At 45.2% G+C, this 141,523-nt stretch overlaps 4 protein-coding genes and 1 long non-coding RNA gene across 9 annotated transcripts in view; 3 read left to right on the top strand and 2 right to left on the bottom strand.

Annotated features, from left to right (window-relative positions):
• The window catches only part of LOC309440662, a 16,847-nt gene extending 5,944 nt beyond the window's left edge, over positions 1 to 10,903 (bottom strand). Inside the window, exons 1-4 of one of the 2 annotated variants that reach the window (XR_014184242.1) lie at positions 10,638 to 10,903; positions 10,128 to 10,246; positions 8,108 to 8,191; positions 7,378 to 7,495 (exon numbers count right to left, since the gene is read on the bottom strand). This is a non-coding gene — a long non-coding RNA (uncharacterized lncRNA). The remainder of the gene's footprint in view (positions 1 to 7,377; positions 7,496 to 8,107; positions 8,192 to 10,127; positions 10,247 to 10,637) is intronic. The other variant, XR_014184243.1, reaches the window with a different exon arrangement.
• A 69-nt stretch (positions 10,904 to 10,972) lies between these two features.
• MINPP1 (multiple inositol-polyphosphate phosphatase 1) lies at positions 10,973 to 29,963 on the top strand. The gene is made up of 5 exons (XM_082054570.1): positions 10,973 to 11,542; positions 11,943 to 12,131; positions 13,041 to 13,138; positions 14,470 to 14,603; positions 26,542 to 29,963. Exons 1-5 carry the CDS (start codon positions 10,981 to 10,983, stop codon positions 26,939 to 26,941), a joined length of 1,383 nt encoding a protein of 460 aa, XP_081910696.1. The 5' UTR covers positions 10,973 to 10,980; the 3' UTR covers positions 26,942 to 29,963.
• Positions 29,964 to 46,345: 16,382 nt separating this feature from the next.
• Positions 46,346 to 73,324, top strand: PAPSS2 (3'-phosphoadenosine 5'-phosphosulfate synthase 2). Its single transcript, XM_082054569.1, has 12 exons — positions 46,346 to 46,401; positions 60,561 to 60,666; positions 63,010 to 63,245; positions 63,929 to 64,067; positions 64,327 to 64,445; positions 64,550 to 64,663; positions 65,073 to 65,184; positions 68,214 to 68,419; positions 69,391 to 69,526; positions 70,000 to 70,268; positions 70,906 to 71,135; positions 71,524 to 73,324. Exons 1-12 carry the CDS (start codon positions 46,381 to 46,383, stop codon positions 71,663 to 71,665), a joined length of 1,830 nt encoding a protein of 609 aa, XP_081910695.1. The 5' UTR covers positions 46,346 to 46,380; the 3' UTR covers positions 71,666 to 73,324.
• Positions 73,325 to 75,010: 1,686 nt separating this feature from the next.
• ATAD1 (ATPase family AAA domain containing 1) lies at positions 75,011 to 89,159 on the bottom strand. 4 transcript variants are annotated; one of them, XM_082052920.1, is made up of 11 exons: positions 89,023 to 89,159; positions 87,026 to 87,201; positions 86,251 to 86,349; positions 85,872 to 85,992; positions 84,553 to 84,753; positions 83,287 to 83,393; positions 80,635 to 80,724; positions 78,958 to 79,008; positions 76,613 to 76,651; positions 76,383 to 76,519; positions 75,011 to 75,945 (listed from the first exon to the last, which is right to left on the bottom strand). In XM_082052920.1, exons 2-11 carry the CDS (start codon positions 87,185 to 87,187, stop codon positions 75,825 to 75,827), a joined length of 1,128 nt encoding a protein of 375 aa, XP_081909046.1. In that variant the 5' UTR covers positions 87,188 to 87,201; positions 89,023 to 89,159; the 3' UTR covers positions 75,011 to 75,824. The 4 variants fall into 4 exon arrangements, with proteins under 4 accessions (XP_081909046.1, XP_081909045.1, XP_081909044.1 ...); XM_082052919.1 differs by lacking the exon at positions 89,023 to 89,159 and adding an exon at positions 88,562 to 88,579; XM_082052918.1 differs by lacking the exon at positions 89,023 to 89,159 and adding an exon at positions 87,983 to 88,232.
• Positions 89,160 to 93,192: 4,033 nt separating this feature from the next.
• PTEN (phosphatase and tensin homolog) lies at positions 93,193 to 140,681 on the top strand. The gene is made up of 9 exons (XM_082052922.1): positions 93,193 to 93,723; positions 109,967 to 110,051; positions 112,897 to 112,941; positions 117,175 to 117,218; positions 120,260 to 120,498; positions 126,110 to 126,251; positions 128,115 to 128,281; positions 135,996 to 136,220; positions 137,097 to 140,681. Exons 1-9 carry the CDS (start codon positions 93,645 to 93,647, stop codon positions 137,280 to 137,282), a joined length of 1,212 nt encoding a protein of 403 aa, XP_081909048.1. The 5' UTR covers positions 93,193 to 93,644; the 3' UTR covers positions 137,283 to 140,681.
• The last annotated feature ends 842 nt before the right edge of the window (positions 140,682 to 141,523 follow it).

The raw sequence follows: 141,523 nt of genomic DNA, 5'->3' as shown, positions 1-141,523 counted from the left end.
TTACGTTGGATGGGATTAATTTTCCTATCCTGTTAATGCAGCATATGATGATTAAATATCTTTTTTTGTGTGTAGACGTACATTTTCTGTGTCAGAAAGGAAAGCAACCTGCATTTTAAATTACTGAATGGTAATTGTAGGTGGCTGTTTTTCATAAAAATAAAGGAATTCCTTTCAGTAGGATAAGCAGTTATAAGAATCCCTTTTGTACAAAATGAGTTCACAAGTGAATTTGTTCGACAGTCACGGGTTATGGGTCTATTGAAGAACATTTCCTGCCCCTCAAAGGCAAAGGTGTCAATGCAGTGAACATGTATAACATGGTGTCATGGACTAAAGCTATTGACTCTTCCCAAATGATGGTTTTCAGTAATAACACCTTGTACAACTAATGCTACGGGTCAGATCCAGCCAGATTTCAATAAGACTCATTTCACATCCACATCTAAAGAAGTGTGGTCAGTGCCTGAGCAAACAGGGATCCAATGACAAGCACTGAAGCAAAGGAAAATCATCCTGGCATTTTAAGGAAAAGGCCTTACAAAATCAATACACAGCCCTGCACCGTTGACATATCAAATGCAAAAGTGAATTCCAGCAAGAGAAATGTGCCAAAAAGAAAAGATTTTATCCTGACATGAGTGAAGGAAACACAGACATTTAATCAGGGTAAATGTCAAGAAAGTGGAAAGAAATAAGAGCAACTGTTCTGCACAGCACTATTTCCCCAGTTATAAAAGCAGTGACTGAAAAATGAGACCCTACGGCTTAGGAAACTCTGACTTCAGGCTCTCTGGACAGACCAGCTCACTGTCATCAGCAAAACCACGACAGACCTCATAATCCCCCAAAGAAAGCAAGAAGAAAAATGCTGGAGTTTGACCGGGTTATCAAGCAGCACTCGCCCACGTACAGCTTGTTTCTGTCCGAGATTCCTTTCCTCAACCACGTCACTAACAGCAAAGAAAAGCTTGCCTGGACCCAAGCCTTTTCTAGATTATTTCTTTATTGTTCTTTTGAGTTTGAATGGATTCTTCATACACATATAAAGAAAATAAGATGATTTTCATAGCTCTTTGGTTTTCAGCACAAGACTCAAAAGGCATTCCTGAAACATCTCAGCATCATTTCTCTCTCCAGGCCCACGCCGCAGGCACCGTTATTGTACCGTGCAGCACTTTTCAAGCCTGTATAAAGAAGAGTAAATGAATTTACCTTAATGAATGGTAAATCCAACCTACAACTCCCTTTTCCTTTGTCTAAGCTAAAAGCATTACTGCCATGAGCTGGTTTGGAGGGGCAAGCAGACAAAAGTTTTTAATTTGTTACCACAGATGTCAATGGGGAAGTGAAGGATTTTCTAGGCGAAAGACTAAGACTCAGCTAACTCCAGCTGAATGCCTCTTTCTGTTCATTTGCCTTTTGTGCTGCAACTGCTAATGGTGCTAAAAGAATAGACCCCGATGACTGGCGTGCCATTCATTCCCGTTATTGAATCTGCGCTCTGAAACGCAGGCAAGATCAGCTGAGCTCCGGGCAAAGCTGCAAAGCAAATCAACACCTTTCCTCTGCAAAGCTCTGTTTGCCGTCAGGCTCAGCCCGGTTCTGGGTGGAGCAAAACCTTTCCAAAAGCACACACAGATTATATGCTTTGTTCGCAACCTGTTGCCTGGAAACCATGAAAAGAGCTAAATACACAAGAGCTAAAATGAAACAAATGAACAGCGGAAAACAGCTTTGCGGTTTATTTGAGCGTGAGATTTATCGACAACCGATATGGACTGGCCTTGCTACCATAACCGAGATGTACTTTTGACATGCCCACAGACTTTGAGGAGGCCAGAACAAGCATCCACCTTCGTTTTAGTGCTGAAAGGATCTAGGAGTCACTGCTTGCCATTTGCTTCTCCTCTTGCGTGAGGGTATCAGCAAGTACGATAATCTCTCTGGCTTCCTAATGCATCGCCATCTCTCAAATCTATATGAGAAGAAAGCTGGGCTTCACAAAATAGGGCAGAGAAGCAAAGCAAACCAGCAGTGAGTTGTTACCACCCATGGGGAAAAAAAGAGGTGACAAAGTTAACTAGTCCAGATAAGAAAGTCTGAAATGTTTGAACTTAAATTGCCTTCAAACTTCCTGAGAAATATCTGTAAATATCTATAACATAGATTGGCCAATAAAAGTTAACAGTGGCCTGAGTTTTTCTAAAGGTAGTGTGTGTGATCAACATGTTTTTAAAGAAAAGAAAATAGAAAATGTAGAAGGAATCTAAAAGCAGTATCATAAGGATATTTTACTGCCTTAGGATAGAGAGAAATGTTACCAGACAATATTTTGTTTACTGAATCTATTAAAAAGGTGGCTTGATCATGAAGAAAATCTGTCTTAGTTGACTGTTGCAATTTTAGAAAGCTGCTGACCAGCCATGACTGTACATCTGAATAAATTGGCAACCTGCCCCCATTTCCAGTTCTTCACCCTGAAATAATTTAACGAGACGTGGCTTTGAATGCAGCGTGGTACGGCTGGATCCGTTTCACACCAGCTCCTGATGCTGAACTTTTCTGAAGCTCTTTCAGAGCCTTTCGCATCCCTCTTGTCACGCGGGGAGGGATGGCAGCGGTCAGGGGAGGCCGTGCTGTCGGCATCGTCATTACAACAGCATTAATCTTTCCCTGTCTCTGCCGACCGCGTCTCTTCTGACCTGACTTAAACTCGCCTTTGCCGTTACGTGGCCACACCGCACAGATGGCTCACAGCTGCTCGGAGATCGGCCGGTCTGTTCAAGCCTTTCTCTTCATTACTTTGAGCTGATGAGTTTGCAGCAGAAATCCCTGTCGTTCGCTACAAGAGCACAGTTTTTCACTGTTAAATTTCAGCCCATCTCTGACTGGTTGTTCTCTGTATTTGGTCACTGTCAAGCTTTGTGCTGTCAGTAAACTCCATTATTATGCCTTTCTTTTGGCCATTTAAGCCCAAACCCAGCCTGTCAGAACCATAAAAAAAAGATTGCCGCTGGATTAATTATTATATTTACCAATTCTTTCATGATTCACTACTCTAACTAGTCCCTTGCCTTGAGCATGTTACAATCTTTGAGCTATTTTTCTGCCTTCTGTTTGTTGAAAATACAACCCAGAAATTTACCTTTTCCATATACAGAGCACACATCCACATTGTGTAGTTTCTCTCCCCCTCTTACTTATGGGGGAAAATAAACTGTTATTATTTATTTTTACTCTTGGAAAACCCATTTTGGCCGGACTTTGAGAGTTCCTGTATTTACCTCTGTGTTTTTAAAACTCCAAGCCATTCCACAGCCTGTGTGTGCTGTATGAGATCACGCTACTCAAGAACTGGAAGGGTTTGACATGCTCCAGAAAGACAAGTCACATAATTATGGGGTTGTCACACTGATGGAGCTGCCCACACATGGTGAAACCACCTGCAAGACCAGGTCAAACCACTTAGGATCCCCAAAGGTTTCTGTATTTTCTGAGAGAACAAGCCACGTGACACACGGCCTCATTACGACATAGCTGTGCTGATCACGCCGCTTCAATTATCACAGAATCCCAGACTGGTTTGGGTTGAAGGGACCTCTGGAGATCACCCAGTCCAACCCACCTGCTCACGCAGGGTCACAGAGCAGATCACACAGGGTCACGTCCAGGGGGTTTGAATGTCTCAGAGAAGGAGCCTCCACACCCGCTCTGGGCAGCCTAGGCCAGGCTCTGGCACCTCACAGCAAAGAAGTTCATGTTCAGATGGACCCTCCTGTGTTTCAGTCTGTGCCTGTTGCCCCTCACCCTGTCATTGGGCACTACTGAACAGAGTCTGGTCCAACCTCTTGACACCCACCTTGGATATATTTATCAGCATAAATAAGACCCCCTCTCAGCCTTCTAATAATAATATCATGCCAGAAGGGAGAGACCTGAGCCCTGTTCCCAAGCATATAAAGCACTCAGGGGTTCTAAAAGTGCTGTTTTCCCCATAAGTGACCAAACAGGACCGATATCCCAGGCGCTGGGAAGGTGATCTCCAGAGCAAGAGACTTCCCACTGACAACTGCTGACAAGCCGCAGTGCTGGAAGATCCAAACCAGAATGACACGCAAGTCAGACCCAAACCATGAGGACATGGTCCCTCTCTGGTAGGATAGAATGGATGAGATCTGAACTCAACCCTTTCTGTGGAAAGCAATAATTACCAGTGCACGTGCCGTTCCTTTTCCAGTTCACTGATTGCTAACCAAAATGTGGCATCAAATAAGGAAAACATCATCACTTTCCATATGAGTGACAAATGTGTTCCTGCTCCCTGCTCACATGCACAAAAGACAAAAGACTCCCCCAAAAAAGAGAAAATGCCTCTGAAGAGCCGGGGATTCAAAAGGAAAGAGCAAGGATGTGATAGTGCCCCTGGATTAAAGTGATTTTGTACCTAGGGCCCCAAAACATGCATCCATAGTGAACATCACTCTGCTGACACAGCTTTGCACTGGAGAGCAGAGATGTGATGCCAACTGACAGAGGATCATCAGCCTGGCTTTCTGGATGCCACCATCTCACTCAGCAGCAACTCAGCTGCAGGCGAGCCAGTGAAGTTCACAGGGAAGAGGGTCACTCCCGGGTTTCCTACTTCCCTGTTATGCTGCGACTGTGAAACTCAAAGGCTGAGAACAACTTCTGTGTATTTCTTCTCCTAAAACTGTGGCTGGCCATCAGATAATAAGGAACAGCTGCCAGCCAGCAGAAGAGATCCTTGCCTGGGGATCTGTTCTATGTAAGTAAAGAAAATGAAAGGATGGCTTGCATGAAAAAGAAAGCAGAACACAAAATTAGAGACAAACTCTTTTTTCTCCCTGGACTGTGTAATAAATATAATTAGTTTTCAAAGTGTTATACAGAGAGCCAAAACCTAGAATCGTTCCTCATTTCTACAGCTGCAGGCAGGGAATTCTGTGCTATTTGAATTACTTGAATGCTCAGACTGGCAATGGAAGCAGATTCTTCACTCCTGAAAAGATCAGCTAATAGCACACACTCAGCTGGGGACATCTTAAAATATGTTTTCTCTGCCCTTCGGCTGCTAAAGAAATATATCACCATTAATGGTAATTACAGGCCATCAAAGCACTGAGGAACAGGAAGGCTTTATAGAAAAAAAGGTGTTTTCAGAAGAGGTTAGTGCATTAACTTTCTCAGTTGCATTTTGCATACAGCTTGGTTTAGAAATTGATGCATAGAAGAAGCAGAAATAAGGAATGGAAATTTGACTTATGAATTAACCAGCATCACCCTACGTGAAGATGGAAAGAAACAAAAAAGATGAAGGAGAACAAAAGAGAACAATTTGATATGGTTGCTTTTGAAACAGGCGTATTTGTAATTTTTTGAGCTTCTAATTTCAACATAAAGACGACACAACAAGGATCAAAAAAGGACATCACAATATTTGTAGTGGGTGAAAACTGCAACTTGGCTGCTGTGTAAACACTTTGTCCAGGGTTTTGGGATAAGAACTGTAGCTGTTCTCCAGAGAGAAGATAACACTCTGTGTGAGGACAAGGTTTGAAGAAGGAAAAGATGTATTTTCAGCACATGGAGGCTGCACTTGACTAAGTGGCATCAGGCAGGCTGGTACCTACCAGATTTCTAACTCACCTGGCCTGTTTGTCTCTGACACGTTGTGGAACTGTCTGAGCAGTGATGTGCACATACCTCAACTGAGGCCACATAGGCGCTGTACAAGTCATTTGGTCTTTCCTTATTTCTGAAGGTGACAAACGCCCTGCACAGATGTTCTGAAAAGAGCCTGTGCAACCATTCAAATACAGCAATGTTTTCAGCAGAGAGCAGCACTCAAACATTTCCTCTGTGACCAGAGGCCACAACGGCCTCTATGGACTCAGACTCCATCACACACAAAACTCCTCACAGAATATGTTATTGATAAGGTTTCCCTTGCCTTAATAGATAGAAGAAATCCCGTGAAAGCCACCAAAAACACATAATGAACCATCTCATGTGACAAGACAGGATGTGGCAATTTAATGTGATGCAATAGGAGTATGTAAGAGCTCACAGTGGGGAGTAACGATCTTCACGTGACAATTCAGGACACAGAATTCCCATTCTGGAATGAAAAGTGCTATCACAAATCAGTTTTTATTTAACTACCTTTTAAATTCACATTTTGAAAATCTGAAGATTTACAATCTCTAACAAAAACCTCTTATGAGTTCTCTTTTTCTCTCTCACACTGCTGTAATATGCAAAGTCATTTTCCCACTACAACCAATTACAGATTCATTATGGTAAATAATTATGTAGAACATGGAAATTCTATTTTTCATTGTGTTTTAGAAAATACCCTCAATAGGTTTCAAAACAACTTCAGACAGTATTTCCTGAAAACGGCACCATAGGTAGTTTCATGCTGATTTTGTTATAAAAGATGATGCGCTAGAAATGACTTGTGGTTAGATACGCCTGATATAAACTAAAGAAGTTCATAGGAAACAATGATGGAGCATTTGCATTTTTTTCCCCTCTGGACCTCTTCTCAAACTGAAATCCAAATTACTCCTCTGCACTGATATTGAAATGCTTACTTACAAATTTAGTGCAGCCTTGTAAAACCGGAAAGCTCCCAGGAATCACTTTTGAGGACCCATTTACATCTAAAAGAACTTTACTAAACAAACGATCAGAACCCTTATGTTTGTCTCATTGATTTTGAATTGCCATGGTTTTATAGTGGACAGTGACCTTTTTTAAAAACAATAACTAGTTATTAGCCTCATCTTCTTGCACAAGCTTGTATTTTCTGTGTTTAACCTGAGCCCTTTCCAGCACAGCCCCATGACCAGTGAAATGCATATGCAATCATTAGGAGCTTGTTTATCTGTTTAATGTGCTAGCAATTAAAATGAGGCGCAGTGGGTGTTCCGCCTCTTTGCTGAGGAGATTGTCTTCTGAATCACTGTGGGGCTGTTCCCCATTCTTTCAGATCCTTTAGTGTAGCTTAAAGACAGCACTAGGGTCTCGGTGATATATGAAATAATAGAAACTGCTATGAAAAATACTAGTGTAAAGTCACCTTGTACATGAAAACACTCCTAGAAATATTTTAAATATGAAATAGAAGTCTAAGAACTGGCCATATCCTGTGCAGAGCTGGAAATATACTGTTAGTTTGTATGTGTTTGTTCAAAACAATCTTTTGTGTCTCTACAGAGAATGAGACTTTGCTCCTCTTTCCTGAAGTTACCATTTCAAATACTTCTGATCTCTAAACGGGAGATGATGGGAGTTTAACTCAGGTTTCTAGTGCCAAACCCAACCGCTCTGTGCTTGTTTGGTACTCACCTACGACTGCCTCGAGATCCCAGGGCAGGAAAAGCAGCACATTGTGCAAGGCTCAGACAAACAGGCCACAAACAGCGACAGAAACAGTGAAGTACTTTGCGCTGTGCCCAAGATGCAGCTGAAACAGAAGTCCCAATAAAACAACTGAGTGCATTACCTCTCAAGTGAGATTTATTTGTTGACAGCTGACATGCTGCTAGGTATTAAGAGATCACAAATCCAACCCCTTATAGGTTGCATCTCTGTGAAACATACAGAACAAAATCCTCACTGTCAACAATTTTTGCTATATACTCCAAAAGTCTCCACCTTCCACCCTCGGAGAGGGTTGAGCCAAAGCCTTCAACAAGATAATTCAGTTTGCATACTGTACTATTCACCTTCCCAGGAAACACAGCAAGTACCCCTGCACAATGAGACAGCTGGGTCACGCCACTCTGCTTTAACACAGAGTGCCTGGAAGCTTTAAAATACTTCTTTATTCCTATACTTTCCTTTCCCCTTTATCTCTTGGCTTTAAAGGCTTTGCCTACTCTAACTGTTTGAGCCTTTGCATATCATTGCATTGACACTTTGGTTTGGCTGTTAATGAGGTGGGAGACAGGTGAGATACATACTTTCCAACACAATTTCAATAGTTGTCTAAATATATCATGGCCATCTATTTATTCAGTGAAAATTCTCAACTGTATAAGCAATAGCCCGACTGTGTAGACAGGCAGTAAAGTACCTGATCTTTCTTTGTATAAAATACGGGTCTCCTCAGTGACGTCTTGATTCTTAATTTTCTTTTAAGAAGTGATCTGAATCCATCCTGTTGCTAAATGAGTGTAAAAGTAATGATTTATTGTTTAAGATTTGAGGATCTGCGTTGCGTAGAACTGCTTGCTATGCTTCCTTAGCTAAAATATAACTGCCCTGGAAAAGATAAAAATAAGATACATGAGGAACTGAAGGCTTTAGTGACCACTAAATCCTTCAAGAGGAACCAAAAAGACTTGTAGGAGAGGAACATCCGGCCCCAGAAAGAATTAACAAGCAGGATAATCGCCAAGAAGTACGAAGTCATCAGAAATCAACAGTAACTAGGGGAAAAGTAAAGGCAGTAGGGGGAGATCGCAACCTCCAACTCACAAAACATCCCCTACTCAGAAAAGCCCACTGCTCCTGAAGCACGTGTAGAAGAATAAAAGTGGACGGTACCTTTAAACCAAACTGAGCAAGTTTAGACCAAGGATCTTTGAGTAGGCATAAATACGTAGAATATGTTAGGAGTGGTTTAAAGTGGAAATGTATAAATATGTAACTCAGCTTGCCTCTGGTGTGCCAGCTTTGCGAAAGACCACCTGGCACCTTTGTAGGAAACAATTAGCTTGCAAATATAATAGGCCTAGGCAGGATCTCTCAGCAAGGCATATTTTAATAACCATTTTGCAAGATCAGGTGTTCTACCTAGAGGTAGGCACACATAATAGGGCAAACAGCCCCCGCTTATATCACCCTAATCCTGGCCACAATTTCCCTTCCCTGTTCCCTATTCGTTGGGTACTTCAGGGTTTACAGACCACCCAACACCTGCCTCAGTTTACATATTTCATTCCTCTAACCCGAACAATACCCTTCCCCTTATCCATCTATTTAAAATATGGGTTCAAGGCTCTTTGGCTACCCTTCCCCTTGATTAACTTGTAAATACAGGTATATCAGTTTGCATTCCAGGATTAGTTTGAAGAGACTTACATTAAGGATCCATAGTCTGATGTCTCTTGGTCCTTCCCCCCAGCTGGGGTCAGGTGCCAGCTCCTCAGTTTTGTAAAAACAACATTCCTTTAATATTCCTTACACCTTTTTTGGCGCAGAACTGTAAATAAAGCAAATACCTCAATCCTATGTGAAACAAATCAAAGTTCTGCAACAAATCCAAAACGATGACACCTCTGTTGGTTTTGCTGAGACCTGGAAATGGCTGAGCTTGTGGATACCAGATCTGAGTACGCGGTTAAAGAGACTAATATGTGTTACAATTGTGTATCTATTTACTGATTCAGTGTGTGTGGAAATATTGTTCAATCCCAAGAGGGCACACTTATGAGAATTTGAGACAAGCGTAAGGAAAAGCGTGAATCTTTTCATGACGTAGTCTCAAAGGGGGGAAAATGATGTCTTGAGTAAAGTGAGTGAAGTTGAGACCAATGAACTACTTGGAGTAGGGATAAATATGTATATTAGGAGAGGCTAAAAGTTGGGAAGTATTAATATGTTGTACAGCTTGCTTTTAGTGTGCTAGCTTTGCAAAAGATCACCCAGCACCCTTTTCTGCACAGAACTGTAAATAAAGCAAATACTTTGACCCTGTGTTTGAATTGCTATCTGCATGCCAGGTAATGATCCCACTCTTCTGGGACAACACCAGGACATGCTGTGGGCCAAAAGCTAAAAAGCCCTTTTCCTGAGTCTTGAGATGTTTTTGTTAACCTCAAGTCTTGTTTCTCTTACAAATAACTCTGTTTCCTTAGCTACAAGCTGATACCTATTGAGAATGGGTATCATCAGCGCTGGGGATGTTTTGCTTACGCTTTTGCCAAAGCTGTTTTATAACCCGGTACGTCACCGTCATGCTCAGGCTTTTCCACAGGATGCCTCTTTTTATTCTTTGCTTTTCTAAGCCTTTCTAAGCTTTTCTGGCTAGCCCGTTACAATGCCATTATGCCGTTCCACCAGCGATACCAATGGGATGTGGGGATTACAACCTGTGCTGGTGGCTTTTCAGACATCGCTCCTGTCTGGAAACGTTCTCAGCTGCGAACTTCATGCTCCCACTCGTTCCGACTTTTCCACAGCTGTGTATTTCCACCTGAACCCACTCCTGCTGGGAACAAATAATCACATTAAAAAACCCCAACAACCCACAGTGCCCTCAACCTGCAGTGCCATCCCCAGCAGCAGCGCCCCGCAATCCCGCTCATAGTAACGCTGCCTGTACTTTTGAGTGGAATGCAATAGCTTTTGGGCAAAAAGAGCCAGGAATACCCTCAAAATCCCCTTCCTAGCTTTAGTCGCCCAACACATTGGCCAGACTGGAGAATGATGGTGCCCATGTTGGAGGCCAAGCCCTGACAAAGCAGGCACAAGAGGGGATGAGGATTAAGGATCTTAAGCTTTGTGAGGGGCCAGCCGTGGGTCAAAGATGCATTTTTTTCCCCACATATGGGCAAAGTCGTGAGGGGAAACGGCCCAAAATGAGGGGAGACAGTACCTACCTTACCTCCCTGGGGCTGCCCTTCGCATGATGGGCGCCCACCCAAGGCAGGCATAAGGCAGGGGGGTAGAATCAGGAGCTTCAGTGTGGTGAGGAGCCATACTTGGGTCCAAAAGGCGGCATTTTACCACATGGGTGCCATCCTGAGGGGAGCCACCGCCCCGGGCGAGGCGGGGGAGGTAGGGGAGATGGTAACTCCCCTCAGCTTGGGCTGTTTCCCCTCAGGACTTTGCCCACGCGAGGAGAAAAAACCGCCAAGCCCGCCCCGGCCCCTGAGGCGAGGGGAGGGCGAGAGGAGGCGGCTCCGCCCCGCCCCTTCCTGCGGGAGCCCCGCAATTGCCGCCATGGCGCCGCACCGGGGAGCAGCGGCCCCGTTTTCCTCCGCCGCCCTCCTTCTCCTGTCGCTGCTGCTGGCGGTGGCGAGCGCGGGCTTGAGCAGCTACTTCGGCACTAAGTCCCGCTACGAGGAGGTGAACCCGTACCTGGTGCAGGACCCGCTGTCGCTGGGTCCCACGGCGGCCGGGTCGCGGCTGCCCCCCGCCTGCGCCCCGCTGCAGCTCCGCGCCGTGCTCCGCCACGGCACCCGCTACCCCACGGCCGGGCAGATCCGCCGCCTGGGCGACCTCCATGCCCGGCTCCTCCGCCGCCCCGCCGCCGCAGCCTGCCCCGCCGCCGCCGCCCTGGCCGCCTGGCAGATGTGGTACGAGGAGAGCCTCGACGGGCGGCTGGCGCCGCAGGGCCGGCGTGACATGGAGCACCTGGCCCGCCGCTTGGCCGCCCGCTTTCCCGCCCTCTTCGCCGCCCGCCGCCGCCTGGTGCTGGCCAGCAGCTCCAAGCACCGCTGCCTGCAGAGCAGTGCCGCCTTCCGCCGCGGGCTCGGGCCTTCCCTCAGCCTCGGCGGCGACGGTAAGCCCGGCGCTCCCCCCGCCGCTTCGCTGAGGGGGCGCTCCCCGCGCCCTCCCTGAGGCGACTCCCCCGCCGCCCTCCCTCAGGGGCTGCCCCGACATTTCCCTGAGGGGGCTCTCCCGCCGCCCTCCCTGAGGGGGCTGCGAGGATTCCGCGCCCTCCCGAGGAGATCCTACACCCTCTATGAAGGGTTGGGGGGCCCGCACACCCTCCCCGCTGCCCCGAGGCTGAAGGGAAGCCATGAGCCCACTCCCATGTCCCCCATCCCCAGGCTGAGGGGCACCCTGCAGGGACCCCCTTAGGGACACCGCTGTGGTGGGGAAGCTGTCCCCGGCAGAGAGATCCTGGGGACAGCGGCGCTTCCCCTGGCTGCGTCTCTGAGGCCCACATTTGCTTTCAGAGGTGGAGGTCCAAGTTAACGACGCCTTGATGCGGTTTTTCGATTACTGCGCCAAGTTTGTAGCCTTGGTGGAAGAGAACGACGCGGCGATGTGCCAGGTGACAGCCTTCAAAGAGGGGCCGGAGATGAGGAAAGTCTTGGAGAAGGTGGCGAGTGCCTTGTGTTTGCCGGTGGAGGAGCTGAACGCAGGTAATGAATGCCTAATACAGGTGGCTTCAGCTCCAAGTCTGCTTGAGAACAACTGCTGAGACACCCTGTAGTTATGCAGAGTAGGTAATTTAAATACGATGTAAATCGGAGATGGAGTCTCTAATTTAATGCGTGAGGCTGGAAATATGTGTTGGTGTTGCAGTAACGAATGCTTGTTAGTCAGTGGTCAGAAGAAAAACATGTCTGAAAATATCTTTCCTGCGGATGAAATCAACTTTACCTTTGTTTGGAGGGATACAAGCGTGTTATTCTTTTAATTCTGCGTTAGTGAGCAGATGTAGCTTTTGTAAAAACTGTTACAATTCAAATGCACAAATAACGTCAGGAAAAGGTGGACCTGTATGTCCGTGTTGTAACTTCACTTGTCCTGAAGAGAAGTGCCAGGTTTCCCTGTGTGGTCAAGTGGTGGGAGAGCCTCTAAAATAGGAGCTGCTGTCATTTCCAGCATGTCCCTGAAGCTGCAATCCCAAAGTTGCAGCGTGATGCTGTTCAAACTGCTACCAGCGTGGAGGATTAGCGATGGCTGTCACGGACTGCTCTGTGTGGAACAGACACATCTTCCTTGTGCTGGCTGCTTTGTAGTGATAAGAACACACTATCAATCAACACCTATAGCATGTGCATCAGCAAACATACAGCATTTGATGTGAAATTCTCGTTTCCCACTTGTCATGTGTAAAGCTTGCAATCTGAAATTTGGTTTCTGTGCAATAATTCTGTTGAAAACTGCTTGTTTGGTGATTGGCCTTTGAGCTGGTGATTATTTTCTGGATTACATTGTTTGCGTTGCTAAGTTGTAATTACATTTAATTTTAGAGGAAGTTGAGAGAAAGTTCCCACTTGTGTAGCAATGGTTTATCTTTTGCTTGTTTGGTGGATTTATTGCAGATCTTGTTCAAGTGGCTTTTCTCACCTGCTCATATGAGTTGGCTATAAAAAATGTGACCTCCCCCTGGTGTTCACTCTTCAGTGAAGAAGATGCCAAGGTAGGTTCTAAATGGCGGAGATATTTGAGAAGCCTTCAGAAGACGCTTTAGTGTTCAAATGTAACTCTTTGCACACTCAGAAGTTGTAAGTTGTGTGGCCCTTATTCTTCAGTCTAATGAAGCACTTTGGTCTTCCAAAGAGCTCTGCATTAACCAAGCAGTGAGACTGAAATACCCTTTTTCATTCAGACTTAAACACTGCTGCAGTCTTGGTTTGTCCTCATTAAAACGGTTGTGCTTAATGTTTATGTGCTTTTATTTCTGTAACATCAGAAATATTCTGCACAGCTTTGCTTTGTATATGATAGTCAAATGATAAAATGCCTTGATGCCAAAGGACATAAAATGAGGTCTTCTAGGTCCTCTAAAACTCTTTTGATACAGTTTTGGGGACTGTCAGATCTCTAAACTTACTGCCTGTTAATAAGGCTAGTAGATTCCAGATAAATGAGACTTGTGGTGTTTCCTCTTGCAAAAAGTGCCTGACGTACCCTTTGTACTTCATATAGGAGGTGGCTGTCTCTCAGATCCAGTGTGCCACTCAGAAAGGAAATTTTGATAGTATAGATGCATGAAAATGCTGACTCAGCTACAGTGAAATTAATGAAAAAAAGCACTTTTAATGCTAGCAATTGTAAGAAATTGAGAGGATAACACGTTACGTAAATCCAAGGCACAGTTCTGTCTTTTTGAGATGTGTGCACATCTCTAGAGTGTATAAATAAACTCAATTGAAGGAATGCGGTTGCTTCTGCCTGAAGAATGATTAACTAAGCTAAAGGTCTTTGACTTTCATAAGGCAAAACCAGAAATGCTAAAAAAAGCTGTGGATAGTGATTTTCTTGTTGTGTGCATTACCTAACGGGTACGAGGTGCAGGTAGCAGCATGTAGGTTCACAGCAGACTGGTTGTTTTAACACTGCATAGCCAAGCTGCAGGGTGTTATTAAAGCTAAAACTTGGTGTGCTCGAAGAGGAGGTTGGGATATTGTGGGAGAGAGTCCCCTGGAGTTGTATTAAATTTGTAGTAAACCACTTTAGGGCTCAAAGCCCTGTGCTGAAAGTTACTGGAGTCTGGGAAAGAATGGCTTCTCTTTTCCTTAGGCGTGATCAGAGACAAGATGCTGAATTTGGTGGCTCTTTAGTCTGATCTGTTGTGTCCGGTTTTACACTGGAACATTTTCAGCTGGAGCCTTGATGTTTGACCCAGAAGAAAAAAGCAACCTGCAAACAATTGTTGATTTTTTTCTGTAGTGTGTGGTAGCTCCAAGTTGTGAGGTTTTTATTTTCCCTTAGTGCAATAATAAAAACTTGAGAACTCTTTAACTTCAGGTGCTGGAATACCTGAACGACCTGAAGCAATACTGGAAGAGAGGATATGGCTATGACATCAACAGTCGCTCCAGCTGCATTTTATTCCAAGATATCTTTGAGCATTTGGATGAAGCAGTGGAAGAGAGCAAAAGGTAAATAAAAAGGCTTTTGTGCTTTGGCTGCAAACTTTCCGTGGTCAATCCTGAGTTGGATTTAATGTGAGTAGAAGTTGAGCACATTCATTCCAAACATAACAATGTTAGAGAGTTTTCATCTAGAAGAATTTTAATGGAGAGGATTCAAGTTTTAATAAAGCAATATTACTGTAAAGAGTATAACTTTTCTTTTTCTTCCACTGATACTCTTGTGCCAGGCTGATGTATTTCTGTCTTTTAACTTGCTGATGCACACAGGCCTTCAAGGGACAGCCAGCTGCTCTGTCTGATAATGGTGTTTTCTTCCCGCACAGTTTGAGAAGAGGCCATTGAGCTGAAACAATGAGATTTTGTCTAAAATGTCTTCGTTAAAAATAATTTATGGCGAAAATGGAAGACTGTGGGTTGAAAGCATCCCCCTGATACTTTCTGTGATCTGGTTACTTAAGCACTTCAGTGCGGCAATCTTTCTTTCTGCATGTGCTTGGTCTGAGTCTCTTGTGTTGTTAAAGCTTTCTGTTGGGAAATGAAATGTAATTACGGAAAAGTAATTATTATAGATCAACCCAAACGGTGATCCTAGACCAGATCTTGCAGGATCCAAGAGGCTGGAGCTGTAACAGCATAGGAGCAAACCAGCCTTGTAGAAAGCCTGATTTGTTTTAAGTAGGGAAGGGCAGGCTTTACATGATATATTTGGTGCCCTGTAACAACAGGAGAAAGGCGCTTCTGTTCTGAAGTTGTCGTAAAAGCCTTGATTTGTTGTGTGAATCTGAGGTCAGTGGTTCAGCCAGCCGGTCCGAGAACTCTGCCTAGGATATCTAGTTTCACATCCTTATTCTTTTACAGCAAAGCTGTGGTTTGAGAGCAGCACGGCAGCTGTAGGAAGCTATTAGGCCTTACAGTTAACTGTTAGTAGACTTGAAGATATAATAACCGGGTGTCTTCAAAGGATGATGGTCTCATAAAGTGGTTTGTCTTCTAAACCTAAAGTGGTTTGTCTTCATCTGTCGCCGTGGTTTGACATCAGTGATTTTGTGTCAGTGGCAGAACAGCAGCAGTGGTAACGCATCTGTGGAGCTGCACAGTCCTCAAAACTGTCTCGTAGTGTCAGGGATGTCGCTATCCTTATGCTGCCTGAAAAATTAGAGATGAGATGCCTGTGCTATTTTTGTGTATTGTTTACTCCTCAGAGCTGGTATCAGTCAGCAGTCAGGATTCAGTATCTGGTGTTGATCTTGTCTCGTGTGAATTGGTGTGGTGGGGAGAAGCAAAATAGGAGTGAAACTGGGATCTGTTGTGGCACGGAGAAAGCAAAGGCTTCAGTTACAGGTCAGGATGTTTGTGTCACACAGTTAACTGCATTTGCTTTCATGTACTGGTAATCTATTATTTTTTTGAGAGCTCCTTTAGGCTTAAGTACAGAGCGTTCATATGAGAATTAGTTTACAACTTGTGTGCATGTTTTTCAGCGAAACTGAAGAATTATAAATTCATAATTTAGTGATCAGTCACATTAATGAATTATCTTAGCAGATAAGTGCGGAAATGTTTATAAAAGTACACAAAATCAAGGATATGATTGTAGGGTTATATAAATATTGTGCCATTAACTACTTGATAGAAACCACTTTATAAGTAACTTATAACTAACCAATTCAGCTTTAGTGTTGATACATAAATGTTGGTTACATGTGGTGGGTGTTCTTGTGTTCCTAGCATCCTTGGGACTTTATTTCTATATTCAGTATATTAAAACAGATCTAGGTAACACCCAGCAGAATGGTATTAATTGCTTTTATATTTCAGAAACAAAAGCATAACTCATGGATATTTGAGGCTGTATGTATGTGTGGGGTTTTTCTTTTTTACTTCATAACTTGTTGGAAAACTTTTTTTCTTTCTAGTTGGCAGAGAGCAATTAGAAGGAGCATTCAGGTTTTGGGTTGGAGGAACAATCCACAAAGTTGATTATAGCAGAGAAGACAGGAAAGAAGTTTTGCTCCTTTAAAAGTTTGCTGACTCTTGGCTATTAACAGTAGTAGAAGAACTGTAGTAATTCAGTTGAAGCATGGTTCTCAAATGCTCATCTGGCTTTTTTGCTGGGGCCTTTCTGAATCTTACCTATGCCACGTACCAGCCAGCACAAAGGAGGCAACTCTGTTCACTTTGGGTTAAAACTTGGCAGTTTGAAAACATGGAATAAGTTTGGCTTTGGGCAGGAGTTGCTGTGAATGAAGGATGGGTGGATGGTGATAGTGACCCCTCTCCAGCCACGCGACTTAGGAAATTGTGCTGTCAAATGATCACTGTGGCGTCTGGAAATCCAAGGCTTGTGTGGGAGTGGGTGATACCTCTTGTTTTGGTCGTGGTGGAGTCAAAGCAGTGGTTCATGCCCTTTAAATAAACTTCTTTACTGCATCTTTTCTTCAGCCTGCTAGAGAGCTAAATGACAAATCCATCAGGGCATGGGCCATTAACACCCAAGTGTGACCAGGTTGACAAGCAAGCTGCTGTGATTGTTGCATGCTGTGTCTGTCTCTGTGAACAGAAAAAGAAAGAATTGGGAATGAGAAGACCAGGGAGAAATGCAGGTTAAGAAAAACAGACAAGCAAGACCCTTAACACCCCGCTGTCCTTCTGAAATCTGAAAAATACCTTCTAAATGCAGCTTGTCTTGTGTAAGGAGAGTGATCAGATTTGTTTCCTTTTAGTGTAATCTACTCTTTTAACAGTTGCAGCCTTTCAGTCTTTAAATTATACACAATAATTGCAGCTGTATGTCTTGACTGTGTATAAAATACCCCTCTAAGTTTAATAATAATTAAAAAAAAAGCTACAGTTGACAAAATCAATATCTATACTTTTGCTTTATTGAGAACTAGATCAAGAATCACTTAATTACAAGGTGGAGCAGGCTCCGTGGGGAAGAGCACTAAAGGAGCGAGGTAACTTCATCCTGTTTTTCAGCTTTGGCTGCAGAAGTTTGGTTGCAGTCTCTGGGGCTCTCATGTTGTGCGGCCACCACGGAGGGAAGCAGGTGGGGAGTTCATGCTTGTGTTTAAGGATCTTGCAAAATTCAAACCTGAGGGGGTGTTCTGTTTAGTCCGCATCATCCTAAAGGGGAGCTGAAAGCTTCTGAAATGCGTTGCCTTGCATAGAATGAGCGTGTCACTCCATCCCATGACATGAGGTGGCAGTCTTAAAACACCCAAGACTTGAGTATAATCTGCATCGGGTAAACTGGTGCATTAAGAATACGTGGAAATCTGCTGCCACCGATGTATTGGAACAGCTTGTGTAGCTTGTGTTCTGGAGAGCAGAGGCGCAAGTAGTGCTTTTTCATCTAGGGAAGGAGACTTATCCTGAATCCCGTGGCAATTTGAGAGTACAGATGCAAACAAGAAACCGGACAAATAGAAAATATCTGCCTGTGTTAATAATGTTAGAAAATGCTTGTGCGTATGTGTGTGCATGAGTGTCTTTTTTTAAGGATTTTGTGCAACTGCAAGGCAACAGGTTGAATACTTTTGCAGCAGTTCATTTCTCAGAAAAGGAACCTTTGTGATGCAGAAAATTCTTTTAGTGCATCATTGTTTCAATTTAGTTATGTTTAACATTGATTTGTAACTGGCTGTTTGCTTTAAAAAATTAAGAAAAAAAAAAAATAATTCCAGAGCGTTATCTTTGCTCCAAGTTCTCTCTTCTTCCTGGAAAGCCTGGATTGGGCTATCCAAAAGCAGAAAGGGAAATGTTTCTGTTCCAGCAAGAGGCTGTGAATCTGGATTATCTGTTCTGCTCCAGGCTTGGCAGTGGAGAACAGTGTTGGCAATGCTGCATTTTTGTAGATACTTGAAGTATTTATACTCAGTAGCTTTTCCTGTTCTCGTTGCCAGTTACAGCTGAATTCAAAAGAGAAACCTTGCTTTTTTTGTAACCCTGTTTCTTCCACGAAGGGATTCTTGACTTTGCAATTTGATTCCTCAAGGAACTCGGTTGCCTTATTAGTTGCCTTGTTAAAGTTCATGTTTCTTTTTTTCTGGAGAAAATATCTTATGCAGATTAGTCTATCCCTAAAAAAATTATAAAGGTAGCAAAGGATACCTATTGCTAATTAGTCCCACCTTTAATTTGCTGTGCAGAAGTTTCAGCCATTTTTAGGATCTTTCATCATATGAATTCCAATAGAATTCTTGGTTTAAACGAGTCTCTGCTCTGAAAGAGTTTTTCACTATTTGGTTTCTTTTGTCAGCTGTCACCATCCAGGCAGCTGGTGGAAAGGTGTTGGAATTCAGGGACTTGGATCTGATGTTGCATTTATCGGTAGTTGTAGTAGTGACTGCCTACTGTTAGCAAACATATGTGTGGACCCAATTCTTCTGCACTCTCAGTGGCAATGAAGCATAAATGTCTAATAAAGGTTAATTTTTCAGTAGAAAGCGTCTGCTCCTTGAGACCTTAACCACAGTTGGAGTGGGTCTGTCAGGCCCACGTTCCTCCATACCTGTACGGAAATGGCATGGTCACCCTTCTAGGGAGAGGTTTGGGGATCAGGACTCTTTTCCATACAGATTTTCTTAATTACCAAATCCAAAATAATTACATCACAAGGTTTGAATATAAAATGAAGTCAGATGATTTGTTGTACTGAAGTGGCACACTTGGGCAGTTATCTTAGTCCATAAAGCACTTTATTTTTGTGAAGACATAAGAATTGCATTTTTCCCAAGTCTTCCTGCTACGGACAGGAATTAACAGAGTCAGGCTGTGCAACTATGGGGCAAAGCAGCTAATGCTTTTCAGGTTTGTGTGAAACGCCCACATGAGCCTTACATCTGTGGTCTTGATGTGCTGTTCTGCCAACAGGAGCTGTGTGTGTTGATGAGAAATCCGTGCATTACGGTAGTTAGTGCAAAACAAAGCTGTTTTATCTTATAAAAGTAACAGCTACACACTTGGGCAGAGGTTGATTTGCAGATTGGCTGTGGCACACTTTAAGGATATCAACCATTCATTAAAATTGTTTTATAATTTTTGTTCTAGCTTCAGATATTTAACAAGTCTGCCTTTTTTGCTTGTGAAAGAGAATACGAAATACCCGTTATTACATGTATTGTCCAAATGGTTTGCCATAAGGCTCTGAGAGGTATGCTTTGTGTAGCCATCTCGATACTTAAAGGATGTGGCTAGTGGTTGAAAATACTAATCTAGGTGCACATACACATTGCAAAATATTTGGTGGTTTCCTCTGGGAGTAAGCAGGTTCAAGGTATTGAAAAAAACAGAAGACTTAATTGAATGTGGGCATAGTTCAAGATCAAGGTAATCTTTGTATTTACACCAGGCTAAGCCAGAAGGTAAACACTCCATTTGCCAATTTATTGGTAACTTTTATTGTCTCATTTAATTTGCTTGCGTCTTTTCAGGTCCGTTCACAACAGAATTGATAACCTTTCTGTAGTTTTTTACTGCTGTGCCCTAATCACTCCTTTCAAAACTGACTCAGTACAAATTAATTAAATATATGATCCAAAACCAATTAGCTGTTCAAAACTATCACTTTATAGTATGTACAAAGGGAACAGAGCAAAAAGCTTCCACGTATGCAGTAGAAATGATATAATCGAATTTTAAAAAATCCCCTTTTGCTTGGATCTGAATTGTTTGGTCATTTCAGGGGTGTCCCCACTGCGTCCTCTGGCTCTTTGGGGTACTGGGAGAGCCGGCGATGAAAGCCGCAGGGGTAGGTGCTTGTCACTTCATCTGCTAATTACATAGTGATATATAATTTACACTAAAGTCAAGCAATTTTTATCTTTTATCTTATATCTTCAGAGAGGAGAACAGGTGTGTGCATGTGTTATGCAAACTGATTCCTGGAATAGATGCTCATGTAGTAACAGAACAACGTGCCAGCTGTTTACATCACACCGTTTACATCAATACACCTGACAAATGTGCAGGTCTTGACTTAGTTTCCAGAAAATAAGAGGTTTGCTAATGAATTGTAAATGTCTCAGCAGCTTTTTGTTATACTGTATGGTTGGTATTGATAGCTCAGTTTTTCGAAGGTGGGGCTTCTGACATGATTAAATAGTGCTTTTGGGGAAACCAGGTAGAGGTGGGAAGTTCTCCATGGGTCTTTGTTGCACATTCAGCAGCATCTGTGTTTCTGAAGCGTGTGTGTTTGCTGACAGCTCTCAGATACCTCAGTCCAGGGACCTCCCCAGGGAATGTGTCTTTTTATCTCTCTCCCTAGAACTACGTGTTTGCAGTGTTACTTGTGCCTTTCAAACCTCCTAGAATGTACTTAATCTCATGTTAATTGCCTAATACTTGCTTGCGCAGGATTGCTCTGAAATGGTATCTCAGCAACTTTATTATAGAGTCATATCCTTTTATCTGAGGAACTAAAAACCCAGGCAGAACAATACCTAGGCAGCCAGCACGCAAATGGACTGATTGAACCAGTATCCACCTTCGCCAAGAAGGGTTTCACAAGTGGCCTGACCCTCTTGATTTGGTCGTGGCTTGTTGTGATGGTCCAACATTGAGCATCTGCAGGATACTGCTGTGGTGATGCATTTTGCATTTAGTCCTTGAGGTCCGTAGGAACCTGAGAGGTGGGACCATTCAGAAAAGAGCCTTTGAAAGTGCAGAATCTCTGAAGTGAAATGCAGTGAAGCCCCGTTAGCTTTGGATGATTAACTCTTGCGGGACTAGATAGGAGTTTTTGCCCATTAATCAAGGACTTAAATGAGTTTTGCTTAGTCTTGTCAGCTTTTCAAGTTTGTCTTTGCTGTGAGTGAGCTCACGTATGTCCTTGTTGGAAAAGAAGGAAATTTTTATCTTGCCTCTATTTGTGGTGCCATTTTCTTGCGTGGATATTGGCTCTGGAAATGAATGAGTTCAGCTGTCTTCTGTTTTACTATTTCAGGTGGAAGTTTGGACATACGATTTTTTCCAGAAATAAATCATGGGGGCAGGTGAGAGAGATGGAGAATTCATCTCATAGCTGAAAATAGAGAGTTTTATCTTGGCTTTTTTATTGGGGAGAAAAAAGGGCCAAATGTAGCCTAAGCCTGCTTGTTTAACAGTTGTTAAAACTTGCTGTCTTTAACATTGTTGGAGGGAGTTTTACATTAGGTTTGAAGATTGACTAGTTAAGCATTGCTTTAGAAAATGTTCTTTCTTACCCTGCTGTTTCTAGCTGAAAATCACACTAGTGCTTAGAAAATAAACTTTGGTTAAAAGAAAGTTCATTTCTTCCATATCTAGGGTGAGGTATGAGTAGTCCTAGAGGAGTAGGAATGGTCTATAGTTGAGAATGGGTGAGTTTTATGTTAAACCTGAGTCTGCCAAGATGTAGGAGAGCTAGAATTTGCCTGAATGATAAATCTAACATCCGTGCTTCTCCATGGTGCCTTTTTTTTTTCCATGGTGAGACTTAGCTTTCAGGGTTGTGCTGATGAATTGTTGAGTAACTTCTTCATTTTCAGCTGTGGTCAGATGTCCTTTGTGGGTTATGGTGCGGGTGATTCAGCAGCTGAAGTTGACACATCTCTTTGATGAACCCTGCTCGTCTTTTGCCCGATGACAGCCACTTCTGCTCATTTGGAAGTGCCTCATCAAATGAGTATTAAACCAATCACCAGCAATTGCTTTCAGACAAGCTCTTAATATATTATGGCAAAGTTTTATGCATGGTTTCTGCATCTCCCTTTAAAATTGGCAATGAATTTTTTAATTTCTTTCCTACTGATCAGTGTGATTTCCCCAAGTCATTTACTACTAAGTAAAAGGGAGGAAAAAAGTTGATTGAAATATCATTAGTACTTGCCAGAGTACGATGTTGAGAACTTTGTCTGATGCTTCCACGTGATACTGAGTCATTAATTGATTGTAGAGACGACCAAGTGTGGAAACCTCAGGCCTCCTATTTAATATTTTATTAGCCTGTGCTGCTGTTTTGGACTTATCAGTGTTTAGGTGATTGTGCTGTGCACTCCTGTCTTTATCAGAAACGTAGGGGCAGTAGTAACCTTTGCCTGTGCACATGCTCTAAACAGGCAATATTTCATGATCTTCCCATAAGTAAACACATTACTATTGCTGTTTTAACCTTGATGGTTATTTTTATTGTTAGTAGCTGATATGAAACCACAGCTGAGCTGGAGTCATGACACCAGAGACTGAACAGGGAGTGCTTGAGTCTTAGAAATTAGGTATCCCGCTCTGGTGAGAAACCAAGTGTACTGTGTTACAAAGGCTAATGAAAATTTAGGATTGTATGGTATGAGGAAACAGTTTTAATCCCCGTTAAAATAATCCTGTGGGATAGCTGAGCATGGGAGAGGATTGTTTTGTCACCCAAGGTTGTTCGACCTGTCAGCATGAGGATTTCATGAGACTAATGCAGGGGAAGTAAAAACCCAAGTTACAGTGAGAATGAACAGCTTGTTTATTCCTTCTTTTGTCTTCATGAGATTTTCCTTCCTTGTTCTTTAAAACTTCTGTGTGTGTATATGCTATAATTTGTTTCCTGTTCTAGAAACGTGTCTCTTTTTTTTTAATGTAGGAAGTTAACCACATTTTTTGGTGCTTTATGTGCATTTCAAAATTCCTGCTAGCATCAGCTGGAAAGTAGAGCCAAGCCTTGCTTAAAGCCAGCACTGATAGCCAGAATGCTACTTTTTTTTTGTTCTTAGCAGATCTGAAACTTTTTTTGGGGGGGAGTGGGATAGATGCATGAAATCTACTCCCTGTGGAGTGCATAATGCCTATATAACACTTGTTTTGGAGACTTTAGCAGCATATTTTTATTTGTAGCTTCCTTGTTCAGTAAACTATAAAATACAGACCACCAGGTTAGGTAGCAGGTGTGTGGATAAGCAGGTGCAGCTGGGACAAGGGGTTGCTAGAGCTGGGTGATCCAGTTCTGAAAGAACTGTAGTGAAATAGCTGAAATAACAGCTGGTGTGTGTTGGTTTCAGCCAAGCAGCTTGTGGGGACTGGCAGGTGTGATGATTTAAAAACACATAATGAAATAAAAGAAAAATGGGAAAAGCAGCTCTAAGAGAATCAGAATTATAGGCCAGTGTAGTGGATATAACGATTGACACTAGCATTGATACACACCTTGATGAATATGATGTGCCAGGATCGTGTCAGAATGGCTCTTTGAAAGAAAAATAAATGTCTTGGAGCTCGTGGGAAGGATCAGCAAGCGTACAAATAGGGTCATCTGGGAGACACAGTCATGATTTCCAAACACCTTTCAACAGGTTTCCTTATCAAAAGAAATCAAGCAGCCAAGGTTAAGGGAGAAGGTTCTTACATGGATAAAAAGTGAATAAAAATACAAGAAATGGAGAGTAGGAATAGCTGCTAGTTTCTCCTAGCAGAGGCAGGTCACTAGAGGAGATGGATCTGCAAAGATCTGAGCTATTTGCGTGTTGTAAATGACCGGGGAAAAAGAGGCGAGAATTAGTACTGCAAATGCAGCACTTTATTCAATGTAAGTAAGATAAATTGTTTCTACTAGGGGGATTGTAAAAGGACCTTGTGAGACTAACTGCGCTTGAAAATTGCAGATCTGTGAAGCAATCCACATGGTAAAAATGATCTTATCACCTGTCCGGTAGAGTTTGGGATAATTTACTGCTTAGGAGTTGAGATTTGAAGTGATTGTAGTTGTATGGAAGTGTCTTGAACTTCTTTCAGCTAACTTGAAAAGGTGTTAGATGTGAATTAAGAAAACAGCATCATAGGTGCAGCATAGATTTACCACGTACCCTACTGTCTTGAGTATTTTGCATTTCTCATACTCTGATCTAAAAGGGTATAGCTCATCTGGAAAAACTGTGGCATGACTCAGGTTAAGATTCCTCAACTTGGAAAGAATATTATTGTAAAGTTGCAAGTAGAAAGGACTATATGGTGCATAGCATCTACAAATAGAAAAAAAATTAAGAGCAGTGCGTGAAGTGGTGTAACTCCTTGCCGCAGAATGTTGCGCATCCTAGAAATGTACGTGGGTTTAAGGAGAGATTTGACAGATTGGTGGAGGAAAGATTTGTTGAGAGGTCCTACATTACACAGAAACCATTCTGCAAGAGGGCCTGTAGTAAATGTACACCCCGTGGTGCAACAAAGGCACTGGTGGAAAAGATGTATGTCCTCCATACAGAACCTTTCTGTGGTTTTAATGCTTCTCTTGGACAGGAAACAGAGGCAAGTTTCTGATCTGTTGTTTGTTGTTTTTTGGTTTTTTTTTTTAATAAAAAGTGATGTTTTGCTTATGGGGAGAGGATGGGCATATATGTCTAAAAAGAGCTGCCGGCTCCGGGGAGCAGCTGGTGTGAGGTGTCTGTACCGAGCTGGTCGGCCAGAGCCCATCCTGTCCCTGCTAAACTCCTGCTTATCTGATCAAAGTTTGGATCTCCAGACAAGTCCCCCAGTTAACCATTTTTCAGTTGCTTCAGCTTTAGGTTGCAGTGGAGGCAACGCCTCCTTTTTAGGCCAATCCAGATGTGTTTGATCTGTGGGTGGACTTGACCAGCAGCTGGAGCGTTGCCAAGCGTTGCCTCCTGTCTCATGAACACTAAACATGTATTTACACGTGCTAGGACAAGCGACCCAAGCCAAGTGCCACTTGGAGATTGTCCCAAAAAGCCATCATGATTCTCTGGAACAGATTTTCATCTTGGCTGGTGCTCCCTCATGCAACCAACCAGCTCTCACCTTTCCTTGGGCCGAACAATGTGTAACCTTTTTTCGTACAAACTGTCTTTGGTTTAGGTTTTGTTCGTGGTACGAATCAGTGGCTTAATTTGCTGGCCTGTATGCTGAGGGAGTGTAATCTTCTTTTTGAATAGCTTCTATCCTCAAGAATTGGTAATGACGATAGTCCTGCTTATAATTTGGAATAATAAATTGCAGAGGGACAACTGTTTTTCTCCCAAGACTGGATCGCTGTCTTCAGACAAAACTTTGATAAATGCTGATGTACCTTTCAAACAGCTGAACCGTGTTGTTGGAAAAAAATAAATGGGCAGTATTTTGCTATCAAATGACAATTCTTTTTCTGGAACAATATGCAGTTTAAAAGCATTGGTGGATGTAGAGGTAGGCAGGAAACACTCCCTAAAATCCTGCCCTGGTGGTAGCGTGCCAGGGATGGAATCGCTAATTTGTTCGCTTGTGCAGGCAATTGTGTGCTTGTAATCAGGTCAGAAGGTAACAGGGGTTTACTGTAGTTTCTTTTTGTGCCAATAAGTTTGTACTTAGTTTTAGTCCTGAAAATGACTTGTTGCTTATCGTATATTAAGGCAGTTGGAAAAATTATTTGATCCTCAAATCTGGGAAATTGATGCTGAAAACTTTAAAACTCTCCAGGTTTAAAATTGTGATAATGTAGGGGCTTGTCTTTGCCATACCTTGGATTAATTTAGGCAGAAGCTTATTAAAAAGACTTAAAAATTCTGTGTCATTTGAAGTATTTAGAATAGCTATAGAAAAAGGGTATGTTTGAATAATAAATCATTTGTCTTTGTGAAGCGGATCGTGTTCTGGATTGTCTCACTTAATAGCTCATTGTGCTTTGTCGTTTAGGTATGTTCTGCATCTGCCAGGGAACAACAGAAATAAATTATTGACTTTATATCCTCTTAAACACAGCTCAGCATCCTGGAGAACTACGTTCATGTGGGGAGCCAATACCTTAAATTGGGGTGAAACTGAAGCAGCTTGGATGCTTTGAAAAAAGTCTGTAATATACTCAATTTCCCAGACAGGTTTTTATCGGGCATTGGAGTAAAACAAGTTCAAAGTCTACCTCTTTAAGCCTTTCCTGCTGACAGCTGCGCAATGTGTTGGTATGTTGGTTTTAAAGCACAGGCTCTTGCTGATCCTTTGCACTTTTTTCTTCTTTTAGTTCAAAACCTATTTCTTCACCTTTGATTGTACAAGTTGGACATGCAGAGACACTTCAGCCACTGCTCGCCCTTATGGGTTTCTTCAAAGATGATGAGCCTCTGAAGGCAAACAATTACATCAAGCAAACGCATCGGAAATTTCGCAGTGGCCGGATTGTGCCTTATGCAGCCAACCTGGTTTTTGTGCTTTACCACTGTGATCACGCGAAAACCTCTGACGAAGAGTATCAAGTGCAGATGCTGTTGAATGAACAACCGCTGGTGTTTCTTCACTCGAATGAAACCATCTCTACTTATGCGGACCTCAGGGACTATTACAAGGACATCCTGGAAAACTGCCATTTCAAAGAAGAGTGTGAATTACCAAAAATTAATGTTACTGCTGTTGATGAACTTTGAGGGAATGAGAAGCAGTGGGTCTCCTGCAGATCGACCACAGTTCTGTTCAGTGGACATTGTGGACAAGCACTTTTGATGATTTGCTGCTGCTGTGTTCATTTTTCTAAACTTGCAGGTTCGATGGGTTGTCTTGGTTAGCTCAGTACGCTCTTTATTTATTACATAAGCAGAATTACAGAAACAAATGCTGTAACAGGGATGTTGCCGAGCATTTGTAACAAATACGCCATGCAAGATAAAGCATACCTATACGTTTATATGTATGAATAAGTAATTGAATTGGTCATTCCTCTTATGAATGTGCTGTAGATGGATTTACGAGCTGGGGCAGCTTCTGTTTTATCAAAGCTGCTGGTGGCTGGACTGATTCAGTGTTGCTGTGTGCTGCTTGTTTTGCTAGCTACTGTTTTCCTGTGGCAGGCATGAAATAATTTGAACTTTGAGCTTTTTTACCCGCTTCTCCTGAGCCTCTAGGAGGGAGAAGATACATAGTCCTTCTCCACAGCTTCTGCCGGGACAGCACCACACAAACATGTCTTTCCTGGGCATTTAGAGCCTGAAAAGTCATCGTTGACCAATCCTGCAAGACAAGTTAACCTCCAGGATAGGTAAATTATCTTTAACCCTAAATCCAGGCAAGTTTTGCATTGTAAAAAGGATCTGACCAAGACTTGGCTCTCTTTAAGGCACCAAATGGGTGTCCCTTTCATAGACCTTATACATTTGATGTGCCACCTTGTTCTTAAAATGAAGCTGATTTTAAAGAAATTGATTGCATACACGTGCTGGTGATATTTTATTAAAGCAACTGCACTTAAAGTAGGTTCACTTGCTATTAAAGTCAGAAAGTTAGAGCTCTGCAGTGAGATAGAAAAAAGAAGAATGAAGATAATAGTCCAGAAATATCTGAAATGCAGTAAGTCAGGAAAAATTCCTTCACTGCCCAGAAGAGAACGGCTGCGCTAACAAGTCACGCCGAAGCAAATGATTTATGGTGCTGGTAGCTGTTGAGGAGTGTACTCACACCCTCTAACACGTGTTCAGAGCTCACCCTGTAAAGTGAGGCGTAGTTTGCTGGGGAGGGGATGAAAGGTTGGTATAAGTGATTACCACAGAGTATCAGCTGCGCTATAAACCTTTATATCCACATTTGCTTCAGGTTAACTTATTTTTGCCTCACTGTCAGAACCGGGCATTTAACTGATGCGAAAACAAACCAAAAAAAAAAGGAAAGAGAAAGCCAAATTGGCTCAAAGTTGAGAAGTTAAACAGATTGTAAAATTTATTGTGGTTTTCATTTTTCTTGAGGATTTAGGCTTCTGTCACTTTTTAGTACAGCTGGTACAAAAGTGCTTAAGGTTACATATCTATAAGTCCTGGAACAATTTGAACTGTTGAACTCCAAGTGAAGGGCTCTTTCCTAGGCTGGGGATGAGGTCCAGTTTCATTAGTGCCCCGTTTCTGTGGAGACCATGGTTCTGATCGCTGAAGATACTGATGAAAACTGGTGGATTTTTCAGCATTAACATCCCAGTGCAATATCTGCCTGCGTTAGCTCTGTAGATCTTTTTCTGAAACTGGTAGAATGGTTAGGGAGGAGTATCGAGGCTGGAACAAATGTAGGAATGTAGGTCAGGAGAGTTGTCAGCACCAGCATATGACTTTTACTGCTACCTGCGCTTTGCATGTCTCCTTTTTTCACATGATCCTACCTTGAGACTGAGTCAACTGGTCATAAATTACGAACTTTGTTGCAACATTTGAGAAATGAACCTTTGTTTGAAAGCAGTTAAGTTTGGTAAACAGCAGACGCAATGGTAGAAAATCCATCTTTGAACAAATATTTATTTTCCTGTGAGTCAGCCGTCCTGCGGTGATTCAGGACTCGAACAGCAGGGATGAAAGCCCGCTTGATGGAGGGGAATGGAGGACTTCTGTTCGCCAGCTTGCCGAGACTGCTTCTAAGGCATCCCGTTTAAAAGATAAGCCATTCTTCCTTATGGAGGAGGAGTATGTTGCACTTGACTGCTTTTTTTGTTCATGCGTGAAGTGGAGAAACCACAAAACTTCCTTCTACAGTGAAGCATCATTTTCTTCTGCGTTACCAAGTTGATTTGAGGCTTGAATTCTGTGCAAAAGGCTTCAGAAGCTGTTTCCTATTTTGCCTCGGGGTACAGGTCCATCCCATCTCCAGCATAACATACATCTGTGGCAGCAATTAACAGGAAAGGAAAATGTGCTCATTGGTTTCAGATCTATATGTAGAGGATGCGCTGACTCACTCCTTTGGCAGAATTAGAGGCTGAATGTGGAAACTTTGTACAACTGTAGTGTTTGGACATGTAAATGTTCTAGGCACTTGTTCATGGGACTGATTCTTACCATCAGGGAGGTGATTTCAGGATGACCCTTCTATTTAATAAATGTATACATTTGGTAATATACCAAAAATGAAATGGATCAAAATATTTCCATCAAGTTGGGCGCTAGCTTAGTGACCAACAATGAACAGGCTGCTGCATCTCATGGCACTGTGGATTACCACTTCTGGAAAAGTCCTGACGGAAAAATAAGGTTTTCTCTTCTTCCTTCATGTGGCTCTGGACAAAACGCCTCATCTCAGTCATCTGTTGAGGACTTTGTTTCTAAACTGGAAGCTTTCATAGATGAAAAATACCCACAGTGTTCTTGGATGCTGGCCTTAAATGTGTTTGAAATGCATTTTATTTTGTTAAATGTCTAAAGCTTCACTAATCCATCGGACAAATTCAGTTTTTCCTCCTAGTAAGTACTGCTGCTGTGATTCCGGTTAGCATTGATCTGTCAAATCACTGGATGCAATTCACATTTGTAATAATACGGTACTAACTGGATGAATTTTGAGAACTTGTTCTGGCTTTTTAGTGCTGTGAAATAAAACTGCACACTTTCTTCATCTCTGTTTTATGAGCAGTAATAATGACATCATCTTCAGTATCATGGCTGTGTTCTGCTTCAAAATACATTTGATAGGTTGCTATTACCTGCATTGGTGTCTCTGGTTATTTTAAGTCGGCCAGTTGCTTGGTGATTAATAGAAAATGCCTTAATTAGGTTTTTTACTCTCACGTTTTGAGGTGAGTGGAAATTGCCTCTTGTTTCTAGGAGCCCTGGTTTTAAAAACAGCAACATGACAAAGAAAATGCAAAACGTCTGGAAATGCCCTGCATTTTAAGGTTTGCGCACATATTTTTGTGCATTCCAGAATCTGCTGCAATATTATTTTGCTAAATGTTATCACTCTCAATAAGAGACTGACACTGATTTGTTAAAGAATTAGAAACATGCAGTACTTTCTAACCTGTCATTTCTTGTTGGTATTTAGCATTAGGTCCTTGTTATTGAGCGCCCATTAGCTATGTGATTTAATTCTCTTAAATTTGATGACAAAATTAAGCTTTGCCTGCAGAGTGCTCGTGCGCTGCGGATGCAGCATTTTGAGAGTGTGCTGTGACTGGAATGGCATCATCCTTGGTCAAGGGCTGGTTCTTCATTTTTGGAAGTATTGGTCTGTAAGGCAGTTTGAAATAGAAAACAATTAATGCTGTTTAGTTTAAAACAAACAAACCAGCCCCCAAAATGTATAGTCACAGGAAAATGAGTGCAATGTCTAAAATGAAGATACCAAACGTTCTGGGGGAAGAATACCACCACCATCCCCGCCCAGCTTTTTTGGGATGTATAATACATTAAATGGTCATTTTTTTTGGTGGTCTGACTTTTCAAAAGGTATTATCAGATGTTAGTTTGCAGTTGCTGCTGTGGCAGAGATAAGGATTTGTCTGAGAATTGGTAAATTCTTGTTTTCTTAGGCTTGAAGTTACAGATGCTTTCTCCCGATTGTTAGTCATTTCCAAGCTGGCCCATCCTAAGGACTGACCTTACTGGACCCAAGTGAAGGTATCTCCTCCACAGTCTTCAAAGGATGGTCAGTTATGGAGAATTCTATAGAAATTCAAGCAATATACATTGAGAAGCCCCCCCAAACATGGTGCCAGGAGCAGGTGAGCCAGTGAGAGCTCATAACTTTAAGCCCCCTTCCTCCTCCTATGAATTTGTTGTCTTAAGGCCACCCATGTTGTCGCTGTGTTGTTGCGTGATGACGAGGCCACACTTGGTTTTGTGCGTGGGGAAGTGGGTTTCTTTGTTTTAAAAGTCCTGGTTTCGTGTTGCTTTGGCCCCTGTGTGTGTTTTGTCTTTGATATGCTGCCACTTTCAAATTCATCTTCATCACGAAGACTCAGCAACTGTATCCGGTTCAGCTTTTGAGTGCTGCTTTTCTGCCTGCTTTCTCAGGATTTGTGGTCCAGTAAGTAGAAAACTATTTCTAAATTGCTTTGTTTCTGATGTTGGTGAAGATTTTGAAGAGGGTTTTCATTGACTGAAACACATACCAGGTTAGAACTAGGTTCTGCTTCCAGATCTGATACAGGCAGATATTTGTAAAGGCTGTAACACTTTTTTTCCCCTCCCTTGTTTGCTTCCAGAAGTGAAAAATGAAGATTATATATAGATTAACCTGCATTTACAGCTTTTTTTCTACCTTAGTTCAATACTTTAAAAAGATATTTTTACTTAATATCAAGACAGAGGAGGCAGGGAGGTACAGACTGACAGCACACGGGCTTTATGATAGCGGATATTCTAAAAAAACTGATCTTTTTCAAAAGGATTTAAAGCCAGCATTGTTTTCCTGCCATTCTTTTGAAAGGCTTGAGCACACCTCTTACTGTATTTAATTAACAAAACCAAATAAATGGTGTTCAGGGAAGGGATTATTGTTGAAGGACTAGGATGGAAGGAGCTGGCTGAGTTCTTTATTCATTTATTTATTATCATTGTTATTATTTAGGTGTCAGAAAAGCTCCTTAGACTTTTCAACAGGAGTGATCTGTACCTCTCGAATGCTTTGCTGGATATGACAACAAATCCTGAACCTCTTACAGAAACAGAAGGTACCCAACTGATCCTGGGGAGCAAAGTACGTACCCCAGAAAGAGAAACCACACAGGATGAGGCTGAAGAAGGTCCTTCAGCTTGTTGACCTCTGGCTTTTGGTAGGACATGGTGCCTACGCAGACACGTAGGGATAGAACAAGTATGTTCTCGATTACCAGCCATTTGTGGCTATGGGGTGTTCTTGAGTTAAGGAAGGTTGGTTTGCGTTTAGCTTTTTATATAGCTCTTAATTCTCTTCTACATGGCTCTCCTGTTGCTTTCTGAATGCAAAGCCTTAGATTTTTTTTTTTTTTTTCCTTGAAATGGGCTGTGGCGTATGCTAGAGCTCAGCTTTGTGCAGGTCTAGCTCCTTTTGTTTCATTTGAGCCTGCCGCCTGCTAGACTGGAAATTCAGTCACGTTTCTAGGAGCTGTGATTTTACAAGCAGTAATACTCTCTGACATACTCGATTAACACTTAGTTACCATATGCAAACGCTAAGGCTTGGCACAGATTCTGGAGCAGATCAGTCATTTCGTGCGATACGGATCTTGTTTCAGTGTTGTTTTGCTGAACACAAGCAGTTCATCCTATTCCTTGGAGCATTTTTATTGGGAGAGGAATTAAATTTGATCTCTTTTCATTCTTCCTGTGCTACTTGTGGCTTATATTTTCTTTTCCCCAGATGGGAGAGGCCCATCTTGTTAAAATAATTCTGTTACGCTAACTGTTAGCATTGCAACTTCTACTTTTGGCTTGGTTTTACCCCGTGCCTAGAAATGTATTTACTGCACCAGACGTGCACACAGCATCAAGGTGAGGGTACCCTATTGACTTGAAAAGGGGTGAAATGATGATTCTTGTGAAGTTTCCTGGATTTTTATGTCACACACATTCCCCACACCAAATAGGTTCCCATTTCTTTCTTTGAGCATCAGGCCAGTGTGTGTGAAGCTCTTCCCTGGTACCTCTGTCTCACTCCTGACTATTTAAAAGTATCAGCAACCAATGTCCTGTGGTTGTTTCTCAAGAAAGACACTGTCCTCTGTATATAATATATTCCTTTTTCTTGCTGTTTACTGTTCTCTGAGTATTTTGGTTATGTAAAAATACCTGTAAAAATTGGAACAATTTTGTATTAGAATGTTTATGAATTTACAGCATCCTGTATTTTTAATTATGGTAACTTTTCATGAATAATTGGTTCATTAGAATAAAATTAGGAGAGGTGGATGGTAGAGAGAATATTTTTAAGCGATCAGTTGCACAGCTTCAAAGCATAGCATTATAGGAAAATAAGATAGGAGTTTCTTGAGAGGTCCTCTACTCCATCCCCCGGCCCTCTACGGCATCCTCTGTCGTGCTGATGGTTTGTCAAGTGCGTTTGTTATTCTCATCTATCATTCAGCGCATATGTGATGTGGTGCCAGCTGCAAATTCAGAAAGCACCTCTTTTTTAGTTCTTTTTGTTTGTTTGTTTGTTTTCCCTCGTTCCCCATGTGTTGTTGAAGTGGTGTATCTGTAATCCCTGCCTCCCCTCACAGCGGAGATAGTTTAGGTAGATAGTTCTGACCAAAGCACAGGGAAATGGCTCCTAATCCTCCCTGACCACTCTGTGGTGCTTATTTATTGTAATGCTTTTAATTAGGTGTATTTAACACACGTGAAGCACTGTTGCTCAGCTTATAGACACGAATGGTGACTCTGTCAGGTGGGCAACATGCTGTTCTAAGGGGCTCGCCGCAATTGTCCTGACGTTGCAGGAGAGGAGATATCATCGGCTGTCACGCGTCCTCTGCAGCCACCGTATTACAGAACGTCTTTCGCAACCGTATCCACCTATTGATTTAAAAACACAAAACCCAACAAAACCAAAGCCCTAAGCTGCTAGTTCCTGGTGTGTCTGCCAAAAGAGAGATCTGAAAACCTTTGTCTTGATTTCCAACCTGTAACTTTACACTTGGCCTTTGTGTCCTGATTCTGGCTTCCAACTTACGCTTGTCGAGCTGTGCGGTACCTTTGGAGATGCCACTTGCATCTCATTTCAGTCTTTGCTTTGCCAGATCTGATAAGTCGATCCCTCTTAATTGTTCCTCCTGACTCTCTCCTTGCCTGAGTTACTTCTCCTGTGTACTGGCTCCTGTTTCACTTCAATTCTTCTGAGCATAAATGGCCACGATTGTCCTCAGTTTTCCAGGTGAGGCTTTACAAGTGGCTCACTTGCTGGCAGTGAGATTTCTCCTGCCTTCCCTCTTGGGAAGGTTAATCATTATGCAAGTGAGGTTTTTATATTTATTTGGTTGGTTGAGGGCTGTTTTCTGGGGCACTGTGGAGGTTTGGGGCTCTGGCTCCCACCTTCTGCTGCAGAAAACTTTCACCAGGTGTCACAGATCATTTCTTGTAAGTGGATTTGCACATAAGAAATTTGTTTATCATATAATGAGTGTTACGAATTATATTCTGCATTTTTCTATTTGTCTGCACATCCGCTGCTCTTACAATCCAGTAGTGCTGTGCAAACCCCAGTGCTTGGGGCCTCTCAAGCGTGAAGCATATGCAAAGTCCTGCCATGCCTTGGTTTGCAGGAAAGCCTTGGGGGTTCAGATTTCATTTCACACAACCCAGAATTACAGAGCTGTTCCTCAGCCCTCCCAGGCCTTTGTGTGGCAAATAATAGCATGTCTTTCCTCTGCAGGAGTGCAGGCCCTGCCCTGAATCCACCAGCCTGGGTGGGCGGGTTTACAGCTGAGCTCCCTGGGGACTGATTATCCAGCACCTCAGCAGCCAATATCGGAAGCTTCCCCCTTTGCTTTTCTTCTTCTGGGGCTGTGGGCAGGTGAGGCAGTTAGAATTATAGAATCATTTTGGTTGGAAAAGACCCTCAAGGTCATCGAGTCCAACCATAACCCATGCCTGGCACTACCCCATGTCCTGAGAACCTCATCTCTGTCTGTCCAACCCTCCAGGGATGGTGACTCCAGCACTGCCCTGGGCAGCCTGTGCCAATGCCCCACAGCCCTTTGGGGAAGAAATTGTTCCCCACATCCAACCTCAACCTCCCCTGGCGCAACTTGAGGCCGTTTCCTCTGCTCCTGGCGCTTGTTCCTGGGGAGCAGAGCCCAACCCCCCCTGGCTCCAAGCTCCTTTCAGGCAGTTCAGAGATCAGAAGGTCTCCCCTCAGCTCCTGTTCTCCAGCTGAACCCCCCAGGTCCCTCAGCCGCTCCCCTCACACTTGTGCTCCAGCCCCTCACCAGCTCCGTTCCCTTCTCTCAACTCGCTCCAGCACCTCAAGGCCTTTCTTGGTGTGAGGGGCCCAAAACTGACCGCAGGATTCGAGGTTTGGCTGCCCCAGTGCCCAGTATAGGGCCCAGTACACCCAGACAAACTAACTGACAAATACCAAACACACACCAGATACTCCTGCAGTAGATCTCCCCTTTCTCTATCTCAGTGCTTTCTGCTTGTAAAACCTCGCCATGCAAAATTGGTAGCGGATGTCACTCCCAATGTGGCATGGTCTGGTTGTCCTGCGTCCGTGTGCCCTACGTCGCTGGTCAGACAGGAGAGAGGTGGTAAATCAAACGGGTTCATGGTAAGTTAAAGTCCTTCTTTAGCCTTTTTCCAAAAGGTGCTGCATCTGCTGTTTTAAACCAGCTTTCAGCGTGGGGCTAAAGATGGGTCTAAAAGCCAAATCTGGAGGTGGTGCTTTGAGCCGCAGGCTTCCAGCTGGATGAGGCAAGACAAAGTTAATGGCAGGGGCTCGTGTGACCTACTTCTTAAGCTCTGACATGTAGCCTTCGGATCAGAAAACTAAACAGGAGGAGACAGCTTGCGTGGTAAATGAGAAATTGTTTCCATCCCCTATGACGATGGAGAGCTTTTGGGTTGTTTTTAACTGTATCATGGTTATTGGGTCGCTTATTTTGCCATAGCGTGGTTGTCAGCTGACATTTCACCCTGCTGAAAGGGCTCTTAACCCGTTTTGAGTAAGAGGCGCTTTTTTGTACATCCTGAGGTTCTTCCCAAGCAGTTCAGTCTGACCGAGCAGGTTACCTGTTTGCTGCCAGGTGCCCCAAACTCAGTTTTGTCTGATGATGGCATAAACCAAGGCCAGGCTCAAGGCCAGCACGAGGCCACCTCAGCTGGTTTGCTCTGGAAGTCCAGCGGCTGGGCGTGATGTTGGACTTGGGGTGAGAGAAGGTGACTGGAGGGAGATGGGAAAGTAGGTTTTCCTTCAGGTCAAGGAAGCGCAATGGGAGGGTGGCTAAATGGATGGAGATGCTTCATAAAGGCTGAGCAGAGGGTGACCTTTGTGCAGGGGGAGAATGAAGTGTCTGCTGTGGTCTGCAATACTTCCAGCGCCTCGGATGGCAGCGGGCTGAGGTCTGAGCCAGTGTCTCCACAGATGCCTGTGAAAACCCAGGTGGGAAGAGGAGGGGAACAGCACAGGTCACCATATCGCAACGAAGCAAGGTGAGCAAATAAACAACATTATCTTCTTGTTCTGTCTCCCTTTTTTATCCTGATGGCAGGGGTGAGTGGCTGGCTCAGCAGTGTGACTCCGGGTGAGGTGCTCTGCTGAAGCCTGAAGAGACCTGAACTCTCCAAGCAGGAGAGCTGCTGTTCAGTCAAGCCTCTCGCTTTCTTTTCAGCCAGCAGAACATGCCTTACAGTTGTTGCTTTGGTTCAGTGCACTGTATTCTTTTAACTTTTAATGCCTTTTTAGAGGGGGACTCTGAGGGAGGGAGAGCAGATTACTCAAGCACACGCTGAGGAGGTACGTGCTCAGTCTAAGGCCATTGTAAACTTAAAAACACAGGGCCCTCCACCCCCCAAAGTGTGCTCTGTTTAGGGAATTAAGCTGATGTGAACCACCAAACCGCTGGACATGGGGTGAGCTAAGAGGCAATCGTGTGTTGAGACAGACCCTTTAAGAAATGTCCTGGTAGAACGTCAGTTCTGCTGGGCCCACTGCAAAACAAGACATTCAGTATGTCTCCCTCCTGACAGCTACCAGGAGCAACACGTTTCTTTGGTCAGCTCCAAAGGGCTACAAGTGCTGAACATGTGCTTGTTCTCATTGCTCTTTGCGTGTTTCCGTCTCTTTTTTAGTGATCCAGTTGATGTCTGAGGTTCATGGGAGGAGATGTTACTTTGCCAAGGGACTCCTGACTCACAGTTGGCAGCGTGGGCTTTGGCATTTTCTTGGTGACTTGAACTAAACAGCTAAGAGGAAAAGAAACATATTTTCTGGTATTTCCTTGCATGCAATATGCATTTTCAAAGACACTACTTATGCAGAAAATCACTGTGTTTGGATAAAGCAGCCAACACATTTCAAAACTAGTAAATAATATGCTGATTTTTTTAAAAGCTTATCGCCTATAAATAAGGATGGTGCTTCTAGGAGAAAGAATAACATAGAGAAGTCTCTTCACCAAAAAATTACAAACTTGAGATAGTTAACCAAACCTGAAGTCTTGCAGAAGTTTTCCTTAACATGGTTTCCTACAGGAATGGCCATTTATCCTAGTTGCTGGTGGCGTGTGTCTGTCTCGGTTACACAACCTGCCTGGTCAACCGTGTAATTATGCTAGAAAACGGCACGGAGCAAAAGTGCTGAAATCCAGTATTGCAGATCCTAAATCATTTGTCCTTGCACAGGTGTAGAGATGGATGAAAACTGGTGAACGCCAAGGCCGGTGAGTACGGCGGTGTTGTTCGCTGTGCTGGCTGAAAAAGGGCTTGGTGAGCTCGTGTTCCTGACTGCCCAGGGACAGAGGGATGGGGAGAAGCTGCTCTCGTGTGGTGCTGCTTTCTTGCAAGAGGATTAGGATGAAATTAGACTTGAAAAATGTTGTGATAGGAGCTGACTTTGCTACCTGCTTGTACTTGTCCAGCTGTAACCCAAGCTTTCTAGGGCCAGAGAGTGTTTCCTTGGCCCTTCCTTAACCTCTACTGATTTAGGTTGATTGTGACTGCTTTGGTGACAGTTCTGCCTACAAAGACATCAGGCTGGCTTTCTTATGCCTTTCTCTGTGCTAACCTGCTTTTGGAAGAGGACATTTGAGGCTTTTACCTCCTTGCCTGAGTTCCCAGCTTGCAGCAGTCTGTAGGGAAAATGAAACTTTGGGGTAATTTCAGGAACTGAGATCTTTATTCCAGTATTGTAAAGGGGACAAAGTAGGAATATGGGCCAAAGTCTGTGATAGGGACAAGAAATCACATAGGGCAAAGGCAATGGATCTATAGCAGAAGATTACATATTATAAATAAATATCTTTACTGCAATATGACACACCACAAAAAGATATGAACCCTTGTCTTGCTTCCAAAGAAATTTGTCAAGTCGATTGTTACTAATCCATCATTCGAGGTGAGCGTGTAGAAAACAGAATGCTTTTATGAGCGAGCAAACTGTAGCGTCGAAGCTTGGCCTAGGCTGAGCCCCTCTGCGTTTGGATCTCCAGGCTGCCCCGACCAGCTGTGGAAAGTCAGTCAGACAGGAATTTCTGGCTATTTCTGCTGCTCTTTTCCTGCCAGATACTCCCTTCCTGGTAGGGATACAGTTTATACTTGTCTTGCTGAGATCCAATGTAAAGATGAGGCAGTGCCAGCAGTCTTCAGGCAAATAAAAGCCCTTTCAGTTGTCATTCTGTGTTTGCCCAATGGCTTTTTGCTCCGTCACCTGCACTGCGTCTTCAAAACCTCAACCTGCGTGTCTGTGTCCTGAGATTAACACCAGCTCCTCTGCTGTGAAAGCAGCTGTTGACTGAACATCTCCGTGCCAGCTCACTCGCTGAAGCTGCTTGTACAGCCCCGCGGCCGCGCTGGGACAACTGAGCCATTTTGGATTGCGGTTTGGAGCCTCACGTCTGGGTGATGGTTTGGGTTTGTCATGCACTTTGAATTGTCTGTCCCGTGGAGTGAAATCCTTTCCTGTCCTGTTTGCATCAGTCGTTGCTGCTTTTGTAGCTGCATCGTGCAAATGCAAGGAGAGTGTGCAGTCTGTCTGCAAAACGGAGCTGAGCGAGCTCTGGCCTCTGCAGGGCTGGCAAAGAAATCTCTAAGGAAAAAGAGGGAAATGTGAGTAAAGAGGTGAGTGAGAAAAATCAAGGACCCCAGTCAGAACTTAGTTGAGGACAGGGCAAATGTTTGTACCCGCTCTGAAAAGGAGAATGGAAGAAGTGGCTGTGTGAGAGTACATTTTTCACCATTACCATTTCCCTCATGATTACAGGGATTTGCTGCATCTGGACTTGCTCAGGGGGGATGTCATCCCAGTGGCTGGACCATTAGATCCCAGATCTGGGTTATTTAAAGTGAGCTCTGAAGCAATATGAGAAGTGGGGAGGTGGATAAGGGGCAGCACCTGTGCTCATTGGTGGAAATTGTGTGGAGCACAAAGGTGGCTGTTAATTGTCATTAGAGGCACGGATAGCAGCTTGGTAAAACCTCTCTCTTCACCCTCGTTCTGCTATCTGGTGCTGAACTACAGAAGGATGCAAAGATGTTTGAGAGCTGAAGTTCAATATATCTCCTGCCTCAGTGATCAGAAGACACTGATTACTATGATCTCATCTCTTCCTCCCTTCTTTATTCTAAATTGAGAACAGCGTTTTGTTTTCCTGACTTCTGGATGGTGCTTTAAAGATGCAAAGACCCAGGTTGGTGCAAAGCTCGTTCCCGGCTTGGGCTCATTTTTCCCCATTGTGAAATCCTGGCAAACTGGTTTTGAGCTTAAGAGTCGCAGTCCCCAAGAGCAGTGGGTGGTGTCAACGCTGAAGGCTTCTGTACTTCATTTGCTGTCACTTGTTTATCTCTAGTAGCTTTCCAAAGGTTGGGGATGATCCCGGGTGTTCGAATTATAGAACAAGGGGAAAAAAAAAAGGTTTCCTGCTCTCATTAAAAGGCCAAATTGCTTGTATCAGCAGCTAGTGCCCTACAAGCCTGTATCTCTGATGCTTCCAACATGCTTTGCTGTTGTAGTTTATAAAACTCATGAGTGAGGCTCTTTAGGGCTGCAGATCCAGACTTGAACTATACACGGGATTCAGAACTATTTGTGAAAGGCCATGGGTGAAAGGTGAGGTAGATAAGCTGGAACTGCTTGTTGGGGCAGTTCAGTATCAGAGCTGGTATCTTTGTGGGCTGATGCCAAAGGTATTACGTATGTTAATTTGTGGAATATTTGATTTTCAAAGATACTGATCTTAACGTATTCGGTATTTGATGAGCAGTATTTGTTAGATTATTGGTGAGTGAAGGACACTCCATGAACCAGGGTGACAGCTTCTCCCGGGACTTTGCGTACGCCCAAAAGCTGCTAAGCCTGGGTCTGTGGGCTCCCTCCTGGGAGCTGTCTTTAGGCTGTTTGTCCTCTGCAGGTTGTCTTCCTCGCTGCTTGCTGGTGGTGAGTGAACTCACAGACAGCACAGAAGTGCAGGATTGTGTAGGAAAACGTCACCCCAACAAAGCCAGAGGAGCTGGGAAGGAGCGGTGCTGAAGGTGACAACTTTGTCTCCAGCTAAGAAAAACCAAGCAAGGCGCTGGAGCCTTCATTTGCAGGTTCCCCAGTGTCAGGAAAGCAAATATTAATAAAACTGAGCCTCGTAGCGTGGTGGTTTGAGTGCTTATCCGGCCAAACAGTGCAGCCAATCTTTAGGCTCCTTCTGTGATGTGAATTTGGGCGATGCTTTTCCAACTACATGTCAGGAAGGTAAGGGAACTCATGCGAAGATTTAAGAGGACGTGGCTGTACAACTCGCCCCTCTGCATCCTCACAAACAGTATCAAACAGGTCACTTTGATTCTGATAGGTAGCTGAACAAAGGCCTCTAAGGAACAATGCTTGTGACATCTGGATGGACAGTGAAAGGATAGATGTGATGTTGGATATTAGGAAAAAATTCTTCGTGGAAAGGGCTGTGGGGCATCGGAACAGGCTGCCCAGGGCAGTGGTGGAGTCACCATCCCCAGTGGGGTTTAAAAGGTGTTTAGACGAGGTTCTTAGGGACATGGTTTAGTGCCAGAGTTGCATTATGGTTGGACTCGATGATCCTGAGAGTCTCTTCCAACTGAAATGACTCTATGAAAATTAGGGATGGTGACCTCCCCATTTATATCTTCCATGTGGGAGAACACAGCAAGGGACATCCCTTCCCTTCCATGACAGGTGCCCAAAGGTTGCAGAACTTCTGGGGTAGATATCATCCTGTGAGCAAAAAGGATGTGATCTGTTTTATTAATAATTTCCACCTCCACCACATTGCCGGTGGGCAGAGGGCTGCAAGGGATGTTTCCTTGTTGGTGAACTCATTACACAAGGTGTGTTGAGGTTGGGACTGAGGAAACCAGCTGTTGCACGTGGCTTGCGAGCATTCGCTTGACTCTTCATGCTTCGGGTAGTTTATTTTTGATGAGGAAGGTGCCGCTGTGGATTTAGACCTGGGCAGATGGCTGTAGCAAACACCTCACCAAGCCCGGTTGGTGGAGTTATATATATATTTTGTTCTCTGGGGATCCTGTTCGTGGAACAGTATGTTGCACAATGGGGTCTTAAGAAAGTGTTTTGTCTAGAGATTTATTGCCTCTTTGAGATTGGGGTGTCAGGACAATACAGACTTTCCAAGGGAGTGCTGAAAAATCCCCGTTGTGCATGCACAAGGGCAGATATCCAGGGTTTTTCTTCTGTCCTCCCCAGCAAGGACAGGAAGAAAAATCTCTGATCCTGTAAGCAGAGTGAGGATACCTACAAACAAAAATATCCCCTGTAATGCTTTAGCCTACATAATAGGGCCTGAAAGTTGCCAAATCATTCCCAAAGCTGCATTTTACTAGGGAGGGAGGCTGTTCAACTCCTTGTTTCTTTTCCATCTGGAGAGATTTTTGACCCCCTGCCTGCTGCTTTCCCCAGCTGGAGTAGGCTTAAACTCTTACAGCTCCTTAAATAGCCCAAGAAGTTCTTTAATGAAAATTGAGTGTCGCTAATTTGCATGTCTCTTTTTGCTTGCTTGCTTCATTTCTGCTTCTGTTTCATCAATGTTTCCTTGCAAAGCGCACAGAAATTAAACCTTGAGGCAATAGCCCTATATTAGAAGTTAATGTTGCAGAATTTCATGCCATTTTGTGTGTTGTACTTGAGAAAATAGAGGAGAAAAACCCCTTGGTCTTGCATGCACAAAATATTTTGTATTAGCTGAAATTCTTGGGCAGGTTATGAGCAGTCAATTTAATTCCTAGAAGGGAGATAGCTTTGACAGACTAAGAAATGAAGAATGATGCAACAAATGGAGTTAATGTTGACTCCTTTTCTGTCTCACTGGTAGATATCTAGGGGAAACACTATTTTTTTTTTTCTCTTACAAGTAATATAGGTTTTCTGTCTTTTTGCTGTTCATTTTTAATGAGAGAGAAATTTTTCCCTTCAGAAATGTTGTTCCTGGAACTAGTTGCATATCAGGCCAGGATGGTTTTATAGTGGTCTATGGTTACACAATCTCGTCTTTCTGCCTTTTCTTTTACATAGACCCCTTCTTGCTGCTGCTCTTTCTTCAGTAAATGTATTTCCCCACTGGCTTGGGTCTGTCAGGCACATTTTCAACTCTTTTTCTTTACTGAAGATACTCAAAGGAAAAGTAACATGGTAAGGGTGTAAAGATGTCAATTTAAATTTCATCCCCTGGAAGGAGAATATTAATTATTTTTATCCAACTAAAAAACACCTAAAATAATACTTACAGAAATAAAGACACATAATTAACTCATCAGAGATAATAACAGGCTCTTCTATGATCCTGTAGAGCAAAGCCACAAATACAATGACAGTGACAACTATGGTTAATCTGTAATCACCGGTATATTCCCCAAGAGGACATATTTTTCCTGCTAGGTCAGCATTGATTTGATCAGTTCCGAAGCTCTCACGTTAACAAATTTACTCAAATGCATGTGCAAATAAAAGTGGAGGTGCTGACTGTGGATGCCGTGATTTGGGCTCGGCATCAAGTCGCTTCTGAGCAGCAGCTACACAGACTAAGCGGCCTCAAATAACGCCCGGATGCAATCATGCTTTTTTGTTGTTGTTTTTTTCCTGTGCACTCTCAGATTTGCAGTCATTTAGTGTGTCCTTCTCCTGATGTCCTCCAGTGGATGAGGTGTAGCCTGTGTCCTGGCTGGGCAAGGGTTGCGGGAGGGTTCCTCGTACCAGGATGTGCTTTTCCAATCGATAATGTGTGATAATCGGGCTTGTTTACCTGTTCTTCCAACCATGCCGTATCGTTTTTATGGCAGGAACTTAAGTCTGCAGCTGGACAATCAAAAAACTAATTGACGGAAAGGCACAAAATGAGAGATGCTAAAAAGTGACCCTGGTATTATTTAGCCGCGTTAATCCCAAATGTAATACCATGGGTTTAATAGGAATTACAGTGGGGATTAGTCCAGCTGATACCTGATTGCACTGTAAGAGCTGCCCAGCTGCAGGAGTTGGTTGAACAGGTGCTTCTTGTCTCCATCCAGCCCCATTCCTTCACCTCCGTGTTGTCCCTGCTCCTTCCCTATGCTGGGCCCTGTTCTTCCTCTGGCAAGACCCCATTTGAGGACTCGCGTTTATTCCACCATCTTTCCTTTCATCTCTCCCTTGGGGTTCCCCGTTTTCTGTTTTGAGAGTTCTTCTCCCAGTTATCCCTTAGTGCTTTGCAAAATCGCACCATCTTTCTCCTTTTCCTTCAAAGGGCTTCGTTCAGGGCACCGGCATTTTGAACTCTGCCGGAATGAAGGGCAGAGACGAAACAGGAGTATTTTAACGTTGTCGGCCTTGACTTCAGCAAGGCTTTTGACTCTGTCTCTCACAGCCTCCTCATAGGCAAGCTCAGGAAGTGCCAGCTGGATCAATGCATGGTGAGATGGGTCTGAACTGGTTGTATGGCAGAGCTCAGAGGGTTGTGATCAACGGTGCAGAGTCTGGTTGGAGGCCTGTAGTTTGTGGGGCTCCCCAGGGGTCAGTATTAGGTCCAGTCCCATTCAACCTGTTCATCAATGACCTGGGTGAAGAGACTGAGTGCACCCTCAGGCAGTTTGCTGATGATACCAAACTCGGTGGAGGGGCTGACACACCAGAGGCTGTGCTGCCATCCAGAGACCTGGACAGGCTGGAGGACTGGACAGAAGAACCTCATGATCAGCCAAGGCAAGTGCAGGGTCCTGCACCTGGGGAGCAACAACCCCAGGCACCAGGACAGGCTGGGGCTGACCTGCTGGAAAGCAGCTCTGCAGAGAGGGACCTGGGAGTCCTGGTTGACAACAGGCTGACTGTCAGTCAACAATGTGCCCTGTGGCCAAGAAGCCAAAGGTACCTGGGGTGCATGAGGAAGAGTGTGACCAGCAGGTCCAGGGAGGTTGTTCCTCCCGCTCTGCTCTGCCCTGGTGAGGCCCCATCTGGAGTTCTGGGTCCAGTTCTGGGCTCCCCAGTTGAAGAAGGACAAGGAGCCACTGGACAGAGTCCAGTGAAGGAACACAAAGGTGCTGAGGGGTCTGGAGCATCTTCATGATGAGGAGACACTGAGAGATCTGGGGCTGTTCAGCCTGGAGAAGAGAAGCTGAGGGGGATCAGGTCAATGTGATAAATATCTCCAGGGTGGCTGTCAAGAGGATGGACCAGACTCTGTTCAGTGGTGCCCAATGACAAGATGAGGGGCAACAGGCACAGACTGAAACACAGGAGGTTCCGTCTGAACATGAGGAGAAACTTCTTTGCTGTGAGGTGCTAGGGTGGGTGTGGAGTCTCCTCTGGAGACTTTCAAACCCGCCTGGATGTGACGCTGTGTGTCGCTGCTCTGGTGACCCTGCGTTAGTAGGGGGGTTGGACTGGACGATCTCCAGAGGTCCCTTCAACCCAAACCAGTCTGCGATTCTGCGGTTCAGTAATGGAGAAGGACATGTGGCGATCGTGTGATGAACAGGTACCAGGAGATGCCCACAACTCCTCCATTCAAATCAGGTTTTGCATGTTGGATCTGGAGAGAGCTCTTGCTCTTGCGGGCATGATTAGAAAGTTCTTTCTTCCTCGCGGAGAGGCAGCACTGTTTGCACGGCTGTCCCCACAGCCCGGGGCTGCATCCACGGCTGGGTGGCTGGAGGAAGCGGTCGGAGGAGAAGTGCTGTGCTAGATGGTACCTGCATCCCCAGGTGCACACAGATAATACCATGTGCAGAATTAGACATCCACGGGGGATGTTTCCTCCTTTGTCACTTGGAAGGGTGGAAAATGCAGGTTTTTTTGGACAAAACTGTCAGGCATGGGCTTCTGTTCCCCTCACTTGTTGAGCTTTATGTGTCTGTGGGCTCCTGTATGTTTCTTTCTAACCTTCATGGCATTTTGGCCAAAAGGTTGGGGTTGTTTGCTGCTTTTTTTTAGACATTATGATGATTTTTTGACATCTTTTGCATGGGATCCTGTTGCTCCTCTCTCTCCTGAATCACACAGCTGGTTCCTGGCCAGAAGCAGGACCCATCTTTACCTGGATGCTGCTACTTTTACCCCTGAAGGGTGCACTTGGGCCAAACACCCCCATTTTGGCCCCAAAAGGAGCTTTTCCCTGAGGTGGAGACCACATCTGGAATATTGTGTCCAGTTGTGGCCCCTCAGTTCCAACAGGACAGGGAACTGCTGGAGAAAGTCCAGCGCAGCCACCAAGATGCTGAAGGGAGTGGAGCATCTCCCGTGTGAGGAAAGGCTGAGGGAGCTGGGGCTCTGGAGCTGGACAAGAGGAGACTGAGGGGTGACCTCACTAATGGTGATCAATATATGAAAGGTGAGTGTCGGGAGGATGGAGCCAGGCTCTTCTCAGTGACAACCAATGATAGGGCACGGGGTAATGGGTACAAACTGGAACACAAGAGGTTCCACTTAAAGATGAGAAGAAACTTGTTCCCAGTGAGGGTGTCAGAGCCTGGCCCAGGCTGCCCAGGGGGGCTGTGGAGTCTCCTTCTCTGCAGACATTCCAACCCACCTGGACACCTTCCTGTGTAACCTCATCTGGATGTTCCTGCTCCATGGGGGGATTGCACTGGATGAGCTTTCCAGGGCCCTTCCAACCCCTCACATTCTGGGATTTTTTTGGGCTGCCATGGCTGAGCCCAACCCACGGGGGAACCCCCAGCAGTCAACTTAAATGCAGTTTTACATTTGTGTTGGTAACCCAGGGGATGTTATCGCTTGGTGTTACGCCCTCAGTCACAAGCGCTGTCTGGGCTCGCTGGACCCCGCACCGCCATGACTACCCTGATGTCCCTCCGCGCCGCCCGCTCCCGCCCGGGGCTGGCCGGGCTCCCCTCGCCGCGGGCCGGGCAGGAGGAGGTGGCGGGGGCGGGCGCAGGGCGGGAGGGGCCGGCCCGGGGCCGCTCTACGTGTCGCGGCAGCGCTTATAGCCCGGCCCGGCGCGGCCCCGCCGCCCGTCACCATGTCGAGCCGGCAGCACACGGTAGGGCCGCGCCGCGGGGCGGGGGGGTGTCCGGCTCCCTGAGGGAACCCTCTCCCTAAATCCCAGCGTTGCTGTGTGATTTGCGCGGGGCTGTGCCGTGGGGGCTCAGGGCATCGAGCCCCGCTGGTGGCGGCAGCGGCCGGTGGGCACCACCGCTCGTCTATTGGGACACACCCGTCACCTGGCAGGAGCACGCTGAACTCATCGCGGTGCTGGGCGCTGAGGACGGACCCTCTCGTGGTCCGCCTGGGTGCAAACGCGTGGGCGAGGCGTGTGTCCCGCCGTCCGGGCAGCCACACGTCCGTCCACTGCCACACGGGCAAGTGTGCCGTCCCGCACGGCCGTGCCAGAACCCGCCGGCAAACGCACCGGGCCCCACCGAGGGTCCCCTGCGCTGGTCCCCACCGAGCGAGGACAGAGGTTGAGTCTGCGAGAAGGCTGAGCAACCGCCTTGCTTTTTGGGGTTCCCCTGCCCAGGTCCCACCTGGGGGTAGGAGCTGATGGGACAGCCACCACCACGGGTTGGCTTCCAGCATTGCTGCAGAGCTAGTTTTTAAAAAGTAATAAAAACCAAACACATAGCGAAGGAAAAAAAAAATAACAGCCGGAGCATAATTCAGTTAGAAATTAAAATTGCAAATTGCAGCCATGGCCAGAGGGAGTTTTCCGCTTACCAGCCGCCCTCCCTTCTTGGATTTGGGATGTGAAGTCTGGGTCCCTCTGGCTGCACATTTTCCACATTTTAAATCAGAACCATGAGAAATCTTGACGTAAGTCTCCTGGGCTGCTTTTGCTGTTTGATTTATTTTTATATATATATTTTTTTTATCTTGTCGTAAATCTTTCAAATGGTTTTAATGCATTTCGAACACACTGGTAATCTGTCTGGGTAGGAACGCGACCAAAACCACGTGTAACAAAGCGTGCCTGTGCGGCAGGGTGTTCTCGGTAACGTCAAAACCTGTGATTTAGGGATTATTTTAGGGAGGGGAGGTGTAAGATGTGAGCCGTGTATGGGAGTTTTGTTTATTGCTGTGACAGGAGACGTTGCTGAACTTCCAGAATAATCCTTTGCCTCCACCGTGGGCTGGAAAAATGACCTTTATAAGCAAGATTGTAGCTGAACTTCGTACTGTGACAGGCAAAACACATGCTATCTGCTTGACAGCTGTAGGCATGTTCTCATCTGCTTATCTGCCAGGTATGCGATAGAATGAGAAAAGGCATGATTTCACTAATTACCAGAGGTTTTGGTAATTATGATGAAAGAACGATGACACCTTATTAGCAAACCTCCCGCTCCATTGCCAGGGAGCTGTGTCGCCCAGAGCGTAGATGATGTTCTCGTTCTGAATGCGGTTACAGCGGCTCCTCAGTTTCAACAGTCTCAAGCGGATATCAAGCATACAGGGTAAGGCATTTCAGTTCAACAGAGGTCTCTTAATCAGCGTAATTATTTGCGTATGCACGCAGTTGATTGGGTTCGGTCTCGGTGCAGTTACACGCTGCAGTTCAGGAGGGCTGAGCCATCGGCAGTGCATCAGGGATTTTTGCCTGATGAAGAAGCAGGTGGCAGCCCAAATGCTGTAACTGGAGAGGAGTTTCAGCGTGGTGCTGAGCTTGCCGTGACACCTTTGGTAGCTGCGACAGCCAAGATGGGTCCGTTGGAAAATGAAAATGGGATGCACAGAATAATTTTCCCTAATGAGATTCCTATTAATACGGCAGATCGTCCTGTTGCCCCTTACTTAATCCCAGTTTTTAATTCTCCCAGTAACATGAATCCTTACTACTTACAAAAATCCTTAGTACTAATAAAATCTCAGTTTTTAGCACTTCTTCATAGTGTGGATGATGTGTTAATCTTTCTCCTGCAAACAAGGTTTTGTGAGGCTGGACATTTCCAGCATTATTTGCTGTCTGAGAATGTGTCAAAAATGGGTTTTTCAGGTGATGTTGATGAGCTGTGAGCCTTTGAAAGGCGCAGTAGTGCTAGCTGTTGCGAGATGGCCTGGCTGTGTTATTTGACTGTGCTCCTCATTTTGGAAATTGAATAATTATAAGCCCACGATTTAAACCCCAAATTCAGCCTGAATACTCCCTGGAATTTTAGGCTGTTTTGGGGATGTTTTACTTGCACACTCATTTATTAATAGAAGCTTATGATAAGGTACAAAGAAACTATTTTTTTTTACTTCTGTATGTATCATCCTTAGAAATGAATGTGACATCTTAGTTCTGCTGAAGACCTGAGGCTCGGTATGCAGGAACTGCTGGTTGGTATGGAAATGTTCTCTTGGTTTCTGCTCCTGACGCTGCAAGGAGCGTGAAGTCCTCTACGTGCCGGGCAGCGTCCCGCTGCTCAAAGGCCTCATTGACAGAGAGCACTTCTTTCTGACCAGTTTCAGGGTTGACTTTTTGAGGAAAAGCACGGTTTTTAATGACGACCTTAAAAACCTTCCTTACACAGGCCTCCTGTGTGCCCCGTGGCGATACCCTGCTCCCAGGAGTAAGCACACGGTGCAGCAAGTAGCGGGGAGCTGTGGGACTGCCCTTGTTTATTGTGTGGGCTCTCGCACAGCGCGGCATTCAGGGCTGAGCGGTTCCTGTAGCCTCATCGAAACAGCGGCTCGTTCTCCCGACACCTGCGGCACCACTGGTATTTCCGCAGCTCGTTCCCTCTCCCCGCTGACCGGCGTTTTTACAGCGAGCAGGAGCTCACCATGCAGCCCAGGGGAACGGCCCTGCCCTGCAGGCGCTGGTCCCTCACTGGGGTGACTTGGCCACGTGGCTTCCATGTCCCCGTGTGCATGTGGCAAGTGCCACTTGACATGTCTCAGGAGATGGAGGTGTTGGGAGTTGGCTGCCCGAGTCCTGCCCCTGGCAGCGGGCGGACGTCGTCCTGGCTGGCTCCGTTCCCTCAGCTCGCTTTGGGTGTCCTCACAGCTGCTGAGGGGACAACAAGAGCCTGGTACCGAAACCAGGGAGCGTTACAGCTTTGTCACCTGTCTGCGCTTGTACCAATCTCTCCTGGAAGCTGAACAGCCTGGCATGTGGCATCCCTCGCTGTCACCAAAAGCCTGCTTCAGTAGCCCAGCGGATCACAAAGCTGTGACTTCTGATAGTTCAGTTTTTCACAGAATCACAGAATGTCAGGGATCGGAAGGGCCCTGGAAAGCTCATCCAGTGCAATCCCCCCATGGAGCAGGAACACCCAGATGAGGTTACACAGGAAGGTGTCCAGGCGGGTTGGAATGTCTGCAGAGAAGGAGACTCCACAACCCCCTGGGCAGCCTGGGCCAGGCTCTGCCACCCTCACCGGGAAGAAGTTTCTTCTCATCTTTAAGTGGAACCTCCTGTGTTCCAGTTTGTACCCATTGCCCCTTGTCCTATCACTGGTTGTCACTGAGAAGAGCCTGGCTCCATCCTCCTGACACATTCCCCCTTTCCATATTGATCCCCATGAATGAGGTCACCCCTCAGTCTCCTCCAAGCTTAAGAGCCCCAGCTCCCTCAGCCTTTCAGCTTGCATAAGGCTTAACATGCACAGTTGCAAATGACAGGGTCTGATTTGAAGGTAAATTAACATGTAAAATGTATGTAGATTTTTTTTAAAAAAAACTTATTCCAAGAGAAGGAAACCCACAAGATCAGATGACAACCCTGAGGAAATTCACAGAGGCTTCGTTTCTTTGCCTAAAGCCTGTTGTCATAATGAAATTCTGCAGCCACAGGGCAGAGTTCAGATGGACTGAGTGATATCACCGGCTGTGCAGTAACATATGTACAGCCACCTCCGTTGAATTGTAAAGCCGCCCAAGATAAAAAGTTTTCTATGTAAAAAAAGCAAGCCACATGTTCATGTCCCAGTTGACAGTGCAGCTGGCAGCAGAGCCCTGGTTTGGGGGAACAGTGTGGCTTCTTCTCGCTTGAATTACTCAAGATAGTTTCTGGTGTTTTATCCAGGGATTCAAAAGTCTTGGGTTTGTAGACAGGATCTATACTGTGAAACATGGTGCCTAACTCGTTGCACTGTGACAGTGAAAGGTTATTGTTTTCCAGTTGCTCATTGTGTGCTCAGTATTTCTTGGCTTATTTTCTATTGTTTTTTTTGCTTTCTACCTCTTTTCTTCACACGTCATAGAAAGGTCAGCAGTTTAAGTGTCTCAATATGTTATTTCGACTTCTTGTTTCCTATAGCTCTCCCCCCTTTTCTCCCTATTTCTTTTGAAGACCTTTGCTGTTAAAAAGTTACCTTTCCAGTCTGATGCCCTCACCTTGATGTTTCATTAACTTGTGCTCTTTGGTGGGGCTGCCAGCGTGCCAGATGCATGTTTATTAACCAAATTCTGCTCTGTAAGAGCAGGGATGTTTAATTTGGGGAATTCAGGGGGGAAAAACGCCAGAAAAAGTCCTTGGTGGACCTTCCCGGTGGTGCTGGTCTTGGGTGCTGGTTGAGCAGCTCCGAGTCAAAGCTTTTTGAGTCAGGATGTTGATTCCTGTCCTGCTGCTGGACTCCTGGATAAATACAGACCCCAGCCTTATCAGGTTGCACTGATTAAATCACAGCAAGTCACAAATCCATGCTAAAACCTGTAACTCAGGTGTAGGTTTCCATCCACACTCTCCTTGGGCAGCCCCTATGCATGATTTTAGGCCAGACAGCAGATGATTTTGAAGACCCCGTACTACCCATACATGTGTGCTGCAGCTGCAGCTTTGATTTAGGCCACAGGGATCTTGTTTTTCTGAAGGGTTTTCAAGAGAAGCACCGGGATACTTGCATTATTTTACTGGGCTGATGTTGATCCTGGAGGGTATCTTTAAATATCCTTTAAAAATGAAAAGATCTTGCGTATCTGAAACTAGCTGTTTTAGATAAACTTGCAGCTGTACGCACCCACAAAAGATAAGTAGCTTGCAGAGCCCATATTAATGCTCCTGATGATATACCCTGCCTTGAACTTGTGCTTTGGTCACAGCGCTCATACACTTGGGTATCTTAAAAGTCCATTAAGAGAAACGCCGTGTAATTCTTGCTACTGTTAATTTACTATTATCGTGAGCGAGGTGACTAATGATTATCTCTGATTTAGCTGTGAATCACAGCTGTAGGAAGTGAGAAATAGTTCCTTAATGGGCTCGCAGCTTAATAATTTCTAAGCGAAAATCGACTTGGAGTGTATCATTAACAAAAGGAGGGATGCAAAACAGCGCGGTCACGGCATTCGGCGTGGGTGTGTGTCACGAAATGGGACGCTGGGCAGTCGGGATTTTGCCCATAGGGCTGGTAGCTCGTCGCTGATGCTGCGTCCCGTCCCTTGCAGAGCATTTCTTTTTAATTTACTTACAGCTTGGCTCAGCTACAACTATGTGTGTCGAAAGTTTTATCTGCTGAGCGGGTGCCAAAATGTGTTGGCCCGTTTGGAGAGCAGAGCTTGAGAAAGGAGCTGGTTCATCTACAGTTTGTTATATTTTTTTAAACATGCTTTTGCTTTAGATACAGCACTTTGGTGGTTTGTTGAGGTTTTTTGTGCATCTTTGGAAAACCACCATTTGTACCTAAATTTCCAAGACTTTCTGACCTTGAGGTCCTCATGGCCTCTCTGGCAGAACAAAATGTTTTCTTGGCTATCAAACCATTTTTCAGCTTTCCATTGTGGTGCAAAAAAGCATGTCAGGGGGCAGATCATTTTTCAGGCCTGCCCAGCCCTTCTGATGGGAAGAACATTTGTTTCTGTTGCCAGTGGGTGTGGGAAGAGGGATAAACCCTTATTTTAGAGGAAGTGGGGGCTGTTGCAGGGGGTTGAGTTGCGTGGGACCCTGGGCATGATGTTGGACGAGTCACCTCAACCATGGCCGGGGCAGCTCATTGCATCTGCCCCTGTCTTTGCAAAACTGATTTGAGACCATGGGGATGGATGTGAGGAACGTTGAGCTCTTGGAGGTGCGGCCTGAAGTCCAAGGGAGCTGCTCTTCAATCATGTCGTTTTTATAGGGCTTAGATAGTGCAGGGGCTCAAGTCTTCATCTGCTGTTTGCCTCACTCGCTGCTACTCTTATGTGGCTGTAAAATTGGGGATGATACCATCCTCAGAGAGATACAACTCTATAGCTACCTGAAAGGAGGTTGTAGCAAGCGCCAGGAGCAGAGGAAACGGCCTCAAGTTGCGCCAGGGGAGGTTGAGGTTGGATGTGGGGAACAATTTCTTCCCCAAAGGGCTGTGGGGCATTGGAACAGGCTGCCCAGGGCAGTGCTGGAGTCACCATCCCTGGAGGGTTGGACAGACGGACATGAGGTTCTCAGGGACATGGGACAGTGCTGGGGTGGGTTATGGTTGGACTGGATGATCTTAAGGGTCTCTTCCAACCAAAATGATTCTGTGATTCCATTATTCTATACTGGGAGTTTGCACCAACTTTTGAGCGACCAAGTAACAATAACCCCCAAGGAAAATGCACAGCTGCCCTTCAGCCAGCCTTTGATGACTGAGACCTGTACCTGCACTCACTTTAGGGAGGGGTGAGGGAAACACTGAATATCCACTCGTTCAAGAAGAATACAGTGTTCTTGGTGCTGATTTAGGCAAGGGTCGAGGTAAACCCCGTCTGCGCTCACGTAATTCAAAGCCTGCATGGCAGCTGGTGAGAGTCAGGTGCACAGGTAGATGGGGCAGGAAACCTTCACCCTGGTGTCTCCAAGCTCTAGCCCTCAACTTGGACTTGGCTTGTGCAGCTTGTTGTGTTCAATGATATGGTGGAGAAAGCAGCCCTGCCTTCAGCCAACAGAAATCTTGAGGGGCCTGAGGAGGTGCTGAGCGAGGGAAGGCCCCATCTGTAGTTTCCAGCAGCAGCCAAGAGTTGGGACCAGGGAAGAGCTTACGTCTGGGACACGACACTGCACTGTCCCAGCTTCCATTGATTTACAACTGGAGGAACCAGAGGTCTTGCCTTTCTTCCTGATAGTCCTTGATGAGCTTTCCTTCCATGAATTCATCTGAAGGACTTTTTCCGGCCAAGTGAACTTTTTGCCTACCCAGTAGAGTTCCCCCGTTTATCTGTGTCCCATGTGGTGCTTCTGGCTGAGTTTCCCATAGTCCTTCCTGCTGCTGCTTTTACAAACCTTAAAAAAAATTGCTGAGGTGGACAAAGATCGACTATTGCAAAGTCAAGTGCATGGGGCTCAAGCCCCCACCAGCTTGGCCTTGCGTCCAGATGTATTCTTTCAGGAGGCTGCCAACATGTCCTGTAGAGAAGAAGTGACACAGGAGGATTATTTCTTTTACAGAAATGTGTATTTTAAAACCTGGTAAAGCTGCTTGAAGTTGCTGGAGCTTCTCAAAAGATACAGGATTTCTTTCTTGCGAGGGATATGATGGGCATGTTAAGAACAGGTGTCTTGTCCCTATATCATTTAGAGCCAAGATGGGTTCTGTTCAAACTGTGCTAGCTGGGAGGGTGGAAGGAGATTGTTTCCTTACTTAGCAGAAGATGGAGCTGGTGTCCCACCTGCTTGCTCGTAGCCGTGCTTGGATGTTGGCCTCCAAGTCTGAAAACCTATTGCAAAACTGAGTTAATAGGGAGACAGAGCTTCTGAATGTGGCTCGCTGTAATTGGTGTTGGAGCAGCGCCGGTTCGTCTTCTAAAGGTAAGTTAATGATGGTCCTGGTTTGTTCAAGCGATTTCTGGAGCTCTCAAAGGAAGGAATGGTTCTGATAACCAGCGCTATTGCTCTGGCACGTTGGCTCCTGGCATTGGCTGGAGGATCCTCTGGGTCAACCAGTCCCACGCGGCATCTCTGACCAGCAGAGCTTGGGTTTTTGGGTGTATCTTACAACTGAACAAAACTGAACTCAGCTCACAATCTGCTGACACTATACTGCAAGTTCTGCATTGCATGGTGTTTGGTGCAGGAATCCTGTCTGTCTGTCTTGCTTGTTTTAAGGGACAGGGTGCCTGCCTTGCCACGGTAAGAGACGGGACATGTACGGTGGCTTATTTGCCATATAGAGCCACCACCCATTAATTAAATTCTTAAATCTCACAATCAAGGGAAAAAAAAAAAAATTACATGTAAATACAATTCCTATCTGGACATTTTTTTGATACTGAAGTTAATGTGTAGTCAAAATGCGTGCCCTTATCCTCCTTTTCTTGTCCCTGAAGTCTGAGGGGCCGATACTCAGCTTACCATTTCCGTAACCCGATATTTTTCTCCAAAAGCGGGTAGAGGAGCGTGGCTGTGTGCATGGGGCCGTGTTTCCTGGCGGGGCAGCGGAGCCGTGCTGCTCTGCTTCAGTCTCGTGTCTCTCAGCCGATGGCGGTCACGGGCTACGCAATCTTTGTGTTGTTGAACTGATCACCTACCTTCTCATCGTGCATTTCTCCTCTTTTCTGTTTTCTCAAAGGTTAAACAGACGTGCTTATTCGCTTTCTAGAGGTGTTCAGTCCCCAGGCTTATCCACACTGCATTGAGAACATCATTCGTGTTCCCTTCTTTTTGCAGAGTGACTGGTTTGTGCGTTGAGGGTGATCCTGAGCAGCCTTTTAACACACCCAGGGCATCAAAGTGAAGCAGTTCTCCTTTTCCAATATCAAACCTATTGTTTGCATAAGGAGCATAAGCCCAACTGCTGAAGCAGGTTCATTTAGGGAGGTAATTTAGCAGAACTGCTCTGAGTATAAAAAATAGGGCAACCACGGAAGGATTTCTTGTTTAAATTGTTATTTTTGTCAGTGGCTGACAAGATGCTTTGTTTGTCAAAGATTTGTTGGCCACACAGCTGTCCCTTGTGATTTCTGGGATGGAGATGGGAAGATTGTTTTTATAACATCTGTCTCAGCCTTGCAAATTTGTCCCAAAAACGCAGGAGCACAGGATGACCCACTGGTTTTCTTGTGTTGAGGAAATTAGCGTCGGGACATCATCTAATTCAGAGATGAAGAAACACCTGATCTGGGTGCCTTCAGACAGGCAGAGTTTAACCCCCAACCTGTTGATTTGGAGTCAAAAAAAAACCCCATCACTGCATCACTCAGCTAAGGCTGAAAAGAAAAAACAACGTTATTTCTGCTTATGTACAGGTGGCGGTAGAGGAGATGAGTCCCAGCAAAGCAGGAGGACAATGTGTTGGGTGCTGGAGAAGTCCCGCTTCTCCATCGGGACCTGTGAGCTGGGCTCCGAGTCGTGATGCTGGAGTCCTGGGAGGTGAAATGGGCAAAATTCCCAGGGTAATTCCATCGTGGTGGGGTTTTCCCCCAGCGATGAGTGGAGCTGATTTTGAAGCATTTACCACTTTGGTCCATCCAATGAATCAAAGTCAAGTTTGGGAAAAGTCTTTTGGTTTAGGGTTACAAGAGCAAACTCAGGACCTCAGACACTCCAAGGTTTCTCCATTGTTTTTCAATATAATAATAATAAACCCTTTGCTTCCGCAAGCAAAACCTCCCTCTTCCCTCTCTTCCTCCTTTCCTTTTGAGTATAATTTTCTGCTTTTCTGCAGCAAATGACTCTTTTGCAGCAAGTTTTTCCCCTGTGTTGGTGATGGATGGACGCTTTATCTTCTTGATGGCATCAGCTCACCCATTTGGAAGAGCAGCCATGGGAATTGCCCTGGCAGAAGAAAATGATTTTGTAAGGAGAGGCCCCATAGACATAATTTTTATGCATCAAACTCAACTGATAGGATGAAGTAGGTGGCAGTACTTGAGAGGGGATTTGAACCAATAAGTTAGATTAGCTGTGCTTGAGTTGGTGTTTGACTTGAAAGCTTGCCTGATCGTTTTATCATTTTGAAAGCCTGTTTTACCATAGGCAAATGTGATCAGCTGAAAACATTCTAAAATTATCTCTTTCTTTTAATTGGGAGGAAATATACACCAAAATAGAGCGTGTATTAAATGCTTGACTGAAAAAACCCCAAATAATCGTATTCCTAATGATGTGAGATAGCCGTATAAGTAAAACTGCAGCCGGGGGTCCTGACGTACCCTGGCTGTTGGGCAGGAGGAGATGCCACCTCGTGTCCCAAGGACCAGAGTTTATACATACTTGAATTTCTACTGGAAGGCAGCAAATCATCCGTATAATCTCTTGGGACAGCCCTAGATTTTGTTTGCCCAGTGCATTTTCTATTAGTTGTCCAGTGGTTCAGCTCCAAGCAAATGCCAGCCCCCAGATACATTGTGCTCTCAGGTGAGAGGAGAAGATGCTCCCTGATAACACCTCTCCTGGGGGTGTTCAATTGATGTGGGTGAGCACAGCCACTCCCTTTCAGGCCCAAATACCTCAAGAAGGGCTGAGGTTACTTTTCCAGATGCCAGGAATCGAGCAGCAGTAGCTCAGAGCCGGCGACACTGATGGTTCCTGGTTTCCAACAAGTCTGTGGTGGACTCTGTTGTCTCAGAAGTCCCATGTCTTTTATTCAGGAGGAGCACTAAGGAGAACCCTCTGCCTGCAACCTGCTTTCACAAAGCAGAGGAGCAGCTTGGCCCACCAGGACTGTCGTGGTTGAGACGGACAAACAACATAGACCAAGTTCTTCCAGGATGAAAGTAGTAGATGCCATTTATTGCCACAAGTGCATTTTTATACAGTTTTACCAATTCGTGTGTCTCTTCACTCTTGGTTACAAGTTACAGCACTAACATCTCATTGGCTATTTTTGCTGTCATCAGTGTTACTCTTTTACTCCCTTCTCTCTCATGGGTACATCCTTAACATCTCCGGATACTCCTTTACTCCCATCTTTCTCACGGGTAGGCCTTCATATCTTCAAGGCTAATTTCTGTTCCCATGCCCTCCGTCAGGGAATCCACGGACACACCATAGTCCCACACAGGACGGTGTCCAAAAAACCTTGTTCCTTTTGGAAGCCAGGCCAGGAGACATTTGGCAGGCGGCTTACTGCAGCCTGATCTTAAAGCCACCTGAGATCTTGGTGTCTCCCAGTTTGTCACCCTCATGGACAGGAAGACCTAAACGAGAGCTGGGATTTGGCTTCTTGGGCCGCCGCAGCCTCGGCACACGGTTTGCAGCCACGTCTTCGTTTTCTTTCTCATTTCCTGGCTGAGTTAAGGCAGGGTGGGCTGAGGAATGAGGTCGTGCAGATGTGGCCTGTTGAGCAGATTTCCAAGGAAAGGAGAACGTCCTGCTCAACCATCTGGCTGGCAGAGGTTTCTTGGCTCTTCTTTGGAGACGCTGCTGGGTCATTTGTTGCCTTGTTTGGGGCTGAAGTAGAGAGGTTCCTCTCCCAAACCTCACTTATTTGGTCTAGGCTATTGCAAGAAATGCTTCCTAGTGTCCCTAAATCTTCCCAACATTCAGGAATGAGTGTGTTGGGTTATCTCTTTTAAATATGATTAGTTTACAATGACAAGTTTAAAACCATGTGAATAAAACCCTTAGGAAAGTCCCACAGATGATTAAACCCCATCCACAGCTGGTTAAACCCCATCCACTGCTTATCTCTGCCTCCCAACTTTCTTTTAGCGTATGCTCTTCCTAGATGAAGTCTCTCCAGGGTTTGCTCTCGAGCTGATTTTTGGTGGTGCCCTGGCTCCGTTTGATGGTGCGTCAGCCCTGCCTTCCCAAGCTGTGTCCCAGCTGCTGGATGATGGGAAGTTGGTGTTTCCTGCTGAACAGCCTGTTCCCGGCCCCGCAAGCTGCCAGCCCGGCCATCTGCCGCGTTTCTCTCTGCCTTTCTTTGCTTTTGGCGTAGCTGGTGACAAGAATTTGAGTCGAGGTGTGGCAGGTGGTTTTGAAGAGTTTATCAGCGAGATGAGTAAGAGAGGCGGAAAAATCAGAGGGATTTGGTACCGTCCAAAGCTCCTGGCAGGCAGGAGAGGTCTGGCAGCGTTGCTGAATTGCTAAAAGGCCCTCCGTGGTGCTTTCCCAAGCTCCAAAAGATGCCAGCATGCAAAATAAAAGCTCTGAGGCGCATGCACAGTGCAGACTTATGGCACAGCAACACGTCCTGTTATCATAACATAACAATCTCGTTACGTCAGCCACGTAGGAATGTGTTAGTTCCTGCATCTTCCCGAGGCACGGACGTTATCGTAGTTCGTCTCCTGCAGGACAGATCCAGCAGATCCACGTTTTGCAAGAGCGAGCGTGCGGCCGGAGCTCCTCCTGATGTGTGAAAAGAGAGATCTGAAGCGTGCAGCTTCACTTCTCCACGTGGAAATGCCAGCCTTGTCTGTTGTGGTTTGCCAACAGATTGCAAAACACCTGCTTTTATGTGTTTTTGGAGTGCTGCACTTGAGGGGGGTGTGATCATGGGCAGGTTTCGCTGCAGGGCTGAGGGGTGGCAAGCTCTTGGGAAGGTGAGTTTGGGCACTTGTGCTTTGCTGAGGGTCCTTGGCCCCACGACAGATCATTTGGGAGTGGTGCCAGAGCTCAGCTGGGAGTAAACACAGCAGGAACACACCCGTGCGCCTTGGGAGTAGGGATTATTTTTGGCTGGTGCATCTTCTGTGTGTGCTCATTTAGTCCTGCTGACAAAGCCTGAACCCCTGGCAACGACTGGAAGTTAAACCACAGTGATGCTGCCTCGCCTTTGCAAGCTCAAAATGTTCAGACCTCTGCCAACCCCTTGCAAAAAACCCCACGACAACCAACCAAACAAAAAACCCCAAACACAAACCAGAAGAAACCACAAAAAAACAAATCTTGAGTTGCTTACTTTTTATTTTCTGACCCACCAAGATGTGTTGGGCTCGCTCACTTTTTCAGGGTCACATCTAGAGATGTTTGGGGGATTTTGTTTTGCTGTGGTACCCGGGTTCTGCGCTTCAGGCAGCATCTCGTTCATCCCCTACACTCCGACCCCCAAATAATTGATTTTCTCTTTTGAGACAACTGCAGAAGCGATGGCAGGGACCCGCTCTGGTGGCTGCGGCAACGAAAATGGGAACTGAGAGTCCCAGAGCAACAAAATACATCGCTGGGGGTGGTTGAGACAACAGCCCTGGAAACCTGTTTAGCCCAGGGCTCTCTGTCAAGTCGTACGGTGGTGGCACAGGGTGGGAATGGGTCACCTCGGGCCAGTAAGGGAGGAATTGCTTCTCTCCCGCAATTGTGGCGCCAACGTTGAGGCTTAAACTTGGAGGTGAGATTTATTACCATTACTATGATTCTTTGGGACATGGGTATTCTTACCAGGATGTTAAAACGTTCTGGAGTGGGGTAGCTGTTTGGTGTGCCCGCGGACAATCCCAGATGGCGAATTTGCAGGTGTAAAGAGACTAATTACGGTGGCTTTCACTAAAATTGAATGGAAAACCGGCGTGAAATTCTGTGTATAGTTATAAATCGCTGTGATGAGATGCTGGTCTCTGCTGGGATACTGGTTTCTGCTGGGATACTGATCTCTGCTGGGATACTGGTCTCTCTGAAAGGTAATAATAAAATCAGGTGGGGAGAGGAGGGTGTTTTTTTTCTCTTCTGTGGCAGAATAATTTTCACCCAGATTTCTGGGCAGGCAGGGCCCTCTGTTGCATACAGAACATTAAGTCTTACGCCTTTGCTGAATCATGTTAAAGTGTTAATGGCCCAGCAAGCAGGGAAAAAAAAATATCAGGCTATTTTGCTAACACGTTGAAAAGTGAGCTTTTACTTTATTGTCTCTCCTATTCCTCTTTTCTTTTCCTTGCCGAATTTTTGTTCTTGGCCAAATGAAGGATGATCACTTCCCCGCTGTGACTTCAAACATAGACATATTTATATAGTGGGATGTAAATCGTGGGGAAGCCACTCTTGTGCTGATGATATGAAACGGATAAACCTATGTTTGTGATCCGACTGTGGGGGAAAATATTTATATCCTCTCTCCCTCTTGAGGCTTTTCCTTTGGCTGCCTCGGTTGGAAACGTAATCCTGCCAATTAGTATGGTCTTGTAGATATTTTATGTGCAACAAAGCTTTGTGGAAGTGCTGTTCCTGGAGCCGCAACTGCAATAATTAGCAGCCATGTTACATTAAACGCAGGGAGTAAATTACCAAAGGCATCTATTTTCTTCACTGTTTTTTGTACCAGTTTGCCGCCACACAGATTTTTAGTGGACTGATGTTTCTTTCCCTTGAATGTCCTGTCTGAGGTTTTCTTTTCGCATGGAGACCAATGAGGTAACAAAAGTGTTTTGCTTTGTTTTCATAAGGGATCAACCAATGTGGTTTACCAAGCCCATCACGTCAGCAGGAGCAAGAGAGGACAAGTCGTCGGTACCCGGGGAGGATTTCGCGGCTGCACGGTTTGGCTGACAGGTATTTTCGGGGGGCGTGGGCGCGCGGCTCCACGTGTGACACCCGCTCGCGTGTGTGAGCGTGGCCCGGAGGATTTGGGATCCGTGGGAGACGTCAGCGTTCCTTGTGAGCTGGGAATTGCAAAACGTTTCCACGTGAGAAACGCCGGCACGCGGTGCTGGCGCAGCAAGGTGTTCCTCCTGGTGGCTGCTGCCTGTAACTAATGCTTTTATGGATTTCGTGGCTGTTATCGGGCTCCTTTGAGCGCATCAGAAGCCCTGAGGATTATGTTTGTTGTTCCCAAGTGTGTGGCTCATACCCAACCAGTCCTTGGCAGTGAAACCTGCCCAGGGTTGTCCAAACAGCACATGAATGTTCTCACCTAGGTTTGCTGTGTTAAAAGCCACCTCATGGGCAGCACAGCATCATCTTGTCTGAAGAACAAATACTCCCAGGTCACCATAGAAGCAATTCCTTGCATGGCTATTGTGGGTTTCTTACCTTATTTCTCATCTCATACACGTTTCAATGTGTTGCCCTTCTGTTTCAAAAGATAAAGTCACTGGGGATTAGGGATTCCTAGAAATGACAATTGCATTTGTTTTGCTCTGCTAATATATACACAACTCTCTCTTTTGTCACTTGTTCAGTTGTTTCTTTGCTTTTTAAATATTGGTATTTTCTTTGATTTCCGGAAGGTGTTGAAACATACTGGGAAGGGTTTCTAAAGCCATTCTGGTTTGCCTTCATGTCAGCTTATGTGCTAGATGTTGGATTAAAACGCATTTCTGGTTTGTTCTGCTCTTTAATTTTGAAAAGAAGGCCAACACCTGATCACAGAGTCACAGCCTGGTTGGGGCTGAAGGGACCTCTAGAGATCACCCAGTCCAACCCCCTGCTCACGCAGGGTCACAGAGCAGATCACACAGGGTCACATCCAGGGGGTTTGAATGTCTCAGAGAAGGAGCCTCCACACCCGCTCTGGGCAGCCTGGGCCAGGCTCTGGCACCTCCCAGCAAAGAAGTTTCTCCTCATGTTCAGATGGACCCTCCTGTGTTTCAGTCTGTGCCTGTTGCCCCTTACCCTGTCATTGGGCACCACTGAACAGAGTCTGGTCCATCCTCTTGATACCCACCCTGGAGATATTTATCAGCATTGATAAGATCCCCCTCAGACTCTGCTTTAATATCATTTCTGAAGCAAAAAATCCTATCCAAGGCTATTTCCTGTTTCAAATATCCCTCAAAAATCTTGTATCTGAAAGGCCTGAGCTTCTCTGGCTGATGATGATTCTTTAAAATAGACAGACATCTCCTAACTTTCTATCAATTTAATTTTAAGAGGCTATATGGAAGGACATTTCATGGCATGGACTATATGAATTAAATGGAAGGGCATTTGAAATAACTGACATAGCCATCGGTTAGTCTGTTGTGCTACAAAACCCAAGGGAACCCCAACGGAAAGGAGAAGTTCGGTGCTCCAGGTGCACTTGCTGATTTCCAACACAGCCAGTACAAGCAGATGGAGCTGGGATGGGAAGCAACCACCTCAGTTTGGATTGTTGTCTTTCTGGCTGAAGATGTGCTACTTGTCTGCACAACCATCCTGCTCCTGCTCGCACCGATCTGCGTGTGCTGCTCCTGCGTGTCCATGGGTGCAGAGGGGCAATCGCTGCTGGAGCCCGTCCCACCCCACACAGTTGTGGCAGGAACTTCTCCTTGGGTTCATAGAATCATAGAACAGTTTGGGTTGGAAGGGACATTCGCTGCTCCTCTAGTCCCACCCCTGCCATGAGCAGGGACATCTTCAGCAGCTCAGGTTGCTCAGAGCCCCGTCCAGCCTGGCCTGGGATGTCTCCAGGGATGGTTCATCCACCACCTCTCTGGCCAAACTGGGCCAGGCTCTCACCACCCTCAGGGCCAACAATTTCTTCCTCATGGAGTTCAGTCTGGGATATCAGTTGGCTGTTGAGAGGGGGAATGGGAGGAGGAAGATGCTGAGAGACATACAGGCAACAGCGTTCTTTCAAGCATCCCCTACTCGCTCATACCCATTTGTTCCACCATGGCCCAGCAAGAGGTACTTTTGCAACACTGCTGGCTGGAACCCCTCCAGATATTGGGAGGCAGCAGCTTTTCTCATGTCATTAATGCCACCCCGTCTGTAAGAATTGCTGGCTATGGCTCTGTGGTGGTAACTGTTTGCTAAAAGGATGAATCCAACTTCCCTACCTCATTCTTTACCCAAAGCAACTTCAGACGGAAGGAGTTTTGTTGCCAGTGTCCCAAGAGGTGTGGCGTTACGCTGCCGTTTTCACTCTTTCAACCTCAAACCCCATCCTCACTTTTCTGTCTCCAACAGGCCTTTCTGGAGCTGGCAAGACCACCATTGGCTTTGCTCTGGAGGAGTTCCTGGTCTCTCATGGCATCCCTTGCTACTCCCTGGATGGTGACAACGTTCGGCACGGCTTGAATAAAAACCTGGGTTTCTCGGCTGGGGACCGCGAGGAGAACATCCGCCGCGTGGCGGAGGTGGCCAGGCTGTTCGCCGACGCCGGGCTCGTCTGCATCACCAGTTTCATTTCTCCTTTCGCAAAGGTAAACTCGCTGTGTCATATTCTGCTTTTTCTGGGCAGCCTTGATCTCGTGGTTGTTGGTACCGGAGGGAGTTTTATGCAAAGGACTTGCTATCTATGCCATCGGGCACTCTTTTAACTTCTTCTCTATGTTTTTGTAAAACATTGATAGTGCACAGAACTGCATGCAATGAGCACAGATTTCTGAACGGCAGTTTGACGTGACCTCTTTGAATATATTCAATATTATAAAATGATGAAAATCCGAGAGAAGTTTTAAAATCCCCTTACAGAGGCTTCTACTGTTGACTCATTTGGATGCAGAAAAGAGGCATAGAAACAACAGCTTGTCATGGTGCTGTCACTGGTCTGTTTGAAGGAGAATTGATTGTGGTTTTATGCTTCCTGAGAATACTGAATAGCTGCTGTTATCAAGCCAATGCAAGCAGTTCCTTGTTTTGACACAGGGCAGATAATTATTCACATTCTGAAGTTCTGCTGTCCTGCTTAACGAAGAAATCTTGATGTTTCAGACAGAAAAAGCTGAAGACAGTTCAAAGTTGTAGATTTTTTTAAAAGTATATTTAAAGAAAAGGGGGGGAGGGAGATGAAAACCCCTGTGTCAAGTTCCAGGTCACATCATGTAGTAGGAAGGTGTTTGCTGCAATTCGGACGCAGCTGATTTTCCCATCTTTCTTCCAACAGGATCGTCAAAATGCACGGAAAATCCACGAAGCAGCTGGACTTCCTTTCTTTGAAATCTTTGTAGATGCTCCTCTAAATATTTGTGAAAGCAGAGACGTGAAGGGCCTGTACAAAAAGGCAAGAGCTGGAGAGATCAAAGGTATGGAAGAGTGAGCTCCTGGTTTTATTTTTGCTTTCCGGAGCGTTGGAGCGTGTCGCTGGGGCTCTGCACGTGGAGCGGGTTACCAGAGCCTCCTTGTTGTGCACAAGGGTGTCTCGTTTCCTTATCTTGCTGTCACAAGTGTCACTTGTAGTACGCAATGTGATGAAATGCTCGCTGGTTATTTGTACAGTGTTCTTGGCTTTAGGACACCGAGTATTACAGTAAATTAATGTAATTTGGGTTTAATTGTCTGTAGGATTCACGGGGATTGACTCCGACTATGAGAAGCCCGAATCTCCTGAACTGGTGTTGAAAACGAACGTTGCGTCGGTGTCTGAATGTATTCAGCAGGTTGTGGAGCTCCTCCAATCACAAGTATGCCATTTTTATGCCACCAGCAGCTTGTAAACCTGCTTTGGATACTGACTTTTTGGTGTCAGCACGTTGCTTACGATTGCTGTCCTGACTCTCTCTTTCAGAACATTGTGCCTCACGGCTCGATTAAGGATGTTCTTGAGCTGTTTGTACCTGAAAATCAACTCAGTAGTGTCCGAGCCAAAGCGGAGATGCTGCCAGCCGTAGAGATCACTAAGGTATCGTCGTGCGCGGATGCTGTTGCTGTTTATCTGCTCAAAGGGTAGAAGATTTGATGGGGACGTTGCTGGCGGGGGCTCTGTTCGTCTGCCGCCTGTGTCCTTTTGTGGCTGTGCTTTCTGGCGAGCTGAAGCTGTTTTCTACTGTGTTCCCATGCTGTGCTGTAGCAAGCCAGGGCTGTGCATCTCCTCTGTTGCATTAGTACAGCCCACAAACAGTCGTGCTATGGAGGTACACAAGTTTGCCTTAAAAAACCTCCACCCCCCCGCTCCCAGGGCTTTCTCCCCCTTTATGAATGTCTTACATTTGAAGCAAAGCGACTGCGAGCACTGCTGCGGCACAAGGGAAGGCACAGCGACCTCCGAGCGTGCCCTGGTGACACGAGCGTCCTTTTGGTTTGCTTTGCAGCTGGATCTGCAGTGGGTGCAGGTGCTGAGCGAAGGCTGGGCCACTCCGCTCACCGGCTTCATGCGCGAGGCTGAGTACTTGCAAGTGATCCACTTCGGCACCCTGCTGAATGGTACGAACCCCGCTCGGCCCCGTTCTCCTCTTCCTTTCCTCTCACGTGTTAAATGCAAAGGGGGCCGGGAAGCCACACTCCAAAATGCACCAAAGGGCATGAAAGGTGACAAAGTGAACTGTGCTTTGGCCAGGGCACAGGCTCACGGCTTTGGCGTCTCGTGCGGCACTGATTAAACATTTCAGCAGCCGTTGTGTAGCTCTTTTCATGCTCGGTTGTACTGGGGTAAATAAAAGAGCAAAGCAAAAGCCAAGTAAGCAGGAGGCTGCCAGGCTGGATTTGAGGTGGGAGGAGAAGGTGCCTGTCCATGGGAACAGGAGCACAACCTGTTTTCACTTCTTTTTTTCTGGTTTTCCTGCCTGTCCATTACCATCACTTGAAATAAATCAGATTTCACTATTCATTAGCAAGTTGTTAGAGGTGCTTCACCCCTGGAAAAGGCAGAGCATTCTGGCAGTGATTGTCTACAGCTGTCTACAGGTGGGGATTTCTGGCCCATTTCTCAGCTGTGCTGTCGCTGGGACTGCGCGGGCACACGGGACACTCGCTTTGGGGTTTGTAGGCCCATGAGCGATCTCTGGCCTTGGGGATCTGGGATCTTGGTGAGTGAATCCCTTTGAGTCTTGTCCCTCCTTCTAGAGGATCCAATGGTGGCACAGGGTGGTGACTTGCTGCTGTCACTAGGATTTGGGCACCGTCCCACAGATGCAAAGCTCAGGACTGGTCACTTTGGAGTGGAGGAGTGTCTGCATGGTGGCTTCTGCTTTCAGACATGTCGTAGCCTTTTACCTCCTGCCCAGTGTGCAAACAGTGTTCAGAAGCACATGTCCTTATTATCAGACCCTCATCTGTGGTCTTTGAGCTGCCTGTTGAGGTCACAGAGGTGCCGTCATGACCATGTTGCTCTGGGGCTCTGCACTTTGCACCAGGGGCTCATCTCAGGTCTGTTTTTGGGGAGCTCCCCCAAACCTGTTGGTGTCACTGAGCACAACTCCTCTGGGGTCTGCGGGCATATGGTCAGGGTTTGTAGAGCTCCGCAGGGTCAGGGGCAAAGCCCAGGACATCTACTTTTGGTCAGGGATGAACTCTCCTGAGCAAGGTCTTTGTAGTAAAGGACATCAACGTCAGTCTCAAGTCCATCTCGTCTCCACAGAGGTCTCCAAACTCACCATCTGTGTGGTCAGGCCTGCAGGGTGACATCTGAGCAGGAAGGAGAACATCCCTGGTTTGCTTGGAAGAGCTTTAGGAAACGGTGGAGGGTTTCCATCTCAGGGGGCCGAGGCTGGGGTGCAGCATGGCCAAAGAGAGCTTTGAGGCTGCTCTTCCCACAGCCTTGGGGATGATGTTTTTTGGCAGCTCCAGCTGTGCGTGGAAAGGCTGTGATCAATCGTTTGGGTGGACTTGTGCAAGTTGGTGCTCCTCTCACTCGGACGGGCAGCACTAAGTCCCAGCTTTGTGTAGGGGCACCACGGCCACCGGGAAGAAAGGTGAATCTGGACACTGGTTGTAGCATGGAGGGTTTTGGTCTCTTCTCCCATGGAACAAGCGCCAGGAGCAGAGGAAACGGCCTCAAGTTGCGCCAGGGGAGGTTGAGGTTGGACCTGGGGGACAGTTTCTTCCCCAAAGGGCTGTGGGGCATTGGAACAGGCTGCCCAGGGCAGTGCTGGACTCACCATCCCTGGAGGGGTTTAGAAGGTATTTGGACAAGGTTCTTAGGGACGTGGTTTAGTGCTAGAGTTAGGCTATGGTTGGACTCGATGATCCTGAGGGTCTCTTCCAACCCAAATGATTCTATGATTCTATGTTAGATTGTCTGTGTTAATTGTCTTCATTGTGTTTGTGTTCTCCCAGGAAGGAATCGCTCTGTAGCCGGTATGTATATAACTGTTGTTAGGTTTTACAGAAATTACTTCAATTCAGATTTTTTTTCGCTATAAAGTAATTTTTTGAGATTTACAAAACAAAAAGAAAATTATTAAGACTAGACACAGCCTATTTATGATTCAGCTAACTACAAAGTGGCACGACACACCCTGCATCCTACCAAATGATCTTCACAAAAATCCCAGTTGTGAGTTTGTAATTTCCTTCACTGGAGTGATCTTTGGGGTTTTTTAACTGTGCCTCTTGCGTTTGGACACGGGGCATGGAGATCCTCAGCTTCAACATCATTTGTTGGTTCCATAATCCAGCTTTTCCACGCTGACTTTATTGACTGATCACTGGTTAATATCATTTAAAGGTATGAAGTTGATATTGATTGGATCCCATGTGACTATAATTATGATTATTCATGAAGGTGCTTGAAAATTTCTGGCAGACGAATGATACCTAGTCATGAATTAAAAATAAATGAGAACATTTTAATAAAGATTCTTTTTAAATCGACATCATAGTCAAAATCCTCCAATTAAGAATCTCGAGGGTCCAAAATTATTTCGGTCATATCAGAACAAATTGGATCAGTGATTTGTTTGTTCTTGTTTGGGAAGAGATGGATTCTGCTGTATTAATACTGGGATATCTGAGGGAAAACGGGAGGACTTAGATAAAACCAACACGACTTCAAGGTATTCAGAGACAGCACTGAAATTAGAAACTACACATGGAGATACAGACTTGCTGCATGCACACAGACAATAGATTAAAAATGGACTCTGCAGAGATGTAAAAGGACTAACAGTGTAGAGAAAAAGCAAAGAAATAAAGCGAAGTGTGATGGTGTTTTGACAGAAGAGGTGGGCAGGGAGTGAGATGCCCTGGGGAACACCAAGCCGGAGCAGTTTTAATAGAGGTGGTTCTCCTGGCAGAGCGAGAGGGGTTATGGCCAGAGGTGCATTTTCCAAGTACATTTAAATTTTTCAGAGACTTCCCAACAAGGTAACTGGGGAAGAATGAACCTTTGCAGGGAGACAGAGAGCGCAGGAGCTCATGAAACGCTTCGGGTGTCTTTGTGACATCCCTGGCCTGAAGGTGAGGAGCTTTCATATTCAGCTAACGTCTCTCAAATCCTCCCCGTCTCTCACCAGACGGCATCGTCAACCTGAGCATCCCCATCGTGCTGCCCGTCTCCACGGAGGACAAGGAGCGGCTGCAGGGCTGCGAGGCGCTGGCGCTCAGCTTCGCGGGCCGGCGGGTGGCCGTGCTGAGGAACCCTGAGTACTTCGAGCACAGGAAGGAGGAACGCTGTGCCCGCGTCTGGGGCACCACCTGCGCCAAGCACCCGCATGTCAAAGTAGGTTTGTCTCCTTCCCGCTCTGGGAAGCTGGAAAATGCGGGCAGGGGCTGGAGAGATGAACCTTCCCGAGGTTCCGAGGGCTGTGGGTGTCCCGGCTGCTCTCCAAGCCCAACCCCTCGCTGGTAAGCATCGTGTCCCAAGCAGGCAGGACTGAATTTTTAGGTTGGCGAGTTAATGCTGCGCTTGCTGCTTAGCAAGAGCATGGGATCACAAGTGCAAGGTGAGAGGGAAGAGGAGCATGCTGCTGAGGAGCTTCTCTGCTCATCTGTGCACCTTCATCACTGTGCCTCCATCCACACCTTTTTACCATCCCCTTCAACGTAGCCCCCAAAGTTTTCATCTCAGTGATGCTACTAAATGCTGATGCTGCAGATCACAAATTCACTCTCCTTTTAGCTACATTTTTCTCCTCAATTTGGCTGTTTCATACAAGCAGTCAGTCAGGGTGTTATAGGTGTTGTATACAGCTTATCTCTTCCCACTGACTCTCTGGCAATACAAAGAACATCATCGCTTAGAAAGGGAGAGCTCCAGGTTACGCCGAGGGACTTGAGCTGCCTGCTTAAAAAGGCTAACGCCACGTTCATTCTTTTCCCCTAGCTTCAACTAACCCTTTAAATCATTCAGCAGCAGTTGCTCACCCTGCAACAAGCTTATTCCTCCTGCATATTCCCAGGAGGAAAGAGCAAAGAGTGAGGTGGAGGAAGGTCTTGTGCCGTAACTTGCAGACCCAGCTGGGTGCAGCGGGAGGGTCCCAGCAGCTAAAGCCTGGCTTTACGGGCTTGTGCAGCTCGTGATGTTCAGTTCACGTGGTCACTGTAAGAATGTTTTCTTTCTGCGATGCGCAGAACGAGGAGGGCAGATCACCCTGTAAGCGGAGTCAAGCCTAACGCTTTCCAAAGGAAACCAAGGCAAAACGAGATACATTTTGCTGTCCCCTCCGTAACGCCCGTGTGCGTAATTCGCAGATGGTGATGGAGAGTGGAGACTGGCTGGTTGGTGGAGACCTGCTTGTGCTGGAGAAGATCAAATGGAACGACGGGCTGGACCAGTACCGCCTGACACCGCTCGAGCTCAAGCAGAAGTTCAGGGAGATGAATGCTGGTGAGTGTTCTTTCTGCATGCCGGGCATTTAATTTGCCACATTGATGTGCTCGGCTTTCACACACAGGGACAGCTCAGGTGTCTGTCCCAGTGGGGTGGGAGGTGTTGGACATCCACGCTCGCTTTGGGGAGAGCGTTGGCCTTCCTGAAGGTGCCATTGGGCTTGGAGAGGTGGCAGGTCACCGATGAAGCCAGGGAACTCAGCGGTGTATAAAAACATTGTAGGAGAGCTGCTAAGACTGAAATTGGCCCCAAAGGAACGATGTGCAATGAAAATAAACTTGGCAAAGCGATGAAGAGGTGCTGTACGTATATGAAACTCTCATCTAAGGTATTTAAGGCCTCGCTTATGTGAAGACAGGACACACATCTTATGACACACATTATCTTATGACACTGTCAAAACGCATGATGTGCAAACGACGTCTGCTGGTCAGAGCAAGCCCGTGACCCTCTGAACCTTTTCCTTTTAGATGCCGTCTTTGCATTTCAGCTGCGCAACCCCGTCCACAACGGGCACGCGCTGCTCATGCAGGACACGCGGCGCCAGCTTTTGGAGAGGGGTTACAAAAACCCTGTCCTTCTCCTGCACCCCCTGGGAGGATGGACCAAAGACGACGATGTCCCGCTGGAGTGGCGGATGAAGCAGCACGCGGCAGTGCTGGAGGAGCACGTGCTGGACCCCAAGCTGACCATCGTTGCCATCTTCCCCTCTCCCATGCTCTACGCCGGCCCCACAGAGGTAACGTGATGCCTGTCGCGGGGCTGCCGGCTCTGCGCAGCCCCAGAAGCCCGGGGAAGGGAGCCAGGAGCCGTCGCTTTGCTTTTGGCTCCCTCTGTGTTGCCCCTGCAGCCATTTCCCCACAGAGCTCAGCTCTGCAGGCCCCTGCGCTATTTGGAGAGCTGGGGAGAGTGGGGTTAGGAACAGACTTTAGCACCCTGACTTCTTTCTGCATTGGGCAGGGATGCTCATTTGTTTTCTGCTGGCGGCTTCCCATCTGTCTGTGAATGGGTGGGTTGAAAGTGGTAGATGCTGAACCTCCTGTAAAAGAGAAGGGAGAGGGATGCATGGGCAGCCTTCGCGGGGCTGCATTTGCGTGTTCGAAAAGCAAACTGCTACCCCCAAATTGGAATGAGACCAGTTCCCATCCCCGCCGTTTCCCTTGAAATCCACATCCTTAGAACCGTGATGTCGCATCAGGTCCGAGCGGTGCGAGACGAGTCTGGGCGGCCCGATTGCGATGAGAAACTGCAACAAGGCTGCTGACGTGGCTCCTTCCTTCCTTCCTTCCTTCCTGCCCGCGGAGCACCAGATCTCTTTTGCGGCCCAGCTCTTGCGGCTGGGCCCTCAGCCCGCGCTCCTCGTGTCTCCCTCGCAGGTGCAGTGGCACTGCCGAGCTCGCATGATCGCCGGCGCCAATTTCTACATCGTGGGGCGCGACCCGGCGGGCATGCCTCACCCCGAGACCAAGAAGGATCTCTACGAGCCCACGCAGGGAGGGAAGGTCCTCAGCATGGCGCCAGGCCTGACCTCGGTGGAAATCATCCCTTTCCGGGTGGCCGCCTACAATAAACTGAAAAAGGCCATGGATTTTTATGACCCCCAAAGGTAACGCGGGCAGCAGCCTCGCTGTTTCTTCAGCCTTTGTGATCGCGTCTGGTTCGCAGCTTGCCAGGGGAGGGGGAGAAGCGGCTGTTGTTCTTCGGAGGGAGAGGAGCAGGGGAAGCGCCTGCGAGAGCCGCCTGCCTTCCCCTCCCAGAGCGATGCCAGGTCAAGGATGGGTCGTGAATCTAAAGATACACCAGAAAGGCTGAGAACTGCAGCTTGGGGACAAAGTGGCCGTAGCAACACAGCCCCTGGCAGCTGGAGGAGCATGTTGCATACAAGTCCAGCTCCTGTGGGAAGAGCAGCCCTGTTGCTGCCGACGGAGCTGCAGTCGGTGCTGCCGGCTCGGGCCGCTTGTGCTGATTTCAGCCCTGTCTCTGTTTTGCCGCAGGCACGATGATTTCGACTTCATCTCGGGGACGCGCATGAGGAAGCTCGCTCGCGAAGGCGAAAACCCGCCGGACGGCTTCATGGCCCCCAAAGCTTGGAAAGTCCTGACCGAGTACTACCAGTCGCTGGAAAAGAAGAATTAACGCTACTCCTCCTCCCTAGAAATATTGTATTAAGAGTGAGCAATGATTGATTGATTCCCTATGACACAGATCAGTTACTTGGCATTTCCAACCTTCTGACTGAAGGTTTTCCTACCTGGGTCGGAGTGGTTTTTACTAATCAGAAAATACTTTAAGCCTGGTCCTGCTCCCAGCTGAGCGCGGCTGCGGGTTTTGGTGCCGCCAGGGCCACACACCAGCCCCGGTGCAGAGCTGGGGGGTGGAAATGTGTCTGTCCCCCGCGAGGAGCAGAAATGAAGAAGCACCTTTGGCTGCCCCGTGCAGGCCGGAGCAGCTGCTGCTGCTGGGGTGGGAGAGGGAAACGAGCACTCGGTGCTTGGATCCAGTCGCTGCCCTTAAAGTTGTGCCTTAGACAATTTTTGCGAAGAAACAACAGGATTATTTTAATACCTTTTTTTTAACAGGATTTTTTAAAATCAGCCTTGACCGCTGCCAGTTCCTTGTGGCCAAGTCAGTTGCTCACTGTTCTTCCTTGCTTCTTCCTGCCTGACCCCTCTGCTCAAAACAGAACCTGGGCCGAGCATCACTAAGCTCAGCTTTCCATGGGGCTCTGCCGTGGGGATCCCTGCGCTTGCTGGTGGCCCCAGCGCTTTTCCTGGGAGATCCCTGGGAGAGCTCAGGGCTGCCAGCAAAACCAGCAAAACCGAGGATGCTGCTTCCGTGGGCGTCCTCCCTCCCACCTGGCAGGGTCGGATCCCCGCGCTCCTCCCGCCTGAAAGACCAATTAGAGGCAAAACGGCAAAATCATGGATGCCAGAAGAGTCCTTGGGTCCATGCCCAAAAATCACCGCAGCCCTTATCTTCTTATTTCCCCCCCAATATGGACTTGGCCGTTGGGCATGAGGCTTCTCCGCTGAGGTCACCGCAGCGCAACCCAACACCAGAGCTTCACCTGCGGGGGTCAGATGTGTCGTAAATGAAACGGAAACCGCGTTCTCACACCTTTGCCTCCTCTTGTGCTTCAGTCTTAATTCCACGCGGATCTGCGCTCTGCAAAAACAATCATACTTCTGCTCCTAACTTAGGATCGTGACCTACATCTCAAGCTAAAACCTGTTTTGCTGTGGCCATGGTACAGGGGCTGAAACTACCTATGCGTTGGGAATATTTTTGCAAAAAGTTGTTTGTTGGGGTGTTGGGTGGGGTTTTTTTTGGTATTTTTTTAAAGTATTCTGAGCAAAGAGCCCAAAGCTGTGTTATCCCTCAAAATGCTGCAATGCCCACGCGAGCAGCTGACAGCACACAGGCAGCGGTGCCTTCAATATTCAGGCCCTCTGGCAGGGACCTGGAGGAGAAAAGCAATACTCCAGTTAGCTGATTGCAATCTATTTGTCATTTTTTGGAAGTAGTCAAATAGAGCTTGTCATAAACGCAGTAAACCCAAATGGTTACAGCAAAACATAAATGTTGTATTATCCTTTTAAAGTAGCGTAGTGTACTGATTACCTCTGATTGAAATAGAGTATGTGGACTAGTTGGGGTTTTTTTATAGTATATTTATTGAAGACATGAGACGGGAATTTGTACCTCAACTAATACATCTCACGATTTAATATATTCTGAACTTGATACTCTGCTACAACACACTCACTTTTAGTACAAATAAATATTTATACTCTCGCTTGGTTGTTTTTGGGTTGCTGGGGCTGTGCCAGGGCTGCTCTCCTTTGGAACCCAAGGCTCATGGACCAAGCAGCGACCAGGGGGAAGATGCCCAAGCTGGTCTCAAAAAACTAACTGTATTTACAGAATCCAAACATTTGCAGAGTGGTGAAGGTTACAGAAAACAGACCAACAGGAACACAGAACAAACAAACATTTATTTACCTGTTACTTGAGACTATCCAAAGGTTTGTGTTGGCAGTGTGGATAAGATCGGCTGCTTTAAAACGCCAGGGACAATGGCTGCCGGTGGCAGCCATACCTGTTTATTTGCTGGGAATGTCTTTGTCTCTTCCCTCCGGAGGATTCAACCTTTTAAGCTCCAAGAACGAGACATTTCACACCAAGCTGTGCAATCGACCCCCTGTGCCCCTTCAGGTCAGTCCCAGGGGGTACGAGCTGTGTCCGTGCACCAGCCTGGACTGTTTCAGGTATAACAGCTGCTGAGAGGGGCCTGGGGACCTTCAGCATCAGAGCAGGCTCAGAGCAAACTGAATCACCAGAGAACTTTGTCTTCCCATGAGAGCAGCACGATTTGGGTGTTTAATTGCAAGGCTGGTGTGTGAGCTGGGGCTCACCCTGCATCGCTCTGCCCTGGCACCAGCGGCGACTCGTGACATCAGCATCCCACAGCATAGTCATTATGGTTGGAAAAGACCCTCAAGATCATCGAGTCCAACCATATCCCACCCCGGCACTGCCCCATGTCCCTGAGAACCTCATGTCCGTCTGTCCAACCCTCCAGGGATGGTGACTCCAGCACTGCCCTGGGCAGCCTGTTCCAATGCCCCACAGCCCTTTGGGGAAGAAATTGTTCCCCACATCCAACCTCAACCTCCCCTGGTGCAACTTGAGGCCGTTTCCTCTGCTCCTGGCGCTTGTTCCTGGGGAGCAGAGCCCGACCCCCCCTGGCTCCAAGCTCCTTTCAGGCAGTTCAGAGATCAGAAGGTCTCCCCTCAGCTCCTGTTCTCCAGCTGAACCCCCCCAGGTCCCTCAGCCACTCCAATCACCTTGTGCTCCAGCCCCTCACCAGCTCCGTTCCCTTCTCTGGACTTTGCAGAATTCCACAGCCCAATATTTCTGCCACACCGCATTTCCTACGTCTTTGTGGTAAAGCAAGACACATTTACCACATACCTTCCCCCTCACACATAAAAAAGCCAAGTAATTATGAAATCATTAAAAAACCACCCCATGTTTGGTACCCAAGCACATTACATCGTGATCTCACTCCCAATCTCCTGCCCTTGAGAGCGAGCGGAGCTGTGACCCAGCACGCCAGCCCCTGCTTTGAGCAGTGCCCATTACAGATTTAGGTTGGATTAGTGCACGGTTCATATTAGAAGAAAAAAAATCACGCTATTGAAAACCCACCGACAACTTTACCAAAACGCTCTTGCTGCTTGCATTTTTAACCCCTCGCCTTTATCACTGCGTAACGTGACCTGAGTTACAAGACCCGTGACCAGCAGAACGTTGCTAAATCACGTTCAGAAACGTAAAGCTCGTTCCCTTCTCTTGGGTTTTGCAGATCCCAGCGTCACAAAACGTCCCCCCCACCTCGGAGCTTCGCCTGCGACAAGGAGACCGAGCAGCAGCAAACCCCTGTTGCAGCACAGAACAGATCAGAAAGCCACAGATTCAGAGAGTTTATCAGTGGGACTTTATGAAAAGAACAGTTCAAGATTCTACTCTAACGACTCACAGCAAGGGAAAAATAAAAATAAAAGCAGCATTCATTTTAAAAGCCTCAAGAAGCAGAATTCATACAAAATAAAAATTATTCCAACGTTTTTTTACAGTAGTTCACTATCTTTACTAAATGGCACTGGATTTCAAGTGGTCACGTGAAAGAAAAATCAGTAACATTTCCAATGTTGCCTGAAAGACATCCCAGAAGCAGGAGTTTCTGCCTTCAGATTTCCTGCTAAAAGGAAGAAGGAAATGTGAACCGAGTATCGGTGAATCTTCAATCTATACATCTCCCGATTTGGTTTGGTTCAGTAAGTAGAAAAGATTTTTCCATACTCGAGTTATCTACAGATTATGTCTCTATATAAAAAAAAAAAAAAGAAAGAAGTGTGGATATATACATTTAATACATAGACACAGGCTGGTACGTATATACACAGACTGGTGCCGGATCGTCTCCCTTCCACCCTGCACCACCTCAGATCCTGTTTTAAGGCGACACGTAGCAGCGATTGCGGGACACGACACAGGCGACTGCTCTTGGTCTGGGCGATAATTGTTCCACTTCACGACCTACCGTTCGTTACACTTCTCGTTGCACGAGACGAAATTTCAATAACTTAGGATTCGTCGTATAAAAACAATTCCAGAAACAGAATTCCCTTATTCAAGGAACGTCCCACCCCGTGATGTTGGGTTTTTTTTTTGCTAACTAACACAAGTCAAACTAAATCAGATCAGAAACTGCAAACACACTCTTGTTGCCTTAATCTAAGCTAACGTGCATCAAGACATTCTGCAGCGTGGCGTCCTTGGATTTCCGCATCTTCTCAATCGCCCTCTGGAGATCTTGCTGCTGCACGGGCCGAATTTCATCTTCGTCATGGCTAGAAAGGAATGAAAATAGCGAGATGATGATTCAGGTGCTGCGTAACAGCCACGCAAACAAGACATCCCCCAAAACGGCAGCTCTGACACTGGAAACAAGCCCCTGTGCAGGCAGGTGCCACCCGCCAGTAGGGGAGGTCACATCACAACAAGCGGAGTGACACGTGTGCAGGTAACACAGCGCAGTAACATCCCTTGCCAATTTGTCCCATCTTGGAATGAAGACTCTTATTTTCATCGCCAAAACGAGTAAAGGTGACTTACTCATTGTGTTTTTTGTATAGTGGCGATTTATCAAGGAAAAGAGAACCTTGTGCTTCCTGTAAATCACAGCAAGGTTTTCCAAACCTCTACAGCTTTGCAAAGCGAGTCGGGAAATATGAACAAAGAACCGCGTGGCGCGGGGAGCGTCGGCAGAGAGAACAAAGACACATACGCCTCTTCTTCGCAGGCGGAATTGACGTATTCCCTGACGCAGAGGAGCGCCGCGTCCCGGCACATTTCCTTCAGGTCGCTGCCGGAGAAGCCGTCGGTCTCTTTAGCGACTTGGAGGAGATCTACGTGTCTGTCCACCTGCCCCAGAACAAGAGGAAAGAGCCTGAAAACTCTGAAGATGTTTACTTTGTTCTACACAAACAAGAAAGAGTCACCTCTAAGTATTTTTACCTGTCTGAGATCTTTTCCAGTCTTCACCTTTTTTGAGAGCTAAAAGCAAATTATTTTATTAACTTACAATTTGAACCCTCCAAGTAGTTAAATTCATGACATGAAACTGATGCTTCATCTCATAAAACTCTGTAGCTGATAAAAAAAAGAACAAACAGGCAACTGAAAGCAAACTGTCATATTGGTCTATCCTGTTACTGACAAAGCTCCTGCGCGGTTTTGGAAGCAAAAACCGGACCGCAGAAATATTGACCCATTTTCCCAGATGCCCACACCGGTTTCCTGTACTGGCACGGCTCTTGTTGGTCCAGGGCTCCATCGGACCCTGTTCACCATCTCAGTCGCCTGCTGAGTTACCAAACAACTGCTCCTGCTTTGTTCAACCACAAAACCAGGAGCTTGGAGACAAAACAATGCGTCTAACTCAGACCGAACTCTTTCCAGCCAAGACCCCACATTTATTCAGCCCGTTTGCAGGATCTCTGGTAACAGCACATGTCCCAATGCATCACTATTTCCTTTTCAAGAAGTTAAAAGCCAAACTAGGCTAATAAAAGGCTGAAATTACGGGCTGACTTCTTCTAAGAGGGAAACTATTCCACGGTGATGAAGGCAAAGCCCCAGGCAGAACCTTTGCTGCTCCCAGATGGTGTAGCGCAGCTGGCTAAGAACACACAGAAAGATGACGTAACAGAATCACAAAATCCCAGAATGTGAGGGGTTGGAAGGGACCTGGAAAGCTCATCCAGTGCAATCCCCCCATGGAGCAGGAACACCCAGATGAGGTTACACAGGAAGGTGTCCAGGCGGGTTGGAATGTCTGCAGAGAAGGAGACTCCACAACCCCCTGGGCAGCCTGGGCCAGGCTCTGCCACCCTCACCAGAAGAAGTTTCTTCTCAAATTTAAGCGGAACCTCCTGTGTTCCAGTTTGAACCCATTACCCCTTGTCCTATCACTGGTTGTCACCGAGAAGAGCCTGGCTCCATCCTCCTGACACTCACCCTTTAGATATTTGTAAACGTGTTTTGTAACATGCGTGAACAAGGATTCCTCTTTGAGCGAGAAAGAAGAAACACGGGGAAGATGGAGGGCAGGGCTGCGCCTGTCAGTCAAGGATGGCCAGAAGTTTGTCACGCTGCCTGAAAATCCGCTCAGCTTGAGAGATCCAACTCCTCCTATGGGACAACCAGCACAGGCTGATTTCCCCCCCGCCCCAAAGAATGTTATTTGTGCGGCTGTGATTTACTGCCAGACGCCCGAGACACGCTGCGTTCTTTCAGGTCCATATTGAGGAGCGGATTTGGGCTCCTGCTGAAAGGCGCTGGCGAAGCCCCGGCCCGGCCGCAGAGTCCAGGTGCGTGCGAGGGCTGGGTGGTGGCGCATCCTCCGGGAACCGCTACAAACGTTTGGTATTTGGCAAAGCTCCCGACCAGCTCTTGGAATGGAATCTGACTCTGAAATCACCGCTTGCAAAAGACGATTTAGTTGCAAATAGATCAGCTCTTCCCCCACAATGCTCTGGTTGTTTCATATCAGTTCTGTTTTCACATTTATGTCTGGTATCTTGCGAGAAAGCTACTCCTATGTGAACAATCCAAAATGCAAAGGAACCTCCCCAATATTCTCAGCCATTCGCAAGGATGAGTTGTGAGTTTCAGGTCTCCTGAAAAATCTAAGTTGGTTTTACTAGAGAATGGTATTTTTTAGGATAGACCTCAACCAAGAGACACTGAAACATTATCCCCAGAACAATTAGAGCTGCAGAGTAAATTGGGCAGGAACCTCAGATAACACAGGTCCCGTATGCCAGATGTGCTCAGGTGGTGACACGAACACCACACAATATTAGTAATAATATCTGTAGTTGTTTTCCTCTAAATGAAACACAAACTATGGATCCAAGTGCAAAAAGCAGCACTGTCAAAAAACATCATTAGTATCCCTTCTCCCTGCTTCATGATGCCCTCACATTTCTTTCAGTGATCCAAATGATTTTCAAACACTATTCAACCTCAGTATTTTTAAAGAGATAAATATATGATCTTGTTATCAAGTAAGCAAATGGAGACAGAAGAATTAAGTAATTTTCCTCAGAGATGGTGATTCACCCCAAAACCCCAGCCGGCTGCTCTGACTGAGGCTCACGCTTGGACCAGTAGGGAACTGAGCTGCTTTCATCTAGTGCCGCACCTAAAACCACAGGAGATTCCCAAGGCATAATGAGAAATACCCCGTCAAATAATCTGCAAGATGGTCAATTATAAAACATGTTTTCTACACTCCAGAGTTTGTCCTCATGACAATAGTAACACAGAAAATGAACCATTAAAAGAAGTCTACTTACATTTTCATTCTTCAAAATTAGCTTCAAGATGGCTTCTCTTTGTTTCAGAGCCTTAAACAAAAGAGATTAAAGTTATTAGAGCACAAAAATAAACCCATGCAACATTTATCTCTACTGTGTATTGTGTGGGTTTTTGTAGTTCAGCGACACGAGCCGATCCCTCAAACAGGAGATACATACCAAGGAAACCTCTCTGACGGCAAATCACCCAGCAAAATGAGATTGAGGGCACTCTGAATCCAGGAGCACATGGGACTGAACACACATACTGTGGCAGCTGAACGGTTGACATGCTGTCTCAAAAAATACTTCTTCCATTTCTACTTTGGAGATAATTTTTTTACAAGTAATTTTGGCCATTTTCACCTCGAACTTAGTTATAAAATCCGCAAGGCTTCTGCCAGTCTATGGTGATGCTGAGCACACCCCCAGCACACAGCACGGGAATTATCTGCGGCCTCAATAGAGGAGTTGTAACCAGGCTGGGCGGTGTTGCACGGAACCACAGACAAGGAGAAGAGATGAGGAGTAAGTTCACCAGACAGCTGTGTAACGAAAATTACGTGCCTGTGCCCTAAATGATGCCTCGTGTTGTAATTCTGCTCCTAAGAGATGGAGCCAACCCCTGCGATATCCTGAGGCACCGCTACCCGCAGATAATTCATCCTTCTAACGACGGTTCTTGATGGAAAGACACGATAAAGTACCAAAACACACATCTTTGCCCCTCACTAATTCAAGGAACACCTCAAGATGAGTAAGGTGTAGGAAACTCTACAGAAAAGCAGCTATTAGGTTCTAAACGCTTTGTTTCGAAAAGTATCCACCCCCAAGGAGCGAACGCCAGCTCAAACACGATGGAGCTGGGAACACAACTGCCCTCTTGCACAATCAATGAGTTTTCCTCCCCCAGTTTTTTCTGTAAGTTTCTGCAAAAAATGAATAACCAAGGGTATTTCTGTAGCCAGAAGGAAGCACAGACAACCACAGCCGGACTCTTTATCGCATTGATACAAAAAGGTCTTGTGATGTTGTGTTCCAAGGCAACTAAAATACTTTGAAGAGGACAGCAATAGCAAAATGCATAACCTTGCGATGGCTGGCGTCACTGATGAAGAACGAACTTACTGCCTGCTTGGCAGAAATTGTAAGTGGAATAAGAACAGATTTCCAGATGCTGTGCCCGATGGTGGAAAGGCCTGAGCAGAACACACACCTTGCGACGCGGATTTAATTCCCTCTTCTCTCCTTGAAAACTAAATGCTGTGTATCCAGAAGGTATAAATGGGCGTCGAGATGTACCTGCTTCTTGCCACTGTCTGACCTGGGTGCCGCTCTCCCCCGTAAGCAAGTGTGCGCAGTCACTTTTGTGCTTTTTCTGGTTGTTTTCATGTTAAAAATAAGCCTAAGCCACTCCATTCTAATACAGAAAGAAAATTAGTAGGGAGCTCTCAGAACACGTGGTGTTGTTTCAAATAAAAGACCCCAAGAATCAAGATTTCTGTGAGAAACTTCACCTCGAAAAGCAAATTATATGCATGCTTCTAAAATACTAAGCCCAGATTACAGTCATACGGTGTTTCCTTGAAAAAAAACCCTAAAACCAAAGAGAGATGTGTGTTTCCTGGCTGATAAGGCCCCTGCCTGTAGCATTCAGGCAAACCTGGCACGACTTACAGGTTGGTTGATGTGAAAGCGGGTGGGCATTCTTCTCATGATGGCCGAGTCCAGATCCTGAGGTCGGTTGGTGGCTCCCATCACGATGACCTGCAGGCACCGAAACAAAAAGCTCGTCAGCCTGGAGTCGGCTTTTGAAAACACCGTCGTATTGAAGTTTCAAAACCAAACACGTGACTCTTCATCAACAACATCGACATTTGAAGAAGTTACATGAGGTTTCTTGGTGCTGATTTCAGCACCTGGATTTAAACAAGTGTCTTAAGAGGGCGTTGGGACCACAAAGTATCGTCTGGGTAGAGATTTTTACACCAGACTGAAGCCTTCTGAGCCCAACTTGAAAGTTCGATCTCTAAGCGGTTACCCAAAACTTCCACTTCTAAGTGCTGGTGACATCTCTTTAGTTTCTGGTGGCCTGGGAGGAACTCAAAAGGAGGCATTTTTATAAGGTATTATTAAAAAACTTGGCATTTTTGTGTTATGTTGAAAAAAAGAAACACAATCGGTTCACTGGGATGAGCAAATTGGCAGCTTTTGCATGCACTAAGATGGTTTTTTGTTTGGTTTTTTAGCATTAAAAGAACCTGTATGCACTGGCACAGTGTAACAGCAGCCCATCAGATGTGTACGAGCCAAGCTCAATGCCAGGTGAGTATTTGACCTCGTTCCACTTTTTAGTTTAAGAACAAATTTACTTCCCATTCACATCAGCCTTTTACTTCTCATTTGTTATTGTAAGTTATGTACATTGCCAAATACCCAGTCGCGCAAAGTGAAAAATGTCAGGGAAATTAATCTCCTATCAATAGGGTTTCCTGACGTGCTTCTGGTCTTTTGTCTGGAGTCACTGTTCCGCAGCCGCCTCTGGCCCGGCTGCTTTGGTGGCCCTGAGCGGAGTCACCCTGCCACCTACAGGCACAACTACACGGTGGCACATTGCTTTGCAGAGAAAAAGCCAAAAGGTGCATTTTTCACTAAGGCTCCGACGCTCTTCACCTTCTACAGAGCGTTACGCACCCTTCCCTGCGCGCCAGACGCAAGCCAACAGTGAGCGGCATCGCTGCGCCCGCGCTCTGCTGCAAGGCCCAACGTTGGACCCAAAGTCTTGTCCCCTCTGTGCTAGTGGAGGAATCTTCCCCAAACCAGGTTCTGTGAATGTGGGACCCCCCCATGGCACACACGTGGCTTCCAGACTTGAGCCATCATCCCTTCAAGCTCTGTTTTCCAGGCACTGCGCCCCAAGTTCCTGCTGCGCTCAAGACGACATCCTTGGTGGGTTTCACCCAAGAATGAACAAGCTTACAGGTGCAATCAAATAACATTCATCACAACGCTTATTATTATTTACAATTCCCTCCTAGCATTTGGAATTTTCGTTACCATAGCAAAAGCCAAACTCAACCCTTAATTCAAAGGAAATTTGTTTGGCAAGACGCAATCTGAAGCTCCCAAGTAATTAACAGCAGAGCCCAGCGTTAAAACCTGAGACAACACAAATGTCAAAGCTCTCACTTAAAAAACGCTTCCTGCATTGCAACGGCATCTTGGGCAGGAGCCTGAAATGTGCTATTGAAACCAAAATCTCCCCAGAAACCCGGAGCAACCCCTGCCGAGCGCTCCTGACACGGGGAAGAGACAGCAGTGACTCGTTCAGGCTCCACACACCGAGCTCCGGAGGTGGGTAAGACCATTGATTACCCTCCTTACTGCAGGGAAGGAACAAATTGACTTGCTCCAAGAAGTTGTCACTACATCAAGAAAACAAGAGTAATACATGCGAACACTGGAAGAAATGTGTCCTTGTAAGGATGGATTAGCTTCTAGTTAAGTGTTCATAGCACTGGCCTCTTGTTGATGGCAAGCAAACACTCTGCTCTAAAGCCTCTCAGTATATATATTCACTGTCTCCTAATCACTTTTTTTTTTAAAAATACACATTGAAAAGGCTAAAAATTGTGAAATTGGAGAAAAGGCATTCTTTTTAACGGCATTGAAAGGATTGCTCCAGGTGACAGTTCAGAATAATACCAAGCCGACTTCCGCCTACGCTACATTCAAGTCATTCATTTCATAAATGGTTTTTGTTTATTCATTTTCACATCACCAGCAGCTTTCATATTCTTTTTTTTCTCTCCACAATACAATAAATGTGTTGAGATTGTGGGAGGGGTATGGAAGCGAACAGGAACAACAGGATGGAAGCACAGCTCCATTTAATAGAATAACATCAACTTCTCTACCTTTACAGATTAACTACAGAGTCCAGTACTTGTCTAATGCTTTTCTGAAAACAACTGGGATGAACACTCAGATCTTTCAACACCTTTCCTAAAATCAAAGATTCGCTTCAGCTCAAGAAAATATTGTTGACAAAATGTTTTTCAAAACAGTTCAAGAATTCTCAGTTTTGGCAACTCAAACTATATTGTTGAGATACTTCTGAAAATAAGATCTCTGAATTCAAACCAAAAATGGCTTCTCCAGAAGAAGAATGATCTATTAATAAAACTCATCGCACTCCCATAATATACTGGTAACCACCGAGAGGTAAAGAAGCTGTTTTGGCCGCTACTACACACAACCTGCTGTTCTCCCAAAGCACAATAACCGAGCGGGAAGAACCTGGTTACCTTTGTCATCCCTGGTACTTGCCTGGCAGTTATAATCGGTGTCCAGCCCGTCCCACAGGCTCATGAACTGAGCTTTCATCATGGCAGTAGCTTCGTGGTCAGAACTCGACCGGCTTCGTAAGAAGGAATCTGTATTAAAAGTTTTGGTAAGGCAGTTTACTTTTCTCACGTGCAGACTCGCGCTATTCTCTCTCTTACAAATAATATTTTAATAAACGCTGTCAATAAATGAAAAATATTTCTAATGGTGAAGAGCAGAAAGGTGGAATCTCACCACATTAAGCGTATCTTTTAAATTACATGACATATGTGCCTACCACATGCGACTGTCCCAAATCTTTGCTTTCCTGAATTCATGGAAAGTGTAGCTTGCACCTTAACTTCTCATGTAGAGATGGGAGCATTCAGGAGTCTGGCAAGCCAGAAGACAGCAAAGCACCGGAGATCAGCAAGCTGCAGGATGTACGCTGCACACTTTGCTATGCGGAGTTCTAACTCTGATCATGGTTGCCTAAAGAATTGCCAACGGCTAGAAAAACACCACATTTTCACACCAATACCAGCGGTTAAAAAACATCTTCATGATGCTCCTTCATCAGCCCAAACCAGGGGTGTCAAACTCATTTTCAGTGGGGGCCGCATCAGCCTCACGGTTGGCTTCAAAGGGCCAAATGTTATTTTAGGGCTGTGTAAATGTGGGAGTAATGACATTTATCCAAGGTGCCCTAAACTATGGCAAGAGTGAGAGCTCCACCAGGTTTCTGTGCAGTTCACTCTACGAAGTGCCAGTGCTACGAGACAATGAGCAAATTTACCAGAACTGCTCAAGTTCACAAGGGCTTAAACACTCGCGTGACAAGTCCAAACGCACCAAGCAACTGGCAGCTTTGGTGCCTTCCTAGAACTTCCCCTCCTACTTCTTCAGCCTCATTCAACTGTTATTCCTGAGCTCTCCTAAATGGGTGTTTAATTTTCCACTATGCGCCCTCGTGACAGAAGCGTTGAGGTGTATTTGGTGGTGGGTTTCCTCAAGTAGTTCCCTTGGCAGAAGAAAAGGTTTCCTTGTGAACCACCTCGACCCAACCAAAACTGAGCAGCGCTTGTTCTACTTGTAATTTCCACCACTAACACAAGGAAGAAATACACTGTTTTTCCCAATTTGCCACCAGTACTTTACAATACTATTACTGAACCTCGTTCCATTATTCCTCTTCTTAAGGAAAAGATGAACGTACAGTTGAATGTCACTCCGATACAGTTACTTATAAAAAAAGAGATAGATTTTTACCTATTTCATCAATAAAAATGATGGACGGTTGGAGCTTTATAGCAAGGGAGAAGACAGCAGCGGCCAGCTTTTGTGACTCTCCATACCATTTGTCCGTCAGCGTTGAAGGCTGGAGGTTAATGAATCGACAACCCGCTTCCTTGGCTGTAGCTTTGGCGATCAGCGTTTTACCACAGCCGGGAGGGCCGTAGAGCAGCACTCCTGAAACGTAACGGTGCACACAAAACAGGCTTTGGTCTGAAAGGTGACGGCTTTATTACCGTGACTATAAAGGTTACATAAAACTAAAACCTTATTAATATCCCATAAGCATTTGACAGGACTTGTTTATAGCCAGTTACAGCCCTGCTAATAAAACTCCACACAGAGTGGGGAGAGAAAAGGACAAAAAGAGCCCACAAACATTTTAAACAAATTACCCTCAATTAAATATGACATCTCATATTAGTTTTTAAATTGTCATAGTGAAAGAATCCACGGCAGGGTTTTTCTAATATAGTTGTAAAGGAAATAATCTAAAGAGCAAAAATGAAGTCAAACAAGACTGAAACACAGAGAATTACTAGCGTTTCTTTTCCATTTATGTGACTGAGGACACAAACGTAATTACTCTGAAGCAACGACTTCCTATTAACACGCAGTGTAAGGCACTAATAAAACTGGGGAGCTCACCCAATATGGAAAGTCTGCTTTAAAAAGATAAATAAAAAATCATCTTTTCCTTCAGCTTATTAGATCATGACATTAGAGTAATTTTCCAGGCAGTTTCAATTTGTGACTTAAACAGAAAGCAGCCTGGAAAAACTAAACCAGTTACAAAAGGTCTTCATTTTCCATCACTCAGTATACGAACTGAGATGGGCACCGATATGGGCAGTAATTAATAGTTTTCAGAGAACTTTCAGCAGACAATATTCCAGGGATTGGAGCACTACAGATAAACTTTGGCATTTTGTCCGACATTTTTGGTTCAAATCCTGCTTGTTTGTGGTAACATGCAGCAAATACAGCTGTCAGCATTCCAGCCAAGTCCAACTTCTGTTTTACTGCTGTCACCCGCCGGTTTCCTTACTGCCTCAATCCTGTGCAGCTCAACTCAGAGAAAATCAAGGCATCTCCAGAATAAAAACGGGATCTCTGTCTCTGAATGCCTGGAGTTTCTAGGACTAGAACAGAGAGATGTCTGCAGGAGCAGCTTGCATTGAGAAGGGCAAAAAACCGAGGGTTTTCCCTAACGGTTGCACTTTAGACTGGCAATCCACTTCCTTCTGGTTTTGTTTTAAATGCCAACATATAAATCCACAACATTCCCTTCGTACCTTTCGGTGGCTGTAAGAGCCTGGAATTCTCAAACAAGTATTTCTTCTTGATGGGCAAAATGACAGTGTCTTTCAAATCTGTAATAACGTCGTCTAGGCCTGCGATATCACTCCAGGTTACCTAACACAGAAAAGATGTATTAGAAATGATCACCATACTCCCCGCAAACAAAAAATAGGCACAAGCTTTAAAGTAGGACAAGGCCTCAAAAATAAAATGGACAAGCAAGTAAACAAACTCTCCTATCAACGATGCGGTTTTAGTCTTAAATATTTTCTATGTATGTCCATAGATACACATATACAACAATGTAATCCAAAGTCAAAATCAAGAACTTCCACGGCTTTCATCGGAGTAACATGGAGAACAGTTTCTTACATGCATGCTAAGTGGGTCTACGAGATGCGCAGCGATACTCATTTCGTATTCACTAAGCTTGACATTTTTCACTCCAATTTGCTTCATTAGTTTTTCAGCCTGGGGGAAATAAAACACCCAGAAAATCAGGGAAAGAAATTAAATGCTTAATTCAAAAATTAGTTCTCAAATACTAGTTCAAAATACTAAATGAGGCTTTTCGCTTCTTTTTCTCCCCTTTCCAGGGCATTTTGACTGCTACTGGAGGTGGGGGGAGAATAAGAGGGAGAGGGACAAAGTGCAAGCTGTTCTTAGAAAGGCGTTTGGACAGCAGCGCTCCTCTTTGTCCTGAGCCCCTGCCTCTGCCATTAGGCTGCCAAAAAGCAGCAGAGAATTAAGTTACTTCTGCTCAAGGTTTTAAAAAGCAACCAAGAGACTGATGAGAGCATTACTGAACGTGACTGCTGCTTAGCAAAGTTGTCAGAAGCAGAAACGGCCCTGGGACCGCACACTTGCAGATAATTAGAGACGATGCTGTGCTACAGTTCAGCGGTTTTGCCACCACTTCAAGCAAGAAAATGTAACTTCTTATAAAATGTAAGGACCGAAAATGCAAACAGCCAAGATCGTGAGAGCGACTAAAAAATACTTCTAGGGGTTCTTTTATTATTCCACATGCTTCGGTCAATTGCTTCGTTGGTTATTACAAGTCCAGTTTTCAGTTAGCAGATTTCTCTGTATGAACAGTAATGAACAAGATGGCATTTCACAGAAATATTTATGAATAAAATCCTACCTGTTTCTGAGCTTCTACCTTCTGCTTTCTGGTCGGGTCAATGGCATCGACCATCCATTTAATGGTAAAGTATGTTACAGCACCAAATATGGTTAAACGAAAAATTAACCCGACCACTTCATTCCGGCTCAGGGGACGTGAAAACGCTTCAGCATTGACCATTTTGCCTCTCAGCGCTAAACGTAAAAAAGCACAGGGAGGGACAGAAAGATTATTACAGCTGATTAAACATCTGTCTTATATTTAAACACCATCTTACAAAAACTACTTCCCAGGCACACAGTGGGCATAAAGCTTACCATGAGGTTATAATGAAACATTGCAACGAGAGCACAACCCTGACGCGTAAAACTACGTCAGATTAAAACATGCAGCGCTGAGCATAACAACAGTTTCATTTCCACTTGGAGCAAGCAGAGAAGAAATGGGAGCAGCAATCTGAGGCCTTATTTCTGCCTGCAAAAAGGTCCTGATTTCACTCTTCCCCCAAGAAATCCGCATTGCTTCCAGCTACACAATACCCTAATAAAGTAATAAAAATCAATTTATTTCAGTGCCAAGTTTACATTCCCATTAAAACTAGCATTTTGTGACCGTTATTGACCCAAGAATGCTAAGTCATGGAGGCAAAGATAACTACAGTATTTAAACAGGGAGTTCTTTTCCCGAAGAGGAAGTTTAAAGGAAAGGCACCACACTCAGAAATGATCGACGACTTGTACTTGAATAAAATGAGGTTAAGAGCTGGAGCCCGCACCTGGCAGAATATATTTTGAGTTATTAATATCCTTAAAACCTGAAAATACTAGATGTGGCACAAAGCTCTCAAGGGAAAAGGCTGGCTGCTGTCCGAGCCAAACCCAGCAAGCACAGCATCTTCCAGCTAACGGATTGTGCTGCAGAGAGTGAAAAGCTCTTCCTAATACATTGGAAAACTACTTATAAATATCACGGTACCTCTTCCCCAATCTTTCTCCTTCAGAATCCGCAGCGCTCTCCTCGTTCACGGCCCCGTTTTCCCACCGCAAGGGCAAAAGCGGCGCCTTTGGCGGCCCCCGAGGCTCCCTGGCCGCTCTCCAAGCCGGGGAAAGCCAAGGTACCCTTGAATTCCCCTGGCTCGGCTGGCGGCGCGTTCGGCCGACCCCGCGTTCAGCTCAGGGCAATGAGTCTGGAATCGCGGGAAACACCACCATACATTTACCAGATGTACACGGGCTCGCTTCTGTGTGGGTCACTGCAGCGGTTTTTGTTTCTTTTAACTCTTCATTCTCTGCCTAGAACTTAAAAAAGCAGGGCTGTTGCTGGGCATACCTGCTTGGAAATCAAAATTTGCTTACTGAGGTAACCTAAGCAAGTATCGCAGAGATTCTGCATGTTCTCTTAAGCCTGATTTATTAAAATAAAAGGGATGTATATTTAGCGAACGAGAAAAAAAAGCTTCCAAAAAGCAAAGAAAAAAGCCACTTCTTACGCGACCTTTGCGCTGAAGAGGAACTGCAAGAAAAAGCTTTCAGAGGAGAGAATTTTAAGCGTCACCTTTCTAACTGAAGTTCTGCCTGAATTTTAGCGTTTATTTTCTGGACAGATTGCTGAAATAACGAGAAGTGAACAGTAAACCCCGGGTCCCTAAGGCGGCCACCACATTTCGCGTTCGCTCTGCCCGCCGGCGCTTCAGGCGCGGAGGGGAAAGCACCGGGGGAAGCGGAGCGGCTGCCCGGGGAGCGGCCGCCTCCCCGTCACGATCGCGGCCAGGCCGCGCAGAACCCCCGCCTCAGGAGGGAAGGGGGGAGGGAAGGAGGCGCAGCCCCGGGAGAGCCCCCGGCCCCGCCGGGGAGGCCGCCCGGGGCGCGGCCATGGCGGCGCGGTGAGGCGAAGGCGGCACCGGAGAGGGCCGGGCCGGACCCGCGGCCCGTGACCTTCGCGCCGCCCGGCAGGTACCGGCGCAGCGGCGGGAAGCGGCGCCGGGCGGCCGCTCGCCCTCCCGCCGGGTCACTCACCCCTCGGGCCGGTCTCTCGGACAAGCTCCCGGCGGGTCGGGTCGCGGCGCGGCGGCGGCCGCACGGGCTGAGGGAGGAGGCGGCGGCGGCGGCAGCGTGAGGCCGAGCTCGGCGGCGGCGCGTCCCGCGCTTCCCCCTCCGGCCGGCGCCGCCGCCCCGCACGAAGGTTCCGCCCGGCCGGGCCGGAGCCCCCGGCGCTGCCCGCAGCCCCCGCCGCCCGCGCCCCCGCGCCCATCCCGCCGTCACAAGGGGCCGGAGCTGCTGCCCGGGCAGCCGCGTCCTGGTAACCGCGCTCCATGCCCTCAGAAAAGAGCTGGCGTGTGGAAAACCCGGGCGGTTTGGGTACGTTTGGGATGCTACAGGGATCTGCCAGAACGCGAGTTATCAACAATCCATCAGGGTTTTACTAAGAGATACTGAGGGAATAGTTTTGCTTTTGAATGCTGGGGTCTTTGCCATTTTGGTGAAGTTCGTTGTCCAGTCAGCACAGGCCGATCAGGGCTCTTCCAGTGACCTGAAATGGAGTGAGAGGAGAAAGGAGTTGTGTGTTATTAATAAAACCAGAAGGCCCGTGGTGGTTTGAGGTAGGAAGGGGGCTTGCAAGGCAGCAGCAACAAAACACCAAGACAGGGAATAATGAAATAAATAGAAGGGAAAGCGTATGGACAGCACAACATGAGAGATGGGGAAGAACAAGCTACAGGAAGGGGGCTGCCTGAGAACAGCTTCATAATTGGGCTAAAGCAAGTAGAGGATTTTTCCCAGAAACCTCTTCTGAGCTTCACCAACTTGCAGATCAACAACTTATTGAGTCAGAGGATGCGTTGTATTTTATAGCTATTTTCTTTTTCTTGAATTTGTCTACTCTCTCCTTAAAAACCTTGGGCATCTCCAGCATTTTGTAGCCAAGTCCCACAATTTAACCTCCCACTACGACATTACGTCTCATATTTTGAACCTTGGCCCGACTTGGAATCGGGAATCTAGCAAAATTAACCCATTTCAACCTCCTAGTGTTGTATATGGACTCCAATGTTAGACAGAGAGGGGCAGTTTCAGTACGCGGAGAACTTTGAGAAATGTTTTCAAAGATAGTCTGTACTTATCTATGGATAACCTCCAAGTCCAGCACCTGAAAGTAACTTTCAGGGTTTTATTTCATACATTTCAAGTCTGGGAAAGGAACAGCATGATCTCAGCACACATACATGAATGGAACCCAAAGTAACTATGAGCTGCCAATGTGATCATGAAAAAGCCCTGAGAGCAACGTCCCTAGCAGAATTTGGAAGGGATCGATGCCATTGTCCTTGGTGCTGGCAAGATACCCTCAGGAACACCACATGCCATTCTGGTCATCTGTACCAAAGAGAAACACATAATAATGCAACTGGTGGAGAAATATGTTGCTGAGATGAGGGAAAGTGGAAAGTTTGGGGAGCTCAGCATAGTCAGATGGTGGCCAAGAGGGACGTTTCTGCCAGTAAGAAAGGGTAAAAAGGGTAAATGTTGTGGAGCAGGAGCTGTTTAAGGGCAATTCTGGCCCAAGAATATATGCCTAGAAACCAGTCACAAATATATTTAGCATGAAAATCGGAAGAAGGTTCTGGCAACCGCTTCCCGGTGGGAATAATAGTGGCAAAAGATCTTAAGATGAAACTTGAGACATTGATGAAAGGAATTATATAATATAGCGTTTGCAAATGCTGGAGGATGCAGCAACCCAGGAAACCCCTCCACCTTATTATGCTCCAATTTATGTTGAACCCTTAAAGGCAAAGCGTAGCATTTCACCCTCCCTTGCCTCCTGCTCCAGCCAGACTTCAGCACCCCTCTGAAAAGCTGTTTGAAAATGGAACGAGACGCTGAATTTATCTTGCAATTTTGAATTCCTTTTTGCTGTTCCTCAGAGAGGAAAAGTTTTGTAAAGTATTGCCTAATTTATGTACGCAAAAATTGGTATTTAATATCTCTTCTCAGGCACACGGAGTACTACGTTTTATCCAGTTTTTCCTACTTGCCAGACTTGCTTATTAACCACTTCCCCATAGCATCCAGCTAATATGCAAGCCCTATTTTTCTCCAAGCTGCCCTGCTCAAACGTATTTGTTGGGCATTCCCTGGGCAATGCGATTACTAAGGAGACCACGGAGAGATTTCCCAGTCTTCGCTGGGGTCCGGCAGCTCTAAGTCTCTTTGGCAAGGTGTCTTTCCCTACCAGCCTCCAAAACATTGCAGCTGGGTGTATGAATTAAACCCAGGATCTGTTCTTTAGGGAGATACCTGCCTGGTTTACATCCGCTGTTTTTCATGGAGAGAAGAAAAAAGGGGTGCATGAGTTCCCCTCTTCCCATCGGGCTGGTCATTTCCACAGTGTCTCTTTTCTAGTTTTATAGGAAGTGGTTTCATTTTCCTTTCATTTCTGTTCCCTCTGGCATTTTGGAATTGTCCTTTATAAAACAAACTACTGCCTTCTTGATCCCTTCGAAGGTGTGTTATCTTTGACCCCCATGGGATATCCTCACGTTACTCACTGTCCAACAAGAGAATGAAGACAGTATTTGTGAGGAAGGCAAATTTATGAATTTGTCTAGTATCCCTGTTTCTTCAAACGTATGACCTAGCAAGCTGATCCCTTCGCAGACAGGGGAGATGGTGATTTCCAGCAGATTCCATTCGTGATGCTTTACAGAAGTCAGACATTCCAAGCCACTTTAAAATTTTGCTTTGTATTACCCCAGTAGGCTAAAATTCTACCTGTCTGTGCACAAAAGGGAAGAAAAAATCACACACTAAAACCCCCAAAACATGCCCTACCGAACTCTGAAAAAGAACCTGATAATAACTGAGACTACAGCCAGTATTCGTATTCAACAATTCAGGCTGTGACGGGCTACCTGAACCATAATTTTCCTGCAAATCGTTAGCAGCAGCAATTCCCAAAGGCTGGAGAGTTGTAAGCACAGAGGTTTTCAAGAAGGCTCATGCGGAGATGTAGAGACAGACTGTGATCCACGGGTGAAGGAGTGGGACACAAAGCCCCACAAAATAAACTGTTTCAGAACAAATAGGAGGCCTTGGTACTTATTTTAAGCTCCAATGGTTGTTTGCTGCTATCCTTATCTACAGGCATGCCGAGTAAAGCTATAGCTCAATGCAAAGTTAAATGTATCCACGAGGTGTTACGTCTACATCTCCCAACCCCGCTCGGCCCCGGGCGCCCCGGGCAGCAGGTGCCCGCCCCCGCTCGCTGCCCCGGGCCGGGCGGCTGCAGGGGGCGGTAGGTGCTCACGGACGGCGGCGAGAGGGCGGGCAGCGGCTCCCAGCCGGCCCGGGCCGCTCGGATCCACTGGGAACCCAGCGCGGCGGCGGAGAGGGGGGACGGACGAGTCGCCCCCCGGCCATGGGGTGACACCTCCCACGGGGCTCGGGGGCCGCACCGTGTCGGTTACCCGCACCACCGCTCGCCCTGGGCGCGGCCTTTGCCGCAGCGACCCGCGCTCCGGTACGAACGCTGACCCCTCGCAGGCCGCGGGAGCGCCAAGCGCAGGACCCGCCCCGCTGCCGCTCCGCTCCCCTCAGGGCCGGGCCCGGTGGCGGCGGCGGGGGGCGGGGCCCGGCCCGGCCACTTCCGCCCGCGGGGGAGGGGCCGCCGCGAGCGCAGCGGGCCGCCCACGTGACCCGTCGCAGCACCGCCGCTCGTGCGGCGGCGTCTCCCTCTCTCTCTCTCTCTGCGTGCCTCCCGTATCCCTCCGCCCGCCGCCTCCTTCTTCCCCGCCGCGGGACGGGGGTTGGGTGCGGCGCGGCGAGGGGCGGGCGGGACGGCGGGTTGGAGCGAGGGAGGCGGCGGGGCGGGGCGGGGCGGCGAGGTGGCGCGGGGCGGTGGCTCGCCGGTTCGCGGGGGACTACTTTGTCTATGCGGCGGAGGTGGCGGAGGGGGCGGGGCGGCGCTGCGTCCCCTCTCGGAAGCTGCAGCCATGATGGGAGTCTAGCGCTGGCGCGGCGCTGCTGGGCGCGGAGCAGGCCGGGGGTGATGAGCCAGGCCGCGCCGCCGGCCCGCACGCCCTGAGGAGCCGCCGCCGCTGCTGCCGCTGCTGCCAGCCCGCCGCGGAGCGCCCGCCCGCCCGCCCGGCGGCGCGGCCCCACCGCGCGGCTCCGGGCCCGCCGCCGCTACCGCCGCCGCCGCCCCGGGCGGGGAGCGGAGCGGGGCGGAGCGGGGCCGGGCCGGGGGGGCGCCCCGCGCCGCTGTCACCATTGCTGGGGCCCGGAGCGCCGGAGAGCTGCTCTCTCCGCCTCCGCCTCGCTCACCTCAAAGACGGCGGCGGCGGCGGCACCCTCAGGGACTCGGCCCGGCTCCGGACCCTCCCTGCTCGGCCGCCGCCGCCGCTGCTCCCGCCCCGCTCGGCGCAGCGGCGGCAGGAGGAGGAGGAGGGGGCAGCCGCCGCCGCCGGGAGCCGCCGCCGCCGCGGGGGGAGGCGGGCCCGCCCGGGGCTGAGCCGCCGGCGCTGCAGGCCCCGCGCCCGGGGCCGCCCGGTGGCCGCTGGCCCGCCGCCGCCTCCCGGCCCCGCGCCCCGCCGCCCGCCCCCAACGCGCTGTCCCGGAGCGGCCCCCGGCTGCCAGACATGACCGCCATCATCAAAGAGATCGTCAGCAGGAACAAAAGGCGATACCAGGAGGATGGCTTCGACCTGGACCTGACCTGTATCCTCCCGACGGGGACGGGGCCCGGCACCGGGCGCTGCACGTACAGCGATTGCATCAGACCTGCGCGGCGGTTACCTAACGCCGCCGCTCCGCCGGGAGCCCGCCGGGGCTCGCCCGGGCCGCCGCGCCCTCCCCCGCCGCCTCGGCCTCCTTTTGTCCGGGCGGCCGCTGAGCCGGGGCCCGGCAGCCGGGGCGGATTAACGGGAGCTCCGCGATGGCCAAGGATTAACGTTAGCGCTCCGTGGCCCGCCTGCTGCCACCCCCGTGTCGTGGAGCTGCTGTCCCCCCCCCGGCCCGGGAGCCCCTGCTTGCTCCGGAGCACCGCGGGTCTGCCACTTATCTCTGCCTGTGTTGATTTTTCGGCTCATAGCAAATATGCCTGTCCTGCCGTGACTCACGTCCAGAGCACTTTCTATTTTTTTGTTTTAATTTTTGATTTAGTAACGGCTTGAATTGCAAGTATAATCGTGGCAGGCCTATTGCTTTAGTCTGCGCGGCAGGAGAGGCGAAGCCTGTGTCCTCTGCCCTGATTTCCATCCATTCAGCACAGCAGAGCTTGTGCTCGGTTGCAGTACAGTGCAGCAAGGTTCTCGATGACAAGAAGTGGCAGTTGCTTCCACCAAATTTTTTTTTTTTTAAAAAAAAGACAACTCTTCTAACACGATGTGTGAACCACGTTTTGACATAATCTCAGATACAGTAAACACGAGGATGTGTTACAAATGAGAGCATGTTGGGTGTTGTCGAGGGGGATTGTCAGGAGTGTAATTCTGGAGTGTGTAATTAGCGTGCAGTTACAATGGTAGAGGAGCATTGCTAGTGAATGGTTTTGGTCACCTTTCAGACAGATGTGCTGTAGTGGCAGCGGGCAGATGTTTAATTTTGAATCCCTTGCAGAGTTAAAGGTATGTAGCGGCTGTCCCACGGGCATGGTCTTCTCTGTGGTGGAGAAAAATCATTGAGTTTGAGAGGTTTTGTAGCAAGAACTTTGCTTAAAAATCAGAACTGTCCTAGGAAAAATTAATGTTGACAGTAGTATTCAGAGCTTGACTTATCCCTATAGAGAGAGTGCTTTCTGTTCTGCAACATGGTCAGGGTGAAATTCATTGTTCTTTGGAGCAATCATGCTCCTGGCATAGCAAATGTTACAGATAAATCCAGGATCAAACCCGCTAACATCTGTAACTAGTGCAGAGCTCGTGCTGTTGCATTAAGCCTTGGCCTAAAACTTTGGTGGCTTTAAAGCAGCCTTAAAGGTTCTTGACTTCAGCAAGCGGCTGCTAAGCTTTTCATTATAAAGCAGTGGCTCTGGTATGTAATTCCTGCATTCTGTTTGTGGTACTGATAAAATATAATATTAGGCTTGTGTACTTACTTGTTTGCACTTAGTTGTTCGGTTGACCTACGACTAGGGCAGTTGTAACGCTGACCTGCCGACAGAAGCTGGAGTTAAAGTTTTTGATCCTCCAAGTGCCAGAAACTTCAGGGTTATGAAAGGAGTTAAATGGTGACAAAATGATGAGGTTTTGGAAGCTGAAGAGTCTGGTGTTTCATGGATCTTTGCCCAGATGTGCCACTGGTGGGGAGAGATTTTCCGACTCAAGCAGATCTTTTTAACCAGTCATCTGCTCCCAGCAAGAAAATTGGTCAATGTTGAGTCTGGATTTCTCGCTTAAGGTTGCTAATGGTATGTCAAATGGAATTTATTGCTTATTTTTCACTTGTTTTGTCTTGCTAATTCTGTTCTTAGCATTTTGCATTAAAAGTAGGCCACTGATCGCTGGGCTTAGACTAATTTTTTAAAAGGAGTGGCTAGCTGCAATTTTGTAGTGAAGTTAATGACATTTATAGAAAAGGTGGCTTTTTCATGATTGCAAAGATACCTTTGGAAGATGTTTTTTGTAGCTGCACATTTTGAACAGATAATGCCCGAAGACTGCTGCCTGTACAGTATAATGGCTTTGCTTGAAGGCTGACATTGCCGCAGAAGCAAAAGTTTAATGTTTTATCACTTTGCGCAGGCTTCTTGGAGACGTTCATTTTGCAGGGCTTTGATGGGATTGTTGCTTGTCGTAGCTGGAAAATAACGTATATATTTGTTACATAGATGGAGGACCAAACTGGGAGTTAGCTCTCCAACTGCGCCGTGTCAGATAAGAAAGACCACACTGTTAGAGAAGGCATGTGGGGAAGAGCAGGAGGGCTGGGGTTTAACTTCTCAAAGGTACTTCTTGTCGTGTGCTGGAGCTTAAGACGTCGAGACTGAAACAAGCAACCATCCGCATTCCTGCTGTTGGTTGGCTTTGCTTCCCTGTGCACCTCGTGTCCTCTGTTAGAGATTACTGGTTATTTCAGGGTAGCTGCTTCTGTCAAGCCAATAGAAAAAGGTTGACAGGAGTTGGATAGCCCAGTGATTAGGGCATTTAGCTGGGATATGGGAGCCAGAGGTGTGGATTCCCCCTGCAGGAAGTATTTCTGTACAAGCAGTTCAGAGGTGGTGGCTCCAAAATCCTCAGTCGCTGGTGATGACAACCTGGGCTTTGGGAGGTGGAGAATCAAGTGAATCTGCGGTGAATCCAGGTGAGGTGCCTGATCTCCAGCCTATATTCAGTCGTCTGTCTTGTCTTCTACCGATCTTTGAGAGAGGGTTCGCGTCTCAGGTGGACAAAGCCTTGTGATCTGTATGTTTTGGTCACAGCTGATTGTCCCGAGGTGTTGCAGGGAATACTGGAGTGCCCAAAGGCAGGCTGGGTTGGGGCAGGAGTGCCAAAGTCCCCTTTGAGGACCGCTCTACTGAATCCTGTTAAAGCTGGTGCGGATTTACTATTATTATTATTACTACTATTATTGTTATATATTATTAATACGTGTGGTACAGCACATAAGGCTTGGGACTCTGGGTTCCTGACCAGTTGGTTAAGAATTCTTCCTGTGTGGATAATGTAGGATTTTAGGAAGGGGAAACAGTGACTTCTCAAAACCAGTAGCTTTACATACACAACGTGGAAATAGTCCCGTGTGCTAGTTAGGAAACAAGTGTCTTTAAAAAACATACTGATGGTACTTTTCATTGAATCAAGTGTTCTTTTCTCTCTGAACAATCTTTTTATACACCTCTTGGAAAAAAATATTTTGCAATTAGAAGCTGAAGGGGTTTTAAAGGCGGGGAACTTAATCTTTTTAATACTTTCAGTTGTTGTATTTATTCCTGATATATTTGGATTTCTATTTCATTTCTGTAATACTGGATACCTTTTGATGTGAAAGAGAAGGAAAGTTTGGATTAATGGCTTTCTTCTAAGATGGCTGCGTTTCTTTATGATGCAATGACCGCTACGTTTTCCAAGGCAGTATAATCGTTGATATTTCTGAAATTATGCAGCTTGGTTGTTGACCATTTTAAAGCAGAGGACAGTGAAGAGACAACGTCTTGCACGTTGCATTGGTTCCTTGTGTCTTGAGAGGCTCGTGCACAACTGAGTTTAGCAAGTGGCTTAACTATTGGAGACTAAAGGGGGAAAATTTGTGTAACCGTTCCTCGTGCCCATTATAGCTTTGGTTAAGCTTTGTCTCAGATTTCCAGGCCTTCTGTTATGCATGAAAATGGCCATTTAGGCTGAGCATAGGGCAGAGCATGCCTACCCTCATGCTTAATTGAAGCATCTGTAGCTCGTGACCTACATAGTGGTATAAACTGCAGCAATATTCAGTAAAGATTAGATGCTGGGTGCAGTTTGTTTATGAGCCTTGTGTGTAGTTTTTAGCATAGAAGGCTAAAATTGCAAGTGGAAGCTTCTTAGAGTATCGTGCTGCTTTATGTTATTTGCAGTCCTAAAGCTCTTTGCATTTGTAACGAAATTTTAAACTATGTGACTTCACTGAAAATGGCTCAGCTTCCAGGAAAAAAAAAACGAATTAGTGGCATGAGGTACGTACCGCGTTTAAAAATGGAGCCCGAGTTAGAAACGCCGTTCGTTTGAAATATTTGGTTTCATTTTAAAATGGAAGTTTCTTGGATGTTTTGTGACAAGTTTATCGGTGGCAAAGTATTTCTTTGTTCTGGAGTAAACGATGTTACTGGTAAGAGCCCGACAGACTCGTTTTGCTCCTGGAGCCTGCAATGGTCTTGGCTTTTGGATGAGGACTTCGTGCTGGTTTTGCTGAGAATTCATCGAATGAGCCTGTTTCATTGACAGCAGCAAAATGGTATAGGATGGGGACTCTGAGTTTGATTCAGCTCCCTGCTTGCTGCAGGATGTATTTGATCTTAAGAAAATTAAGTCTTTCTGCACTTAGCAAGGCTAAAAATCTTTGAATAGTCCAGGTGGAGAAGCAAGGTGGTGATGGATGCAAGTGTGTTCATGCATTTTCTCTTCTGGGCTTAGAGACGTGCTGGATCGCCTTTTCTCACAACCTAACCAAACCCAAACCCCTTTGACATATTGCCATAGGACGTGCATATTTGCGGATAGCATTATTTGATGGTCAAAGCCTACGCACAAAACTCGCGCTGTCCGAGCAAGCGCTCGGTTGTGCAACCCTCTCTGCATCCACCCAGAGGGACCCCGGCCCTTTCTGCCCCTCTTTGCCACTGCAGCTGCTCCAAAAGGGGCTTAAAGATGCTGGACGAATTACAGCTCGTCTCTTTGCGCTTCCTTAAATGTAACGCAGGCTTCCTAATGAACCTCCTCGATCTTGCATCATCAGAAATTTTTAATCAATGTGCAGCATTGCTGGAGATTGTTTGCGCAAGCTAAACATGAAGTTAAAAAATAACTGCTTGTGCACAATTTTACACGGGCAAAAGCTGTAAACTGAGGAATACAGCTAATGGGAACACCTTAGGAAATTTTCTTAAACTGTGGCTTTTTAGAAAAAAACACAAGCTAATGTTTGCTGAAATTTGTATGCTTAGTTAAGTGTGTGTAATTTTCAGAACATCCAAAGCTTTGCTGTTAAACCTTCAGAAAATGCTGAATGAAGTGCAAGCTTTACTAGGACTGATACTCATTTTAAACTCTCCTTTTTTTAAGGAAAAATCCAAGTTTGTTGTCATTATCTCATATATTAAGACTGAGGAGGTGTTGGCACTTGAGACCCTTGAGAAATGATCTTTGAGGCTGGTCAGTGACTTTGGTGAGGACAGTTAGGTCAGCGCTGAGGACTTGTGAAAATCCCACCCCTTAAGCCCTCGGTTTAGCTCTCGGTGTAACTGGTTGGATGTGCATCCACACTGGGTCCAACTTAAGTCCTGAAGGAGGCTGGGGAATTTTCCAAGTGCATCTTTCGAGGAACTGGGGACAGTCAGAAGGGCCTTTCTGTGCTCAAGGTGACTTCCACTGTCTCTGTGATATCCTTGTAGGATGATTTGGACACCTAAATCCCTGTGCGTTGCAGGGGGGTTGGACTAGATGGCCTTTGAAGGTCCCTTCCAACCCAAACTATTCTATGGTTCTGTGATCTTTTTTTGTTGGGGAAGCATTTGATATCATTTGTTCAATAATAGCATGACTGCCAGAACATGTTTCATTAACACATTATGTTAAAAAACCCATGCTAAAGAACGTAAGGCCGTGCCAAAACTAAACTTCAGAATGCAATAACTATAAAGTTGAAATTTCTGTCTACCGAGTTGCTTTTGCCAGTTGTGAATCTCTGAATAGTTTCTTAAAGGAAATGATATTTTTAATGGATTAGTTTTGTTGCCACATTAATAGTCCATAAGCTGACAAATTATACCCCTGATACCTTAGCCTGGAGTCTTTCCTTACAACACGTTTAAACAAGAAAATGGCTCTTGTGTGATGATTTAAGGGACAATAGTTGTGTTAGAACAAACTGGAAGAAAAGGGAGGGGATAGGCAGCTGAGCTGTCAAATCCCTTAATTACGTTACAGACCAAAGTTGCTGTCGTTAGTCATAGTGAGCTCCCTTTTAAAGCCCACCTCCTTTCTAGCTGGAGCATCCAGCGAGTAATCTGGAATTGGGAGCTACACATGGTCTCTGTTCATTTACTGTGCCTAATGTAGGGTGGAGAGTGAAGGTTAATTATTGTGTGACTTTTTCAGAGGGGTGAATGGGATGTAGGCTGGAGTTGTGAGTAGTGATTGCTGGATATGCCTGATACCTCGGCTGAAATATTAATATCAGGGTAGTTGTGGGCTCCTGTGATGTTTGGGAATCAAAGCTGGACACGTTTGTGCATTCACGTGAGTTACTGGGGTGGTGATTTCCAGCCTGTAAGAAGGGAATTTATTTTGCAATATGGGAGCATTCATAAGTGGCCCCATAGAGCAGGATCTTTTCTGAAACACGAATGCTTTGTGGGTGGTTGACTCTATTTGGGGGTCAGAGATTGCTGTTCATTTTTGAATGTATTTAAGTCCCAGATTGATATTTCAGATACAAACAAAGCCTTGTTCCGGTTTCTAATTCAAGCTTTGCTCCTGCAGTCATCTCCCTCCTTTACCCTCTCGCCTGTGAGGCCCTGAAAGAAGAAGTGTTGCAGGATGGAAGTAAATAATCGTGCAATTAGGCCTCATATCATGCTGCATAAATCCAAGTTTTCTTAATAACGATTTTTAGGCAATGTGGCTAATGTAGTGGGCTCTGTGATTCAAATGCTAATTGGCTCTGCAGCTAAAAAAATGAAACTCAACTGCTGTGTGTTTGGGATGATGACGATTGCAAAAGCTGGCATTGTTCCCTTTAAAGATGAAGGCCCACCAGCCCCAACGTGCAGCAGTGCAGAAAAACTGCTTCATATCCAGTTTTTTATAGTGGAATGCTTAAGAAACATCTTTGGGAACTTAATTCTGCCTTTGTGGAGCTGTGGTATAATAGCTTTTAATTGTATGATTAATTTTCTTAGAGGCCTCTGCTTAATTCTTTGTGTTGCTGGGGTGTATATCAGGTTGGAATTAAAGTAGTTGTGTATTTTTTAGTCTTTAATTTTTTGCGTGGGTGAGTTAGAGAAGTAACGTCCTATGCTAACATATAGAGGAGGAAAACACTAGATCTCATTAGAATGAAACTAATATTATCTACTTGGGGCTTTTTCGTTGAGAAATGGTTTATTAGGATTGGCTTATATCTTGTTTTGCTGCTTGCCTTTATTTTCTCCTAGATCACCATCCCCATGCCCCCCCAGTTAAGGTTTGCTAAATTCATCCAAATGCTAGATTTTTAGCTTACATTTCATAAAGCTTTTGAGTGGGACATATTTGTCCTGCAGCCTGATAGCTATTTTCAATTCCCTTGTCTCTGAAAGTTTTGGATGTCCTTTCAGACTTGCAAAAAAAAGTTGAGACTGAGCCATTTTTCACTTCCTGTCAGTAAATATCAAAGTAGTGACTCTCTGTGCTGGCTTCTTTTTACTCAATAAAATTCTTGTCTTTTTCTGTGGGTGTTTGAGGTTAGGATATGCTTAAGTACACATCGGTGCTTCTTTAAAGGGGATCCTGCGAAGTGCGGTAGCGTGCTGAGAACACGTACCAGGGAGGTCCCATATCCTGCCTTAAAAAGGTTCCTGTTCAGTTTGCTTCTTTGGTTAAAATAGGTAAATTTTTCATGTTGGGCATCTCCAACTGAGGTGCGATGGCCAAGCTCCTTGGGTGGCGATGGCCGGGCTCCTTGTATACGTTGCCTCCTCCTGAGAAGATCTGCTTGCAGATGCGTTGCTGCAGGTAGTTGGGATGCGGGGTAGGTGTGATAGGATGGGATGCGGGGTAGGTGTGATGGGATGGGATGCGGGGTAGGTGTGATGGGAAGGGATGCGGGGTAGGTATGATGGCATGGGATGTGGCTTCTTCCAAAGCAGGAGCGGAAACAGAAAACCTTCCTAACGGGACCTCTGCTTGTTTTCATCTCTAGAAATACGTTGAGATTGTAGGGTTTTGTTCAGTGCTGCAGACATGGACTTAGAAGTTCAGGAAGGGCTTCGGGCCCAATATTCGATTCCTCAGTTGAAGAGCTTTTCATATCAAATTTGATATGAATAATATAGTGTGCTTTTTCATTATTATTTTTTTAATGCTTCTGTTTGCTCTCGCCTTTTTCTTAAGGAGAATGGTGGTTACTTTGTGTTCTGTAATATCAGCTGTTAATATTTTAGAGGGATTTGCAGCTCTTCACAACAAGCTCGTGTTTCCTTTACTATCTGCATGCTTTCCTTTCTTCATTTGTGATTCCAAACCATGTTGAAATGGAAGGTTAAGGCATCTTTTCCTCAGTCTTTGTTGGAGCAAGTTCTTCCATAGAGCAGATAGCATCTTCTTTCAGGCTTCTGTTACCATTTCTAGTGTTTATACTGTGAGGTTTATGAGGTTGATACCCATATTTTGCGAAAGAAATGGTGCTCGCTTATTCTGTAGGTTATTTTTCCTATCTTCTTGACACTATTAACTATTCAGCAAAGCCTCCATATGGCTGAGAGCTCCAGGACACGTTTCATATACCTCACAGATGAAGCCTCTTGCTCTGGGAACACTTCCCAAATGCAGTATAGTCCGCAGGTCTAAAAGCTCCGCTATGGGGTGGAGTGGAGGTGGCTTGAGGATGTCGCTGGTTCCCGAGTCAACCTGGCAGTATCATCTTCCAGCATCTCCTGCTTTCCTTCTCTGCGCTGCGGGAATTCCGAGGAGTTCTCCAGACCTGTCACAGAATCTCAGAATGTGAGGGGTTGGAAGGGCCCTGGAAAGCTCATCCAGTGCAATCCCCCCATGGAGCAGGAACACCCAGATGAGGTTACACAGGAAGGTGTCCAGGCGGGTTGGAATGTCTGCAGAGAAGGAGATTCCACAACCTCCCTGGGCAGCCTGTTCCAGTGTTCTCTTACCCTCACTGAGAAGAAGTTTCTTCTCAAATTCAAGTGGAACCTTTTCTGTTCCAATTCGAACCCATTGCCCCCTGTCCTATCATTGCTTGTCACTGAGAAGAGCCTGACCTTGTCTGGACAGCTTTGCCTCCTAGATACAGAAGAGCTACAGTTCTGTTGTTTCTTGACTAGGTTGCTGCATTTAAATTACAAGCTGAAAGATTTAAAAGGAAAAAAAGGAAGAAAAAAAGGGTTCTGGTTGAAATGTTGAACATGAAGGAGTTAAATGCGTTTCTTCTAAATCGTAAAATGCTTCTCTCAACCACATCTGAGTTGGTATCTTTTCTTGTTCTTTAAGGCACAGATGGTAGAGTTGGCAAGTGCAGCTGGCTGGCTACAAGGAATCCTCCTTTGCTCTGAAGAACTTTCTTCCTGTTCATTTCCTCTATACTTCCTGATTATCCAGACTCAGAGAAAAACAGTAAACTTAAAAAAAAAAAAGGTATGCATGTGTCCAAGCTAAAAAGTATATATGCTAAGCAACTTGTCTAGATTGGGCTGGGTATATTTTCCTTTATTTTTGTAGGGGTGCTGTCAAGAAAATGGCACTACTAAGAGCTTGGCCATTTGTCAGGGCTCTTAAATCTGTTTGAGGATGGAGTGTGGACACTTCTCGTAACACTCCCCTTGTAGCTTCAGGCTGTCAAGCTGTTGAACAGCAAGTATGGTTCTTTTTTGTCTCGCCGTTGCTCTATGGACTCGTTTAAGCTGGAGTTAAAGGGCTTGAGGTCAGCACGCTAACGTTTCATAGCTGGTAGGGCCAGATGCACTGCTAGACCGTGTGTGCGTGGGTACTGGAGCCAGAGTTCCTGAAAATTGCAGACAAACTGAAGACAACAAAGCGACTTTTCGGAGTCTTCAAAGTCCCGTTGTTCCTCTGCCCTTCAGTGCCGCTGTCAGATGGGAGCGAGCGGTGCCGGGGCCGCTCTCCTTGCCCTGGGGCTGTCGGCAGCCGGGAGGGCGATGGGTGACGGGCAATGGAGCAAAACCAACAGCAGCTCCGTGGCAATGAGGAGCGGGGCTGTTCGGCCACATATTAAAGCACATGCCTCGCTCGCCTCCACTGGAAGTGAGAATTTGCAGTCCTGGCAGTCGTGAAGCTTTTTTTCAGGCCATAGATTCACCAATTTAAATCTGCTCTTTGTTCAATAAGATTCATATGTAGAAGCTGGAAACCGAGGGCCAGGAAAAATGGGCTGTTGTCGTTACGTTTGCGTGCATCAAGTTCAGGTTTGGCAGTAAGTTTTGAACTGCAGAGTGTGATGAACAGTGATGGTCATTCACAGCTTCAGGAACACTCAGCTTGTTTTAAACTTTAAAGAAGGATGAAGTCTAAAGCCTGGTAGAGCTTCCTGGAGCCTTTGATTGTAAAGGGCTAATAGTTTTAAAGTTGTTTTCTGTTCGTGATTTAAGATCTGTTGTCAGCGTTGGGTTTAAAAATTACAGCAATATGTAAATTCATGCTGTATCATGCTTCAAAAATAGGACAATTATATCATTTGCTTTGTTTTTCTGTCATTTGCTTTGTGTTTTCATGAGCAGAGTGAGGGTAAGGGATTGAACACTTTGAAATGAGACTTCATAACATGACTTAGAAACTCTAATGACTCACATTCTGGATATTGAGGATGTTGATCATTGCAGGAAAGGCAATAGCTGTCTATTTTTGCAGCTTTCTTGGGGCTGTTTGAGAACTCAAGAACTGGTAAATATTTCGGTATGCTTTTTTGGACAACTGCCATTATTAGGAAAACGGCTGAACTTGTGAGTTACAGGACTAACACAAGCCATTCGCTTTTACATATATATGCATGTAAAATTCCAAGTGTGTACTGCATATTCTTTAATTTGATCTTGGCATGATGTGGATATATAGACAGCTATTTTTGAAAGTGATTATCACTGCTGATTTGCATAACGATACAGGACTGGAAAAACTGACATCTTGAGCATGTGGGAATGATTTGGGGCTTTAAGAAGAATGTTTTGTTCAATCTACAAGCAACATTAGAGCAAAGGCGTTTCCGAAGGGCTGTACGGATTATTTGCTTTGGTATGTCTTCAGTATTGACAAACCATCGTGTTTTCCTTGTGGCATTTGATAACTTAGCTTAAACATCGACTGCTTTCATTTTAAGGTTCCTTGGGTATAATGTAGTGTTATCGTTGTTCATTTGAAAGCTGAAGGTTTGTAGTTAGTAAGAAGTATGAGCTCGAGTAGAAGATGGCGTTTTAGTGTTTTGCCGTTTGGTTTTGCATTTGTTGTAGAAGTTGCTCAATTAGCAGCTGAGGCTTTACTGATTTTCATTTCCCTGTCTTAAAGAAAGCTTGGGATTGATAATGAACTTGGTGCATGTTTTAAATCATCAGTTCTTCCAGATTTCTAAAATTATCAGTATTATTACTGATTTCACTCTGACTCAGAACTCTTGCTTTGAATGTAAGCCCAGCTTCCAAGCTCCTTTGTAAGAAACCTCACCTGGGTAGCAAATATCTTCATTTCAGCTTTGGAAATGAGTGTTAAATCAACTGAGGTGTGAAAAGGAGTGTCTGAGCCGCTGAGCATGGCTGGTGACAGCGGGATTTGCTGAGGATGATACTCAAAGGATGGTTGCTGGGCTCTGTACCTTCCCCACCTTGGTCGCAGCTTGGCCTTGGGCACGATCATTTCTTGTTCCCCAGCATGAGGACAAAAGGCAAATTAGTACCGATGCAGTAACAACCATCCCCTTCACTTGCTGCACATCTCTTTGCAGTGTGGAAGAGCTTGGTTTTTATGGCAGCTTTTTCAATTGAATGACGAAACTGCTATTTCTGCTCAGAGATTTAGATCATCTGTGCAAGCCGCTTGCACACTGTTCTTCCATCTCGCTCCTTAAAGCAAAGGGCATTCTTCAGGTGCCTGAACCAAAAGGAGAGTTTCAAAGCCACGTGCTGCTTTAGCACGCTTGTCAGAAGCATATATTAAAAAGACATAAAATGATCTTTGCCAGCAATATGAATGCACTTGTCATAGCTGTTGCTCGCCGCGGCCGCTGTCCTTAAGGCCAGATCTGTTGCAGACAGAAGAGTGAGTCAGCAGCGGCGTGTGAATCGCATTCCAGCCTCGAGATACTTTGAGATAATAAGTAAGGTACTTCAGGACACTTATATTTAGGTGGGGGAGGAATCGACTTGCCTGTTTAAAAAACAATCACGTTTTTCTAAAACCAGCCCACCCATCCAGGCTCACGGTTGGATCCCTTTGTTTTTCAGCAACATTTCCGTTTTTGTGCTGTCGGGTTCCAAAACCACCGAGCATCCAACGCTTCTATTGAATCAGCATCAGCAAATTGATTCGTACTTCCCTCCCCTCGTCCCATTTGAAGTCTTTTTTCAGTTTCTTTATTTACTTGCCATATTGTAGTACACCTTTTGCAATCCGGGTTTAAAAGTGCACCTGGAGTGATGCACGATTAAGCTTAAGGATTCAGTCCTGCTGAAAAGCAGAAACCATGCGAGCTGTTCCTGCATCAGTGAAGGGGGCAGGTCACATATTTTGGAACTTATTTATCTGTCTCTGCCTGCATGTTTTGAGGCTTTGGTGTTTGGACGAGCCTTGCAAACTGGAAATGCTGCCGCTAAAATGTTCCGTTCCCTTTGCTCGGTGTCTGTCTGCTTCGTTTCCATCTCGCACCAGCTGGCAATCCTGGAAAGTGTCTTGGTTCTTAGGCTCTCGGAGAGGAAAAGCCAACAGCAGAAGAAAAGCATCTGAACATAAACTGCAGGCTGAAACGCATGAAGAAAGTGTGTAGTAAAGCTCTTGACTGCAAATAGAAACGTGAGCAAGTTAGATGGTAATTTGATGAAGTTAGAGCATGTGTCTCATGGCTCTAGTTTCTTCCTTATATCTCATCTAAATCTCTCTTCTTGCAGTTTAAAGCCATCGCCCCTTGTCCCATCTGGATTATTTTGCTATGGTAATTCATCCAGCCCTGTGTCTCCGAGCAGGATGCAAAGGGAGGTGCTTTGGGGTATAAATGCTGAAACTGGCAGTAGGGAGAAATCAGGTTGATACGGTGAATAATGGAGTGTATGAAAGTTGGGTAATTCACTGTTAATAGGCATAGAGCAGGTGCACGTGGTTTAGAACCAGTTTCTTCTGCTTATGGCAAGTATTAAGTGATAAAACAGTAAATACATTGCTAATTATGTAGCAGCTTCTGTTAATTTAACAAAGAGGTGTGGACTGCTTGCGGAGTAAAACGCATTCAGAGTGAAGTTCAAAGTTTCAGGTTTATGTGATGATTCAGTTGTATCTGAAGTTATCACAAGCTCTGCAAGTTAAGCAACTTCATGCTTGGTGATGCTTTTTGCCTTTTTTTCTCCCCAATATAAGCTTTTTTGGGGAGTTGGGCAAGTACAGAATCAATTGGAAAGTAGACGGGAACTCCTTTCAGTATCTGTGTTTAAGGCGGCTACCCATATTTATTTGGATTTCTCAAAAGCTTTCAGATTTTTTTTCATTGTCTGCTTAAATCGTCTTTTGAATAGTCCAAGCAGACCAGTGTCTTAATACTTGAATTACAACATAGTAAATGCTATTTTTTTTTTGAGAGTAGAGAACGTTATTTGTGTCTATTCAGCTCCTAATGTTTTCCTTAAGTCTTCTAGTTAAACCGTAAATGTAGAATTTGGTCTGTACTGCTTCCCTGTGAGTCCTCAGGCTTGTGGGAGTTCTGCAAGGATAGAGAATCCCAGAATGTGAGGGGTTGGAAGGGCCCTGGAAAGCTCATCCAGTGCAATCCCCCCATGGAGCAGGAACACCCAGATGAGGTTACACAGGAACGTGTCCAGGCGGGTTGGAATGTCTGCAGAGAAGGAGACTCCACAACCTCCCTGGGCAGCCTGTTCCAGTGTTCTCTTACCCTCACAGAGAAGAAGTTTCTTCTCAAATTCAAGTGGAACCTTTTGTGTTCCAGTTTGTACCCATTACCCCTTGTCCTGTCACTGGTTGTCACCCAGAAGAGCCTGGCTCCATCCTCCTGACACTCCCCCTTTCCATATTGATCCCCATGAATGGGTCCCCCCTCAGTGTCCTCTTGTCCAGCTCCAGAGCCCCAGCTCCCTCAGCCTTTCCTCACACGGGAGATGCTCCACTCCCTTCAGCATCTTGGTGGCTGTGCTGGACTCTCTCCAGCAGTTCCCTGAACTGCTGGAACTGAGGGGCCACAACTGGACACAATATTCCAGGTGTGGTCTCCCCAGGGCAGAGTAGAGGGGCAGGAGAACCTCTCTGACCTACTGACCCCTTCTAATCCACCCCAGGTACCATTGGCTTCCTGGCCACAAGGGCCCAGTGCTGGCTCATGGTCACCCTGCTGTCCCCAGGACCCCCAGGTCCCTTTCCCCTACGCTGCTCTCTAATAGTAAAGTTTGTATCCCCCTTCAGGCTTTTCTTCCTATGCAAGCAACTGGAATATTAATATCTTAGAAGCTGCTGCAGTGTCGTCCATTCTGATGTTTACTCTTTGGAGCTTTGTTATATTTTAACCTTAAAAACGGTTCTTACAATGGTGGAATAATTGAAAGGGACCTCTGGAAATCACCTGGTTCAGCCCGTTGTTTAAAGCAGAGCTCCCTTCAAACATGTCGTGCTTTGTTCTTATTCCTTCTAAAATTAGTCTGAGGAGGAGTATGTTAATGCGGCAGGGTATGGCCTGTTTTCGAGCTGCTAGTTTCATTTCTGTTTTACTTCTTAGTGAAGCTTCTTCCCTACATTATGATTTCTAATACTGTTTAAAATTTGGGGGTACTTTATTTTCTTGAGTACAAAAAAATAATTGACATCCATATATCATTATACCACCAGGAAAACAAATCCCAGTATTTTTTAGCAATTTGTTTTGAATCCCTTACTGGCTTTGGATGTAAACTTAACATTTTCTTATTTGGCCTTTTTCCTTAGCACTGATTTCTTTCTGATAAGAGGTACTTTTCCTCAGTTCTTCACCTCAGGTTACTTTTGGCAAGTGAATTAGAAGTAGCGCAGAATAAGAAACCAGAATATTTGTCCAGAAGTGGGGAATTCTTTTTTTAGTAAACAAGACATATAATTATTTTCAGATCTGTGCTTTCCCATCTACTGCAATATCTTACATTTCGCATTCAGAGCTACCTTAGCAGCTGCTATAATGAGCTGTGATGTAGAAGTCATGGGAAGTGATCAAAAACCTTCATGTTTATGTAGCCTTGCATGCCTGAAATGCACTTTTTTGCATGTTTTTGCGTGGTATAACTATTTTGGGCTCAGTGGAGACCTGAACATGGGTTTTAATTTGGAATATCTTGCAAGTTAGTCACACAAGACTATTTTAATAGTTTCCCATTGGATTTAACGTGCCACTCAAACTGTGGCATCTGTGCGACTATGGTGAGACGATGTGTGGTGGAATTGGATTACTTGACTTGGCTTTTCTGGTGCCCAATAGCACAGACTTTGTTGAGGTTTAGATTGTGGGGTGACAATAAAACCCTGGCAGATGTATTGTTAGCCCCCCCTCTCCCCGCTTCCCACTCAGGACAGGCGATCAGGAGGGAAAGAAGGACAGAGAAGAGAGTTGGGAAAATGAACAATGTTTTACTAATGCTACTAATAAGAATAGAGAAAATAATACAAAATATACAAAACCAATCCTGAAAGTCCCAGCAACTGCAGAGCCGGCACCCGAAGTCCTGGACTGGACTCTGCAGCCAACCGGAGCTGGATTCAGTCTGTCACTGGCCTCAGTTCACAGGGACGACTCGCAAAGTCCTCTCCTCATGTCGGCCATGAGGAAAAGGGACGAGATCCTCGTGCTCTCCCACTTTTATATGTAGTATTCACATGAATGGGATGTTATACACAGTTAGTCAGTTTCTTGGTCACCTGTTTCTCGTTGCCCCTCTGGCGAGATGTCCATCCATGCTTATCAATAACCTCGCATTCCATTGCTGTGTTCACCAAAACATGTGTCTGGTTCTCCAGGAAAATGCAGCTGATATGAAGCTTTAGCTGACAGGCAAATTCACTGAAAGAGAAACTTGTTTTTTAACAAAACCAGGACAACTTGTAATAAATGACCTGTTGAAGTTGTAGGGAGATTTCTGTTATAATGGCTGTGGTCAGTGCTGCGTTTGAAAAAGTTTTCCCTTGGTTCTCAGTTTTTTGGTGTTTGTTTGTTTTTAAAGATCCCTTATTACTGCGTGTATAAAACTGAATTGTTCACATGTGGGAATTGGTTGGAGTTGTTGCTCTGATACAGTTCAACATTGATTAATGGCCATTTAATGCTATTGTAGAAACTTCACGTGCTTTACAAACGTTTCCATAACTTGCCCATTCAGATATTTATCCAAACATAATTGCTATGGGTTTTCCTGCAGAGAGGCTTGAAGGAGTATACCGGAACAACATTGATGATGTAGTAAGGTAAGGCTTCATTTTTCTTTTCCTTAATTTATCCTTTTAAATCACAAATGTCCTTTTCCGCGCTCATTTCTGTTCTGCTAAGGAAAGGTGGTGTGTTCTGACTCATAGGAATATCAAGATGCTGTCTTGTTAGTTTTCCTGAAAAACATTGGAAACAAGGAAAATGATATTTTGAAGAATTTGAGGCCAGGCTGCTGTTGTGAGTTGATCTCAAACACGTGTGAGCTGCTTTTCCAATGTGAAAAACTGACTTCAGTAAATGGTGTTGGAGTAAAAGGAGGTTTTTTGCTTTTAGAACGATGTCAGTCTCTGCCTCTGCTCACTGTTTGGAGTTTCTCAGGTAGCTGATGGCATTTCAAAATATGTTTGCCCATATCCTTTCTTCAATTGATAAATGGACTGCTCGATAAGTTAATTTTGGTTTAAAGTAGTAAGTATAGGTGACTTCAGATAAAGTTTTTTACATTTGACTCCGTTCAGTAATTGCAGACGAGGAAAAAAAAATCAGCTAAAAGTCGTTATTGCTGGTGATGCTTTACAGCACAGTTTGTAAAAAACCTACAGGTTGTCATTGTTATGTTATTTCCTGGGAAGTGCTGGATGCGGCTGTGGAAGGTGTACTTGGTGTTCCTGGAGCATCGTTGTAATTTGTTTAGTTAGAACCCTACCTGGAAAATGTAGTGTGAGAGGTTGCATTAAAAACAAAATATTATAGTAGGCAGTATCACAGGATCCCAGAATGTGAGCGGTTGGAAGGGCCCTGGAAAGCTCATCCAGTGCAATCCCCCCATGGAGCAGGAACACCCAGATGAGGTTACACAGGAACGTGTCCAGGCGGGTTGGAATGTCTGCAGAGAAGGAGACTCCACAACCCCCCTGGGCAGCCTGGGCCAGGCTCTGCCACCCTCACCAGGAAGAAGTTTCTTCTCAAATTGAAGTGGAACCTTTGGTGTTCCAGTATGAACTCATTGCCCCTTGTCCTACCATTGATTGTTACTGAGAAGAGCCTGGCTCCATCCTCCTGACACTCCCCCTTTCCATATTGATCCCCATGAATGGGTCCCCCCTCAGTGTCCTCTTGTCCAGCTCCAGAGCCCCAGCTCCCTCAGCCTTTCCTCACACGGGAGATGCTCCACTCCCTTCAGCATCTTGGTGGCTGCGCTGGACTCTCTCCAGCAGTCCCCTGTCCTGCTGGAACTGAGGGGCCACAACTGGACACAATATTCCAGGTGTGGTCTCCCCAGGGCAGAGCAGAGGGGCAGGAGAACCTCTCTGACCTACTGACCACCCCCTTCTAATCCACCCCAGGTACCATTGGCTTCCTGGCCACAAGGGCCCAGTGCTGGCTCATGGTCACCCTGCTGTCCTCAGGACCCCCAGCTCCCTTTCCCCTATGCATTGGTTTCAGTTGCCTCTGTATGAAGGAAGATAGATTTTAATGGTTAACTATGTACATATGTGTAAATTAGACTTTCGAAAGGGAAGGACTGTCGCAGTTTCCCACAAAGGACTATATAGTTATTAGTTGTGTGCAAACACCTTGATCAAAAGGAGTAATGATCACCTAAAAGTGTAATCAACCAAATTAAGATACAGAGAGATGTAAATTAAGTGGCTGTAGCGAGCTGGATGCTCAAGTGATGTTATGTTTGCCCCTTATTTGTAAATGAGAATAATGTACCAAATGGGATACGTTGCAGTCTGCAGCTCCTCATCTATTACTGTCACCTTTTTATTGTGGAATTTTTTTCCAAGACCTTTTTATGCAGAAATCCAACACGTTTGAGCTCCGGAGCAATTGGTATTGAGCTGCAATATGCCAGTGGGCTCTTTCTGAAGAGCTGGTATCCTGAGGAATTTAATGTTGATGCTGTGTGAGAAGTACAGGGGTGACAGGGGGAGTGATGGAATATTTTTACTGGTGAAATTGGAATCTCCTTCTCCATGCTGCACAAGGAGCATTCACATCTGTTCTTGTTTTAATGCATGGGTTTAACCACAGAGTTCTTCTAGGTTCTTCTGGAATATTATGACTGATAACCAGAGCATGTTTTCGCTTCAGCTTTCCAGGATTTTAGCAGCTAGTGTTTCTTTTCGATTCGAACAGCATGTTCTGTCATGGCTAATTAAATTCCTTCTGCCTGATGTGCAGATACACACTGTTGATGATGTTAAGTGTAAACATTTGTATGTTATTTCTTCTCAAACGTTGCCAGGTGACACATCATATATAATCGCGGCAATTTTGATGAATCATGTTTGCATTTTGGCTCTCTGAGGCTCCTATGGGAAGTTTTTGTTACAAAGTGAGCTTGAAAATGAGTGTGAAAATTATCAGTGTTCCTCCTCCTTTCTGAACCCAGAGTATCGTCAGGTGCAAATAACAGCCATTTAAAAACCTTGGTATTAAAATCAATTATTCTGTCTGGAGCACAAGTTATTTTAACTGCCTTTTTTTTCCACTGGAAATATGACCGTGGCAAAATATTCTGCATAGATAATTAAATTGGAAGTGTTTACTGATACCTTAGGTAATCGATGCTTTGTGCTTTAAAAATAAAACAACCTCAGCTTAATGTATTGATGTGCGGGTATCTTAGGAATCAGTGCAGATTGGTCCATACAATAACTGTTTCAATTGGGGCCAGATCTGGGCTCATTTGCAGAATTAGTTGTATCCTGGATTGTTTGAACGAGTGAGCTTTGCAAACTTGGACTTTGCAGGGCCAACTGGGGTTTGGGCTGCAGAACCACACGTGCCGGATGGTGCTTTAACGATGCTGCAAATTAAGGTCACTGGTATTGCAATATATATTAATACATGCCTTTTTTCTTTCTATTTAAGGTTTTTGGATTCAAAGCATAAAAACCATTACAAGATATACAATCTGTAAGTATGCTCTTCTATCTATATTTTTCCAAAATAATGAGTTCTAAAAATATATGAGTGAGAGTGTTGCTGTACTGAAGCAGAGCTAGAGATGTTTTGCACATTTCATAAAACAATTAAGCCTGATTGAGAGCACTGTTACTTCATTTAGTGGAGCCGAGTGAGGTTAAATGAAATGCCGGTGTTTATTCATATTACTTGAACGCTTTTAAATGACTTGGCATCTCGCCCATCTGGAGCTTGTACCATGCGATTAAAAAGTGGAAAGTAATTCACAGCAGGCTTGCTGTTAATGTCTTAATGGCCGCAGTGAAAAAAATTGCCAAATGTTTGGGTTTTTTGGTCTTCGTTTTTATTTTAATCCAACTGTATTGGTCCGCAGGTTCTATTTGCTTCCTCACTCTTACGACTGTCCCTGTTTTACCTTGAAAAAGCCATTGCAGCAGTTGCTAATGTGATGGTTTCTCACTTTAAGTGCAACACTTTCCTCTGAAAAATGAATTTGTGCAGAAAGCTGTTCTTGTTCCAGAAGGGAACTTTTATTCTGTTGTTCCTGTTCCTTGATCATCTTTATATGTTAGCTCAGGCTAATTTCATTTGTATAAGTGATTCGGTGCCGTCAGCTGATGTTGAAAAGTAGGTCATGGTTTTCCTACCCCTCATTTTTTCCCAGAAACCTAATTTGAAGCTTTATTGATTCTCCGAGCTGTTAAGGCTTTATTGGTTCAAAATGAATATATTTCTAAATATCTGCGGCTAATGGAAAAATTCCTGTAGTATGGAAATCTAGGCAACGCATTACATTGTAATTACAATGTATTGTGGAGATATGTATCACGTAAATCCAACCACCGTGGTTTTATTAGACCCCCCTGTAGTGACAGGTGAAAGCAGTAGGTTGTTGTGTGTTAATTCCAGGCTTGGTCAGAAAGTAGGAGTTGAGTATGACTTCTGTGCTTGAAAAGTTGCCGCTTTGCTGTGTGTCAGTAACCTCATTTTACTGGAGAAAACCAAAAACCAATCCCCAGCTCTACATAGGGACAGCTTTAAAGTATTTTAGGTGGGCAGAGCTGTGACAAGACACAAGCTTTTGACATTTCTGTTGCCGATAATGTGTTTTCAGCTGTGGAAAGGGCTTGTCCAAGGCACGTGTTGTGGGCTTTTTGTCATCTTCTTTTTCATGCCTTTTTTTACTTCCTTCCTAAAACATGGAGCAGATGCAAATGAAGATTCGAGTGATTACTGCACAGCTTGGAAAGAGTAACTTTTAAACTGGGTATCTGGCTGGACAAGCCAGGCACAATTTGTCCACATGTTAAGTACACAAGTCCTATTAGGTGAATTGTTGCAATATTTGGTCATGAGATGGGAAGAAATTGCAGCCTTCAGGTGTTTCAGTGCACAGCATCTCTTCAGATTAAGCTGATCCTTTTGTAAATAATCAACCTATTGTCTGTGTTTAAGAGGAGGAGGTGGGAGTGCAGAGGAGTTCTGTGATTATATTCTGAATTATTTCAAACATTGTCATGGGGTTTGAGTTCCCTTAAGGTGGCTGTTCCATGAAGTCGATAATAATGTGTGTATTGAGCAGTTTCATTTAAAAGGACGTAGAGAGGTTTTTCTGAACTGACGCTTCAGTGTCAGTTTTGCCTTGTCCTTGCATCTTGGCTTTTAACTTCCCAGTGAATGTCTGAGCACTCAATTCAATTTTGTTTGCATTGGTTTTCTCATGTGTGCCTTGAACGTTTTTCTATTTCTTTTAGTATTCTTCTTTATTTCAACAAGTTCTTTCATTTGCATCTCCTGACTTCACATACCAAACTGTTACCTTCCCTTATTGTCCTAGTCTCCATCTTCTCCAGTGTATTTCTTTTAACTGTCCTATGGGCAGATAGTTAAAGGAGGCTGTAATGAACAATGTGGGTTTTATATGCAAACTACGTGTATCTCTTTGTACGTGGGGTTGGGCTTTGGCACAGGCTGCCGTGGTTTTGGTCGAGTCTCCAGTGGGATCATGGTGACGATCAGAAAGGTGCCTGTCTGCCTTTAAACTCACTTCAATCACCGGCAGGATTACAAGAACCATGGGAACCCGCACCCCTCACTCAAATTCTGAACATTTCTGGAGATCTGACTGTATTACAGGTCTAATAGTGTTTAAAAACAACAAAACCAAATGCATTTGAAATGTGGAGCAGTGGACGCATCCCCCAAAGTGTGTGTTGGTGGGATCTCTGCTGCAGATACAGAAGTGTTTTGTGTAGTTAAACTGGAGTATGTTTTGTACAGCCATGTCTGGGGTGCTGTGTTTGCCCTGTGTTGTGTACAGCTCCCATAAGAGGGCCTGGATTGACACGGCTGTGTTCCCTTTCTGTCCTCGCTATCAACGCAACTATTTTTTATCCCTGATGGTATTCTACTTCACACCCTCTCAAACTTCAAAACTTGAAGGCTTTTTTGCCCATATGTGGATTTGTTTGTTTGTTTTGAAGACTTTCATCTGGTACTACCCCTTTGAACTGGGTGTTTCTTTAAAAGGAAGAAGGAAACTCTTGGATAAGACAGTGCGTTAACTGCTTTGCTTCCCAGCAGGCTCGGCTTCCAAAATTCATATGCTGAGCAGTTTGTAACAGGCCTTGCCTAGCTGGTGGCCACTCCAGGTGAGGTGATTCCATATTGGATGTACATACTACATCTCACCTTTCTTCTTAAATGCTCAAGTGCAGATAGCGGGTCTTTTTGAGTCCCGTCTGCCAGCTTAACCTGTGCCATATCACTTCGGACCCGGAGGAAGCGGGAGCAGTGTGACCAGAGCTGTATAAACTGCCAGACGTGTCCCTCGCAGAGGCTGGAGGTGAGGAGGCTCTGGGATTCGGAGGAAGGCAAGCGCCGAGCACACGTGCAACCGCAGCAGAGCTGCCCCATCCTTGTCGTGCGAGTCTCATGGATGGAGTTCGATACGGTGCACACAAGGCTCCGGTTACATGCAACAGTCGTAGAAATAGGAGCCTAAAAGTTTGCGTGTCTGAAAGTGTCACGTAAGCCCCGTATGGCTCCGAAGGCTGCAGTCATAACTTACCTATTAAGAGAAACTCATGCCAGTCCTGAAAGTGGTGTGGGTGTTTGAACCCTGTGAAGAGTACAAGTTAAAATAGGAACAGAAGATCTAGATGTGTTTTGCCTGCTGAAATGCCTCCCCATCATTGTGTTTCAACCTGGAACCCTGTTGATTGAGGGCAGGATTGTTCTCATTTTCCTTCCTCAACTCCGTTTTCCCTGGCATCGTGTAGGGGTGCGTCATTTTGCCTGTAGAGAGCAGCTCCAAGGAGAATTAAACGCGGTCATCCACTCCTTGCCTTCTTTCCCCTTATCCCCAGCATCTGACGCAGCTCGTTCTCCTGCAGCGTGCCGTTTGTATCGGAGCCCTGCTGATCGGGGTGTCTGTATCTGGTTACTGGTGTTCGTCCCTAGGCAAGTCATCCTGCAAGACTAGTTCAGCGTGGTTTGCTGCACTACTACCTAACTAACTAGAGTGGGACTCTTACAGAGCGGTGAGACAGACATTGATGCAGCTCCGGTCTTTGGAAACGTGCCATTTTCCGGAGTCTCTGGGCGGAAGACTGCTCAACTGGCCTTTTTTCACGTAATTTGAAGAACAAATGCCGAGTTGGAGAGCACTAGCGCAACCTCTGCTTGATACAAGTGATCTCCGTTACGGTGCTTTCAGTGGGCTCTGGTGGTCTTGTCATGCTCCTGTAATTGAAGGAAGAATGCTCTCCTAGGTTGCATCCTTGAAATGTCCTCGGCATCCCCAGCACCCACGTTGTTAACGCATCTTGAGATGCATTTGGAGTTCAGAGTCAATTGGAGGAAGGTCGTAGCCATCTGGTCTTTGTGTTTGTGTGGCTAGAGGTGTTAATACTACGGTGTTAAAAAGTAATAGTGTATTGCATTACTTGTGTGAACATCTCCGTTGAGAGTCACACTGACTAAAACATACTGATGCACCACAGTTACCGTAGGGTAAGTAATTGTTTTTCAGTAAAATAACTGACATTTTAGTGAGCATATTTATGCATCTGCAACAAACCAGTTTATCCGTACATAACCTCTGGCTTTTAAGTCATGAAGGTGCTGGCTATATATGATTTGATCTGTATATTCCAAGGTGTGACAGATGTTGCGAGTGCATCAGAGACTTGCCTTGAACTCTTGTCTACTTTTCTTTTCCAGATGTGCTGAAAGACATTATGACACCGCCAAATTTAACTGCAGAGGTATGTTTTTACTGTTCTTCTCTTTAAACTTCAGCGTTTTTGAATGAACGTATAAAGCTGGTGAATAGTAATGTAGGAGATTGGGGCAAAAGAAATGATGTCAGGTGGCTTTGAGTCATTGGACAAACTTGCTGTATTCTTGATGCTTTCAAAAAAGTCTGTTGCTGCCAGTTATCTAGATCAAGATCTCTAGTAAGGCACTCAGAAGTCTATTGTTGGAAAAAACGTTGCAGAATGGATTATATAGGATTTTCTGTTGAATTCGGTGTACAAACTGTTTGTAAAATATAGATGTGAAGCCTCGAGAACTCTGGGTTTTATGCAGGAGCATCACTTAGAATAAAAATGGAGAATACTTAAGCCACTGTCACTGTTCATATAAAACAACGTTTTGAAGATCTGGAACAAACCTTCAGTGGCTTTAAAAAAACAAAATAAATTGCCGTGTGATGCCTCTTTGAGATGAGTTGATTCTTATACATTTGCAGAGCTACCAGAGCCAGTGGGGAAGGTTTAGGTGCTAATACTACATCATAGCAAGAGTTCAGCTTATTATGATGATGATTATTATTAACCATCCTTCTAGTTGTAAAGAGGGCGTTTAGAACATGACCAAAATGTAATTGACTGCTTTAATGGTTGAATATAGAAGGACTAAAATTGTCACGTTGAAGTCGTCCTCACTTCTGATTTGCTCTTGCGGTGGTGAATGATGGTGTCTTGAAACCTCACCCAACACAGAGAAGCCAGAAAATAGAAGTATTTTACAACTGAGCAATACTTTGGACAAGAGTAGAAAAGGCTTAAATGAAAAGGACATACTTCTAATACATCCAGAGCGTGTGCTTGCTTTAATTTATGCTTTTTACTACACAGGTGCTCAGATCCTTTCACTGTTAATCCCAGCCCAAAATGCTGTTTGTGACGGCACCTTGCACAGCTCCTCGTCTGCGTAAGATGACGCTGTTGTAGGGAGCTACGTGGTGCATTTTGTTCCTTTTCATCCCCAAATTAATTACATTAGATAACCCAACTGGTGACTCAGGCCTTCCCTTAGCAGAGGAGCAACAGTTCTGCTCTAAAGTCTCTGAACTGAATTAATTTCAAAGGGAACTTCTTATTTGTAGACTTAGCATGAAACACCATAGTAGTTCATTATTCAGCTGGGGTTCTCTTGCATCGAATTCAAACTGAACACTAAAAGCTCTTCATCTTTGGACAGTTGCTTTGTGTCCAGGCGTTTTGCAGTTTCTGAAGTACTTCCATGTTTGTTTGTTTGTTTTCTTTGCTCCTTTATGGGATTCTTCTTGCAGTATCTGGGAGCTTGGAGAGACTTAGCAGAACCGTTCTCCTTGATGTATGTTCCTGTGTTAGGAACCAAAACCCATGGACCCTCTCAATGATGAGGCAGTTCAGTGTTTCCTAAGGTTGCTTTCTGACTCGGGATCCCTCTGAGCCATCATAGGGCACCCACTTCATCTGCTCCTCATTCCATCTTCGAAGACAATACCGCAAAGTTTGCCTTTGATCCCAAATCTTGGGGAGCACCTTCAGCATGCTGTGAACCACTTCGCATTTTTCAGACCGTACTTTCAGGACTATTTTGTCCCTCCTTATTGGAACCTTATTGGATTTAGTTATGATAGGAGATGCTGCTGTACAACTTTGAGTCTAATAGCTTCTTAGGCATTTAGAATTCCTCCTTTCATTTACATCTGCTGCAAAAAAGCAGCATTCACTCTGAGTTCATACAAAAATATTATTTGGGGGATCTTTAGATCTTCCACGTGGAAGAAGTTATTAGTGTACATTCATTTTCACTAACCTTTGCTGCTGCTGTAATGAAGATTATTCACTTTATTGGGCTTGCCTATTTGGTCTCTTGAGAGATTAAGTGGGCGCTCAGTACTGCGAGTGAATAAACTGTCCTTGCAGATCCCTCTGAAAGACTTTGGGCTGTGCTGCGGTGATTTAGCAGCTCCACAACTTCATCCCTCGCTTCTGCTCCCCGAGTCCTTGGGGATTCATCACAAAGAGCCCGGCCTGTGCGACAAGGGACTAGTACTTACAAAACGAATACAAACACTTGCCAAAGAATGAAATGTATTCCTTTTTAGACCAGAAAAGGAAATGGTATTTCTAGCTGAGAATTATTAAATGAAGCAGAGTTATATTTATAAGATCCCCAGTCTGGCAATTGAGAATTGGGGTGCGCTTTTATAAAAAGTGCTGTTCTCCTGATGGAATTAGCACAGTAATTGTGCCAGGCAGTCTGTCGTCTCATCTCAGGTGTTCGAGGTCTGCCTGCTTGTTTCTGCTTATGGCTCATTTTTCGCTCTCCTGTGTTTTCTTCCATTTCCCGCACGCTTGCTTCAAATTCTGTCCATCTCTAGATGGAAAAAGATGTTTGTGTGCCTGTATATATCCATATCAGAAAAAGACCGACTTAGCTCAGTGGTTTGACTTTAAAACCTCCAAGTATTGCAAGTGCTTTACATGAGATTTCTTTCTCAATTACATTTCTTTTAATGTGGAAATTGCAGGGTTTTTGTCTCAAAACCCCTTTGAGCAAATTCTGAGAGTTCGTTCCCAATGTAGACCCGACTGCGCTCAGAATTTTTCAGCAAAATTCCCGTTGTCTGATTAGTGACTGAGCTCTGGGCCTGTTTTCTCTCAGCAGGTAGTCTAATTATTGCTGGAGCAATGGGTTCTCACAAGGTTATTCTTTGTGCCACTCTGGAATTCTAGAGAATTTGCGATTTAAGACACAGAGCCTGTTCCAGTCATTTCGGTGGGGGTGTGAAATAATCTCTACATGCAGCAAGATGCTTGCTTTGGAATTACTAGATAAATCTCTGCAATGCATATGATATGCAGTACATTTCTGAATAATATTGGAATACAAAAATATACATATCTATATATAAGACAGGCGGGTTATTTGGAAAGTTGATTTATTTGCATGCTTATCACAAAGTTGACCTGTCTGGTTGAGCTCGCTGTAATTTGAGGGTTTGATAAGTGCCTACTTCTCATTGCAGTTGCACAGTACCCTTTTGAAGACCATAACCCACCACAGCTAGAGCTTATCAAACCCTTTTGTGAAGATCTTGACCAATGGCTGAGTGAAGACGACAATCACGTTGCAGCAATCCACTGTAAAGCTGGAAAGGGACGAACTGGTGTAATGATATGTGCATATTTGTTGCATCGAGGCAAGTTTTTAAAGGCTCAAGAAGCCCTAGATTTCTACGGGGAAGTAAGGACCAGAGACAAGAAGGTGAGCTATTTTCTGTTCTTGTACCTGTATCTTTATGCTTTTCCCCTTGTGCTCATTGAATAGTCAAGCCCGTTAAGAAATACTTTTCATCAGTTGTTATATCTGGTTTGATTTTGCTTTGACATGAGTGCAGCTGCGAAAAAGCTTTCCTAAGGAGCAGTAGCAATTAGTCACAACACTAAACCAGTCTGTTCTTTCCATCTCCTGTTCAAGAAGATCTGGACAGTTTCTTTCAAATAGCCCTTTGAATAGCATTCTGCTGTGTGTTGCAGCAAATGGGCAGTTGATGACCTTTCTCCTTCAGCATTTTCAGCCCAAATAAGAGGATTATTCTAGCTTATTTTGCCTGAATGGGTTGAGTGGTTCACCTCCCCAGGTTCTCTTCTGTGGTTGGTGTCTGGAGATGTGGAGTTGTTACAGTTGAATATCCCTACTGGAAGAGTTTGTTGGATAGCCCTTTTCACTAAAAGGCTGGCTGCCCTGGAGCCTCCTTCATGGGGTGCTGCCATTTATTGTACTTACTTGTACTTCTCCTGAGGAGAAATGGGAAGATTTCATTTCAGAGAAATGATGCTCATGGCTGCATGAGCTTTCTGTTACCTCCTTGTCAGTGGTACAGGCAGGCTTAGCACTAACAGTGTGTCATGCCTCATTAGTGGGAATTTAACCTCCCTATTTGAAATCCTCTCTAGATAATAAGGTGTAATATTTGCATAGAGTATTAATTTCACAGTGCGTATACCTCTAATAAGTGGAGCTTTGTGTTTGAAGGCTCTTGAGAGCAGAAGTGTCACGTGAGGAATTTTACAATTCGGCTGTTAATTCACTGGAAGGAGCAAATAACTTAGTTTACCCTATTTACAAGATGAAGCTGTTATTCCATGTACTGCTGAGAATATAGTTGTGGTGTAATACTTGAGTGGAGACAGCACGAAGCTTTCCTATCAAAACCTTGTGGCAAGAGTGTAGGATAGCGGATAGGAATGAGCTGTGTGATGAACAAACAGTGTAGATTCCTCCTGCTGATAGCGATTATCTAAAGACCTGGATAAAATATCCTGAAAATGGCAAAAATTCACAAATATATGGTGAATGTGGCATACCCCAGTTTGCCTTTTGTAAAAAAGAGGGGTGCACTTCTGCGTGTTCCTGTGTTGAGGGTAAGGTCAGTGGGGTGTTCAGCGGTGGTGCCTCTGGCATGTTTGAGGTAAGGCAGCGCTTAATAAACAGGAATAGCAGAGTCTTGTTTAGCTTCACTGTAAATATTGTCTGTAACCAGCAACTTTGGTTTAGTTTTGATGTCTGTACTGGGAGACTTGATTTTTTTCCAGCTCTACTTCAGCATGGTTATCTTGATGTGGACAGCGGGCAGCATCTGATTCATATAATTCTTAAAATAGTGTTTATAAACAGGTATTCAGTGCAGGTTCTGGGAGCTTTCTCTTCCCCTGTGGCCTGTATGTCAGTGTTGTATGTCAAGTGCTGTGCTCTGATTTGGTGCTTCACCACACCTTTATGTAACTGACTTCGTGAACTCAAAGTAAATGAGGCATCACAAGAGTTGTTTGCACCTAGGGACAAGAAAATGCCTTTCTTTGTTGTGTTGTTTTTTTTTTTTTGTGCAACCAATATGCATGATGAAGAAAAACTGGCTTTATTAAGTACCAAATTTTCCTCGTTTAAGGCAAGCACAAGGTGCACGTGTATATAGCTGCTCAGAACAGTATAGCTAAAGTCGCCATTGGCATTAAGGTACATGGCAGAGTGATTCTCTAGAGGGTTTAGTCGGCGCTGGCAGGAAGTGCGAGTCTAATTGCAAGAGGAAATATGACTAATTGGTCAAGAGAACAACCTCGAGTACTTGTGTAGCAAGCTTTTCCCAAGTGCCTGCTGAGGGAAGAAGCTTCACAGAGGCATTTGCGACATCAAGTGAGAGTTGCTGTAGATGAGGCTGACAGTTCCTCGATAGTCTGTTAATGTGGTGTTGTCCTGGGAAAGGTGGTGGAGAATAAGAAAATAAGAAGAAAACCTGTTGTGTGTGTTTGGTTGGGTTTTTTCCTCTGTATAAGCTGACTCTTTTGGTTTCTGAAACTCATTATAGTGGGGGGAACCTATTCAGAAGAAGGTAATGGTTAACATTAGAAAGAATAAAAGAGCTCAATGGTTTTGTCTGTCAGTCACCACCACTGTAGTAGAACAGGGCTGATTTTTCTCTTCTCTTTGAATCAAGGGAGACAAACTTCTCTGAAATTGATGAAGAACTGTAATTGTCCAGCTCATTTTCAGAGCTGAGGGAGAAATCAACCCCAAAAAAAGTCTTCTGAAACAGCTGCTGCTTCCGCTGTTTGATCTGGTTAGCTTATCAGCTGTTTTTTCCTTAAGAGGAACACTGAAATACTACTATGAAGGTGAAGACTGACAGCTTACCTTCCTACAGCTTGAGAAGGTCTTTATTTATTCCCACTTTTACCCTGAAGGTTTTATGGTGAGGATTAGTCTTGGAAGGAAGAATAAACTCAACAGGTTGATATCAGCTGGGAGCAACATTCAAGTGCTTGAGCTCAAGACGATCCATTCAGGAGCATTATTGGAGCATCATACTGACTGCTGCATTTTTAGGAGCAGCTCCTAACAGTGGTGTAACTGGACATAGAAACCAGTGCTTTTGTGCGGGGAAGTCTCAGGATGGCTCTTTGAGCTGGGTAGAAATCTGATGTGTCAGAGCTGAGCGGTTGTGATGCCTGTTTGTTCGCTGTACTCAGGCGACAGCCTCTGCTAAACCTAAACTCATGCCATAAGCCTAGTCTGAGGCTGCAGCTTTGGCTTTGCTGTTACAGCAGGGCATGCTACTGAAGTGAATGTGGGAATATTACTTCAAAAAATGCTTGTTCTTCATAATACTACCTGTGCTACATTGAGAGGAGAACCAGAAGCAGCACCTGATGTTTTTTGTGATGTCTGCACAGCTTGGCAGGGCCCTGTGAAACTATGACATAGGGACTAAAGAAGCTTCTTTAATGTCCTTTTAAAAAATGATGATGGTGATTGATGGGAAATGTCAGCCTCTTGAGGAGAAAATCACAGGATCACAGAAAGTGAGGGGTTGAAGGGACCTGGAAAGCTCATCCAGTGCAATCTCCCCATGGAGCAGGAACACCCAGATGAGGTTACACAGGAAGGTGTCCAGGCGGGTTGGAATGTCTGCAGAGAAGGAGACTCCACAACCTCCCTGGGCAGCCTGGGCCAGGCTCTGCCACCCTCACCGGGAAGAAGTTTCTTCTCAAATTGAAGTGGAACCTTTTGTGTTCCAGCGTGAACCCATTACCCCTTGTCCTACCATTGGTTGTCACCGAGAAGAGCCTGGCTCCATCCTCCTGACACTCCCCCTTTATATATCTGTAAACATGAATGAGATCGCCCCTCAGTGTCCTCTTGTCCAGCTCCAGAGCCCCAGCTCCCTCAGCCTTTCCTCACACGGGAGATGCTCCACTCCCTTCAGCATCTTGGTGGCTGCGCTGGACTCTCTCCAGCAGTTCCCTGTCCTGCTGGAACTGAGGGGCCACAACTGGACACAATATTCCAGGTGTGGTCTCCCCAGGGCAGAGCAGAGGGGCAGGAGAACCTCTCTGACCTACTGACCACCCCCTTCTAATCCACCCCAGGTACCATTGGCTTCCTGGCCACAAGGGCCCAGTGCTGGCTCATGGTCACCCTGCTGTCCCCAGGACCCCCAGGTCCCTTTCCCCTACGCTGCTCTCTAATAGGTCATTCCCCAACTTATACTGGAACCTGGGGTTGTTCCTGCCCATATTCAAGACTCTACACTTGCCCTTGTTCTATTTCATTAAATTTTTCCCTGCCTAGCTCTCCAGGCTGTCCAGGTCTCTGATGGCAGCACAGCTTCCAGTGTCAGCCACTCCTCCCAGCTTGGTGTCACCTGCAAACTCCCTGACAGTCACTCTATTCCCAGCTTCCCTGTTCTTTATTCTTCTTGAGTAAAAGTGGGGATTGATCGCACTTCTTGGAATATCAGCTCGTTATAAAAGTGTTCTCCATGGGGCCAATCCTTCACAACACGGAGAATCTCTTGAGCGGAGGAGGTTGTGTTTTCCTTATGGCTTTCTTCTGCTTGGCAAATTGCTGATGAGATTTTCTCGGTCGTGAGGCTCAGATCCCAGGGAAGCAAACGGCGAAGCTCCCTCAAGAAGTGGGTCTAATAACCGCTGAGATGTCTTCTGAGGTGAAAGTGTTCTCAGTCTGGGCTACTGAAGAAGGTTGTACAAGTGCTGTAGGGAAAAGTCTTTTCTGCCATTTAGAAACAGCTGCAGTGGTAAGGAAACAATTACCTTTTTGTTTTTAAATAGAGTCGGGAAGTGATAGGTGCTTACTAAATTAAAAGTACTCTAGCTGCTCATAGCTTATGGCTCTTGTAAGGTGAAGCAGATATTAAAAGGAACAGTTTGTAGAAATACTGCGTTCTACAGTTTCTTGACCAAAATGCTCATAGACTCTCATATGAAAACCTGTTGTTATCTCCAGCGTATTGCAGTTTCACATTTAGTTTTAATATGAAAGTTTACTTACTGACACAGTTGCGAGTGTGTAGTATGGCTTGTTATAAGCCATGTAATGCATTTTCTAGGGAATGAAATTATTTTTCATCTTTATCACTTTTGCTTGAAAATATAAGAGCTTTAAAGCTATTCCTTTACTTGAAGTTTGATTTAAATTCAGTAATTAAAATGCTCTTTGGTACTGTATTCTCAAAGCAAGTGTTAGCTGAATTACAACCCTGAAGTAAAGTCTTTCATTTAAGTTTGGGCTATTGAGCCTGTGTTAATGAAACTTTCCACTTTTGACTTTTGTGAAAACATTTTGCAGTAGAAGGCAGCACCAGTCTGGAGCAGAGTGTTAATAGCAAACAGAGTTAGAACCTTCCGACTTCAGCTGCTGTCAAAATGTAATTCCTGTATCGGTGCTTAAAAACTTGCTTAAAAGCAGCATAAAATGGTGGCCTTCAGGGTCTCTGTATGGAAAAATCGTCATTCTTTGCCTTGTTACTTGAGGTGGATGTTTAAAGTAACTGGAACACCAGTGCCCTGCTCATTGGGTGCTGGGGACTGCTTGGTAATTAATTGCTTAGTGTTAGATACTGCGTGCAAACAGCTTTCTCTGAAAAGCTGCGCAGGATGAGTCCAAGGGACGTGGGCACGTGTCTCGGGAAGGGGAGAACGTGTACAGAGGCATCTTTGGGAATGGTTTGGAGCTGGGTTATGTCTTTATGTCTGCAGGGTGCTCGGGGTGGTGCAGGATGAAGGAGTCGCTGAGGGCGGTGCGGAGTCTCTGCACAGAGGCGCGTGGGGCTGGGTTTCTGTGCCGTGCAGAACGTGGTGCAGCTCTGCTCTCAGGTGCTTTACTCGGTGTTTCCATCTCCTGCGTAGCTGCTGCAGATGTACATTCCTCATAAAGCACGGTGGTTTATTCCAGGTGCTTTAGCTACCTTTTCATTGGTGCTATATTTGCTTTCAATGATTTTCTGAGGCAGTGGGCAGGAGCTCTGCGAGCGATGCTAATAAATGATACCTTTAACCTTTGTTTTCCCTGTGTTTAGGGAGTGACAATTCCCAGTCAGAGGCGCTACGTGTATTACTATAGCTATCTGTTAAAGAACCACCTGGATTACAGACCAGTGGCACTGCTGTTTCACAAGATGATGTTTGAAACAATTCCCATGTTCAGCGGTGGAACTTGCAGTAAGTACCCGACACCCCGTTATCCTCCGTTAGTTCTCACCGGGAAACGCGGCGACCCGTGAACTCGGTTTGGTTATGTGACACATAGAGGGGAAGATTTGACGTTTCCAAACCTGCTGGGCTAGTGCAGTCTGTCTGCTATTATAATATTATATATTTAAAATATAATTAATACATTATAACAGCATCCTCCCAGGTGTAATTAAGTTGAGGCCTGTGAAGGACTCGTATGGTTGTGTCACTACAGTTTTAAAATGGGAAGTATGTAATAGTTTGAAGGTTAGCGATGCCGTATAAATATATTTGGATATTCCTTTTGTAAAAAGTCTTTTTTAATATAGCAACTCTAGAGGAAACGTGAATTGCTGAAAAACACATGCTTAATGGCGTGCTGGCTTCAAATGCAGCAACATCATTCTTCCCATGATGTTTTCTTTAAAACAATAAGTTCAATGGGTTAAATACCTTATTAACACTGGAATAAACTTTTCTTTATGCGGAGCTTGTGAAGTATTAATAAACCTGTAAATGATTAATCTGGTTTGCTGTTATACAACGTGTTAGTGAGGAGCAGCAGATTGCTCGCAACTTTGGAATATAAATATGAATTCACGTCTGTTCTTCTGGGCAGTAACTGCTTAGGGTTGCCTGTTCGTTTTCTTGTTAGTGGAAAAAGGCTTTGCAATGGCTTTGCTATGGGACTTACTGCAATATGTTACTAATTCCAGTGCCTCCTGTGGCTTCGATTAAAATTGCACAATTAATATTGTTGTAAGGCAGCACGTGAACACGTATCGTGCACAAGAAGCAATCGAGCAACTTGTCAGGCTCGCTGTATTTACAGGAGGACGAGCCGCTGCCAAAAAACCTTTGCCTCCAGGGTAGAGGTGCGGAGGTTGCAGATTTCTGCAATTACCACTTATTTAATGTTTTGGATAAACTGTGCTATACTTGCGAAATCCAGCTACAAGTACAAATCACTCACATGAGCAGTAGGTTGTTTGACTATTTTCACAGTAGGATGTGGGGCTAAATGAAAGATTTGTGAAGCACCTGAGAAGGCAGAGTAACTATCAGCTTCAATTGTGTAGTGCAATATTTTACATTTCTGTGGAGTTTTCAGTGATATTTCTTTCTCAGGATCTGAAACCAGTGGTTATGTTATTTCTTTACTCACGTTATCTACTGTGACAGTAGGAATTTTACCAACACACGATAACTTTAGATCTGACTTTGTTGTTGTCTTCCTTCTGTTCTAAAGTCACTGAGCAGGGTTGTGCCTCTTGGGCAAAGCCAAGGGATGCCCGGCATTCATGGCTCTGAGGGATATAAGCACCGCGGTTTTGGTGGTGGTGATTTACAGGACAGACTCACGGTCTGTGTAGTCTGGTGGTGCTGGTCGGTTTGTGCATTAATGTTAAATTTTGTCTTCATTTTAATATGTATAACAGTTCTGTTTGTGTGAGAGTGGAAACCAGTAGCTGACATGACCGCCCACTCTGTGATGGAAAGAGATGAGAGAATAAAACCCACCAGTGACATCCATATAATATAGAGATGAGATGCAACATGCAAGGAAAAGTCAAGTTGTCTCTTCATATAGTCATTTCTTATTATATTAAAAAGAAACAGCAATTTTCTAGGAACCTTATGGTAGCTTGAGAGTATTCCTACAAAGGACAGAAACCTGTTAGGTTGTTTCAAGTAACATTTTATAAAGTTTGCCCTGTGGTGCTTAACTCTTAATAGGTATTTATTTAACTTTCAAAATCTCATCTCTCACAACTGATTTTAATACTAATATTGTACTTTTTGACATGCAAAGGCATTTCTTCTGAAGTGATGCTTTGTTTTGCCATGCAGATCCTCAGTTTGTGGTGTACCAGCTAAAGGTAAAGATATTCACCTCCCCTTCAGGACCCTCAAGACGTGAAGACAAGTATATGTACTTTGAATTCCCTCAACCTTTGCCGGTGTGCGGTGATATCAAAGTGGAATTTTTCCACAAACAGAACAAGATGTTGAAAAAGGTTGGTTTTCTCTCACTTTTCTGCAAAATGTTGTCCTGATACCGGGCTGGGGTGTCGCTTATTCTCCAGTGATGTGTAATCACGGTGTTTAATTCTTTGATGGCTAATTTTCCCAAGGAGAGAATCGACCACAAAATGCAAGCTGGATATTTTGAGAGTACGTGAGATGGTGTACAAAGGTTGGGTAAAAATGACACTGGATACATGTTGCAGTCGTTTGGGTAGTAGTGAGTAATCTAATTGAGGAAGAAACATTCTCATTCTAAAAATAGACTTGCATACTGAGCAAGTTAACTCCAGCTGTTTTCTTCGCTAGATTTTCCTAAGCTTTGGGCAGGCACAGCAGATCCTGTCTGTGTGCTGTTGGCTGATTTTGACCCATCTGTCCAATTCGGTTGAATTTCCAAGATAATCAAGTTCCTACGCACTTTGTAGAAGTATCTCTGCGATCTCTTCAGCCATCTCTCACTTCCATGAGACCTTTAGAGAATACACTCAGAACTGAGAATTTAATCAGTGTCTCAGTTGTAAATAAAATTGATCTAGAACTTACTTTGGTGCCAAAGTCAGCAAGTTCTTAAAAGATGAATGCCTAATCTCGCAGTTCCAGTAGTTCTGGTGCTTGTGGAGCAAGGTGAGGATGAGACCATGTTGATTAAAGGCTGCCTTTGTATTTACTACTTAAAATTCTTTATGAGTAGTTTTTCACTATTTAATGGATGTTTGAAACTCCAGAGCATTCATTAAGCGAGTCCTGTTTACAGGCAAAGCATAAAAATAAGACAATACTAGAGTGGTTTGGGAGGCAAATGTAAGTGGTAACAGTCTTGTAGCTACACGCAGGTTGTACCTATGTGTGTAAATACCCATGCACGCTATTTTGTGGGCTTGTTCAGTTACAAGGTATTGTGAACTAGTTTAATGTTGTAATTTCACTAGCTGGAAGCGTTGTATTCTGGTTTTTGCTGTGTCCTGATGTATGCAAACATTTTAAAACGGTTTATGAATTGGGATGTTTTCCTCTTCTGCCTGTTTAATGAGGTGTTTTGAGTTGGTCAGTGCAGCTATATGCGATGCAGAGAACTGTACAACGGAGCGTTTTAGGGGTCGAAATTCTAGTTTAAGTCAACATTGCAGTTTTAAATATCAATAATTTTAATGCACAGGAGCCAGTTCTGAGAACGGACTTTTAAAGGAGCACCCAGATAGGTGCTGTGGGCAGGGAGGAGATGGAACAGAGCCCAGACATTTGAGACAAGGTTCTGTTTTATCCGTTCTCTGTCCTGTCTCTAAATCTGTTGTTTCTTTACCATCTTTCATAATAGATGGGTTGTGAATGGACATTGTAGGAAGCATTTTGCTTAGATGCTGGATCTCGACTCTGTAGCACCAGGAGCAAACTCCTGTTTTATCTCTCTAGAGAGCACTGAGATCCAGTACCAGTGTAAACTGGAGCTCCTCATCATATACCATTTCTGTAGCATAAATTTGGTCTTCAGGAGTGCATAGAATTGTCTGCAGAAAAGCAAAGAGCATGTTACTGAGCTGTGAAAGCCCTTCTTTCCATACCTACAAGCTTTTTCTGAGAGATAATCAACTGTCCCTTCACCAGACGGAAGTATTTTGTGGAGAAACCACCTTGATAATCTGCCTTAAAGATCTGTTGAATCTAGTGTCTAATTGCCCCAACTTTGGGTAGGAATGGAGGCCAAAAGAAAAGAAGTATATGGTGTAATATGGTTCTGGTAAGACCACTTTCGTTAGCCCTAAGTGCAGACACCAACTGAGAGTGGGTCCATGGATCCTCTCAGGTGTCAGCATGTTAATCTGTTTTATAAAACTGGTGCTGACGTCTTCATGTTGAGAATTAGTGAACTATTCCATCTGTGATACGTGCTTTGGCACCAGAGGAGACCCTTCCACATGGTCCTTTGACAACTTGCTACGTAAAGTGACTAAGATGGGACTAGAGCCAAGGTGGATATTTGTGGCAGAAAACCCACCTCGGCACAGAGTTGAACACATTTCCCTGTACAACTGTTTCACATCGGACCTGTTCCTTTTCTGGATAAACTGACTGTACACAGTTCTTTCTCAAAATCCCAAAAGAGAGGGCCTTCCACTGCGGAGACTTGTCACATTTTGGAGGTGGTCACCAATACGTGCTGATCATCTAATTAACAAGGAACAGCATAATTAGGGCTAACAGGGTCTTACCTTTCAGAGGTTCTGGTTTATTCACATGTGTTATGAAAGCTGGAATGAACAGGTCTGTTGCCTGGTTCTTGCTCTTCCAAGGTTTTCTGTTAGCAGATTTGTAGGTAGCCGCTAAAGAAGTTTTCTTGCACACACTTAAAGGCATCACCCATCTACCAATCTGCATTTTAACTACTAAAAACCGAATAACCTTAATTAATAAGCGTAATTCTCAATCTGTTCTAAGCCTCAGGCTGGAGAATGGTTCTGTGTCATCTCCGGAGATAAAGAAACCTTCTGTGTTCTTCTGCTGGGTCTGGTTTGCTGCTTGGTCCCACCAATCTCAGCTGAAGGGCTCTGTATTCACTCACCTGTGCTTGCTCTTGAGTTTCTTAATCCTCCATAGAACATCTGTGTTATCTGCAGAGCTCCCTAGTGTGCAGGGTTCTCAACGTTGGTCCAGCTCTCCTCGGATAAAATCATTGTGCATGAACCAAAACAAGCTTGAATGACCAAGTGACTTTAAGCACCATCGCTGCAGCATCAATGTGAAATTTAAAGCAGTCTAGTATCCTTTTTACTTATTTTTTTGGATGGCAAAACTTAATTTAAATAAGTTCAGCAGCTAGCGAGAGCTGACCTCAGCCAAAGGGTTAGTGGTACTTGGGAGATGCTGCTAAGAGGGTGACTGCTCTAAAATAGTTACCCTGTTTCAGCTCTTCCATATTTTGTACAACCTGGCATCACTTATTAAGTCCCCAGGTTTTGGTCTTTTCTTGTCTAATAAAGTTTGGGTGTTTTTTTTAATTCTTGGACCATTTTTTCAGTCTGATGTAGCTACTTCCTTTCAAGAATGAAATTCCTGCTCATATGAGAACAAAATGGCTTGAGTGCAGTTATTATGTCCGCATTTCTGATGGGTAGAAGATAGTAATTTGAGGGGGTTATTGAGCATGCTTTTTTGTTTCTCTGGTTTGTATCTCGGCTATTTCTCCATCTCAGACTGCTGCTGCAGTCTAAGTTTGTTTCCTTGTATCTGTGTGAAGCCTCTTTCTTCCAGTTATTGATGTTGACATGATGATCTTAAAGTACTTCAGATTATCCTTATATCACTTGGTTCAATGAGAGTCTGTTCAAAAATAATACAGAAGATCTCGTAATCCTCCTGCCTGCAGAGCCTGGGGGTAAAGGAGACCTTTCTCAAGAGTCCTTCCAGTGTAGATGAGAAGGGAATGCTGGTGTGGGGTTTCTCTATAGGAATCACTGCTGTTCTATACCCAGACTGTAGCGTAGGCAGCACTGACAGCGTTGTCTGAGATCTGTACAGATGAGAAGTTCTGCTCTACAGTTCAAGAGCACTTTGGGCGATTTGCTGTTTAGCAAACGCTGAAAAACGAACTCTGAAAATGTCAGAAAACAACAACTGTTGATCTGAAGATGGCACAAGAAGTTCCATCCACCATGACGATGGGAAGGCTGCAAGGCCAGCAGGGAACAAGTTGAAGCACCATCTCCATCTTCTTCTAGCTGGATAGCATCTCCAAAACCCTTAGCTGGTACTGCAGTGCAATTATATAATAATAATATTGTAATATTAAGTACCTAATAATAATAAGTGCCTGTAGATCTCTTTGCAAAATTAAACTCTCAGGAGGATACGCGAACTCCTGGCTGATGGGTTAAATGATTTTGGATTTGATGGCAGTGTGCAGTTAAAGGCAGATACTGGCTCTAGAGTGAGGTATTTTCTGTTGCTCAGAGACACGCGAAACTGCATGTAGTAGGATAAGTACTGTATGTCAAGACAGTGTGATGAAATCAGTGTCTGTCTCAAGTGTCTGATACTGCACTATAGATTTTATGATACAGATTTATGGGAAGAAACACATCTGTGATTTTTTTTTTTTGTAAATTGAAGGCAGATGCCTGTGATGGAAATGAAGCAAAACACATTCAAAAAAAGCCTCTAGCTAATACTTGTTTCCAGAAGCCTGCTCATTAAACTATGTTCCTAGGAGCACTTGATCTGCTATTCTGATTTGCTCTATAAAGCCTAAGTTCAGTTCGTGCCTTGATTTTGAAAATTCCTATCTTTGGCCCATATTACATCAACTTTCTTAGTTTCCACTTAAGTATCTTGTATCCTGATGCTTTAGCTGAACCTTCACTTTAAATAATGAGTTTTGTTTTTCAGTGAAAGCAGTGACATAATTATCAGCCTTAAGAGCTAACTTTAATAAACATGACCAAGTCTACCCCCAGTTTGAGTGGCCGTGCCATGTTCCAGTACCCTTGTACTTAGTTTATTAAGCTAATCAAGTTAGTGTAGTGGGAAAGGAAGAAAAATAACTTGATGCTTTAAAAAGCTGGGGGGAGATAAAAGGATAAATGACCAGCTCAGCCAAGTTGCTTTGTTTAGTTTGAGTCCCTGAAGACTTCTTCAAATTTATCCCAAGGAAAACAGATTAAAAGATGGCTGGTAAGAAGCTTGTCATCTGTCTTCTCCAGACTGTCGGTAGAGCTGAATCCCTGCCGTTGCTTGTTCAGGCCGGCCCTTAAGTGCCAAGTAAATCCTTCCTGGTTGTGCTCCAACTGATGGAGTTCCAGGTGAGGCGTGACAAGACCATGCCTTCTGCTGGCAGTGGTTGACATCCGGTGGCCTTGTTTGCTTTGGCCCTGTGTTCCTCCAGAGCTGCCTCAGCGCTGCTGGTATAAGCTGTTTTCCATCCGTCTGCTGTTCGTCAGGTTTGTCCTCTCCTCTGCTGACCGTGCTGGAGGTGTCATGGGTGGCACTGAGGACCAGCACCAAAGTGCATTGCTGCTTCTGCGTTGTGGTCCTGAAGAAGAATGAGATGTAGTAGTGTCATCACCCCAGCCACAGGAGGTGGTACCTCCCTTAACTGTGGTTGTGGTGTGGAGATCCACTTTCTCCTCTAAATCCTCACTGGAAGGATGTCCTCTTCACCAGTTGGTGTACCCACCTGCTTACAGAGCCGTTGGGTGCTGGAAAGATCACTTTAGGCTTGCCTGTTCCCACTGTTTATTGCAGATGGCACCTGAACTTCACATCCCTCCTGTTCTGCAGCTGGAAAGCTGATGCCATTAATTGTTTCTGTTTTGACCTGAACCGGTCTTTTGGTTTGAACAGGAGTAGCCATCTCATCTCCTTGGAGGACTAAGTATCTTTTGACGGACTCATCATCTGGCCAGAGAATGAAGCTGGAGCAGGTTACTCTGAAGACATCTCGCTGGGGATCTTGTTCCTGAGTCAGCAGCAGGCAGGCTGATGACTTGTTGGATCATTACAGAAGGATAAACACTCTTGCCCAGGATGTTCATCTTCTGCTTTCCAGATCCTGGGGCAGGCGTTTTTAAGGCTGTTTCTGAGGTGATGTTAGCAAAGTACAGGAGGGTGCTTAGTGTATGAGCAGTTTGGGCCTATCAGGAGCTTGGATGAGCTCCAACAAGGCTTCTTTGCAGACACGGTGGCTTTGTGAGACTTGGTGGCAGTGGCAAACATCTGTTAGTCTCCCAAGACAACAGTAATTACAGCCTCTTAATTTGGTAGATTAACTTGATTCCCAAAGGTACTGGAGAGGCATGTGTCGAAGTAGGTAACTTCTTAACTACCAGAGGTGTTTCTGACTCAATTACTTTTGTCTTTGCCCGTTGCACGTCCTTACAGGTTGGGAGTCTCTTAGGTGCTTGGGGAGCATCTGAGGGAACTGGGGTTGTTTATCCTGGAGAACAGGAGCTGAGGGGAGACCTTCTGATCTCTGAACTGCCTGAAAGGAGCTTGGAGCCAGGGGGGTCGGGCTCTGCTCCCCAGGAACAAGCGCCAGGAGCAGAGGAAACGGCCTCAAGTTGCGCCAGGGGAAGTTGAGGTTGGATCTTCGAACAATTTCTTCCCCAAAGGGCTGTTGGGCATTGGAACAGGCTGCCCAGGGCAGTGCTGGAGTCACCATCCCTGGAAGGTTGGACAGACGGACATGAGGTTCTCAGGGACATGGTTTGGTGCTAGAGTGAGGTTATGGTTGGACTCAATGATCTTAATGGTCTCTTCCAACCCAAGTGATTCTACGATCGCACAGAAAGGCACACAAGCTGGAAGTGGTTTTGTACGCTTTACCTAAAATACTGAAAAGGGGTCTATACCGGCCTTTGGCGGAGAAGACAGGTAAAAGTTGTTTCACCAGACACTTCTGAATTCCTGGTATTTCTGTGCTTATATGTTTTTATTAATTTGTGAGGAAGAAGAATATAAGTTAAACAGTAGTGCATCTCTTCCCCGCCCCCTTCTGCATGGCCCAGGAGAACGTTGTGATGTTTTGTGGGTGCCAAATTGCCTTCAGCAGGAGAGCATCTCCCATGGCGCACACCAGAACCACTTGTGTTGCCCCTCTGATTCCCCCTCCCCACTTACCAGCAGAGGTGAATAGCCAGGAAAATGGGGCCGGACCTGGATTTTCCCATAAGAAGTTGGAATTAGATCTGTCTGATAAACCAAAGTAAGCCAACTAGCTCGGAAGGAATTGGTTTGTGTTGTGGTGCTGTATGATGTCAAGAATGTTAGGTTCTGGTATATGTGAGCTTCGTCAGCCCTGCAGCTGGAGCAGAAATACTGACTGCTGTGGGAAGACTGACAGGTTGCATTTTGGAGCTTTTGCCTGAAAATTCATTTGAGAGTGAAACAGGAGGTTTCATTTGTCAAGAGGAAGTAAGTGGAACTCAGTTTCAGAAGGAGAAGCGCTTCATGTGGTCATCACTACCAACCTGCTAGCAGCAGTTGATCTTGGAAACATCATCTCTTGACTGACAAAGTATGGCAAATTAATATAATTAAACTGTTGTCTCGTCAGATGACATCGTCATCATCTTCATCCTCATCTTCTCATTAAAACTTCCTGTTGAGTAGAAGGACAGCAGATGCTTTCAGAGTTTGACTCTGTCTTGGTACTGGTCAGCAAACATCTGGGTGGTAGAAACCAAAGCCTTAGTGAATCCAGTGTCATGGGAGTCCTGCATTTGTAGGGTGGTTTTGCTCCATTACAGCAATTTCTGTATAAAAATAAAGTGTTCTGCCAAGGGGGAGGGTGTTCTCTATTGATAAATAGTACTGAAGCTGGTTTGCTGGTTCTGTCGGGTCTGGCTACCGCTTGGCAAGGTGTAAGCAAAAAAGTCTCTTTATGCCTTGTGATTACAAGTTAAACACTTGTTTAATTTATTGTCATCTCTTTTTTTTTGTAGGTATGATTGTTTTAAAATCAGCTTCCCTTAAGGAGTGAATTCTGAAAGCTTAATTGGTTAAAATTGAGTTGGATTAATGCAGGGTTTGCATATTGTCTAGGAGAACTGGTGAAAATGTCCTTGCATGCCATGTAACCAATGATGTATTGTCCAAACAAGTTTTTGCTGACGTTACTGATTTGTTTTAGACCAGATGATGATAGTAGTGTAAGTTAATGTGCCGCTAGTGAATACTAAAGCAAGCTTGTTCTTTGTGTTCTTCCTCCCCTAGGACAAAATGTTTCACTTTTGGGTAAATACATTCTTCATAGGACTGGATGAAAATTCAGACAAAGTAGAAAATGGAAGTCTAGTTGCAGATCAGGAACTTGATGGTATTTTCAGTACAGAGCGCTCAGATAATGATAAGGAATATTTAATCCTTACATTAACAAAAAACGATCTAGACAAAGCAAATAAAGACAAAGCCAACAGATATTTCTCTCCAAACTTCAAGGTCAGTATATATTATGTGTACGCAAAGCCGAAAAGCTGCATGACATTGTCTCATTTGTCTGTCTTGCCTTACGGAGGAACCATCTGAAATGGAAAATATGTAGAATTTGTGCATTAGTGTTGCCACCACTTAGCAAAGCTTCTAGATTTGTAGGTTTATCTGCTTTTTGGAAAGATGTTAAGAGACTGGGGGTAAAGGGTTTGGGTTGTTTACTAACGCCATTAGAGACGAGTAGTAGGAGACCACAGACCCATGGAGCATCTTTCCTGTTCCAGCTGCATTACCATGAGCTCTGAGCTTTACACAGCAATTCGCAAGTCGATTTACCTGTGAGTTCAGCTTTGAGGAAGACAAACCATTGCCAGCGCTTGTTTCTAAAAGTGAAAAAAGCTTTTTCAAGAATTGTAGCATTTTCCAACTTGCTCATTGAATACCGGTCAGACCCCAGCAGTGCTCATTTGGTCATCGCTGCTTGTTGGGATGTTGCTTGGATCGGACTTTTAACACCCACATCACCCGTTGTAGAGTGTTTTTGTCATTCCTGTGTACTCTTATGACAATCTCTGTGCTTACAGGGGTCTAGAAGGTAGGGTTGTCACAACACTCAGCGCGGTGTGTCCTGCTGCTGTGACCCATGGTGCTAGCGGTTGCTGCAGATACACACAACTCCCTCCGCTGGGCTTGAAAAACCTTTGTCGAGGTGGTAGCGAGAGGCTGGATAACCTCAGAAAAGCTCTTTTTTAACTCCTTTCCAGAGGGGAGCACTCGCGTGATTCAGTGTAGCAAAAGCAAACGTGCTGTTAAAAGTTGAATTGTTAGCTGTGCTCTGTTCAAAGCCAGGTTCTCCTTTTAAATGTTGTGTTTTTCCTTCCCCAGGTGAAGCTATTTTTCACAAAAACAGTAGAAGAGCCATCAAACCCAGAGGCTAGCAGTTCAACTTCTGTAACACCAGACGTTAGTGACAATGAACCTGATCATTATAGATACTCTGACACCACTGACTCTGATCCAGAGAATGAACCTTTTGATGAAGATCAGCATACACAGATTACAAAAGTCTGAATATTTTTTTTATCGGAGCTAAAAAAAGAAAAACCACACAAAAAGAAAACCAACCAACCACCATGAAGAGCGACAAACTTGAATAAACTGAAAAAAAGGACCTTTTTAAATGGCGAAAGGACATAGTGTCAGCTTACCAATTATAGGAACAATTCTTTCCTGACCAATCTTATTTTGCCCTATAAATCTACAGGGTTTGACACTTGTCCAGTTGGGAAAAACAAAAGGTTACGTAGTTCTGATATGTATATACCTTTTTGTGTCAAAAGGACATTAAAACTTCAATTAGGAACTATAAACGTGGCACTTTCCCATTTTATTCCAGTTTTATAAAAGTGGAGACAGACCTAATGTGTATACGTAGGAATTTTTCCTTTTGTGTTCTGTCACCAACCGAAGTTTGGAAAATATACAGGTTCACATCCTGCCCCTTTTTTTGCACTTGTGTGGCAACAGAAAAGTCTGCAGTTGGCTAAGAGATGTTTCTAGAAGGTTTTACTACATTCTAATGCATGTATCTTGGATGGGGGATGGAAAGTAATGCTCGGAAAGGAACGTAGTCTGCTGGAGCTTGGCCTCTGTACCATATCCGGCTCTTTACATGCACCTTTCTTTAGCATGCTACTGTAATTCATCCTGGACAATTGAAGAGTCGCCTCTGTCACTGCTTGTTGTTTGTGCATTTTCTTTTATTCAGTGTAATGGTGCTAGAAAAGGCAGCTAGAGGGAGTGATTCTGTTCTTGGGGCGCAGGAGTGAACCTTCACAACATCCTAAAGACCCGCAAATGAAGGGAGAAAAACATTCTTGGGGTCACAGAAAGGAAACACAGCAACAATGACTTAACCATACAAATGTGGAGGCTAGAAACTAAAATACGGGCTTAAAACAAACTGTTCAAAAAATTTGACAATGATTTTATTAGTATTTTTTTATTTCTGAATTGTAATGGCTGCTCCATCTCCTATGTAATCAAGGCCAGTGCTAAAAGTCATATGCTATTAGTGCATACACCAGTCAACATCTTACATTTATATTGTTAGTTTTTCAATCATATTCCTGCTGTGAATACTTCATGTGCTGCCTTGCAAGCTTTTTTTTCTCATTAATATAAAAATACTTTGTAATGGTGCACAGGAAATTTCAATTGGAGATTCTCCAGGCTAGTGTTTGTTTTGAAGATTTATGATGCATTTACGATGCATTTATTCAATCAAACCTCTGTCAGCCGTTCCACCCCCTTGACCTTACACATTCTATTACAATGAGTTTTGCAGTTTTGCACACTTCTTTTTTTAAAAAAAAAATGTCATTAACTGTTAGGGAATTTTACTTGAATACTCAGTACCTACAACGTTTTAAAAACAGACGTTACATGCGATATAGAGGGAACCAGTGTTGCAGTAAATCCTCAACACTCTGTGTATATGAAGACGTGTACTTTTAAAGAGCAGAGTTTGCCCCAGATATATTGTTTGCTGTTAAAACCCAAACTGCCCAACAAATGAGATTCCCAAACGGGCAGTTTTGTATGATTTGTTCATAGATACAGCCAGTAGTAGGGCTTGAGATTCACCTTTGCTTTATATTAATAATGGACATGCCCAGACTGCAGGTGACTTGAGAGCACAACTACTGTTGCAGACCAAGGTTAAGTAGCTGACAAAACCGTTCTCTCTATACCATGAATTGCTGTCCCCAAATTAACACTTGTTTTTTAGGATGTAATACACGTTCCCCCCCCTTTTAATTAACTTATTGGTGCTGACATTTAAGTTCATTAGCTGTGTTCTCACCCAGATGACAACCGTGTATGGAATCTGTAAGGGCCCTGTACAACAGCATTAATGGTAAGAACTGGAATGAGACAAGGCAGGACTTCCAGTAATTGCTATTGGTAAACGAAGGTATAAAGTACTTCTTTAATTTCTGGTATCTGTCGGTCAATTCTGCTCATCAGATTCATGATTCTAACAAAGCTGATACATAGTTTCTGACTTATAGGTTTAATTAGACTTTAATAGCTTAATGGATCAAGATGGCTGGTTCCAGCGCTCATTAATCCCACTCTTATTGACGAGCAGGACGTGGTGACCTTGGGATGTGACGTTTAACTCTTACCCTTCAAATCATGTTTCACCTTGTCTGTTTTTTAACAGTTGAAAGTTGTGTTGGTTAATAAACAAAATTGTTTATGCTTTAAAAGTACTTGGATATCGACGCTGCTGCGTGTCCCACTCGGATATTGGATTTGGATGGGTGCGGTTCCGGTGTGGAACGCTGAGGGCCTGATCAGAGATCATGACGCGATGGGCTTTTGCACTGTTATTTTTCCTTTGGAATGTGAAGGTTGGAATGAGGGTTTGGATTTCTTTTTGTTGAATGTTTTGATGTCTTTGAGAAGCCTTGCTTACATTTTATGGTGTAGTCATTGGAAATGAAAAAAAATGGCATTATATATATATATTATATATATAAATATATATTATACATACTCTCCTATACTTTATTTCAGTTACCACCCCCATAGAAGTTGACAAGAATTACTATGACTGAAAGGTTTTTGAGTCCTTATTACAACTTTATTTATGACAGTATTCATAATTAGCTTGAACTGCATTCTGTAGGTAATCTCTCCTCGAGTTTCTGGACTGTATGCTTCAACCTTTTTGGATGTGCAACAGCTTACACGTCTGAAACTACTTGAAGGCATCACTTTGGTAAGAGCTTACTGTAAGGCCCTGAAGCATCCCCTCGTCATTGGTAGCCCCACTCAAAATACAGCCACAGCTATTAAAGGGCAGTTGTACACATAATCCGGATCGGTTCCTGTGGCACACATTGTAAACCGAAGTGGAGTCTACATGCGGCATCAAAAAAAGAAATCGTAATTATTTTGTTTTAAAATAGGATGCTAGTGTGCAAGTTCCATGCTTAGTCACAGCCAACGTGTGCAATATGTTAACGATGCCTGTGGTTGCCACGAAGTGCCTCGTTTACCTTTTAAATACTGTTAGAAAGTGTTGTGCATGCAGATGGATGGGGTGGAACTGTGCACTAAAAGGGGCTCCAACTGCAGCGTTTGGCAGAGCTGCCTTTCTCTGCCGGTTCAAATTTCCAGTCTGTTTTCATATAGCATATATATATATAGATACTAAAAGAGAAAAATCAGTCTGTTAAGCAGCCTTACTCTGATTCAGCCTCTTCAAATACTATTGTGCTGTGCAACAGTGGCTCTGTGTGTAATGCTATGCACTGAGAATACACAAAAACCAAGTATGACATGTACAGGATAATGCCTCATACAAATCAGATGTCCGTTTGTTATTGTGTTTAACAACCCTTTATCTCTTAGTGTTAAAACTCCACTTAAAACTGATTAAAGTCTCATTCTTGTCACCGTGTGGGCGTTTTATTGAAGTGCTTTGAGCATGGCAGCGGTCAGCTAAAATATTCTGCTGGGGAGCTGTGAAATGTCGAGCGTGATCATTAGAGCGAAGGATGCTCCTTGTGCATCAAGGGATTCTGAGGGAGCTGCAGCTTAATTCCCTTTTATGTTCGGAAGCTTTGAACGAGTGTTGGCGTTGGGAGTGCAGATTGTGTGCGGGAGATCAAACCCCTCACCACGGTGCTGTTACTGCTTTCCTAGTGAACTAAAACCATTTGTCGTCTCCAAGTAAGAGAACTCTTTCCAAAATGCACAGTACCTTCTTTTTAACACAAACCAGCACAAAATGAAATGCGACTCAAACCTGAGAAATTTTTCCCTAAAGTAGCTTTAAATGGGCAACGAGATGCATTTTTTTTCCACTCAACACATATATTGAGTATGTAGTTTGGGATTTTTGCTCTTCTTGTTGTTCATCTGTTTTCAAACTAGACTTTATGTAAAACATGTGGTCGTCTCTTGTTGCTCTTGAGCTTTAGGAAAGCAAGACCGATGGATGGGCTCTATGTTTCTAGCGACGGTGAGAGCCTTGGGGATGCCGAATCAGGCGCCTTTTAGGTAACTGGTTACTCCTTCTTCCTTCCACCCGGTGTTAACCTCAGCCCCGTATCACATCTATCTCAGCACCTCCAAAAATCGCACGTACCAAGTAACGGTTTTGTGCTGTGACCCGTTCTGCTCTTTGCCATGAAGAGAAGCGGGAGGTAGTTTTGGGGCTGGAGCTCTTGTCTGGCACCTCCAGGTGAACCACACAGGTTTGTACACCCAGTTAACAGGAGCTGCCCGCTCTGGTA

This window comes from Streptopelia decaocto (assembly GCF_964273445.1).
Source record: "Streptopelia decaocto genome assembly, chromosome: 5".
NCBI classification, from domain to species: Eukaryota; Metazoa; Chordata; class Aves; order Columbiformes; family Columbidae; genus Streptopelia; species Streptopelia decaocto.
Note: the sequence above shows the minus strand (reverse complement) of the source record. Positions and strands in the feature narration are given on the sequence as shown.

Coding starts and splice junctions, on each gene's coding strand:
- MINPP1 (XM_082054570.1), top strand. CDS start 10,981: ATGGCGCCGCACCGGGGAGCAGCGGCCCCGTTTTCCTCCGCCGCCCTC. Junction 12,132..13,040: donor GGTGGAGGAGCTGAACGCAG/GTAATGAATGCC, acceptor GATTTATTGCAG/ATCTTGTTCAAGTGGCTTTT. Junction 14,604..26,541: donor GCAGTGGAAGAGAGCAAAAG/GTAAATAAAAAG, acceptor TTCTTCTTTTAG/TTCAAAACCTATTTCTTCAC.
- PAPSS2 (XM_082054569.1), top strand. CDS start 46,381: ATGTCGAGCCGGCAGCACACG. Junction 46,402..60,560: donor TGTCGAGCCGGCAGCACACG/GTAGGGCCGCGC, acceptor TGTTTTCATAAG/GGATCAACCAATGTGGTTTA. Junction 60,667..63,009: donor CTGCACGGTTTGGCTGACAG/GTATTTTCGGGG, acceptor TGTCTCCAACAG/GCCTTTCTGGAGCTGGCAAG.
- ATAD1 (XM_082052920.1), bottom strand. CDS start 87,187: ATGGTCAATGCTGAAGCGTTTTCACGTCCCCTGAGCCGGAATGAAGTG. Junction 76,652..78,957: donor TAATTTTGAAGAATGAAAAT/GTAAGTAGACTT, acceptor ATTTGCTTTTAG/CTCTCAAAAAAGGTGAAGAC. Junction 75,946..76,382: donor TCCGCCTGCGAAGAAGAGGC/GTATGTGTCTTT, acceptor ATTCCTTTCTAG/CCATGACGAAGATGAAATTC.
- PTEN (XM_082052922.1), top strand. CDS start 93,645: ATGACCGCCATCATCAAAGAGATCGTCAGCAGGAACAAAAGGCGATAC. Junction 93,724..109,966: donor CTTCGACCTGGACCTGACCT/GTATCCTCCCGA, acceptor TTGCCCATTCAG/ATATTTATCCAAACATAATT. Junction 128,282..135,995: donor AGAACAAGATGTTGAAAAAG/GTTGGTTTTCTC, acceptor TTCCTCCCCTAG/GACAAAATGTTTCACTTTTG.